The sequence below is a fragment of the Pseudophryne corroboree genome, chromosome 5 (genome assembly GCF_028390025.1).
Source record: "Pseudophryne corroboree isolate aPseCor3 chromosome 5, aPseCor3.hap2, whole genome shotgun sequence".
Taxonomy (NCBI): Eukaryota; Metazoa; Chordata; class Amphibia; order Anura; family Myobatrachidae; genus Pseudophryne; species Pseudophryne corroboree.
Window position 1 is genome coordinate 316,698,860 of NC_086448.1, and position 144,179 is coordinate 316,843,038.

At 46.9% G+C, this 144,179-nt stretch overlaps 1 long non-coding RNA gene across 1 annotated transcript; it reads left to right on the top strand.

Moving 5' to 3' along the window:
- The first annotated feature begins 25,847 nt into the window (after positions 1-25,847).
- LOC134927687 (uncharacterized) lies at positions 25,848-108,211 on the top strand. The gene is made up of 4 exons (XR_010177709.1): positions 25,848-25,927; positions 27,951-28,817; positions 107,331-107,568; positions 107,882-108,211. It is a non-coding gene; the product is annotated as an uncharacterized LOC134927687 (long non-coding RNA).
- The last annotated feature ends 35,968 nt before the right edge of the window (positions 108,212-144,179 follow it).

The window sequence follows — 144,179 nt, forward strand, 5'->3', positions numbered from 1 at the left end:
GATTACATGGGATGGGATCTTCCTGAGAAGATAAATCCTCTGCAGCATATGAGACAGAGTCTCTAGACATGTTTGCTTGTACACCCCACATACACACAGGGTACAGGGCAGACAGAGTTTCCCCCCCAAGAATGGTAGAGAGACACAGAGATTGGAGCCAACCCACAACAGTGCTATATAGGTATAGAGAGACCCTTAACCAGCGCTGACTGTGTCCCTTAATAGGTGACACAGTCTTACACAGCCTCCCCTCTCTTCTACAACCCCCTGGTACCATACAGATAGCTGGAGGTGCTCTGGAGGGACTGCTCTTCCACTGGCAGCATGTCTGCAGGCAGGAAAATGGCGCTGAACGCTGCTGGGTCCGCTCTGAGAAGCTCCGCCCCTTTAATGGCGCTGTCTTCCCGCTCTTCCTAGATTATACTCGCCAGAGGATTTAGTGCTGGCTGAGATCCGCGGACCCCGACAGGCTTTCTGGTCAGTGTAGGGTTAAGGCGCCGGCTCAGGGCGCCCCTCACAGCGCCGCACCTAGGTACCGATGAACTCCCCGGAGCGCAGTTAGTACTGCGCTCCTACCCTGTAGCCGCCATCTTCACATCGGCTCCCTGCTTGTTAGGGAGCCGATGACTCACTCGCCACACTTCAGCTCTGTAAGGGGGTGGCGGCATGCTACTGGGGTGAGCGTTCCGCTACAGCTGGGAGCGATCTATCCCCTCTGAAGCTCAGTGTCCAGTCAGCCATGACAGTGGCTCAGACCCCGCAGGGCGGACACTGCTCCCCCCCCTCAGTCCCTCGATGCAGGGAGGCTGTTGCCAGCAGACTCCCCGTAAAAAACCAAACTCTAAAATAAACTTTTCTAAAGAAGCTCTGTAGAGCTCCCCTAGTTGTGATCAGCTCCTCCGGGCACATTTTCTAAACTGAGTCTAGTAGGAGAGGCATAGAGGGAGGAGCCAGCCCACACTGTTAAACTCTTAAAGTGCCAATGGCTCCTGGTGGACCCGTCTATACACCATGGTACTAATATGAACCCCAGCATCCTCTAGGACGTAAGAGAAAATTGTGTAATGAGAATTTAGTTTTTAATTCTCATTGTAATATTTCAGAAATTTTTCCAAAATTCATTATGCCCCATCATAAAATTATCACTTTGAAAAACTGGTCTTTATGCGAAGACAATTTTTCGTAAAGTGATATTGTCTACCTCTGCAGTAGCGTCAGTTACACTTGTTTTCTGTGTAGCGTTAGTGCTGCGCATGCGCAGCACCTGACCAGTGAAGCAAGTGAGCAGTCTGCTGTCACTTCAAGTTTCTGTCGTCAGATTATTCATGCTACTTATGCACAGCACCCAAAAGGCGAACGACAGCATGAAGCAGTAGCCGCAGGATCAGGGACTACCCAGAGCGTGCTCCTGCAGGCTGCGGTGCAGGAGCCATCCACAATTTCAGCAATCACGCTGAAATTGCGGTGCGATCGCAATTTCAGCGTGATCACAGTAGTTGGGTGGTGGACTGCATCATGGGAGGCCTTGCCCCGCGATGGGCCGTCGAAAGTATGCAAACAAAAGGATTGTAAATTCTACTGTTTAGCAGAATTTACAATACTTACTGAATAGGGTCCTTTAATGTTAATTAACATCCCCTAAGGGGATGAAAAGGGGGCTGAAATAATTACATCATTACCAATGCGTGGCTTGCGTTGCGTGAATGATAACGCCCAAACGGACAATCAGATCAAAATTTGGATTGCACCTCCAGTGGGTAGAATTTCATTAACTACAGCAATGGTCCTGTCACTTTTTACCGTATCTCTCACTCACTGACTGACTGACTGACTGACTGACTGATCACTAATGCTCTTACTTTTCTTATGGTGGGAAATAGGAAAACTACGTAATTAGAATTTTAATAAACCTCCTCTAAGGTGATGAACAGGGGGTTGACATAATGACATCATTATCGATGCGTGGCTTGCGTTGCGTGAACGATAATCTTGTGTGTGTGTGCCAGTGCAGTGTAACCCTGCGTGTGGTGGTGCAGTGCGGTGTAACCCTATTTGTGCTGGCGCAGTGGCGTGTGGTGGGGTGAGGCAGAACCTTTCCTGTCATAATAATGTTTAAACCAGAGTTTTGACTATATAAAGTATATGAAAAATACAAAGAATATTACTATTCTTTATTTATATGGCGCCACAAGGGTTCCGCAGCGCCCAATTACAGAGTACATAAGCAAATAATCAAAATAGGAAAACAGCGACTTACAGTTGAAGACAATATAGGACAAGTACAGGATAAATAAACATAGCTACATCAGCAGATGACACTGAAATAAGTATCAGGTGGCAGAAAACTGCATGATTTGGTGCAGTTGAAGATTATTAAAGTAAGAAAAGGATGAGCACATGAGGGACAAGGGCCCTGCTCGTGAGAGCTTTCATTCTAAAGGGGAGGGACAGATGGGGTAGACAGAGCATGGAACAGAGGGTTAGGATGAGATTTGGCTAGGTTTGGTAAAGAAGGGGGTAATGAGAGCCAGTTTGAAGTTTTGTAGAGAGGTGGAGAGTCTGAGGGGGAGAGGTAGAGAAATCCAGTTAAAGGGAGCAGCACGTGAAAAATTTTGGAGGTGGGAGTGGGAGGAAGTAATCAGTAGGAAGGAAAGTCGGCGTGCATTAGCAGAGCGAAGAGGGTGGAAGGAAGTGTAAAGCGAAATAAGGTTAGATATGTAAATGGGAGAGGAGTGGGTGAGGGCTTTTTAGGTGAGTGTGAGAAGCTTGAATTGGATTCTGAAAGGGAAGGGAAGCCAGCGCAGGGCTTTTAGTATAGGGGAGGTTGACTTAGTGTGTTTTGTGAGGAAGATGAGCCGGGCTGCAGCATTGAGGATAGATTGGAGTGGAGAGATGGATTTGTCAGGGAAGCTAGTCAGTAGGAGATTACAGTAGTCTAGTCTGGAGATGACCAGTGAGTGGATAAGGGTCTTAGTAGCAACCTGGGTCAGAAAGGGTCTGATCCCGGAATTTTTTTTTAGATGAAAATGGCAGATTTGTGACAGATGTGCTGAATGTGTGGTTTGAAGGAGAGGGAGGAGTCAAGGATTACTCCAAGACAGTGCACTTGCGGGCTAGAGGAGATAGTGCCATCAATAGATAATGAAATTGTGGGAGGTGAGGTTTGTACGGGAGGGTGGGAAGATCACCAGCTCAGTCTTAGACATGTTAAATTTAAGAAAGCGCTGGGACATCCAAGAAGAGATCGCAGAGAGACAGTTGGAGATATGAGTGAGGATAGCGGGAGAGAGGTCTGGGGATGAAAGGTAAATTTCAGTTTCATCAACATAGAGATCATATTGGAAGTCAATAGAACTAATCAGTTAACCTAAAGAGGACGTAAAGAGAGAGAAAAGGAGAGGACCAAGAATAGAATCTTGGGGGACACCTAGAGCCGGCCCTAGCTATAGGCAAGCTAGGTAATTGCCTAGGGCATTTGGAATGCCATGGGGCAATCAAGCCTACCTAGAGCCGGCTGAGGTCCTGCTTTCTGCTGGCTACCGCGATTGGAGCTCTCAGCTCTGATCGGGAAGCTCAACCAGAAGCCACATGAGCTGCTGTTGGGACTGGTAGAGAGACTCACATGACTTAACGTCATGACATCTCTATGAAGAGCAACAGTGCTTAAGAAAGTAACTGGCTGTCCGCTAGGGTAGGATCTAGTTACCTTTCATGGAGAGGGCCTATGCTGCTAGAGGGGACCGGACCAGCGGCAGTCATCCAGCTGGGGCTGGCCCTGCCGCAGCCAGCCAGCACAGACCATCCAGCCACAGCCATCCAGGGGGACTGGCCCTGCCGCAGCCAGCCAGCCTAGCTGCAGTCATCCAGCCAGCAGGGCCTTGCCCAGCCGCAGCCAGCGCGAACCACTCCTGCTGCAGCCAGCAGGGACCTACCCAGCCACAACCAGAGGGAACCTGCCCATCCACAGGTGTCCTTTTTTATGTTTATTTAATGTATGCAGGCTTTTGAGCTTTAATCAATTGATATGGATATGCAATATAGGCACCCCACCGATAATCCGGCACTGTGCCGGATTATCCATTTTGCCAGATTATTGGTGGTTGCGGCGACATCCTGACCCCCTTCCAAAGCAGTCTAATTCTACCCTACAGCTCTCTTGCAGCCAAACTCTCCCCTGCAGTACTTAAACTTCTCACAGCCCAATGCTGTGGTATAATGTAAATAAGGAGCGATACGTTGCGGTGTAATGTGAATAAGGAGCAATACGTTGCAGTGTAATGTGTATAAGGAGCGATACGGTGCAGTGTTTTGTGTATTAGGAGTGATACGGTGCGGTGTAATGTGAATAAGGAGCAATACGGTGCGGTGTAATGTGAATAAGGAGTGATACAGTGCGGTGTAATGTGTATAAGGAGTGATATGGTGCTGTGTAATATGTATAAGGAGTGATACTGTGTGGTGTAATGTGAATAAGGAGCTATATGGTGCAGTGTAATGTGTATAAGGAGCGATACGGTTCAGTGTAATGTGAATAAGGAGTTACAAGGGGCAGAGTAATGTGAATAAGGAGCGATACGGTGCTGTGTAATGTGAATAAGGAGCGATACGGTGCTGTGTAATGTGTATAAGCAGCAATACGGTGCTGTGTAATGTGTGCAAGGAGCAATATGGTGAGGTGTAATGTGTATAAGGAGTGATACAGTGTGGTGTAATGTGAATAAGGAGCGATATGGTGCAGTGTAATGTGTATAAGGAGTTACACAGTGCGGTGTAATGTAAATAAGGAGAGTACAGTGCGGTGTAATGTGAATAAGGAGCGACGCGGTACAGTGTAATGTGAATAAGGAGGGATACGGTGCTCTGTAATGTGTATAAGGAGTGATTTGGTGCAGTGTAATGTGTATAAGGAGTGATACGGTTCGGTGCAATGTGAATAAGGAGTTACACGGTGCAGAGTAATGTGAATAAGGAGCGATACGGTGCTGTGTAATGTGTATAATGAGCGATACGGTGCGGTGTAATGTGAATAAGGAGCGATACGGTGCCGTGTAATGTGTATAAGGAGCAATATGGTGTGGTGTAATGTGAATAAGGAGCGATATGGTGCAGTGTAATGTGTATAAGGAGTTACATGGTGCAGTGTAGTGTGAATAAGGAGAGTACAGTGCGGTGTAATGTGAATAAGGAGTGATACGGTGCAGTGTAATGTGAATAAGGAGAGATACGGTGCTGTGTAATGTGCATAAGGAGCAATACGGCGCGGTGCAGAGGCGTAACTAGGGTTTTTGGAGCCCAGGGCAAGATCAATAATGCCCCCCCCCCCAAAATAAATAAATAAATAAATAAAAGCACCTACAAAAGGAAAGTATGTGCGCACGCCACCAAGTGGGGGTATGGAATAGTGAAAGGTGTAATCATGCGACGTGGCCACTCAAGACGGGGTGTGTCCTTCAGTGAAGTAGGACTCCTTATACTATCTTGTACTGGTGCCCCTTTTATATTTTAGTACACGGTATGAGCCGAAATTCACATCATAGCACACAGAATGAGCCGAAATTCACATCATAGCACAATGAATGAGCCGAAATTCACATCATAGCACAATGAATGAGCCGAAATTCACATTATAGCACACAGAATGAGCTGAAATTCACATTCAAGCACACAGAATGAGCCGAAATTCACATTTTATATATATATATATATATATATATATACTGCTCAAAAAAATAAAGGGAACACTTAAACAACACAATGTAACTCCAAGTCAATCACACTTCTGTGAAATCAAACTGTCCACTTAGGAAGCAACACTGATTGACAATCAATTTCACTAGTGATGAGCGGGTTCGGTTTCTCGGAAACCGAACCCCCCCGAACTTCACCTTTTTTACACGGGTCCGAGGCAGGTTGGAACCTTCCCGCCTTGCTCGGCTAACCCGAGCGCGCCCGAACGTCATCATCCCGCTGTCGGATTCTCGCGAGATTCGGATTCTATATAAGCAGCCGCGCGTCGCAGCCATTTTCACTCGTGCATTGGAGATGATAGGGAGAGGACGTGGCTGGCGTCCTCTCCGTTTATTGTAGAAGTTGATTGGTTTATTGCTTAATTGTGGGGAGGACTGGGGAGCAGCTGTTAGGAGGAGTACAGTGCAGAGTTTTGCTGATAAGGGACCACCAGTTTTTATCCGTTCTCTGCCTGAAAAAAACGCTCCATACCATATCTGTGCTCAGTGTGCTGCATAATATATCTGTGCTGAGTGCTCACACTGCTTAATTGTGGGGACTGGGGAGCAGCTATAGCAGGAGTACAGTGCAGAGTTTTGCTGACAGTGACCACCAGTAAACGTTGTCTGCCTGAAAAACACTCCATATCTGTGATCAGTGTGCTGCTTTATTGTGGGGACTGGGGACCACCAGTATAATTAATATTATATAGGAGGAGTACAGTGCAGAGTGCACTGCTGTACCTACCTCTGTGTCGTCATCCATTAAGTATACTATCCATCTACATTCTATACCTGTGGTGCATTTTAGTTTTGCAGTTTGCTGACAGTGTCCACCAGTATACTATATATAGCAGTACGGTAGGCCACTGCTGTACCTACCTCTGTGTCGTCACTCGTCATCCATTAAGTATACTATCCATCTACATTCTATACCTGCGGTGCATTTTAGTTTTGTAGTTTGCTGACCGTGTCCACCAGTATACTATATATAGCAGTACGGTAGGCCACTGCTGTACCTACCTCTGTGTCGTCATCCACTAAGTATACTATCCATCTACATTCTATACCTGTGGTGCACTTTAGTTTTGCAGTTTGCTTACAGTGTCCACCAGTATACTATATATAGCAGTACGGTAGGCCACTGCTGTACCTACCTCTGTGTCGTCACTCGTCATCCATTAAGTATACTACCCATCTACATTCTATACCTGTGGTGCATTTTAGTTTTGCAGTTTGCTGACAGTGTCCACCAGTATACTATATATAGCAGTACGGTAGGCCACTGCTGTACCTACCTCTGTGTCGTCACTCGTCATCCATTAAGTATACTATCCATCTACATTCTATACCTGTGGTGCATTTTAGTTTTGCAGTTTGCTGACAGTGTCCACCAGTATACTATATATAGCAGTACGGTAGGCCACTGCTGTACCTACCTCTGTGTCGTCACTCGTCATCCATTAAGTATACTATCCATCTACATTCTATACCTGTGGTGCATTTTAGTTTTGCAGTTTACTGACAGTGTCCACCAGTATACTATATATAGCAGTATGGTAGGCCACTGCTGTACCTACCTCTGTGTCGTCACTCGTCATCCATTAAGTATACTATCCATCTACATTCTATACCTGTGGTGCATTTTAGTTTTGCGGTTTGCTGACACAGTGTCCACCAGTATACTATATATAGCAGTACGGTAGGCCACTGCTGTACCTACCTCTGTGTCGTCACTCGTCATCCATTAAGTATACTATCCATCTACATTCTATACCTGTGGTGCATTTTAGTTTTGCAGTTTGCTGACAGTGTCCACCAGTATACTATATATAGCAGTACGGTAGGCCACTGCTGTACCTACCTCTGTGTCGTCATCCATTAAGTATACTATCCATCTACATTCTATACCTGTGGTGCATTTTAGTTTTGCAGTTTGCTGACAGTGTCCACCAGTATACTATATATAGCAGTACGGTAGGCCACTGCTGTACCTACCTCTGTGTCGTCATATATTAAGTATACTATCCATCTACATTCTATACCTGTGGTGCATTTCAGTTGTGCACAGTAAATATAGTAGTAGGCCATTGCTATAGATACTGGCATATAATTCCACACATTAAAAAATGGAGAACAAAAATGTGGAGGTTAAAATAGGGAAAGATCAAGATCCACTTCCACCTCGTGCTGAAGCTGCTGCCACTAGTCATGGCCGAGACGATGAAATGCCATCAACGTCGTCTGCCAAGGCCGATGCCCAATGTCATAGTAGAGAGCATGTAAAATCCAAAACACAAAAGTTCAGTAAAATTACCCAAAAATCAAAATTAAAAGCGTCTGAGGAGAAGCGTAAACTTGCCAATATGCCATTTACGACACGGAGTGGAAAGGAACGGCTGAGGCCCTGGCCTATGTTCATGGCTAGTGGTTCAGCTTCACATGAGGATGGAAGCACTCATCCTCTCGCTAGAAAAAAGAAAAGACTTAAGCTGGCAAAAGCACAGCAAAGAACTGTGCGTTCTTCTAAATCACAAATCCCCAAGGAGAGTCCAATTGTGTCGGTTGCGATGCCTGACCTTCCCAACACTGGACGGGAAGAGCTTGCGCCTTCCACCATTTGCACGCCCCCTGCAAGTGCTGGAAGGAGCACCCGCAGTCCAGTTTCTGATAGTCAAATTGAAGATGTCACTGTTGAAGTACACCAGGATGAGGATATGGGTGTTGCTGGCGCTGGGGAGGAAATTGACAAGGAGGATTCTGATGGTGAGGTGGTTTGTTTAAGTCAGGCACACGGGGAGACACCTGTTGTCCATGGGAGGAATATGGCCATTGACATGCCTGGTCAAAATACAAAAAAAAAATCAGCTCTTCGGTGTGGAATTATTTAAACACAAATGCGAACAACAGGTGTCAAGCCGTGTGTTGCCTTTGTCAAGCTGTAATAAGTAGGGGTAAGGACGTTAACCACCTCGGAACATCCTCCCTTATACGTCACCTGCAGCGCATTCATCATAAGTCAGTGACAAGTTCAAAAACTTTGGGTGACAGTGGAAGGAGTCCACTGAACACTAAATCCCTTCCTCTTGTAACCAAGCTCCTGCAAACCACACCACCAACTCCCTCAGTGTCAATTTCCTCCTTACCCAGGAAAGCCAATAGTCCTGCAGGTCATGTCACTGTCAAGTCTGACGAGTCCTCTCCTGCCTGGGATTCCTCCGATGCATCCTTGAGTGTAACGCCTACTGCTGCTGGCGCTGCTGTTGTTGCTGCTGGGAGTCGATCGTCATCCAAGAGGGGAAGTCGGAAGACCACTTGTACTACTTCCAGTAAGCAATTGACTGTCCAACAGTCCTTTGCGAGGAAGATGAAATATCACAGCAGTCATCCTGCTGCAAAGCAGATAACTCAGGCCTTGGCAGCCTGGGCGTTGAGAAACGTGGTTCCGGTATCCATCGTTAATTCAGAGGCAACTATAGACTTGATTGAGGTACTGTGTCCCCGGTACCAAATACCATCTAGGTTCCATTTCTCTAGGCAGGCGATACCGAAAATGTACACAGACCTCAGAAAAAGACTCACCAGTGTCCTAAAAAATGCAGTTGTACCCAATGTCCACTTAACCACAGACATGTGGACAAGTGGAGCAGGGCAGACTCAGGACTATATGACTGTGACAGCCACTGGGTAGATGTATTGCCTCCCGCAGCAAGAACAGCAGCGGCGGCACCAGTAGCAGCATCTCGCAAACGCCAACTCGTTCCTAGACAGGCTACGCTTTGTATCAATGCTTTCCAGAATAGGCACACAGCTGACAACCTCTTACGGCAACTGAGGAAGATCATTGCAGAATGGCTTACCCCAATTGGACTCTCCTGGGGATTTGTGACATCGGACAACGCCAGCAATATTGTGCGTGAATTACATCTGGGCAAATTCCAGCACATCCCATGTTTTGCACATACATTGAATTTGGTGGTGCAGAATTATTGAAAAAACGACAGGGGCGTGCAAAAGATGCTGTCGGTGGCCCGAAGAATTGCGGGCCACTTTCGGCATTCAGGCACCGCGTACAGAAGACTGGAGCACCACCAAACATTCCTGAACCTGCCCTGCCATCATCTGAAGCAAGAGGTGGTAACGAGGTGGAATTCAACCCTCTATATGCTTCAGAGGATGGAGGAGCAGCAAAAGGCCATTCAAGCCTATACATCTGCCCACGATATAGGCAAAGGAGGGGGAATGCACCTGACTCAAGCGCAGTGGAGAATGATTTCAACGTTGTGCAAGGTTCTGCAACCCTTTGAACTTGCCACACGTGAAGTCAGTTCAGACACTGCCAGCCTGAGTCAGGTCCTTCCCCTCATCAGGCTTTTGCAGAAGAAGCTGGAGACATTGAAGGAGGAGCTAAAACAGAGCGATTCCGCTAGGCATGTGGGACTTGTGGATGGAGCCCTTAATTCGCTTACCCAGGATTCACGGGTGGTCAATCTGTTGAAATCAGAGCACTACATTTTGGCCACCGTGCTCGATCCTAGATTTAAAACCTACGTTGTATCTCTCTTTCCGGCAGACACAAGTCTGCAGAGGTTCAAAGACCTGCTGGTGAGAAAATTGTCAAGTCAAGCGGAACGTGACCCGTCAACATCTCCTCCTTCACATTCTCCCGCAACTGGGGGTGCGAGGAAAAGGCTAAGAATTCCTAGCCCACCCACTGGCGGTGATGCAGGGCAGTCTGGAGCGAGTGCTGACATCTGGTCCGGACTGAAGGACCGGCCAATGATTACTGACATGTCGTCTACTGTCACTGCATATGATTCTCTCACCATGGAAAGAATGGTGGAGGATTATATGAGTGACCGCATCCAAGTAGGCACGTCAGACAGTCCGTACGTATACTGGCAGGAAAAAGAGGCAATTTGGAGGCCCTTGCACAAACTGGCTTTATTCTACCTAAGTTGCCCTCCCTCCAGTGTGTACTCCGAAAGAGTGTTTAGTGCAGCCGCTCACCTTGTCAGCAATCGGCGTACGAGGTTACTTCCAGAAAATGTGGAGAAGATGATGTTCATAAAAATGAATTATAATCAATTCCTCCGTGGAGACATTCACCAGCAGCAATTGCCTCCAGAAAGTACACGGGGACCTGAGATGGTGGATTCCTGTGGGGACGAATTAATAATCTGTGAGGAGGGGGATGTACACAGTGAAAGGGGTGAGGAATCGGAGGATGATGATGAGGTGGACATCTTGCCTCTGTAGAGCCAGTTTGTGCAAGGAGAGATTGATTGCTTCTTTTTTGGTGGGGGCACAAACCAACCAGTCATTTCAGTCACAATCGTGTGGCAGACCCTGTCGCTGAAATGATGGGTTCATTAAAGTGTGCATGTCCTGTTTATACAACATAAGGGTGGGTGGGAGGGCCCAAGGACAATTCCATCTTGCACCTCTTTTTTCTTTCATTTTTCTTTGCATCATGTGCTGTTTGGGGACAATTTTTTGGAAGTGCCATCCTGCCTGACACTGCAGTGCCACTCCTAGATGGGCCAGGTGTTTGTGTCGGCCATTTGTGTCGCTTAGCTTAGTCACACAGCCACCTTGGTGCGCCTCTTTTTTTCTTTGCATCATGTGCTGTTTGGGGACAATTTTTTGGAAGTGCCATCCTGTCTTGATTGACACTGCAGTGCCACTCCTAGGTGGGCCAGGTGTTTGTGTCGGCCACTTGTGTCGCTTAGCTTAGTCACACAGCCACCTTGGTGCGCCTCTTTTTTTCTTTGCATCATGTGCTGTTTGGGGACAATTTTTTTGAAGTGCCATCCTGTCTTGATTGACACTGCAGTGCCACTCCTAGATGGGCCAGGTGTTTGTGTCGGCCACTTGTGTCGCTTAGCTTAGCCACCCAGCGACCTTGGTGCAAATTGTAGGACTAAAAATAATATTGTGAGGTGTTCAGAATAGACTGGAAATGAGTGGAAATTATGGTAATTGAGGTTAATAATACTATGGGATCAAAATGACCCCCGAATTCTATGATTTAAGCTGTTCATTAGGGGTTTTTGAAAAAAACACCCGAATCCAAAACACACCCGAATCCGACAAAAAATTTTCGGTGAGGTTTTGCCAAAACGCGTCCGAATCCAAAACACGGCCGCGGAACCGAATCCAAAACCAAAACACAAAACCCGAAAAATGTCCGGTGCACATCACTAAATTTCACATGCTGTTGTGCAAATGGAATAGACAACAGGTGGAAATTATAGGCAATTAGGAAGACACCCCCAATAAAGGAGTTGTTCTGCAGGTTGACCACAGACCACTTCTCAGCTCCTATGTTTTCTGGCTGATGTTTTGGTCACTTTCGAAAGCTGGCGGTGCTTTCACTCTAGTGGTAGCATGAGACAGAGTCTACAACCCACACAAGTGGCTCAGGTAGTGCAGCTCATCCAGGATGGCACATCAATGCGACCTGTGGCAAGAAGATTTGCTGTGTCTGTCAGCTTAGTTTCCAGCGCATGGAGGCGCTACCTGGAGACAGGCCAGTACATCAGGAGACGTGGAGGAGGCCGTAGGAGGGCAACAACCCAGCAGCACGACCGCTACCTCCGCCTTTGTGTAAGGAGGAGTGCTGCCAAAGCCCTGCAAAATGACCTCCAGCAAGCCACAAATGTGCATGTGTCTACTCAAACGATCAGAAACAGACTCCATGAGGGTGGTATGAGGGACCGACGTCCACAGGTGGGGGTTGTGCTTACAGCCCAACACCGTGCAGGACGTTTGGCATTTGCCAGAGAACACCAAGATTGGCAAATTCGCCACTGGCGCCCTGTGCTCTTCACAGATGAAAGCAGGTTCTCACTGAGCACATGTGACAGACGTGACAGAATCTGGAGACGCCAAGGAGAACGTTCTGCTGCCTGCAACATCCTCCAGCATGACCGGTTTGGCAGTGGGTCAGTAATGGTGTGGGGTGGCATTTCAATGGGGGGCCGCACAGCCCTCCATGTGCTCGCCAGAGGTAGCCTGACTGCCATTAGGTACCGAGATGAGATCCTCAGACGCCTTGTGAGACCATATGCTGGTGCGGTTGGCCCTGGGTTCCTCCTAATGCAAGACAATGCTAGACCTCATGTGGCTTGAGTGTGTCAGCAGTTCCTGTAAGACGAAGGCATTGATGCTATGGACTTGCCCGCCCGTTCCCCAGACCTGAATCCAATTGAGCATATCTGGGACATCATGTCTCGCTCCATCCACCGACGCCACGTTGCACCACAGACTGTCCAGGAGTTGGCGGATGCTTTAGTCCAGGTCTGGGAGGAGATCCCTCAGGAGACCATCCGCCACCTCATCAGGATCATGCCCAGGCATTGTAGGGAGGTCATACAGGCACGTGGAGGCCACACACACTACTGAGCCTCATTTTGACTTGTTTTAAGGACATTACATCATAGTTGGATCAGCCTGTAGTGTGTTTTTCCACTTTAATTTTGAGTGTGACTCCAAATCCAGACCTCCATGGGTTAATAAATTTGATTTCCATTGATAATTTTTGTGTGATTTTGTTGTCAGCACATTCAACTATGTAAAGAACAAAGTATTTAATAAGAATATTTCATTTATTCAGATCTAGGATGTGTTATTTTAGTGTTCCCTTTATTTTTTTGAGCAGTGTATATGTGTGTATATATATATATATATATATATATATATATACACACACACACACACACACACATACTTATACACACACACACACACACACACACACACACACACACACACAATAGCAGACATAAGTGACGATGCCAGGAGGAACTCACCACAGCCTGTCTCTGTGTTTGTATGGACAGGGGGGCTGCAGGCAGATGCTGCTGCTTGTATGCCCCCATAGACTGTCTGTCACATAGACATTTGTTGTGTCCGGCGTCGGCGGGAGGCTAGCCAATGGCATTACTGCTGGGCTGGCTAATTGCTTCTCCATGGTGAGAGCTGCGGTTGAAGACAGGGAGAAGTGCCGGCACAGCATCACCAGAGGGAGGGACCGTCGCCCGGACCAAGTGATATGGTAAGGGAGGAGGAGCAGTGGGGTAGTGGAGGTTGGTGCGGAACCGTTTTGATAATTTCCTCCTGATCCACGGGGCCCCTTTGACCCCCTCTGTCACCGGGTCTGTGGGCGGGAACCAAGAGAACAGCAACAGCGGAAACAGCATGCTGGGCATTGTAGTGCTTCATTAAGGAGCAAGCAGCAACTGTAAGTAGTGACTGGCCTAATGCAACTGGTAATAATGCAACTGGTAATAATGCAAGAAGCAGGAGGCCTGCACCTCTCCAGCTGTGGAACGACAAGTCCCAGCATGCCAGGCCCTGAATTTGTCGTTCCACAGCAGGAGAGGTGCAGGCCTCCTGCTTATTGCATTATTACTTAACGGCCAGTCACTGGGCCAGGCAGAGATGACCACCTACCACTCAGCTCCCTCCATCTGCCCCTCTCACCGTTGGGGTCACGGGTTCTCTCCCTCACCTGGCTGATCCAGGCTCAGACGGCGCTGATGTACGAGCAGCATTCCGGAGAGCAGCCCCTAACAACCGCAGACAGCTGCCGGCATACCTCCTGCAGGGCGCAGCCATCATAGGACACGGCGCAGGCGGGCTTGAGACTGGCGTCATAGCAGCCCCTTGCGGGCAGGAAGGGAGGGAGACCGTGCGGTGTGACGTGCTGACGTCACACTGCGAGGAAGGAAATCAGACGGACCATGACAGCGGGTTGTCTGGCCTGTGCGGCCAGCCACCCACAACGAAGCTGAGCAGAGCTATGGTAGCGGGGGCGAGTGGGCATGATGCCCTGGCCGCCGCCGGCGCCCCCCTCTGCTGGGCCCGCCAAGGCACCCGCACGTGCCCTGCTCGACCCCCCTTAGTTACACCTCTGGCGCGGTGTAATGTGTATAAGGAGCGATACTGTGTTGTGTAATGTAAATAAGGAGTTATTTGGTGCAGTGTAATGTGTATAAGGAGTGAAACGGTGCGGTGTAATGTGAATAAGGAGTTACACGTGCAGAGTAATGTGAATAAGGAGTGATATGGTGCGGTGTAATGTGTATAAGGAGTTACACGGTGTGGTGTAATGTGAATAAGGAGTGATACGGTGCGGTGTAATGTGAATAAGGAGTGATATGATGCGGTGTAATGTGTATAAGAAGTTATACAGTGTGGCATAATGTGAATAAGGAGCAATACAGTATGGTGTAATGTGAATGAGGGGACATACTGTGTGGTTTTATGTGAGTAAAGAGCAATACAGTGCAATGTAATGGGAATAGAGAGCGATACGGTGAAAAGTAATGGGAACAAGGAGTGATACAGTGAGACATAATATGTATAAGGGATATTATCATGTGATATAATGTGAATAAGGTTGCACTGGTGTGTGGCGTAATTTGAATTGGTGGTACTATTGCTATGGGTGAGGAATGTTGCTGGCTGTTACTGTGATCGGTGGTGATAGGCAGAGGCGTAACTAGGGTTTTTGGCACCCAGGGCAAGATGAAGAATGCCCCCCCCCCCCCACACACACACACAAAGTAAATATAGAAAGGGGCGTGGCCACTGAAAATGGAGCATGCCAACATGACTCGCCACCTGTTTCTCGTCACTCTGGGAACATTCCTTTCCATTGCATATGTACAGTACCTTACCTATATGGTGCTCTCTCACAATGTGGAAACTCTGAATAAATGTATCCTCATTGGGAAGACGGCATCTTCAGTCGGTATTCATTATTCATGTACTGTAGGTCCATCGTCCAGAAGATGCCTGTTTGTGTAGGAATATTAACAAGGTCATCATACAATATCATTTCAACCAGACTCGTGCCCCTTTTGTCACTTCCTGACCCCTGCATCTCTCAGATACACCATCATCTCCCCCCTGCATCTCTCAGCACATCATCACCTCCCCGTGTCGTCTCTCTCAGCACACCATCATCTCCCCCTGCGTCATCTCACCCTTTATTATATGTCTCTCTTTACCCCTACACCCCTTCATTCATTGCCTCCTTGTGTCCCCCCGTCATTCCATGCCGCTGTGCCCTCTACCCACTTTATTCTATGCCTCACCGTATGTCTACCTGTGTGTGTCTCTTACCCCTGACCTTCAATCGGAAATCATTGAGGCCAGGCAGCAGGTTGAAGCTCAGGGAGCATGATGCTGGTGTCGCCGTAACGCTCCTGGTGGCAGCCCTAGTGGGAGGCTGGGAGCTGCAGTAACGCAGCCGAGCACCATGGGCCTTGCTCTGCGGCGCAATTGTAATGGGCGGGCGGCTGCGACGCAATGGTGGCCTCCGGGGGTGGTATGGGTACGATGCCCTGCCCCTCTCTGCTGGGCCTGCCACGACGCCTAGGCCCTATATATACGCCACTTATATTGACCCTACATAGGTTTTCAGGATAGCCCTGTTTCAGCACAAATGGGAGCGTTTGCATGTAGTTCCCGTAATTTAAGAGATCAAAAACCCCAGTCAGGTGCAGCAGCTCACATAAATGAGTGATACGGGCTCTTTGTTGTGTTTATTAATATCTTAATTGATAAAAATAAAAAGCAAATCCTACAGCCAGGCACCTATGCACTATACAGGGAGTGCAGGCAGGGCCGGCCCTATAATTACGCACATTATGCAGACGAGTAAGGCGCCGCACATAGAGGGCGCTCACTCAGTCTGCTGACATCAATCAACAAAGCAGCGCTCAGTACAGCCCAGTATTACTCACTGTGCTGCTGCTGCGGCTGCCTGTTCGGCGAACACAGCTTCTCCTCCCTGAGTCCCTGTGTGCAGTGTGTGCATATCTGTAATGAGCGACGGGACGTCATGCCGTACATTACAACATGCACAAATTGTGCTTGGGCAGGACGTCCGCCGCGCCATTGCCGCCACTGACCACGTCCACCGCCCGGAGACATCTTTGAGCGGGTCCCTCCCGCGCACAGGCCACACTGCTCTCGCTTCCCTGCTGGCTGCCGCTGCCGGAGAGAGGAGGTAGAGACTGGAGTCAGTCTCACGTAGTGCAGAGTGTTATGATACTGATTCCTGGGCTGGCAGGCTCAGCCCTGCATAAATATTAATCTATATTAAATATATTCACTTGCATATATTATATATATATATATATATATATATATATATATGTATATATATATATATATATACAGACTAGTCTATAATTATTACGGAGGAAGCAGTCTTCTGCACATCATGTGTGCTGTTGCAATTTTTTCAGTGGGCAGGGGGCTCAAAACTTGCAGATGGCATTATGGCCCCATCATTAATTATAATGCCACAGTGGAATTATAATTAACGAGGGGGCCATCTGCAAGTTTTGAGCCCCCTGCCCACTGAAAAAATTGCAACAGCACACATGATGTGCAGAAGACTGGCCACGCAGGCCGCGATTAGGCCACGCCCCCGAACCCGCAGCAGGCACAGCAATGAGATAGGGCCCCCCTGTCTCAAGTGCCCTGGGCCCCCCGGACTCATAATCCGCCCCTGCCTCCCAGAAGTTCAGCTATTCGGGCGGGGTGACTCTTCCAATTCCTAATGCCGCCCAGCAGAGGCGTCACCATCACCTTCTACACCCGGTGCGGCGCCGCCATAAAAAGGGGCGTGGTTTCACGGAGGAGGCATGGCCTCACGGAGGACGGTGCTTCGATTCCCGAACCCCATTTTTCGTCTCTCGGGGGGTTCAGGAGGTGCGTCCTGCCTCTCGTGGAGTGCTTTTTGTGCAGTGCTGGCTCCTGCTCAGTGACAGGAGCCGAGTGCTGCACATAATGTAACAGTGCAGCACTCTGCTCCTGTCACTGAGCAGGAGCCGGCATTTTGGTGTCACCCCTAGGCGGGCCGCACCCCCCGCACCCCCCTTGTGACGCCACTGCCGCCCAGGAACCCTGCTGGCCCCGGGCGCATCATTCAGCCTCCTCCGCACTGCTCCTGGAGTTGCTAGCGATCTGGATGATTGCGATGCCCCAGCAGATCCTCCCTCTGCCCAGAGCTCAGCTCCACCAGGAACAGCAGCAATTGTTCGTGGCTGGCTTCCTGCATCCGTTTCCGCATCTCCCGACGGGGTGCCCTGATGGGGAAGTCAGCAATCATTACACACGTCCGGCGCTGGGACCACGACGGCTCCTGTATGTTACTACGGAGACTAGAGGGAGGGAGGGGAGGTGCGTGTGCCGCTATCAATCTGCTACTGTTTATAGGCTGCGACAGGCTTACAGGGATTTGCTGGGATGACACTCCGCCAGCAGTGCCAGATTAAAGTCCACATGGGCCTGGAGCTGAAATTTATGAAGGGCCTATTTTATGCCGCTGCAGGGGATGTGAAAAACTCTGTGGGGGTATGACTCGTAACTTGGGGTGTGTGGTTGATGTTGTGAGGTTCTGCACAGGGGGTGTGGCCTGTGCCATGGGGTGTGACTAGCGCCTACCTTGAAAAACCTCAATCTCCCTCACTTCTTCCCTTATATAGATAGTGTAATGTGAGAATGGACAAAGGTTAATATGACTGTACAGGTTGAGTATCCCTTATCCAAAATGCTTGGGACCAGAGGTATTTTGGATGTCGGATTTTTCCGTATTTTGGAATAATTGCATACCATAATGAGATTTCATGGCAATGGGACCTAAATCTAAGCACAGAATGTATTTATGTTACATATACACCTTATACACACAGCCTGAAGGTCATTTTAGCCAATATTTTTTATAACTTTGTACATTAAACAAAGTGTGTCTACATTCACACAATTCATTTATGTTTCTTATACACCTTATACACACAGCCTGAAGGTCATTTAATACAATATTTTTACTAACTTTGTGTACTAAACAAAGTTTGTGTACATTAAGTAATCAAAAAACAAAGGTTTCACTATCTCACTCTCACTCAAAAAAGTCCGTATTTCGGAATATTCCGTATTTCGGAATATTTGGATATGGGATACTCAACCTGTAATATGAAAAATAGCGCTTAGTGATGACTTAAATGTAAAACCTCTCAATGAAAGAGGCTACGGGTTATTTAGTGATGTCATAAATGAGAAATCGTTCTATATAAAAAAAAAAACCCAAAACTTTACCTTTTTAATAATAGCTATACTAAGAAGATATACCTATCAGGAATTATGGTGTGGGGTTGGAGAAAGGGTGTCGCCTGGACAGGGCAGAACAAGGGGAAGACATACTGGCTACATCTGTACATGAATGCGTCTGAATGTGCGAAGATTGAGACACTCATTATCACACACATTGTCCCCCCACTGGAATAAAATAAAACAAACACATTCGCACCTACAGAGAAAAAAAAAACTTACAGGAAATAACACTGTCCCCACTACAGGAAAAAACAAACATATTGCTACCCATAGGAGAAAAAATAGGATTTTAATACCTACCGGTAAATCCTTTTCTCTTAGTCCGTAGAGGATGCTGGGGTCACCATTAGAACCATGGGGTATAGACGGGATCCGCAGGAGACATGGGCACTTTAAGACTTTGAAAGGGTGTGAACTGGCTCCTCCCTCTATGCACCTCCTCCAGACTCCAGTTATAGGAACTGTGCCCAGGGAGACGGACATTTCGAGGAAAGGATTTATTGTTAAACTAAGGTGAGATTCATACCAGCTCACACCTCAAGCATGCCGCACAACGTGGCATTTAACAGAACACAAGCCAACGGCATGACCAATAACAGCAACATGCTGACAATAAACGTAATACAACATGTGTGTAACCACAACTAATAACTGCAGATACAGTACGCACTGGGACGGGCGCCCAGCATTCTCTACGGACTAAGAGAAAAGTATTTACCGGTAGGTATTAAAATCCTATTTTCTCATACGTCCTAGAGGATGCTGGGGTCACCATTAGAACCATGAGATTATACCAAAGCTCTAGAACGGGCGGGAGAGTGCGGATGACTCTGCAGCACCGAAAGACCAAATTTGAGGTCATCATCGGCCAAGGTATCAAACTTGAAAAACTTAGCAAAAGTGTTTGATCTCGACCAAGTAGCTGCTCGGCAAAGCTGTAACGCCGAGACCCCCCGGGCAGCCGCCCAGGACGAGCCCACCTGTCTAGTAGAATGGGCCTTCACGAGTTCGGTAACGGCAATCCTGCCGTGGAACGAGCACGCTGAATGGTACCGCAGATCCAGCGCGCAATGGTCTGCTTGGAAGCAGGACACCCAATCTTGTTGGGAGCATACAGGACAAACAGAGCCTCTATTCTCCTAATCTAAGCCGTTCTGGTGACATAAATCTTCAAAGCTCTGACCACATCCAGAGACTTTGACTCAGCGAAGGAGTCAGTAGCCACAGGCACCACAATAGGTTGGTTCATGTGGAAAGAGGAAACCACCTTCGGTAGAAATTGCTGACGTGTCCTCAGTTCAGCTCTATCCTCATGGAAGATCAAATAAGGGCTCTTGTGAGATAAGGCCGCTAACTCAGACACCCACCTTGCAGATGCCAAGGCCAACAGGATGACCACTTTCCAAGTGAGGAATTTCAACTGCACCTTCTGTAAATGTTCAAACCAATGTGATTGAAGGAACTGCAACACCCCATTAAGATTGAAGGTTGGATGTGCAACACGCCTTTCACGAAAGTCTGAACTTCTGGAAGGGAGGCCAATTGTTTCTGAAAGAAAACTGATCATGCTGAAATCTGTACCTTAATTGAGCCCAATTTTAGGCCCGCATCCACACCTGCTTGTAGAAAATGGAGAAAACGTCCAAGCTGAAACTCTTCCGTAGGAGCCTTCTTGAAATCACACCAAGAAACATGTTTTCTCCAAATACGGTGGTAATGTCTAGACGTTACCCCTTTTCTGGCCTGAATAAGTGTGGAAATGACTTCACTGGGAATACCCTTATGGGCTAGGATTTGGCGCTCAACCGACATGTCGTCAAACGTAGCCGCGGTAAATCCTGATACACGCACAGGCCCCTGTTGTACCAGGTCCTTGCGCAGAGGAAGAGGCCAGGGATCTCCTTTGACTAATTCCTGAAGATCTGGGTACAAAGCCCTCCTTGGCCAGTCTGGGACAATGAGGATCGCCCGAATCTTTGTTCTTCTTATGATCATTAGAACTTTTGGAGTGAGAGGAAGTGGAGGAAATACATACACCGACTGAAACACCCACGGTGTCACCAGTGCAACCACTGCTATTGCTTGAGGGTCTCTCGACCTGGAACAATATCTCTGAAGCTTCTTGTTGAGACGAGATGCCATCATGTCTACTTGAGGAACTCCCCAACAACTTGTCACCTCTGCGAAGACTTCTTGGTGGAGGCCCCACTCTCCTGGATGGAGATCGTGTCTACTGAGGAAGTCTGCTTCCCAGTTGTCCAATCCTGGAATGAAGATCGCTGACAGAGCGCTTGTATGCTTTTCCGCCCAGCGGAAAATCCTTGTGGCTTCTGCCATTGCCGCTCTGCTTTTAGTTCCGGCCTGACGGTTTATGTACGCTACTGCTGTTACATTGTCTGACTGGATCAGTACAGATAGATCTCGAAGAAGATGTTCCGCTTGCAGAAGGCTGTTGTAAATGGCCTTAACTCCAGAACGTTTATGTGGAGACAAGTTTCCTGACTTGACCATCTTCCTTGGAAGTTTTCTCCCAGCGTGACTGCCCCCCAGCCTCGGAGGCTTGCATCCGTGGTTATTAGGATCCAGTCCTGGATCCCGAACCTGCGCCCCTCTAGGAGGTGAGAGCTGTGCAGCCACCACAGGAGTGAGACCCTGGTCTTGGAAGACAGGATTATCCTCCGGTGCATGTGTAGGTGGGACCCGGACCATTTGTCCAACAGGTCCCACTGGAACACTCTGGCATGGATCCTGCCAAACTGCATGGCCTCGTAGGCCGCAACCATCTTTCCCAGCAACCGAATGCATTGATGGATTGACACTCTTGCTGGTTTCAGAACTTGTTTGATCAGACTCTGGATCTCCCGAGCCTTTTCCACTGGAAGAAAAAACTCTCTGTAGTTCTGTGTCCAGTATCATTCCCAAAAATGACAAACGCGTTGTTGGAAGTAACTGTGACTTTGGCAAGTTTAGGAGCTAACCATGTTGTTGAAGAACTGTCAGGGAGAGTGCAATGTTTCGCACCAACTGGTCCCTGGATCTCGCCTTTATCAGGATATCTTCTAAGTACGGGATAATAGTGACTCCTGTTTGCGAAGGAGAACCATAATTTCCGCCATCACCTTGGTGAAAATCCTCGGAGCCGTGGATAGACCAAACGGCAACGTCTGAAATTGGTAATGACAATCTTGAATCGCAAATCTCAGGTAAGCCTGATGCGGAGGATAAATGGGAACATGTGAATAGGTATCCTTTATGTCCACCGAAACCATGAAATCTCCTTCCTCCACACTGGAGATCACTGCCCTGAGAGATTCCATTCTGAATTCGAACTTCTTCAGGTAGAAATTTACGGATTCCAGGTTTAGGATTGGTCTGACTGAGCCATCCGGCTTCTGGACCACGAAAAAGTTTGCATAAAAGCCTTCTCCCTGTCGTGACGGGGGAACCAGGATAATGACTTGATTCTGACACAACTTTTGTATAGCCTCGCTTACTACCTCCCTGTTCGGAGGAGAAACCGGTAAGGCCGATTTGAAAAATCGGCGACGGGGAACGTCTTGAAACTCCAGTTCGTACCCTTGGAACACTATTTGTAAAACTCCCGGGTCTAGGCCCGAACGAATCCAGAACTGACTGAAGAGTTTTGGACGTGCCCCCACCGGTGCGGACTCCCGCAAGAGAGCCCCCGTGTCATGCGGTGGATTTGGCAGAAGCAGGGGAAGACTTCTGCTCCTGCTAACTCGAGAAGGATGTTGATCCTTTACCTCTTCCCCTCCCTCTACTAGCAAAGACGGATGAGCCTCGCCCTCTTCTGTATTTATTGGGCCTAAAGGACTGCATTTGATAGTGGTGCGTTTTCTTTTGTTGCTGAGGAACATAAGGCAAGAAATATGACTTACCCGCAGTAGCCGTAGATACCAAACATCGAGGCCATCCCTAAACAAGACACCATCTTTATATGGGAGAGACTCCATATTTTTTTGGGGAGTCTGCCTCAGCATTCCATTGGCGAATCCACAATGATTGCCTATCCGAGACCGCCATGGCATTGGCTTTTGATCCCAAAAGGCCAATATCTCTCGCAGTTTCCTTTAGGTATGCTGCAGCGTCCTTGATATAACCCAGCGTCAAGAGGATGCTATCCCTATCCAGTGTATCTATGCCAGATTACAAGTTATCTGCCCACTTTTCAATAGCACTACTCACGCACGCAGATGCAATGGCAGGTCTGAGCAGCGTACGTGTGGTCGCATAAATGGATTTTAACGTAGTTTCTTGCCCGGTGCTGGGAGAGCCACCTTTTTAGACAAACGTGACAGAGCCTTGTCCAAAATGGGGGGTAACTCCCACTTTTCCCTATCCTCAGGGGGAAACTGATAAGTCACCGGAATCCTTTTAGGGATTTGAAACTTTCTGTCAGGGTTTTCCCAGACTTTTTCAAATAGAGCGTTCATGAGAGGGAGGAACGTCACCTCCGGTTTCTTTTCTTTATACATACAGACCCGAATATCAGGAACAACAGGGTCCTCAGTGATATGCCATACATCTTGTATAGCCACAATCATGTACTGAATGCTCTTAGCCAATTTCAGATCTAATCTGGAATCACTATAGTCGACACTGGAATCAGTGTCCGTGTCGGTATCAGTGTTAACCAACTGGGCAAACAAACGTTTTTGTGACCGCGAAGGGTCCTGGACTTGCGATAACACATCCTCCTTACTGATACGAGTCCTATTCGTATTCAAGACATTCACCCAGTCAGGAGTCGGCGGTGCCGACAGGGTCTCACCCACATATATCTGTGTCCCCAATACAGTCTACTTCTGGGAAGAGCACTCAGCCTCAGACATGTCGACACACGTGTACCAAACATTCACAGACACACCGGGCTTATAAGGGGACAGACCCACAGTAAAGTCTGTTAGAGGGACACAGAGAGGATTTGCCAGCTCACAACCCAGCGCCAACAACCCTGAAAGCACTAAATAATGCCTCAGATGTTGTAGAGCTTTTCTGCCAATATATTGCACCAAAAACTACTGCCCCCCCCCCGTTTTGCACCTTGATAGTTGTCAAACAGTGGAAGGGAGGACCAGCGTCTCTGCAGCCTTGTGAGAGGAAATGGCGCCGAGCAGTGATCTGAGGGAGTGAGGAAGCAGTCCGTAATGGCGCGCTTCTGCCCGCTCCTAAATAAATAAATAATTATACTGGCGGGAGTTCGGACAGTGCCTAGGCACTAATGTCCTCTCTTGCCAGGTCAAATTGAGGATTTTATGCTGCCCAGGGCGCTCCCCCCCCCCCCCCCCCCGCACCCTGCAGTGCCTGTGATTTGTGTGGGAGCATGGCGCGCAGCATCTCGCCCGCCGCTGAAGACGAGTCTTCTTTCTTCTGCTACTCACCTGTCTTCTGACTTCTGGCTCTGAAAGGGGAGTGAGCATCTAGGCGTACCCAGCGATCATCACCCTCAGGAGCTAATGTTGTCCTTTCAGCAAGAAGCAGAGCCTTTGAACTCACTAGAAGTAGGTCATACCTCTCTCCCCTAAGTCACACGAAGCAGGGAGACCGTTGCCAGCAGCCTCCCTGAAAATAAAAAACCTAACATAAGTCTTTTCAGAGAAACTCAGTAGAGCTCCCCTGTAGTGTATACAGTCTCACTGGGCACAATTCTAAAACTGGAGTCTGGAGGAGGGGCATAGAGGGAGGAGCCAGTTCACACCCTTTCAAAGTCAAGTGCCCATGTCTCCTGCGGATCCCGTCTATACCCCATGGTTCTAATGGTGACCGCAGCATCCTCTAGGACATATGAGAACTAAAACACGTTGGTCCCTACAGGAAAAAATAAACAAAAAAAACATATTGGCCTAAATAGGAACAAATAAAAAACATTGGCCCCTACAGGTAAAATAAAACACATTGAACCCCAAAGGGGGTAAACAATAGGGAAAACACATTGGCCCCACACGTCCTCCCTGGCGGCCTGCGCTCTATCACACTCACACAATCCTTTCTCTGGCGGACTACGCTCTATCACACTCACACACTCCCTCCTCCGAAGGCCTGTGCTCTTTCACACTTATACACTTCCTCACCCTTGCGCTATATTAAACTCTACTCCCTGCAGAAGCTCACAATCAAGACACATACAGACACACATACACATAAAGAAGTTCACACACAAACACACTGTTCCCTCCACTCACTCTTACCTTAAACGTGACTACAGCAGAGTACAGGCTCACAGGCTAGGCCCCTGGATGTGCAGCATTTTCTTCTTTCCCAGCATGGATGTGAGCAGCAGCCTCAGTGCCATGTAGCTCCGCCCCTTGAGTCCTGTGTAGCTCCGCCCCCTGAGTTCCGTGTAGCCCCGCCCCCTGAGTTCATGAGTGACATCATCGCATTGTAGCTTCTAGCTAGATACATATAGCTGCGGTCTCTGAGTGGCTGGCATGGTGGCGCGTGCCGTTAGTCCTGCAGCTGGGGCATGCCAGGCTGCGGGTTCGAATCCCACCCCTGCGCTCTAGTTTAGATACAGGGAAAGCACAAACATTAGTTAGGGAATGCAGCCAGGGCCGGATTAACAATGGGGCGGATGGAGCTGCAGCTCCAGGCCCCCCATTGCAAATAGGCCCACAGATCCCCTGCAGTTCAGCAAGCCAGTGTTGAGAGGAGAAATACTTTTCTCCTGTCATCACTAATCAACACCCTTGCCGTGGCTCAGTCTATCCCCTCCGGGCTACCCGCAGTGTGCACATCCGCCCCAATCCCCCATATTACCTGAAGCTTAGACCCCGGGCTGCGCTAAGCTCCGCCCAGACCGTGATAAGCTCCGCCCCCATGCTGCCTTCAGCTGTGCTCCTTCAGACACTCCTCATGCCATCCACGGCTCTGTCCCCGGATGATTAGCTCCACCCCCTCCTCCTCTCCAGCCACACTGAGCCTCCAGTTATCCCTCCTCCCCTGGGAAACCCTCAGCTATGCCCACATGTTTGATTAGCCCCGCCCCCTGGACAGTCAGCAGCAGCTTTGTCCCCCAGGTCACCTGAAGTTCTGCCAATTCAGCTGCTGTAAGTCATGTCCTTTTATAGCTTTAAATATGCAGCCAAAAAGTGTGCAGAGCCAGAAGGTATATACACTGTATAGCAGTGGAAAAAGGCAGCGGCTCTAAGAGGCTTAAGGATTGAATCTGTGTATTTAATACATTACAACCAAAACTCCAACATTTTGGGGCTGCAACTCCCCTTTATCAAGGTGAGATCACCTTGACTAAGGGGCGTTGTAGCCCAGAAACGTTGGAGTTTTGGTTGTAATGTATTAAATACACGGATTCAACCCTTAAGCCTCTGAGAGCCGCTGCCTTTTTTCCACTGCTGTACTACAAGTCTCAGGGGGCACTAGAGCCAAAGTGAATGGGAGAGGGAGTGCCAATATATATATATATATATATATATATATATATATATAATGTTTGGTTAGGATGCCAGTGGTCAGAATGCTGACAGCGGCATCCCGACATCTGCTATGTGAGTATTCTAACCCTCTACCCCTCTAAGCCTAAAGGGGGGTACTCACGGAGCGATATTCTAAGCAATCTGACTAGATTGCTTAGAATTTAAGCAGGATCGACCCGTGTGTACCCCATACAGCGATAGCGATGCGCAGCCCCGCGCATCGCTATCACTGCTGCTAGATTGGCCTGCCGTGCAGGCCAATCTAGCGGGTTGCTCACTTCACCCGCTGGGTGAAATGAGCGGCCCCCACATCTCCCCCCGCACACTCAGCACACATCGCGCTGTGCTGAGCGGCGGGAGAGATGTGTGCTGAGCGATCCGCTCAGCACACATCTCTCCCCGAATTGGCCCGTGGGTACTGGGCTTAACCTTCCCTACCCACAGGCTAAACCTAACCCTCCCTCAGTTAACCCCCCACACTTAGGGGCTCATTTATCAAACCGTGGAGAGTGATAAATAGCACAGTGATAAAGTACCAGATAGTCAGCTCCTAACTGTCATGTTACAGACTGTTTGAAAATGACAGTTATGAGCTGATTGTTTGGCACTTTATCACCGTGCTATTTATCACTCTCCAAGGCTTGATAAATCTGGACATAAAAGTGCCTAACCGCAACCCTCCCTCCCCACTGACTAACCCTAACCCCCCTGCAGCCTAACCCTCCTCCTTGCAAACCTAATCCTAACCCCCCACCTCACACCCTAAGGGGCCCTACACACTGGCCGACCCGCCGCCAAGCTGCCCGACGGAGGATACGGCCGACGAGCGACCCGGCGGCGGGGGGGCAGTGACGGGGGGAGTGAAGTTTCTTCACTCCCCCCGTCACGCGGCTCCATTGAAGTGCAGGCAAATATGGACGAGATCGTCCATATTGGCCTGCATACACAGCCGACGGGGGACCAGCGATGAACGAGCGCGGGACCGCGCATCGTTCATCGCTGGAGCCTCCACACTGAAAGATATGAACGAGTTCTCGTTCATTTATGAACGAGATCGTTCATATCTTTCAAAAAATCGGCCAGTGTGTAGGGCCTATAACTCTCCCTGCAGCCTACCTCTAACCTCCTCCCCCCTCCCTGCAGCCTACCTCTAGCCTCCTCCCCCCCTCCCTGCAGCCTACCTCTAACCTCCTCCCCCCCTCCCTGCAGACTAACCCTAGTGCCTAATGTGATTGATGTTGGAATCCCAGCGTCGGTCTTCTGACCAGTGTCGGGATTCCGGTGTCAGTATATAACTCCAGGTTGCTGTTGCTCAGCTCCCATGTGTAACTGTGATGGGCCTAACACCTCAAGCAGTCCTGCTCTCACCCAGCTCTGATTGGTGCATATTGCATCCATTAGTGCTTTATAAAAAAAAAACAATATAGTAGGACAGTGCTAAGCTGGACGGGCTCCTGGACACTTGTTTTCCTCCATGGGCGGCTGCGGCCCTGCAATCATAGCTGTGTAGGGCCGAGGCGGACAGACGATGAGTTGGGTGTTGCAGAGGCAGGAGGGACAGTTACTTTAGTTACTCCTCTGGGGGTGGTACCCTCCAGCGTCTGTCTAAACTCTGATGCATTTTTACTTTTAATTATAGAATAAACATGCTGCATGCAAACGGCTGGTGGTGGACGGCAGGGACATGGAGGGCCCTGAGTTAGGGGGCCCTGGGAGAACATATTCCCCCCCTCCCCTTAATCCGGATCTGGTAGTGTGAACTTTGTGAGGTGTTCTGCAGCGGCTGTGGCCTAGGCTCTAGAGCAGCGGTGGCCAACCCGCGGCTCTCGTGCCGCATGCGGCTCTTTCTTTATTGAGCTGCGGCTCCTGCCTCCCGCTCCCTGATACTGTATGCGCGGCTCCCACTGACATTGACAGCCTCACAGAGCCGGCCATTGCCTACGGCATCTGCTCTTTTGAACAAGCTGCAGTGGTTCCCTGTGTGCTACGGCACCCAGGTGTGCCGCTGAGAACTTACAGAGGTGCTGCGGCTGGTTGGTCGGGTGTCAGCAGCTGTGAAGAAGGGTCACGTGAGCTGGTAGCTGCTGGTGTGGGTAGCACTGTGTGCGCGGTGTCCCGAGAGCGGAAGTAGGAGCTTGGGGGATTCTCTCATGTAGCTGTTGTCTGGCGCTGCCACGGCAAGCAGCAGCGGGGTGAAGGAGAGGAAGGTCTCCCTGGGGAAGAAGCTATTCGGGCAGGACGGAGGTTAGTCTGCACATTATCCCACCTCAGCAATGAGTAGGAGGCCGCCGCCTTTACCCGGGGACAAGTCATGCTCCGCAGCCAGCCGGCCTCCCTGCAGCTCTCATCTCCCAGCCCCAGTGTGTTCGTCAAGTCCGGCCTCCGCAGCCACGGCAACACCTGCATCATTAACACCGCAGCCAGGACCGCAAGGAGGTGACTAGCCAAGATCCTGCGCTCACTATGGACCCTGGAGTACACTACCCAGCACAGTCGCGAGTTCAAGGTGAGAGACAGGGACTGTCCCAATTTTTAGAGTGACAAGAAGAGGGTGACATTCTAATTCTGTCACCCTCTCCTTGTCACCAAGTATCTTTCTGTCACTCTCTCCTTGTCACCCACCGTCTCCTGTCACCCACTATCTCCCTGTCACCCTCTCCTTGTCACCCACCCTCTCCTGTCACCCACTATCTCCCTGTCATTCTCTCCTTGTCACCCACTAACTCCTTGTCACTATCTCCCTATCACCCTCTCCTTGTCACCCACTATCTCCCTATCACCCTCTCCTTGTCACCCACTATATGCCTATCACTATCTCCCTGTCACCCTCTTCTTGTCACTATCTCCCTATCACCCTCTCCTTATCACCCACTATCTCCCTATCACCCTCTCCTTGTCACCCACTATATGCCTGTCACTATCTCCCTGTCACCCTCTCCTTGTCACTATCTCCCTATCACCCTCTCTTTGTCACCCACTATATCCATGTCACCCTCTCCTTGTCACCCATCTCCCTTTCACTATCTCCGTCACCCTCTCCTTGTCACTATCTCCCTATCACCCTCTCCTTGTCACCCACTATCTCCCTGTCACCCTCTCACTATCACTATCTCCCTGTCACCCTCTCCTATCACCCTCTCCTTGTCACCCACTATCTCCCAGTCACCCTCTCACTATCACTATCTCCCTGTCACCCTCTCCTTGTCACTATCTGCTATCACCCTCTCCTTGTCACCCACTATCTCCCAGTCACCCTCTCCTTGTCACTATCTCCCTATCACCCTCTCCTTGTCACCCACTATCTCCCAGTCACCCTCTCCTTGTCACTATCTCCCTGTCACCCTCTCCTTGTCACCCACTATCTCTCTATCACCCTCTCCTTGTCACCCACTATCTCCCTGTCACCCTCTCCTTGTCACTATCTCCCTGTCACCCTCTCCTTGTCACCCACTATCTCCCTATCACCCTCTCCTTGTCACCCACTATCTCCCTGTCACCCTCTCCTTGTCACCCACTATCTGCCTGTCACCCTCTCCTTGTCACCCATCTCACTGTCACCCTCTCCTTGTCACCCTCTCCTTGTCACCCACTATCTCCCAATCACCCTCTCCTTGTCACCCACTATCTCCCTATCACCCTCTCCTTGTCACCCACTATCTCCCTGTCACCCTCTCCTTGTCACCCATCTCCCTTTCACTATCTCCGTCACCCTCTCCTTGTCACTATCTCCCTATCACCCGCTCCTTGTCACCCACTATCTCCCTGTCACCCTCTCCTTGTCACCCATCTCCCTTTCACTATCTCCGTCACCCTCTCCTTGTCATTATCTCCCTATCACCCTCTCCTTGTCACCCACTATCTCCCTGTCACCCTCTCACTATCACTATCTCCCTGTCACCCTCTCCTTGTCACTATCTCCTATCACCCTCTCCTTGTCACCCACTATCTCCCAGTCACCCTCTCACTATCACTATCTCCCTGTCACCCTCTCCTTGTCACTATCTCCTATCACCCTCTCCTTGTCACCCACTATCTCCCAGTCACCCTCTCCTTGTCACTATCTCCCTATCACCCTCTCCTTGTCACCCACTATCTCCCAGTCACCCTCTCCTTGTCACTATCTCCCTGTCACCCTCTCCTTGTCACCCACTATCTCCCTATCACCCTCTCCCTATCACCCACTATCTCCCTGTCACCCTCTCCTTGTCACTATCTCCCTGTCACCCTCTCCTTGTCACCCACTATCTCCCTATCACCCTCTCCTTGTCACCCACTATCTCCCTGTCACCCTCTCCTTGTCACCCACTATCTCCCTGTCACCCTCTCCTTGTCACCCACTATCTGCCTGTCACCCTCTCCTTGTCACCCATCTCACTGTCACCCTCTCCTTGTCACCCTCTCCTTGTCACTATCTCCCTATCTACCCTCTCCTTGTCACCCACTATCTCCCTATCACCCTCTCCTTGTCACCCACTATCTCCCTGTCACCCTGTCCTTGTCACCCATCTCCCTTTCACTATCTCCGTCACCCTCTCCTTGTCACTATCGCCCTATCACCCTCTCCTTGTCACCCACTATCTCCCTGTCACCCTCTCCTTGTCACCCATCTCCCTTTCACTATCTCCGTCACCCTCTCCTTGTAACTATCTCCCTATCACCCTCTCCTTGTCACCCACTATCTCCCTGTCACCCTCTCACTATCACTATCTCCCTGTCACCCTCTCCTTGTCACTATCTCCTATCACCCTCTCCTTGTCACCCACTATCTCCCAGTCACCCTCTCCTTGTCACTATCTCCCTGTCACCCTCTCCTTGTCACCCATCTCCCTTTCACTATCTCCGTCACCCTCTCCTTGTAACTATCTCCCTATCACCCTCTCCTTGTCACCCACTATCTCCCTGTCACCCTCTCACTATCACTATCTCCCTGTCACCCTCTCCTTGTCACTATCTCCTATCACCCTCTCCTTGTCACCCACTATCTCCCAGTCACCCTCTCCTTGTCACTATCTCCCTGTCACCCTCTCCTTGTCACTATCTCCCTATCACCCTCTCCTTGTCACCCACTATCTCCCAGTCACCCTCTCCTTGTCACTATCTCCCTGTCACCCTCTCCTTGTCACCCACTATCTCCCTATCACCCTCTCCTTGTCACCCACTATCTCCCAGTCACCCTCTCCTTGTCTCCTTGTTAAATTATGAAGAAAATAGTATTTTAATATTAATTGAGGCAATATTAATAATTAATGACCATCCATGCTGGCACTTATAGCGCCACAAGTTTGTCATTTAAATGGTGCTTCTGTCATTAATGAATTTAATTAGGGGGGCAGGCTGAGAGGCACAGAGTGAAGGGGATGCTGTGAGGCACATAGTGAAGGGGGTAAGACACAGGTGAGATGCTGAGAGGCACAGAGTGAAGGGGATGCTGTGAGGCACATAGTGAAGGGGGTAAGACACAGGTGAGATGCTGAGAGGCTCAGAGTGAAGGGGGATGCTGTGAGGCACACAGTGAAAGGGGTAAGACACAGGTGGGATGCTGAGAGACACAGAGTATGGGGGGAGGCTGGCTTGTTTCAGTGTATTTTATGTAGATCTGTGTGACTAAAAACGGGTGGATGACACATGGTCATTCTCCTACAAACATCATACCGAAGGCGGGTGCACAGAAATAGGGCATGGCCTTGTGTCAGGCCACACCATATTTTTTGCACGCGCGCCTTCAGCGCGCACATGATATCCGGCTCTTTAGCTTAACTGCAGATACTTTTGGGATCTTTTCCTCTGACTGGTTGGCCACCCCTGCTCTAGAAAGAGGTACCTAGTTGGTGTCATCATCTAGTAGTGGGTACTATTGAGGCACTATTAGAGGGGAGCAGAACATCAGGACAGGTAAGATATATGTTTAATGGGCCACACTTATGGAGTGCAATGGAGTGTGAGAGTGTGCCTATAACAGGCACATCTGGAAAAATGTTATGTGTAGCATGTGCACAATTTTTGATGGGTCATATATTACGCCAACGCAAGTAGTATCTACAGGTCGCTATGTGTTAGATGTAACACTGCTCCTTGATATCTCCCTTCATAGATAGATAGATAGATAGATAGATCTGCCTGCATCTTGTTGTCCGATTTATCCCATTCAAGAGACCATACACAGTGTGTTGCTGTTATGAACTGTGTATTTTGCTGTGATTGTTGGAGTTCTTTGTATCATATGATCTCTGTATTATATGGCACTCACTATGATGCCCTCTGTATTATATGGCACTCACTGTGATGCCCTCTGTATTATATGGCACTCACTGTGATGCCCTATGTATTATATGGCACTCACTGTGATGCCCTCTGTATTATATGGCACTCACTGTGATGCCCTCTGTATTATATGGCACTCACTGTGATGCCCTCTGTATTATATGGCACTCACTGTGATGCCCTCTGTATTACATGGTGGTCCCTGATGCTTTTTGTAATTTGTGGCGGACCACACTGTGCAGGTTTCATAGGAGTCTGGCGATGGGGGGGAGGGGTGAGGTTAGTCAGAGAGTAAAGCCGAATGCTGAGTCCCGGGTGTCACATGGCAGCTGTGAGACACGCAGTGCCAATCCCTGGGATAACCAGGTAGCACATATATTTCATACACCATAACATGTATGTTTATATGTGCTAACCTTCAACCCCTGCACTATGTGGTCGGTGCTGCAGCCGCCACTAGTGGTCATTGATGCTTTCTGTATTATATTGTGGTCATTGTGATACTCTCTGTATTATATGGCAGTCAATGTGTTGTCTGTGTTATATCGTGGCAACCGATGCTCTCCATATTATATGTCAGTCACTGTAATGCTCTGTATTATGTGGTGGTCACTAAGATGCTGTGTATTATATGTATTATACTAAATATTTAATCATACAAATGTTGAAAATGAAGAACATTTTCCGAGAGTGCGATTTCAAGGTACAAAGGGGAGATTTTAATGGTTTTTTGCCATAGACATAAAAGGTAGTACAAAAAAAAAAGTTTTAGCTATTAATAATAATAATAATAATAATAATAATAATAATACTATACACAAAACCTATAAAAGTTACCTCTGGCAACTGAACTGTTTTATTAGCGCTATCTCAGGATGGCAATGACAGTTTATTTTTTTTAAATAGATATATTTTTAAATGTAAAGACTTTTTGTAGTTTTTTCATCATCAGAAATATTTTTTATTTTACATTTTATTTGTATCTTTAAACTAAAAAGTATAACTGAGAACCCAAACCAGCTCACGCATGCACATCTGAAATGCAGTAAGTTAACCCTGATTTTTTTTTCTTTATTTTTTATAAATGTAAACTATTCTAGCACTCAGGAAAAGGCATAGAATACAGTTCTCACCCTTTCATTAAAAAAAAACCTTTTTCTTGTTATAACTCCACTATAAAGTGGTTGAAGGTATGTACCAGCTATGTCCTCCATAGAGATAGCCATGCCCACAGTACTGGCCACACCCCCACATCAGTCATTCCACCGCAGCAATTGTCCCAGCCCCTACAGGGGCATGCAATAGGCCCTTCATAAATATCAGCTCCAGGCCCATGTGGACATTAATCTGGCACTGAATGCAGCTAGGCATGGGGTGCACTCGAACTGTGGCAGCAGCCTGTTTTTTGGTGTACACAATACTTGAAGAGATAATATAATTTCTCTGACGTCCTAGTGGATGCTGGGAACTCCGTAAGGACCATGGGGAATAGCGGCTCCGCAGGAGACTGGGCACAAAAGTAAAAGCTTTAGGACTACCTGGTGTGCACTGGCTCCTCCCCCTATGACCCTCCTCCAAGCCTCAGTTAGATTTTTGTGCCCGGCCGAGAAGGGTGCACACTAGGGGCTCTCCTGAGCTTCTTAGTGAAAGTTTAGTTTTAGGTTTTTTATTTTCAGTGAGACCTGCTGGCAACAGGCTCACTGCATCGAGGGACTAAGGGGAGAAGAAGCGAACTCACCTGCGTGCAGAGTGGATTGGGCTTCTTAGGCTACTGGACACCATTAGCTCCAGAGGGACCGAACACAGGCCCAGCCTCGGAGCTCGGTCCCAGAGCCGCGCCGCCGGCCCCCTTACAGAGCCAGAAGCAAGAAAAGGTCTGGAAAAAGCGGCGGCAGAAGACATCTGTCTTCAACAAGGTAGCGCACAGCACTGCAGCTGTGCGCCATTGTTACTCAGGCACACTTCACACTCCGGTCACTGAGGGTGCAGGGCGCTAGGGGGGGGCGCCATGAGCAGCAATGTAAAACACCTTGGCTGGCATAAATACACCACATATAACCCCTAGGGCTATATGGATGTATTTTAACCCCTGCCAGAACTCACCAAAAAAGCGGGAGAAAAGGCCGCCGAGAAGGGGGCGGAGCCTATCTCCTCAGCACACGGGCGCCATTTTCCATCACAGCTCCGCTGGAAGGACGTCTCCCTGACTCTCCCCTGCAGTCCTGCACTACAGAAAAGGGTAAAAAAGAAAGGGGGGCACTAATTTGGCGCAGTTTGATAACAACAGCAGCTATAAAGGGAAAAGCACATTTATAGTGGTATTCCTGTCTATATATAGCGCTCTGGTGTGTGCTGGCATACTCTCCCTCTGTCTCCCCAAAGGGCTAGTGGGGTCCTGTCCTCTATCAGAGCATTCCCTGTGTGTGTGCGGTGTGTCGGTACGATTGTGTCGACATGTTTGAGGAGGAAAATGAGATGGAGGCGGAGCAATTGCCTATTATACAGTTGTCACCCCCTAGGGAGTCGACACCTGAGTGGATGAGCTTATGGAAGGAATTGCGTGACAGTGTCAGCTCTTTACGACAGACAGTTGACGACATGAGACAGCCGGCTACTCAGCTTGTGCCTGTCCAGGGGTCTCAAACGCCATCAGGGGCTTTAAAACGCCCGTTACCTCAAATGGCAGACACAGACACGGATACTGACTCCAGTGTCGATGATGAGGAGACAAACGTGACTTCCACCAGGGCCACACGTTACATGATTGAAGCAATGAAAAATGTATTGCATATCTCTGATAATACAAGTACCACTAAAAAGGGTATTATGTTTGGTGAGAAAAAACTGCCTGTAGTTTTTCCTGTATCCGAGGAATTAAATGAAGTGTGTGATGAGGCGTGGGTTTCCCCCGATAAAAAACTGATAATTCCTAAAAGGTTATTGGCATCGTACCCTTTCCCGCCAGAGGATAGGGCACGTTGGGAAACACCCCCTAGGGTGGATAAAGCGCTCACACGCTTGTCTAAATAGGTAGCACTACCCTCTCCTGATACGGCCGCCCTAAAGAAACCTGCCGATAGAAAGCTGGAGAATATCCTAAAATGTATATACTCTCACACGGGTGTTATACTGCGACCAGCAATCGCCTCAGCCTGGATGTGCAGTGCGGGCCTGGCATGGTCGGATTCCCTGACTGAAAATATTGATACCCTAGATAGGGACAGTATATTACTGACTATAGAGCATTTGAAGGATGCATTTCTATATATGCGTGATGCACAGAGGGATATCTGCCGACTGGCATCAAGAGTTAGCGCGCTGTCCATTTCTGCAAGAAGAGGTTTATGGACGCGGCAGTGGTCAGGTGATGCGGATTCTAAAAGGCACATGGAAGTATTGCCTTATAAGGGGGAGGAGTTATTTGGGGTAGGTCTATCAGACCTGGTAGCCACGGCAACTGCTGGAAAATCCACATTTTTACCCCAGGTAGCTACTCAACCTAAGAAGACGCCGTATTATCAGGCGCAGTCCTTTCGGCCCCATAAGGGCAAGCGGGCAAAAGGCGCCTCATTTCTGCCCCGTGGCAGAGGGAGAGGAAAAAGGCTGCAGCAAACAGCCAGTTCCCAGGAACAAAAGCCCTCTCCCGCCTCCGCAATGTCCTCAGCATGACGCTGGGGCTTTACAAGCGGACTCAGGCACGGTGGGGGCCCGTCTCAAGAAGTTCAGTGCGCTGTGGGCCCACTCGCAAGTGGACCCCTGGATCCTTCAGGTGGTATCTCAGGGGTACAAATTGGAATTCGAGACGTCTCCCCCTCGCCGTTTTCTAAAGTCTGCTTTACCGACGTCTCCCTCAGACAGGGAGGCAGTATTGGAAGCCATTCACAAGCTGTATTCCCAGCAGGTGATAATCAAGGTACCCCTCCTACAACAGGGAAAGGGGTACTATTCCACACTATTTGTGGTACCGAAGCCGGACGGCTCGGTGAGACCAATTTTAAACCTAAAATCCTTGAACACTTACATACAAAGGTTCAAATTCAAGATGGAGTCACTCAGAGCAGTGATTGCAAACCTGGAAGAAGGGGACTATATGGTGTCTCTGGACATCAAAGATGCTTACCTACATGTCCCAATTTACCCTTCTCACCAAGGGTACCTCAGGTTTGTGGTACAGAACTGTCACTATCAGTTTCAAACGCTGCCGTTCGGATTGTCCACGGCACCCCGGGTCTTTACCAAGGTAATGGCCGAAATGATGATACTCCTTCGAAGGAAGGGAGTTTTAGTTATCCCTTACTTGGACGATCTCCTGATAAGGGCAAGATCCAGGGAACAGTTGGAAGTCGGAGTAGCACTATCTCAGATAGTGCTACGCCAGCACGGTTGGATTCTCAATATTCCAAAATCGCAGCTGATCCCGACGACACGACTTCTATTCCTAGGGATGATCCTGGACACAGTCCAGAAAAAGGTGTTTCTCCCGGAGGAGAAAGCCAGGGAGTTATCCGAACTAGTCAGAAATCTCCTAAAACCAGGCCAAGTCTCAGTGCATCAATGCACAAGGGTCCTGGGAAAGATGGTGGCTTCTTACGAAGCAATCCCATTCGGCAGATTCCACGCAAGAACCTTCCAGTGGGATCTGCTAGACAAATGGTCCGGGTCGCATCTTCAGATGCATCAGCGGATAATCTTGTCACCAAGGACAAGGGTGTCTCTCCTGTGGTGGTTGCAGAGTGCTCATCTTCTAGAGGGCCGCAGATTCGGCATTCAGGACTGGGTCCTGGTGACCACGGATGCCAGCCTGAGAGGCTGGGGAGCAGTCACACAGGGAAAAATTTCCAGGGCTTGTGGTCAAGCCTGGAGACATCACTTCACATAAATATCCTGGAGCTAAGGGCCATCTACAATGCTCTATGCCTAGCAAGACCTCTGCTTCAAGGTCAGCCGGTGCTGATCCAGTCAGACAACATCACGGCAGTCGCCCACGTAAACAGACAGGGCGGCACAAGAAGCAGGAGGGCAATGACAGAAGTTGCAAGGATTCTTCGCTGGGCGGAAAATCATGTGATAGCACTGTCAGCAGTGTTCATTCCGGGTGTGGACAACTGGGAAGCAGACTTCCTCAGCAGACACGACCTCCACCCGGGGGAGTGGGGACTTCACCCAGAAGTCTTCCACATGATTGTGAACCGTTGGGAAAAACCAAAGGTGGACATGATGGCGTCCCGCCTCAACAAAAAACTAGACAGGTATTGCGCCAGGTCAAGGGACCCTCAGGCAATAGCTGTGGACGCTCTGGTAACACCGTGGGTGTACCAGTCAGTGTATGTGTTCCCTCCTCTGCCTCTCATACCCAAGGTACTGAGAATCATAAGAAGGAGAGGAGTGAGGACTATACTTGTGGCTCCGGATTGGCCAAGAAGGACTTGGTATGCGGAACTTCAAGAGATGCTCACAGAGGACCTGTGGCCTCTACCTCTAAGAAAGGACCTGCTCCAGCAGGGACCCTGTCTGTTCCAAGACTTACCGCGGCTGCGTTTGACGGCATGGCGGTTGAACGCCGGATCCTGAAGGAAAAAGGCATTCCGGATGAAGTCATCCCTACCCTGATCAAAGCCAGGAAGGATGTAACCGTGCAGCATTATCACCGTATTTGGCGTAAATATGTTGCGTGGTGCGAGGCCAGGAAGGCCCCTACAGAGGAATTTCAACTGGGGCGTTTCCTGCATTTCCTGCAAACGGGACTGTCTATGGGCCTAAAATTAGGGTCCATTAAGGTTCAAATTTCGGCCCTGTCGATTTTCTTCCAGAAAGAACTGGCTTCAGTTCCTGAAGTTCAGACATTTGTCAAGGGGGTGCTGCATATACAGCCTCCTTTTGTGCCTCCAGTGGCACCTTGGGATCTCAATGTTGTTTTGGGGTTCCTAAAATCACATTGGTTTGAACCACTCTCCACTGTGGACTTAAAATATCTCACATGGAAAGTGGTAATGCTGTTAGCCCTGGCTTCAGCCAGGCGTGTCTCAGAATTGGCGGCTTTATCCTATAAAAGCCCTTACCTAATTTTTCATACGGACAGGGCAGAATTGAGGACTCGTCCTCAATTTCTCCCTAAGGTGGTTTCAGCATTTCACTTGAACCAGCCTATTGTGGTACCTGCGGCTACTAGGGACTTGGAGGACTCCAAGTTGCTGGACGTAGTCAGGGCCCTGAAAATATATGTTTCCAGGACGGCTGCAGTCAGAAAATCTGACTCGCTGTTTATCCTGTATGCACCCAACAAGCTGGGTGCTCCTGCTTCTAAGCAGACTATTGCTCGTTGGATTTGTAGCACAATTCAGCTTGCACATTCTGTGGCGGGCCTGCCACAGCCAAAATCTGTAAAAGCCCATTCCACAAGGAAGGTGGGCTCATCTTGGGCGGCTGCCCGAGGGGTCTCGGCTTTACAACTTTGCCGAGCAGCTACTTGGTCAGGGGCAAACACGTTTGCTAAATTCTACAAATTTGATACCCTGGCTGAGGAGGACCTGGAGTACTCTCATTCGGTGCTGCAGAGTCATCCGCACTCTCCCGCCCGTTTGGGAGCTTTGGTATAATCCCCATGGTCCTTACGGAGTTCCCAGCATCCACTAGGACGTCAGAGAAAATAAGAATTTACTTACCGATAATTCTATTTCTCGTAGTCCGTAGTGGATGCTGGGCGCCCATCCCAAGTGCGGATTGTTTGCAATACTTGTACATAGTTATTGTTACAAAAATCGGGTTATTATTGTTGTGAGCCATCTTTTCAGAGGCTCCTCTGTTATCATGCTGTTAACTGGGTTCAGATCACAGGTTGTACGGTGTGATTGGTGTGGCTGGTATGAGTCTTACCCGGGATTCAAAATCCTTCCTTATTGTGTACGCTCGTCCGGGCACAGTATCCTAACTGAGGCTTGGAGGAGGGTCATAGGGGGAGGAGCCAGTGCACACCAGGTAGTCCTAAAGCTTTTACTTTTGTGCCCAGTCTCCTGCGGAGCCGCTATTCCCCATGGTCCTTACGGAGTTCCCAGCATCCACTACGGACTACGAGAAATAGAATTATCGGTAAGTAAATTCTTATTATTTATAACCCCCTAATCTCATCAACATCAGTATATACCGGGAGGGAATTGTCCTACATCAACTTTGTATATGTTATGATGACAATGGGGAACTACAAAGATTATGCATGAGAATATGAATATATGTCACAAGTTATTCCTTTTATATTAAGAAAAATGTACAAATATAAAATAAAAATATTTTTAACTATTTTAGGTTGTCTCTTCTCACACTAGTATCTTTTTAACATTTTGAAATTTGAGTCACAATTGTTTACCACACTATTTATATTATTTACACTTTAATATTTATACACCATTACTCTCACCATGAAATAATAATAATAAGCTGGGGCGTAGGGACAGAGAGTGTGGCAACGGGGAAGTAGGGACAGAGAGTGTGGCAGCGGGGATGTAGGGGGAGAGGGGTCGTAGGGGGATAGAGAGAGCAGCATCGGGGACGTAGGGTGAGAGGGGACGCAGGGGGAGAGAGAGAGGGGCAGTGGGACCGTAGATAGAGAGGAGTAGCGCGGACGTAGGTAGAGAGAGTGGGGCAGCTGGGACGTAGGTAGAAAGAGGCAGCGGATGTAGCTAGAGAGAGAGGGTCAGAAGGGACGCTGAGACAGAGACGGGCAGCGGGGACGTAGGGACAGAGAGGAGCAGCAGGGATGTAGGAACAGAGAAGGGCAGCAGGGATATAGAATGGCAGAGAGAGCGGGATGTACCAACCTGTTGCGGTACATCCCGCCACACATCGTGCAACACTAATCGCATATGTACTAACATATGCGATTAGTGTTGCAAAGGACAGCTCTTGCGATCCAAGTAGTCCTTCACAATGTGCTGCGGCTGCTGGACTTCCGGGTCTATGACCTGGGAGTCGATCTGATGCTGGCAGAGTTCCGTGATGGAACCCTATCTGCATCACATTGCGAAAGGAGCCCCATAGGCCTCTACAGGCGTTACCCTGTGCGACAGAGACCCGACGGACGGAGGTATATACATACAAAAATGCAGTAAAAACCCTAAAAATTGGGTTTTTACCACATTTTCACTTTAGTACATCCTGCCCAGAAACAGCTCAAACAGAGAGAGAAAGAGACAGCAGGGACAGAGATAGACAGCAGAGAGAGAGAGAGAGAGAGAGAGAGAGAGACAGCAGGGACAGAGAGAGAGACAGCAGGGACACAGAGAGAGAGAGACAGCAGGGACAGAGAGAGAGAGAGAGAGAGAGAGAAAGACAGCAGGGACAGTGTAACATTACTGAACTTCTAGGTAAGAAATTACGGTTCCGCTACTTGCTCAAGTCTCCCAGTCAGTGCAGCTACGCATGGTGTACACCGTGGGGGAGGAGCGGGAGTCGGGACCCGTGGCAGTATACTTCCGCAGCAGTGTGAGGAAGTGGAGCCAAAAGTGGAAAGGAAAGGGCCATGTGCTTGGTGGTATGACCCGGCGGATGCTGCACGCCCAATCAGGAAACATCCACAGCCCGTGGGCGCTCACTCGCACGTGGAGATGTCACACCTTCAGGACTGCTGCCTCCTGCCGGGATCCGCAGCAGCGGCGGTCAAACTGCTTATAAAGTAGAAATGTAAATAAATAATAAATACACACATGGTGCAGATCCTCCAGGATCCATACACCTTGCCCATCAGTGGATGCTGGCTCCAGTGACTACTTCCCCATCCCAGTGCTTACTTATTCTTATTAGCCCGGCAAAGACATCACGGGCATGGCTGCCCAGGCCCAAACTCCCTGCCCACCCCTGGTACAGATTGGAGGTGGAGGCAGAGCAGTAGGAGAAGATGGCATCTTCAGCCAGTATTCAGGGTTCTGCATACTCTGACTGCACGTCCCTAGCGTACAGCCCCGATACCCTTCACAAGGTGCCGCCCACATGCAGCAGAGGGGTCTTTTCCGATCCCTCCCTGCTGTGTTCTCTCTTCCTGCAACTCCCTGCTCCACCTCTGTCCGGTGGTCTCCAACCTGTAACCAATGAGCCCCCCCTCTCCTGCGTGTAACATCTGCAACCAGCGACACTGGTCCCCCTTCCCCACCGGCAGCACCTGCAACTCGCAAAACACCCTTGCCAACAGCACCCACAACTTGCAAGTTACCCTCACCAGCAGCACCCTCACCACTGACCCCCCTTCATGGGAATCCCTGATCCCACCCCCACTTGCAGCACCCCAGATCCCACCCATATCACAGCACCCCCGACCCCGTTGCAGCACCCGCACCCCATTGCAGCAAGACCTGGCTCACAGGAAGGCCCGGGTCCAACCCCCCTATTGCGGAACCCCTGACCCCCTTTATTATGGGAAACCACAACCCCCCCATTGCAGGAACCCAAGACACCTTCCCGTTGTGGCATACCCCGACCCCCATCACAGGAAAACCCAATTCCATACCCCCACCTATTGCAGCTACCAGCAGCAAGAGCTGTTGGGAGATGTCTGTTCCCCCGGCAGCCTCTTGCCCGTTCTCAGCACCAGGATGGCAGTGCTCCAGGCTCCTTTCCTTGGCGACCAGCTTCTGCTGCCAGCTGCAAGGGCAGGGGTAAGGGACACAACTACTGTGGGCATTGTGTGTGAGTGTGTGTGTGTGTAAGGGGCACAACTATAGTGGGCATTATATATAAGCGGCACAACTACAGTGGGCATGATGTGTGTAAGGGGCATAACTACAGTGGGTATTATGAGTATAAGCGGCACAACTACAGTGGGCTTTGTGTGTGTAAGGGGCACAACTATTGTTCATTATGCGTATATGCGGCACATCTACAGTGGGCATTGTGTGTGTGTAAGGGGCATAACTACAGTGGGCATTATGTATATACGTGGCACAACTACAGTGTGCATTATGTGCATAAGTGGCACAACTACAGTGGGCATTATGTGTGTAAGGGTTATAACTACAGTGGGCATTATTTAAATAAGTGGCACACCTACAGTGGCCATTATGTGTGTAAAGGGCCAAACTACTGTGGGCATTATCATTATGTGTATAAGTGGAACAACTGCTGTGGGCATTGTGTATTGTCAAATACTGTGACAGAGGCAACATTCTAAAGGCCTAACAGCTATATATATGTACTACGGGATAGTATGTGTATTATGCATACACATAATAATTAGTGATGAGCGGGTTCGGTTCCTCGAGATCCGAACCCCCCCGAACTTCACCCATTTTACATGGTTCTGAGGCAGACTTGAATCTTCCCGCCTTGCTCGGTTAACCCGAGCGCGCCCGAACGTCATCATCCCGCTGTCGGATTCTCGCGAGATTCGGATTCTATATAAGGACCTGCGCGTCGCCGCCATTTTCACTCGTGCTTTGGAGATGATAGCGAGAGGACGTGGCTGCGTTCTCTCAGTTTCTGTGTTCAGTGTGCTGCAAATATCTGTGCTCAGTGTGCTGCAAATATCTGTGCTCAGTGTGCTTGCAAATATCTGTGCCCAGTGTGCTGAAAATATCTACGTTCTCTGCCTTAAAAACGCTCCATATCTGTGCTGCATTGTAGTATATAGTAGGAGGACAGTGCAGAATTTTGCTGTGACCACCAGTATATATATAGCAGTACGGTACAGTAGTCCATTGCTCTACCTCTGTGTCGTCAAGTATACTATGCATCCATACCTGTGCTGCATTTTAGTTGTGCGCAGTATATAGTAGGAGGATAGTGCAGAATTTTACTGTGACCACCAGTATATATTTTGAATGCCAAATTGCTTTCTCACAAATATTTAAAATGCCTGCTCTAATATATATTGCAAACGCCTACACCTCTTATTACCATATACGATAAAAGTGCGCTGTACATCGCAAAACACTGCATCCCATAAGAGAAAACAATACACCCAAACATTATCTGAGTTCCAAAGCTCATTGATGTATATATTTGTTATTAAAAGGATATGGATTCAATATATTACAATGTACAGTATACCTATAGTTACAACTCATACAGTAAGCAGTTAATACATACAGTTACATACAGTTACAAGCCAGTTACAGCAAATACATCACTATATCTTTCTCGTATAAAAATCTCTCCATATCACTCTCACTCTTTCTGTAAAATCATGCTGGAACTCCATCATCGTCTGAGACAGAACAGGAACTGACCTCCTGTGTGATCAGCAATGTGTTATCTAGTTTTTTGGGGGACGGAACTTAATCATGATGAGTCACTAGTCTCTTTGTATATGCTAATCAGGTTCAGCCTTGAAGACATCCAAAGGGCTGGCCTGAGCTTCCTGTCCACTACCTGTTTGGAATATCTATTGTTCTAATAAAAGTGATTTTAGCTTGCATACATTAAATCATAATTATTTGTTGCAATGTCCTACAACTTTATAACAAGTATCAAATGAATCTACACATTAATCTGGTAGCTTAAATAGTAAATATGACAGGTCTATCTTGCTTCGTTCAAATAATACACATACATGACATTACTTCATTATATAATTTTAAATCATCATGATGTCTGGCGCTTGATATTATTATAGTTATGTACTGTATGAAATAAGTGTTGAATCCATCTCTGTGGCATGTCCGTGTAAATGCGTGTGTTACCATATATTGCTGTGCTCGCTGTGCGTATTTGCAAGTATAGCGACTTATAATGTGTGTAGTTTGTATGTTCTTTTTATGTAATATTTTTGACTTCGACAGTCCACCCTTTGGCAGTAAACAATAACTGCCATCAATTAATAACATAAGAAAAAAAATATTTCACAGTAATCGGTGACCTAGACACAAGTATGTATGCATTTCGCAAATCAGACACTTGACTATATTTGGGGAAGACAGGGAGGAGGACGAGACATCCTCTATATGCACTCGGCGGTCACGGGACCACTGGTTGGGTGTGGGACAACATTCAACCTATAGAGTATGCTGGGACAGTGCTTTGGCCTATAATGTCTGATTTGCGACGAACATTTCACACATACATGTACCTACGTCTTTGTACACTGATGTTTGGATTCGATTGAGGTTCTGCTGGGTAGATGAAGAAGACACAAACAAATCGTGCCAGTGACATATAAAATTTTCATGATCTACATATTCCTATAATTTTCTGAACATTGTTTCCATTTCTGGAACGTATGCTAGGTCTGTTTAGTCATTGAACAAGGATTATAAGTAGTGTCCTTCCTAAATCACATAAACCTTCGGAGTTCGGGGAGAGCCACTCATAAACCTTTCTTCCACATATATTAATGAGCTCTTTATCTGCAATGTGTGAATAGCCATTGTCTGATTGTTCCTGATTACCTCTGAACTCCATAACTACTAGAACTTTGATTTTTTTCTGACTTTAACAAACTGATCGGCTAATCCTGGGATCCTATTATTTATTTTATTTTATTTATTAACAGTTTCTTATATAGCGCAGCAAATTCCGTTGCGCTTTACAATTTGAAGGAAATCACATCTTCCCCCAGAACCAGTTCCAGTCCCACACTCGACTCCTCATAAAAAAAAAAAAACCTCACAAAAATAGAATATCCTGGAAAAAAATGTTTGTCAGCGGGAAAGAGATAAAAGAGAAATAGAGCAAAACAACTCTTGTTCATAACAAATCAATTACAATGACTGGTCTTTCTGCAATCCTTTAGTACGCTCAGGTAGTGTTCAACAGTGCCGCCTCTCAGTCTTCACGGAACAGAGTCTCTGGTGATACTTTTGCGATCTCACTCCATTTACGAGTTCCTTCCGGACTACCGACTTACCTGCAATGGGAATCGTGGACCCAAGTCTCTCTCTCGGCTACTTTCACTGGGATAGTGCTGTCAACAAAACTTGGTATGGTCCTTCCCACCTGTCTATTAGGCAACCTGAGCGTAAGAACAATCACACAGTCTCTTGGTTCACAATCAAGACAGTTAGTATTTGGCATACCAGCAATCTACAGTTTCAAGTTCTTTTGTCAAGTTCTCAAATGCTGGCTCATCTCAATAAGGTACTGTACTGTCACCTCATTGGTGCATCTCTGATCATTGTGCGGATCAATCATGACATGAGGTTGTCTTCCAAAAACAACCCAAAAAAGACACAAATACCAAAACAAAAACAAATTTAAAAGAGAGTGATTCGTTGAGTGAAGATCTGGGAGTGGTTCCAAAGCTACATAATACTAGTGGCAGTATCTATGATCACAATAGTACAATTTCAAGCTTTGCTCCTACTTCTAGGGGTACCATTATCTACACACAAATTTCTGCGCAATTTTTCTTTGCGGTAAACACACCAGCATCCGTGGCGGCAGGAAATGCCTCTACCCAGTTTGAGAAAACATCAGTGCACACCAATACATAACAATAATTCCTAAAGGGTGTTAACTGTACGAAGTCGATTTGTATTTCCTGAAAAGATCCGTCTGCAGGAGGGATATGGGATGGCTCTGTTGGTATTGCTTTACCAATATTCTTCCTCAAGCAAGCAAGACAGGTCATTGCTCTCTTACCTGCATGAGGATAGAAATCTGGCACACACCAGTAGGCTCTCATCAGCCTGCACCTACCCTCTTTGCCTAGATGAGTCAGACCGTGTGCCACCTCAGCTAGACTTGGAAGGTATGCTCTGGGGGTTACTGGCTTACCATGTCCACCTGCCCATAGTCCTGAGGACTCCTGGCCATACCCCTTTGTCCTCCAGACTGCCTTTTCCTGTAGGGAACACAAATTTTTCATTTTAATTTACTATCGTGTGTTTGCAATGTAGAGTATCATGAGCATAACTCATAAAAAAGAAAAGAAAAAAGAAACATCTCTAGAGGAGAGAAGGAAGAAGAAAATGAAAAAGAAAATGTCAGGTTTGCCATTCACCAACAGGCATATCAGTGTCTATACAAAATTTCCCTTCACCAGTATTCCCATTCTCCACCCTTTGTGCATGACAAGGCACACTGCAGTAATACTGGTGTCATTGTGCTGTTGAGATATACTGGGTTCGGGCAGAACTCTGAAGGACCTAGGCATGTGGAGTTTGAACTGTAATTGGGTCCATGTATTGTACCACCCTGTGTGAACGCAAAAGATGAAGAGGAAACTGTAGAGAAACAGAATAGAGGTTGGTGACAGATGAGTTTGTAGAGGTGAAGAAGATTTTATAAAAATTTGACAACTGGTTTGGGCACTACGGGGTAGTGATTCTCTACTTGGTCTACTCCCCTTAAAAAAATTTCTGTGTTTATCATATTGCTATTGGGACTATCCCAGCCATCAATCCAGTGTCCTGTCCATCCTAAGTTCATAGGGAACCCGGTATCTGTGATATAATTTCCTCTACCTGTGATGGACATGCATCTAGAACAGTAGAATGCGACATCAGTCTTCGTGGGTGTCTAACATACTTTGTACTTCCTGAGTGGGCGCATAGTATACGTATATCATATCTAACAAAATTAAGTTAATCAGGGGCCATTTCTGCTAGGAAAAAGAAGCAAAAGTTTAGAGGCCCCATCTTAACCCCAGCAAGTTTTGTCAAAGGGTAATGTTGCATTTATTTTGTTCTTTCCATTAGCCGAATCTGTGTTTTCTATATGGCTTATGAATCCTTACTATATGTCCCTTGGTCCCGTTTATGTGTTTAATAATGTGGCTTGTGTTTTCTGTCTAGGGGATCTATATTGACTATGTGTCCTACTACTCCTACAATCTCTGGCAAAATTCCCTTCCTTCCTACAAGTGTAACATATTATTGACTATTAGGGATCTGGGGTTCGGACTGATGGGTCTTTCCTGTATGTGCCAGTATAGTTACCGTCCTCAACCTCTCCACCTGTTGTTCTCTGCGCCTAGCACTATTCTTGTGATGTTCAATAGCACACTATCTAAGATTAGCTACTGCAACCCCTTTCCAATTTTGCAAAGAAGTCTGCACCCTGACACTCAATGCCTTATTGAGCCCGTCCATTTGCACAGAGACAGCCACCTCCCATTTGCCGAATTCGTGTTTACCAGTGGTCTTATCCAGATGGAGAGTTTTCTATTACTGCAAAAGACAAAAACAAAAAACAAAAAGTTTAACAAGCTTCTAGGTCATGCAAAGTTTTCATTCAATCCTTCTCATCCCGTATGAAGGGTCTGTACATGGTCCAACAAACATTTCCGAGCTCATCTTGACTAGGGGCATTACTAGGAATGAATACTTCTTATATGGTAACTGATAAAGCTAAATATTTATCTTATTAAAAACCCTTTAAGAGGTCTAAGAACATTGTACGCTATTGACGTATGGAGTACCGTAAGGGTACGCACGTTGCGTAACAATCGCTTAGCCGTGGTCGAGACGCTCAAGCGTCACGTTCGCTCACGGCCAAGAGATCACAGGCAGGCACGCTATTGGCTGCTGACTAACGTAATGGTTCGCTATAGCGTAGCGGATGCTCGGGACCACGAGGAGATCACCAGCTGCGCAGACGCTCACAATGTTAAACCTTTATATCTAAACCATAAACAATGTAATATGCAGTAAAACCTTAGTGTAGAGATAGGGTGTAGATGCAACACAGTGTAACCTTATTAACTTAAAAGCTGTTCGAGCGTCACCGACGCTCTGAGAATACTTAACACTATAAGAAATACACAACTACCGGGCTTAGGGTCTAACGCCTTTTATGAATGTTATACTTGCAAAAAGAATAATACAATACAAGTCATACACTACAATATAACACAGACTAACTAACCAGGTAACTACACAGGAAATACAATACAATTACGTTTAAGGGAAAATGAGAGAGAAAGAGGAGGAGAGAGAGAGAGAGAGAGAGAGATATGGCTCACAATAACAAGAAAAACAATATGATTGCGGAGAAAACTTACGCACAAAGGGAACGATCGCATGCGCCTCGATATCCAGCTCCCGATTATCAGCAATGAGAACCGTTGAAGAGAGTGAACTGGATATGGTCGGCTTGTCTATTTATGCCCCACACACAATACAATTCAATGGTCCCTACAATCTCATTGTTCATTGGACACAGGAATTCGTCTTCGCATTATAACAAGAGGTCATAGGTCGATTCATACAGGTGGGCTGCTCAGGTGGGTGGGAAACTAGGTTTCCCGCCGCATGGATAAGTAAGTGCAAATAATAGTAAATGGACATAAACTTCTTATGTCCATAACTATTCGCACGAGCGATTTATTCGCTTCAAACCAACATCGGAATATTGCTAATTAAATACTCTTCCGATGGATACTAAACACCACTGTATAATCCTTGTCTGACCCTTTGTATCAGACAAAGAGGGATCTCTCTGTCCATGAACATGCTACATTAACTAAACTTTCAGAATCTATCAAAGGGACCATGATCTACAAAATACATTATATAGTGAAAATATGTAACGATTGAGTCGCACGCTACGAACACATAAACTCTACCGTAAATGCGCATACCGTGCGCCTGCGGGTGCACGTAACAGCGGGTATGCGCACGCACGGGAGAGCGCACGCATGCGCAGCGCGGACCTGAATGAGGTGCAAATATGGTAGTGTGCATCGTGATATTTTTCTGACTTTGACAGTCCACCCTTTGGCAGTCAACAATAACTGCCACTTCCTAAAACATTTCAAAACGAGAAAAATATATGTCAGGTGTAAATACATTTCCATGGTTGGGAAAGGGAGGAGGGAAGAAGGTGTGAAAAGGATATGACCTAGTGAGATAGCAGAAGCATGTGTGTATGAATCCATGTTTGGGGGGGTCATGTATCATCGTGCCGTACGTGTTGTAAATCAAGCTTCGAGGTATTGCGAAGTATACATTTGAATTCCTTCTTATCCCGTGGTACGGGTCTGTGGATGGGCTGTCAAACTTTACCGAGCTCTTTTCGGAGTTTGGTTGCAACAAAAATGGGGGAGCACATTTTAGTTGATGATACATGAATGGGGGAATATGTGATTGCTGATATCTGTGCCTGTATTCCCTATCGACTATGTGTGTCATTACCTGGAGGTTGTAGAGATGAAGATAAAGAACACTTATGGTAAATGCAGTGGTATTCTATGTCAGGTAAATGAACATTTGTCGGTTGAAGTCTTGTTCGGTGTCTGTTGAATGCCGTCTTCTTTGTGCTTTTGCCCAAAAGGTGCAAGCAAAAAGCTTTGTCAATGTCCATAGACTTACAAAAGTGTTGGGCTAGCGTAAATTTAAAATTTCTAGGGAGACTGGGGGTCTATGGCATAGTTCATCAAATATCTGTGTATAAGGTTGTCAAAACTTCTTCTTTAATCCATCCGTTGTCTGTATACAGGATCATCAAATTCCTCGTCCAAGTGGGTCTTTTTACCTTGGAGAAAACGGAAAAACAGGTGAAAGAAACGGACCGTATAATCGCATTTTCATCACATCATTGTTTCTACCGTTGGGTCATAAATCAAATCCATTGGAATTACAATTTCCTCACTCCTTAGACTCATTACCCTGGTACTACGTTTGCACTTCATTAAAGCCTGACCGCATCTAAATATCAAGCCAATGGATATGACAACACCCAAGATACATAGAAGAAACTTCCCAACATCCATTATGACTCCTTGAGCCCATTCTCCTAAACCAGAGAACCAATTTCGCGGGTTCAACCATGACACCCAACCAGTCAGCTCATTACCCACAGCAGCAAGAGTGAGATTGTGTCTCCTGCGAAATTCCCACTTTAATTGGAGAATATCGTCCATCTTTTGGTCTATGACCTCGACCGGGTCCTCGGTACTATTCGTAATATATGTGCAGCATTTCACGCCGTACTGCGTTGCCAGTGTGACACAATATCCGCCTGTCACTGCCGTGAGATAATTGAGAATCATTCTATGCTGAACCAGTTCTGTTTTATAAGCTTGAAGTTCTCTTCCAGTATACCTAAACGTGTCATCATACATTTCTGTGATATTGTCTAACAAATTTGCGAGCGCAGATATGTATTTATAATTCAACACTCCTCTGGCGGTGCGAGTGATGCCTAACGCAAGTAGAAACTGAATCCCGGTGGATTCATGGATCATGTCAGAGGCCGGATGCTCTGTTCTTTCTATCAGGTGCCGTTTAACTACGTGCTCGTAATGAGTATGAGTATAAGGAGCTTGGGCAACACGGTGTATATCTTTCATTTTGGCATGTGATACAGTCATTACCTCAGGCAGTACTTTTCCAATATAACACAATCCTTCAGAGTTTGGGGCAAGCCACTTATACGCCTTCCTCCCGCATATGAAATATGCATCATCGGGGAGAACATATGGGACGGAGTAGGACATAACCATATTACACATCCTCCATGTGAAATCTCCTACCCCTAATTCTCCCATCTGTCTAGTACACGTATCCGTTTGTACGATATGTGCACAGTATCCTGGTGATACCTCTCCAACTCTCGTAATCCTACTTCCTAGGGTATACCTATATCGGAAAGATTTTTCTCTACTGGCTATGTGGCGTATAAGCTCTGTATCTGTAGGCATTCTATCTGCTCTATATGAAAAGGTCATGGTTTGGTTACTCCATGACACTTCCCAATTTCCCGGCTTTCGGGGAATGGAAATGTTAAAACATATTAGGGATCTATCCACATGATATTGGTGGAGCTTCAAACTAGGAGGACTGGAGATATTAAACCTCCTGTCCACCGGTCTCCCACTCTTTAGCTCAAGTACCTCCCCTACCGTCAAAGGAAATGGTACTAGTCCTGATTTGCTATGACCTTGAGGTACTTGAGAGCATACCCAACAATCTGTTTGATTTAACACACTACCCACTAAGGAGTGATAGTCACTCAATGGATGCCGGTCCATGTGGATATTAAAACTGGATTGGCATTTCTTAATGCACCCATCCTCAACTACATTGTCACAGAGCCTACAGATACAGTTTTCTTCAGCTAACAATCCTTCACAATTCCTTCTATTGTCAATGCTATCGGATCGTTTTCTGATACTCGCCTTTACTTGTTGATTAAGTTGTTCTTGGAAAACTACGCCTCCATCTTTGTCATCAGAACCCATTCCAGAACCTCTCTCGACCTCCATGGTACTCTCGCCGGAACAGACTGCTCTGGTCAACATCATGGTCAACAGGAAAATCCGGATCACAGTCTCTTGGGGCAAGTCCATCTTATAGGAAGAAACGGAGAAGAATGAGAAGGGGAAAAAAAAATAATTGAGGGAGAGGGGATGGGAAGTGGAGAAAAACAATAAAAGGGAACAGGGAATCGACAACTGCTTTTGATCTTATGATCTTCAGTGCTCAGGTGCCGCCTCAGTCCTCCTGGAACAGACACTCCAGTGATACAACTTCCTCTACCGTCTGTTCCTTATCACGGGACCTCTCTGGATCAGCAACCTTCTTACAGTGGGACGAATGAACCCAAGTCTCTCTCTCGGCAACCTTCAATGCTGTAGTGCTAGTCAATAAGACTTGGTATGGTCCTTCCCATCTGTCAATAAGGCAACCTGAGCGTAGAAAATTCCGTATCATTACATAATCCCCAGGTTCAATGTCATGACAATTACTATCTGGTAAATCAGGAATCACCAACTTCAAATTATCATTTTGGTTCCTTAGCTGTTTACTCATGTTAATCAAGTATTTTACAGTCACTTCATTGTTACACTTCAAATCATCCTGAGGGTTAATCATAACATGTGGTTGTCGACCAAACAAGATTTCAAAGGGAGACAGATTAAGAGGGGACCTGGGAGTGGTTCTGATGCTGTACAGTACAATGGGTAAAGCTTCTGGCCATGTCAATCCTGTCTCTGCCATAATTTTGCTCAGTTTATTTTTAATAGTGCTGTTCACTCTTTCCACCTTCGCACTCGCCTGTGGACGGTATGGAGTGTGCAGCTTGCTATCAATTCCCATCAACTTACACATTCCTTGAAAGACATCACCTGTAAAATGGGTACCCCTATCACTTTCGATTATTCTAGGGATACCATATCTACATACAAATTCCTGCACAATTTTCTTAGCAGTAAACATAGCGGTATTTGTGGCCGCAGGAAATGCTTCGACCCAATTTGAGAATACATCTATACAAACAAGTACATATTTCAAATTTCGACAAGGGGGTAATTGAATAAAGTCAATCTGTATTACCTGAAAAGGACCGCCTGTAGGTGGGATATGAGATGGTTCTGTTGGTATTGCCTTTCCGATATTCTTTCTCAGGCAGGTAAGGCATGACATTGCTCTCTTACTCGCATGAGATGAAAATCCTGGGGCGCACCAATATGCTCTTACCAACTTGCACATTCCTTCCTTGCTCAGATGAGTCAGCCCGTGTGCTGCCTCAGCTAAACATGGAAGATATGCTCTGGGGGCCACTGGTTTACCTTGTCCATCCGTCCAGAGTCCTGAGGACTCCTGGCCATATCCCTTTGCCTTCCAGACTGCCTTTTCCTGTGTGGAACACAAATTTTGCATTTCACACAACTTCTGTGTGTTGATGGTATTAAATACCATCAATTGTGTGGTGTCTGTCTGTCTGGGGGTACCAGCTGCTAACTTAGCAGCTTCGTCTGCTCGGCTGTTACCAAGTGATACTGGGTCCTGGCTATATGTGTGTGCTTTACACTTGATAACAGCCACTCTGTCGGGTTCCTGTATCGCTGTTAGAAGCCTTTTAATGTGAGCTGCATGCGCTACCGGTGTACCAGCTGCCGTCATGAAATTTCTGAGGCGCCATAGGGCTCCGAAATCATGGACTACCCCGAATGCGTATCTAGAGTCGGTGTAGATATTGGCTGATTTGCCCTTTGCCAATTCACATGCTCTGGTTAGGGCGACCAGTTCAGCAACCTGGGCAGAGTGAGGTGGGCCTAGCGGTTCTGCTTCTATGGTGCCTTGGTCATCTACGACTGCGTATCCAGTACACAAGTCTCCCGAGTCTGACTGTCTGTGACAACTACCGTCCGTGTAGAAAGTTAGATCTACATCTTCCAGTGGGTTGTCACTGATGTCAGGCCTTGCGGTGAAATTTTGGGTCAAATATTCCATACAATCATGTGTGTCCTCCTTTGTATTAAATCCTCCTTCCCCACCACTCTCATCCTCCACCCTTTGTGCCTGTCCAGGCACACCTGGGAGATATGTTGCAGGATTTAATGCACTGCATCTCCTTATGGTGATGTTTACGGGGGCCATTAGTGCCAATTCCCATCTTGTAAACCGCGCTGATGAGACGTGCCTGGTTTGGGCAGAATTTAGCAAGGCTGACACTGCATGTGGTGTATGAATTGTGAGGTTGTGACCTAGCACTACATCTTCGCTTTTCGTTACTAGCAATGCTATCGCAGCAACGCTTCGCAAGCATGTGGAGAGGGATCGCGCTACCGTGTCTAGCTGAGCGCTGTAGTATGCTACTGGCCTGCTGGCATCACCGTGCTTTTGGGTTAGGACACCTGCCGCGCAACCAGCACTTTCTGTTCCGTACAGCTCAAAGGGTTTCCCATAGTCTGGCATACCTAATGCTGGTGCCTGCGTTAGGCACTGTTTAAGTCTCTCAAATGCCATTTCGGACTCGTCTGTATGCGAAATCCGATCAGGCTTGTTTGAGGAGACCATCTCCTGCAAAGGTAACGCTAGAATGGAAAATCCTGGGATCCAGTTACGGCAATACCCACACATTCCTAAAAACGTTCTGATCTGTTGCTGGGTTTGTGGCAGAGTCATGTCTCTAATTGCTTGAATTCTATCAGCGGTCAGGTGTCTCAGTCCTTGTGTTAGACAGTGTCCCAAATATTTTACTTTAGTTTGGCATAATTGTAACTTGTCTTTGGAAACCTTGTGTCCTGTGTCTGAAAGATGAAACAGGAGCTGTTTCGTATCCTTCAGGGATGCTTCCAATGAATCTGAACACAGGAGTAAATCATCCACGTACTGTATCAATATTGATCCACTCCCTGGTTGGAAAGACTGTAAACAATCATGCAAAGCCTGAGAAAATATACTTGGACTATCTATGAAACCTTGTGGTAATCGGGTCCATGTGTATTGGACTCCTCTGTATGTAAATGCGAACAAATATTGGCTGTCAGGGTGCAGAGGTACCGAAAAGAAAGCGGAGCAGAGGTCAATAACAGTGAAAAATTTTGCAGTGGGAGGGATTTGCATAAGGATGACAGCTGGATTTGGCACTACGGGGAACTGACTCTCAACTATTTTGTTAATCCCCCTTAGATCCTGCACTAGCCTGTAACCCCTCCCCCCACTCTTTTTCACAGGGAAGATGGGACTATTGGCAGTGCTGGATGTTCTCACCAGAATGCCCTGTTGTAGCAAGCGCTCTATTACGGGATATACTCCTAGTTCCACCTCTGGCTTCAGAGGGTATTGTGGGATTTTTGGAGCTATCCTACCATCTTTTACTTGTACAACTACCGGAGCTACGTTTGCCATTAATCCAGTGTCTTGTCCATCTTTAGTCCAAAGTGACTCTGGTATCTGGGATGTCATTTCTTCTACTTGGGATGGAGTCCTATTTGTCATAATGGTATGTGACATTAATTTTGATGGGGAGTCTAACATGTCTCGCACTTCCTGAGCGTGATTCTCAGGTATGTCCAAGAATACACCTTCAGGGGTACAATAAATGACGCACCCCATTTTGCACAATAAGTCTCTTCCCAGGAGATTAGTCGGTGCCGATGCAGCCAGCAAAAAGGAATGCTTGGTATGTAAAGGCCCTATTGTAATCTCGGCTGGTTTGCTAACAGGGTAGTGCTGGACTACTCCCGTTACTCCTATGGCTGGAATTGTCTTACCAGTGGTTCTCATGCCCACTGTCGAATTTATCACTGATTTGGCCGCCCCCGTATCTACAAGAAAGTTTAATGATTTACCAGCTACATTAATTGCAATTTCGGGTTCACTTCCAAGACTTGCAATCAGTTTTACTGGCTGCAGATTACAGGTATGGCCACACCCCTATTGGGTATGGTGACCTCCCTGAATCCCGCTGGCAGCAACTACTTGTGAAGGGGTTAAATGGGAACTACCAGAGGCTTGCCAGTCTCTGTTCGGGGGGTATCTTTTTGTTTCCCCTGCATGTGGCTCATAACTCCGTTTCTGCGGACCCTGATCCCAATGTCGTGTGTCGTGTCGTTGTCTAGGGGGTTGGTATGAGTTTTGTGAATTTTTCACTCTACAGTCTCGTGCCATGTGTCCCTGTCTATGACAAGAATAACAAGTTACCACATTTGACTTACCCACAGGGTTTGGTGATTTATACAAAGGCTGCCTTGTGGTCAGGGCCTGTATACTTACGGCCATTAATTTATCACCTTGTAGTTCCCTGTGTCTGGTGATATTCCGGTCGTGATCAATAGCAGCCTCTCTCAAAGTAGCCACCGACAGACCTCGCCAACATGGTTGCGTGGTCTGTACCCTTGTCTTCAATGCTTCTTTTAAACCATCCATTAGTACAGATACTGCTACTTCTCGATGGTTTATGTTTGTTTTAATGTCCTCTATGCCTGTGTATTTTGCCATCTCTAATAATGCCCTGTGAAAATATTCTGCAGCTGTTTCTGACTCCTTTTGTTTAATGGAGAATATCTTGTTCCATTTAACTACAGCTGGGAAATACTCCTTTAACTGTAAACTTATTCTTTTTACATTATCTTTGTTATACACATCTGTAAGAGGTACATCCTGATCTAATCCACAGTCAGCTAAAATTGAGCTGCGTCGACATTAGAAGGTAAACATGCCCTCAGCAATATCTGCCAGTCTTTGTTATTTGGCTCTAAAGTGTTCCCTAGGTCTCTGATGTATTTTTGGCTAGCAACTAGATCTTTCCTAGGGTCAGGGAATTCAGACACTATGGTTCTTAATTCCATTCGGGAAAACGGGCTGTACATGGCAATGTTCCTAACAGGAGTGACTCCTGAAGTGTCCGTTTTCCCATTTGGCACTGCTATTACCCTAACAGGATTAAGTCTAACAACATCATTCTGTGTAGATTCTACCGCCTGTGGTGAAACAGTTTCAGCATAGGGTATGGTGCCGTACTTACCCGTTGATACGACCTCACCTATCCCTCCACTAGGGGCCTTTGTTACTAATCTCGGGGGTGGAGCCGTGCCTACTGTTGTCTCTGCTATGGTGGCTGCTAGAGAGAGCGCTGATATTGTTGCCGATTCGTCCTCTTGATCACACTCCTGGGGAAAGTTCAAAACAGGGTACAACTTGCACGGGTTAATACTTGCATTGGTTAACTTATTAACATTTACACAGTTGCTAAGTGTTTGTTTGTTACACCCTAGTGCGTCATTCTCCGCAACCAATTTCTCTCCTGATATGTATGGTGGCGGCGGGGCCGTGGCTATCAGTTTCTTGATAGGGTTAGATCCCGCCGCCTGAGCCAATCCTCTCTGTATTTCACCCTCCTGTTGCCATAACTGCAAATAATCATAATGTTTGATTCGTCTCTTTGTTGATTTAATGAGACATATCCTCCTCCTTAGATTTTGTAACACTTCTGGGCTAAAGCTACCTACTCTTGGGAATTTCTCCCCGTCATGTACAGTCATTCTCTCCCATTCATCACATAAAACCTCTGTGTGTGAACCGTATTTTTCACACATTACGTACCTTGCCGACCCGACTGGTCGGTTCACTGAATCAACCCGAACCGAGGTTGATCGCCCCCTACCTGAACAATTGGCCCCCATACCTGTAGGCGTTGCTTTCACCACCTCTGACCTTCAATCAGGGTCTTCAGCGAACCCTTACAAAACCAAAATGTTCAAGATAGGCTGACGGTGGCGGTTTACCGAGTACCCCACTCACTCGCCCAGGCCGACCAATACGACCTACACACTGCTCTAGTGCTGGCGTACTCGACCCAGGGCCCCTGCGACCTGAACCTCTATTTACTGGAACATGCGAGGGTTATCCGCAGAACACTTACTCTTTCCAGTAACTATTGGTTGCTGGATAGTTCCTGAGTGACCAGCGAACTTCCCTTAAAATAAAAAATTTACACAAATCACGTTAGAATGTACAAATAGTGTTTATGACCAGTTTGTACACAAATGGCACTGGTCAGACTAACTAATGCACACAATTACATGCGGTACAATCGTTCAGTACATAAGCAACTAATCCTATGTACGGAGCGACCAACGGAATCGAAAATTTCGGCTGCGAATTCCTTCAGCCAGAGCTTTATGGCCTATATGGGTTCCGCACCAACCCTTCCTGGTGTTGTGCTACTCATCTCTATAGCGGACTTCTTAGTCTGCTGTAACTGGACCTCCTGGTCTTGTTATAAGACCTCCTGGTCTGCTGCTACAGTGTGACCTCCTGGTCTGCTACACTCTAATGCTCAAATTTTATGTTTAACCAAGGGATGCCTCCCTAGCCACCATGTACGTCACTTACATGCATGTACCTCACGAGAACTCGACTTCTTTGTGGTTCAACCTCAAAATTGTATAAACTTATATGTAAAACACTCACTCACCACATGTACACTTTTGTTTCTATTTCTATTTCTGCGCAGAAATTTTTTCTTTAGACCAGATGTGTTGTAAATTTGGAGAAGGATCTGTTAGTCTAAATTTCGGACACTAAAAATAGACTTGCGCTATCTATCGCGTTGCCACCTCTTCGCCTGCTAAAATATAACACTAGCGTGTGATTTGAGTTACGTGGGCGTACCCGGACGCTCCGTTGCGTAATTTACGCTGCGTGCGTCGGCCTTTGCGCACGCGAGTCTCAGCCCTTCGTTAGAGACACGTGTACACAAAGCCAATGTCCACCGTAACACAACTAACACGTTTATCAATGTAGATGATCCTCGATCATCTACCGAGCACCACACCAATCTCTCCTTGTACCTTTAGGTAGAGCTGCGTGTGTGCTTTATAATTTATCCCTTAATATATTACTTTTACACTAACTATGAAATAGCGACAAATCTCTTTTAGCACGTTTATCAATTATAAAATGGCAAACAGGAGAGTGATATATGAAAATACACGAAGAGAAAAAAAAAAGAAATGCAGATATGCGTGTGTGCGTACGCAAGACAGAAATAAACAGTTTTAAAAGACACTAGCGTGTTGTTCTTACCTCCGGTTCCGGATTCCCTCAGCACCCTTTACTAAGCGAAGCAGACGCTTATCCAGACAGCACTACGATGAATATGATTTCCCGCCCTTTGCTGATGGATAATGTCTGCTGAAATTACTTAGCAGAGATATGTGAAGGACGGACGAGCCGCCAATTGATAAAGCTAAATATTTATCTTATTAAAAACCCTTTAAGAGGTCTAAGAACATTGTACGCTATTGACGTATGGAGTACCGTAAGGGTACGCACGTTGCGTAACAATCGCTTAGCCGTGGTCGAGACGCTCAAGCGTCACGTTCGCTCACGGCCAAGAGATCACAGGCAGGCACGCTATTGGCTGCTGACTAACGTAATGGTTCGCTATAGCGTAGCGGACGCTCGGGACCACGAGGAGATCACCAGCGGCGCAGACGCTCACAATGTTAAACCTTTATATCTAAACCATAAACAATGTAATATGCAGTAAAACCTTAGTGTAGAGATAGGGTGTAGATGCAACACAGTGTAACCTTATTAACTTAAAAGCTGTTTGAGCGTCACAGACGCTCTGAGAATACTTAACACTATAAGAAATACACAACTACCGGGCTTAGGGTCTAACGCCTTATATGAATGTTATACTTGCAAAAAGAATAATACAATACAAGTCATACACTACAATATAACACAGACTAACTAACCAGATAACTACACAGGAAATACAATACAATTACGTTTAAGGGAAAATGAGAGAGAAAGAGGAGGAGAGAGAGAGATATGGCTCACAATAACAAGAAAAACAATATGATTGTGGAGAAAACTTACGCACAAAGGGAACGATCGCATGCGCCTCGATATCCAGCTCCCGATTATCAGCAATGAGAACCGTTGAAGAGAGTGAGCTGGATATGGTCGGCTTGTCTATTTATGCCCCACACACAATACAATTCAATGGTCCCTACAATCTCATTGTTCATTGGACACAGGAATTCGTCTTCGCATTATAACAAGAGGTCATAGGTCGATTCATACAGGTGGGCTGTGACTACTTCCAACTGCTCAGGTGGGTGGGAAACTAGGTCTCCCGCCGCATGGATAAGCAAGTGCAAATAATAGTAAATGGACATAAACTTCTTATGTCCATAACTATTCGCACGAGCGATTTATTCGCTTCAAACCAACACCGGAATATTGCTAATTAAATACTCTTCCGATGGATACTAAACACCACTGTATAATCCTTGTCTGACCCTTTGTATCAGACAAAGAGGGATCTCTCTGTCCATGAACATGCTACATTAACTAAACTTTCAGAATCTATCAAAGGGACCATGATCTACAAAATACATTATATAGTGAAAATATGTAACGATTGAGTCGCACGCTACGAACACATAAACTCTACCGTAAATGCGCATACCGTGCGCCTGCGGGTGCACGTAACAGCGGGTATGCGCACGCACGGGAGAGCGCACGCATGCGCAGCGCGGACCTGAATGAGGTGCAAATATGGTAGTGTGCATCGTGATATTTTTCTGACTTTGACATAACTGAAAGAAATACACGGGGGTTACCTTGTTTCTGTCCGCTTTCCTACTGGCAAATACTAATGTGCGGACAGGTTTTTCTCCATTTCTGACGTTACTTTCCTGATTTTTTTATTTTTATTTTTGGGTTTTACTATATATGTACACAAATGATACCATACTTACCTGTTCCACTGGTCTCAGCCACTTCCCCCACAGGCTACTGCTCTTCTTTTACTGGTTGGATACTCCTCTGGGTACATGAGAAATGGCTGAAAACAATCAGGTCACCTTCTCCTCCTAAATAAAACTTCACCATTCATTAGTACATATATAGGTTACAGTCATATTTTTAATATTTTTATTATTTTCTATAGTTTGTATGCTGGCCATAACTGCTTCCACATCTACATATGGCGGTGTACTTGCATTCTTTTTTTTTTTTCTTCCTACTTGTTTATTGTTGCTACAAGTTCAAACAGTTCTTATATTTCCATTCTTGTCTTATATGACTTTGGTTAGACATACCACCTGCAATACCTTAGGATCAAACTCACCAACCCCTCTTGCTGCCACAGGTTTAAACAATTTGTATGTCTTACCCTTTGTTTTCTGGATTTTTTCAGACATATCCTTATCCTTAAGTTCTGCAATACCTCTGTTTCAAAACTGCCCACCAAAGGGAATGGTACCCTATCTTTGTCAGTCATACGTAACCATTCATTGCAAAAAGCTTCCGTGTGTGAACCATACTTTTCACACATAATAAACCTTGCTGACCCTCTTGGTCGCAATTATGACCTTCTCGGTCCCGAGTCTGACCTTCTCGGTCCCAACTCTTCTTCAGCCTGAACCCTAGCTACCAAACGCCCACTGCTTGTGCAATTGGATCCCATCGCAGACTTTTTGCCAATAAACGCAATCCCCAATGCACACCGCAAATAGACGGTGAAAGACACCTAGCGCTTTCACTCGCTTCTTCTCCGCTGAGTTCCACGACTCACTCCAATAGTGAACACCGCGTACCCAATGAGGCCCTATCGGTTTCTATTTACTGGAAGTGTTAGGAGTGACTTACCCTTTCCAGTAAATATCTGCCGCTGGAGATTTTCCTGAGAGAGACCAGCTAAAACTCCCTATACACTTTTTATACACAAATCACGCTTGCATATGCTCTATACAGTGCTAATGATACCGCAATTTTATGCAAAAGCTCGTAAAAGGGGTGTCAAGTTGCGCTATGTATCGCCCCCACAAACGCGCGGTCCAATCGCACAGCGTATAGGTACTTGTTACCTATCTGCCGTACAACCACGGGTCAATATACAAACTGTTACCCTCAGCTCGGAGCGTAGCAAAAAACCTTTTTACTTCAATACTACACAATACACAATTCCCTATTACGCTCCTCTGCAAATCTCCTCACGATTTGCGTATTTCAATCTATATTAACGTGAGTCAGCCGCCTCATGCCACCAAGCCTCCACTTACTTGGTGTACCACACTAAGGGATTCCGAATTCCCTGGGTTCAATATCCACTCACTCCTATATTCGCTCACTCAAATACACTTTGGTTTTTCTGTACAGAAAATTTCAATTCATTCAGATAGGCAGCTTTACCCCAGAGGCAATACAGTTTAAACAAAAGTTTTATACTAATCTGCTTTAGAAACCGAGTAGTTTTGTGCTATTGTACTAAATGTCTACTATCCCACCTTTGAACTAAACAACACTATTGTGTAATTTGTACTTAGCGCCCGCATTCTTACGCACTTTGCATAAACACGTGACCGTGCGTGTCTCTAACACTGCGTGCGCAGTCCTTTACTTTGTCCGAGACTTGTGTACAAATCCCTGCGTCCGCAATAAAACAAATCACACAGCTCTATAAATGTGAACAATACTAATTACTATTGCCCACTAGACACAACTTGTTCTGTATAAACTTTTATGCAGACCTGCGTTTGTGTCTTTACACTTACTTCCTTAAAATACTGTTATTTCAAATTTACCTGTATAGCAACAAATGTATCCTATTTCACACAGATCTATAAAGACTCTAGCAATAATCAATAATTTAAATGATATGAATCAGATTGGATAACTATCTTGCAGAACATACACGGATATAAATATACACATAATTATAATAATATTATATATATGTACCATTCACTGGTCTCCTATGAGACACCTTATTTGCATATCAAAGCTATTTGCTTTTCCCTGCTAAAAAAAGCAGTTACACAGGTTAATTTGCATTTCAATGGCTATCCTATAGCAAGCAGATTCTACAAGTCTTGGAAGGAAAAAGAGAAAAAAACAACTCTTTCTTTCCTTTTTCTATCTATGTGCAACCCCCTCACTTGATGTAAAGTACTTACGCACAGACAAGAAGGACAGGGGGAAAAAAACTTATCTCACCATTTACTCTCACTAGGCCCAACTGAAACTATTTGTAATTGACTATGGCAGGGGTTAAATAAATGCATTGGTAACTCATAAATTGTGCTTGATGTGACCTAGGAAACTGATTATTCTGAGCAGAGTGAAAATTAGCTATTTAGAAAATGACCTTTCTAAAATGGCCACTGCTCCTCCCCCTTCCACATCCATGAGGTTTACACAAAATAGTGGACAGGCCATGTGGTTAGTCCAAAATGGAGGACAGACCATGCGGCTTCCTTTTTTCACAAAGAAATCACACATTAAACAAGCACCTGAAGTTATTTTAGGCCTGATTTAAAAAAAAAACTATATCAAGGCTATGCAGCAACTTTTAAATGTACTTTTAAACCTACTTAACAGATAAACAATCCAATCTGAATCAAACACAATATGACTTATTTGAACTTTGTTTTGCAAAAATAAAAATACATTTTAGCATCTTAAATATTATGAGAAACGCATTGTCCCTTGAAATTTCATATCATTGGCTTACTGATATTATAACAATACACGTGAATGTTATTTTCATCAGCGTTGCGATGCATCCATCGGAGCCGGTCGATTACAGCCGCGTTTGTAATGTACAGTGCATCATTAAGACCCTGATATCCCGTAAGAGCCCCCATCTGTGAATGCCAAATTGCTTTCTCACAAATATTTAAAATGCTCGCTCTAATATATATTGTAAACGCCTACACCTCTTATTACCATATACGATAAAAGTGCGCTGTACATCGCAAAACACTGCATCCCATAAGAGAAAACAATACACCCACACATTATCTGAGTTCCAAAGCTCATTGATGTATATATTTGTTATTAAAAGGATATGGATTCAATATATTACAATGTACAGTATACCTATAGTTACAACTCATACAGAAGCAGTTAATACATACAGTTACATACAGTTACAGTTACATACAGTTACAGGCCAGTTACAGCAAATACAACACCATATCTTACTCGTATAAAAGTCTCTCCATATCACTCTCTCTCTTTCTGTAAAATTATGCTGGAACTCCATCATCGTTTGAGACAGAACAGGAACTAACCTCCTGTGTGATCAGCAATGTGTTATCTAGTTTTTTGGGGGAGGGAACTTACTCATTCATGATGAGTCACTAGTCTCTTTGTATGTGCTAATCAGGTTCAGCCTTGAAGACATCCAAAGTGCTGGCCTGAGCTTCCTGTCCACTACCTGTTTGGAATATCTATTGTTCTAATAAAAGTGATTTTAGCTTACATACATTTAATCATAATTATTTGTTGCAATGTCCTACAACTTTATAACAAGTATCAAATGAATCTACACATTAATCTGGTTGCTTAAATAGTAAATATGACAGGTCTATCTTGCTTCGTTCAAATAATACACACACATGACATTACTTCATTATATAATTTTAAATCATCATGATGTCAGACGCTTGATATTATTATAGTTATGTACTGTATGAAATAAGTGTCGAATCCATCTCTGTGGCATGTCCGTGTAAATGCGTGTGTTACCATATATTGCTGTGATCGCTGTGCGTATTTGCAAGTATAGCGACTTATAATGTGTGTAGTTTGTATGTTCTTTTTATGTAATATTTTTGACTTCGACAATATATAGCAGTATGGTACAGTAGTCCATTGCTCTACCTCTGTGTCGTCAAGTATACTATGCATCCATACCTGTGCTGCATTTTAGTTGTGCGCCAGTGGCGCACGCAGGGGGGTTTCCGAGTACCTGGAAACCCCCCTGATGAGCTAAACTTTATATTTCTGAGATGGAGACAGCAGTGCCTCCATCTCAGTAAAAGCCGCGACCGAAGAGCTGCTACAGTAGCAGAGAGCAGTGTAGCTCTCTGCAAAGAGAATGTCCGGGGGTAGCTGCTGGCTGCACATGCTCAGCTACAGCTGCTCCCTCCATCTTCACACTGCCCCAGCGTGTACCTTGCCGCTCACCAGCAGCTGTGGTGGTACAGAACAATAAGTGCACTGATTGCACAACTTGCTCACCAGCATTTGGATCTGGTAAAGATAGGGTAACTAGTGTATTTGCAAGTGTATGTGTATATATATATATATATATATATATATATATATGTGTATATCTATCTATCTATCTATATATATATATATATATATATACACACACACACACATATTATATACTTTATATATGTATATACATATAAATATATATAGTATATACTATATATATATAGAGAGAGAGAGAGAGAGAGAGAGAGAGAGAGAAATAGATCCCATGCAAACAAGTAAGGGAGTGCCGGTCCATGTGTCTCGTGTGTGTATGTACTGTAAATATATATATATATATATATATATATATATATAGTCACCAATGCTCCGGCACTCCTGCAACCCAATCGGGGCTCACCTGCTCCTGTGCCCTCAACTAGGGGATGTACCCCTACTATACAGCTTTGAACAAAAGAGGCGGCACTAGGAGACTTGTATCCAAACACAAACGTGTATAGTGAGGTTAACGTTTCGGGGACGTGCTCCCCTTCTTCAGAACAAATTACAAGTGACACAAGTGACAAATAAATACCTTAACCTACCCCATGGCCCTCCCCACTGGCATTTTCATCTGTCACGCCGCCCTCGGGTCCGCCATTACACTTCCGGCTGCCATTCGTCGGGTGTAAGTGACATTGTGGGTCCCGGCTGCGTGACCTAGCCAACGCTGAAAACAATAACATACATTGTTACAGACACTGGCCGCTCATACATGTAAAATTACGTGTATAAGTGGCCAGTGTCTGTAACGCTGTTTGTTATTGTTTTGAGCGTTGCCTAGGTCACGCAGCCAGGACCTGCAACGTCACTTCCACCAGACGAATGGCAGCCGGAAGTGTAATGGCGGACCCGCGGGCGGCGTGACAGAGGAGAACGCCAGTGGGGAGGTCCATGGGGGTAAGTTAAGGTATTTATTTGTCACTTGTGTCACTTGTAATTTGTTCTGAAGAAGGGGAGCACTTCCCCGAAACGTTAACCTCACAATACACGTTTATGTTTAGATACAAGTCTCCTAGTGCCGCCTCTTTTGTTCATAGCTATATATACACACACACACACACACACACACACACACCCATGGACACCCCCCTGAGTAAATCCTGCGTTTGCCCCTGTGCGCAGTATATAGTAGGAGGACAGTGCAGAATTTTGCTGTGACCACCAGTATATATATAGCAGTACGGTACAGTAGTCCATTGCTCTACCTCTGTGTCGTCAAGTATACTATGCATCCATACCTGTGCTGCATTTTAGTTGTGCGCAGTATATAGTAGGAGGACAGTGCAGAATTTTGCTGTGACCACCAGTATATATATAGCAGTACGGTACAGTAGTCCATTGCTCTACCTCTGTGTCGTCAAGTATACTATGCATCCATACCTGTGCTGCATTTTAGTTGTGCGCAGTATATAGTAGGAGGACAGCGCAGAATTTTGCTGTGACCACCAGTATATATATATAGCAGTACGGTACAGTAGTCCATTGCTCTACCTCTGTGTCGTCAAGTATACTATGCATCCATACCTGTGCTGCATTTTAGTTGTGCGCAGTATATAGTAGGAGGACAGTGCAGAATTTTGCTGTGACCACCAGTATATATATAGCAGTATGGTACAGTAGTCCATTGCTCTACCTCTGTGTCGTCAAGTATACTATGCATCCATACCTGTGCTGCATTTTAGTTGTGCGCAGTATATAGTAGGAGGACAGTGCAGAATTTTGCTGTGACCACCAGTATATATATAGCAGTATGGTACAGTAGTCCATTGCTCTACCTCTGTGTCGTCAAGTATACTATGCATCCATACCTGTGCTGCATTTTAGTTGTGCGCAGTATATAGTAGGAGGACAGTGCAGAATTTTGCTGTGACCACCAGTATATATATATAGCAGTACGGTACAGTAGTCCATTGCTCTACCTCTGTGTCGTCAAGTATACTATGCATCCATACCTGTGCTGCATTTTAGTTGTGCGCAGTATATAGTAGGAGGACAGTGCAGAATTTTGCTGTGACCACCAGTATATATATATATAGCAGTACGGTACAGTAGTCCATTGCACTACCTCTGTGTCGTCAAGTATACTATGCATCCATACCTGTGCTGCATTTTAGTTGTGCGCAGTATATAGTAGGAGGACAGTGCAGAATTTTGCTGTGACCACCAGTATATATATAGCAGTACGGTACGGTAGTCCGTTGCTCTACCTCTGTGTCGTCAAGTATACTATGCATCCATACCTGTGCTGCATTTTAGTTGTGCGCAGTATATAGTAGGAGGACAGTGCAAAATTTTGCTGTGACCACCAGTATATATATAGCAGTACAGTACAGTAGTCCATTGCTCTACCTCTGTGTCGTCAAGTATACTATGCATCCATACTTGTGCTGCATTTTAGTTGTGCGCAGTATATAGTAGGAGGACAGTGCAGAATTTTGCTGTGACCACCAGTATATATATAGCAGTACGGTACAGTAGTCCACTGCTCTACCTCTGTGTCGTCAAGTCAAGTATACTACAAAAGTTCAGTAAAATGACCCAAAAATCAAAATTAAAAGCGTCTGATGAGAAGCGTAAACTTGCCAATATGCCATTTACGAAACGGAGTGGCAAGGAACGGCTGAGGCCCTGGCCTATGTTCATGGCTAGTGGTTCAGATTCACATGAGGATGGAAGCACTCATCCTCTCGCTAGAAAACTGCAGTGCCACTCCTAGATGGGCCAGGTGTTTGTGTCGGCCACTTGGGTCGCTTAGCTTAGTCACACAGCTACCTCTTTGCACCTCTTTCTTTCTTTGCATCATGTGCTGTTTGGGGACTATTTTTTAAATCTGCCATCCTGTCTGACACTGCAGTGCCACTCCTAGATGGGCCAGGTGTTTGTATCGGCCACTTGGGTCGCTTAGCTTAGTTACACAGCTACCTCATTGCACCTCTTTTTTTCTTTGCATCATGTGCTGTTTGGGGACTATTTTTTAAATCTGCCATCCTGTCTGACACTGCAGTGCCACTCCTAGATGGGCCAGGTGTTTGTGTCGGCCACTTGGGTCGCTTAGCTTAGTCACATCACACAGCTACCTCATTGCACCTCTTTGTTTTCTTTGCATCATGTGCTGTTTGGGGACTATTTTTTAAATCTGCCATCCTGTCTGACACTGCAGTGCCACTCCTAGATGGGCCAGGTGTTTGTGTCGGCCACTTGGGTCGCTAAGCTTAGTCACACAGCTACCTCATTGCACCTCTTTTTTTCTTTGCATCATGTGCTGTTTGGGGACTATTTTTTAAATCTGCCATCCTGTCTGACACTGCAGTGCCACTCCTAGATGGGCCAGGTGTTTGTGTCGGACACTTGGGTCGCTTAGCTTAGCCATCCAGCGACCTCGGTGCAAATATTAGGACTAAAAATAATATTGTGAGGTGTTCAGAATAGACTGGAAATGAGTGGAAATTATGGTTATTGAGGTTTGTCATGATCCAGGTAACTCCTTATCAGTATTTACCTTCCAAATGCCTCCTGACACTGTCCCAGCGTTCCAAGCCTGGATTCCATCTGCACTGTCTGTGTGCAGCACGCTGCATCTCATTGTCTCAGGTCTCCTCACTGTGATTCTGGCAGCATCATGGTTAAGTTTCACATGCAGGTTACAAACAGACTTTCCCTCCAAAAGCTAACATGGGCGCAGCCATGTTTTCCTAATCACATGTTACCTTTCAGCCTATCAGCTGCACTCTGCTCTCAGCCTGATTACCCAGCAGCTGTAATCTGGTCTCTGGTTAATTGCCCAGCCAATACCTGCTTCCCAGCAGGTATAAATTATCCTGTTCCTGGGCTGGGAAGTTGTCAGTGCTTCAATTGTCTTCAGTGATTCCAGTGTGCAGTTCTCCCATGGACTTTCTCTGCAGTACAGCCTGACTCTGCAGTGGCTCATCATTGCACCCTGTGACTGGCAGTTACCCGACACTGGCTACCAGCTTCCAGCGGTGCTCTGCCCTGCCAGTAACCATCGGTGTTCTGCCATCGATCTCCAGTAACCATCTGTGTTCTGCCATCGATCTCCAGTAACCATCTGTGTTCCGCCATCGATCTCCAGTAACCATCGGTGTTCCGCCATCGATCCCAAGTCACCATCAGTGTTCTGCCATCGACTTCCAGTAACCATCGGTGTTCCGCCATCGATCCCAAGTCACCATCGGTGTTCCGTCATCGATCTCTAGCATTACCAGTGTTTCTGCATCTGATCTTCCATTACACTGGTATCTGACACCATTTCACAGCTCACCACCTGTGTCGGTTCTATCCGGCATTTCCCGGCAATTCAGTCATCAGCTTCTGTTTCCCATCAGCTACCCAGTGCATCGGTGTTGGTAAGGACATATCATCTCCAAGTCCTTCAAGACTGTGCTTAATTATACCACACCTAGAGACTGCCTATATGCACTCTTGGGAACTGTGACTTATACGCTGTTCTTATTATTGCTAACTGCCGACATATGCTTGTGAGCTGAGTTTCAATAAAACCTTTGAACTTTCCTTTGTTGTCGTGGTCACGCCTTCGGGCATCTGTGGTAAAGGTTCCCTGCATGTCTAAGAACTCTGTACTGCCTCCCAGGTTCACATATACCTCAGCCCCTACAATTGAGGCTTCCCCTGGTCAGCACCAGCCCTCAGTTGTGACAAGGTTAATAATACTATGAGATCAAAATGACCCCCAAATTCTATGATTTAAGCTGTTTTTGAGGGGTTTTTGTAAAAAAACAAAAACACCCCCGAATCCAAAACACACCCGAATCCGACAAAAAATTTTCAGGGAGGTTTTGCCAAAATGCGTCCGAATCCAAAACCAAAACACAAAACCCGAAAAATTTCCGGTGCACATCACTAATAATAATCACAATATCAAAGGTGACCTCATATTCACCATTATAGTCCAAAAGCATTAGAGCACAGGTTCTCAAACTCGATCCTCAGGACCCCACACAGTCCATGTGTTGCAGGTCTCCTCACAGAATCGCAAGTGAAATAATTAGCTTCACCTGTGGACCTTTTAAAATGTGTCAGTGAGTAATTAATACACCTGTGCACTTGCTGGATTACCTGCCAAACATGCACTGTGTGGGGTCCTGAGGACCGAGTTTGAGAACCACTGCATTAGAGAATCCATTTTGTTTCTAGCTAGATGAGAAAGCATATTCATATGAACTTTATACAGACTAAGAGACTAGTATTAAGTCCACGTACGCACATCCGAAGTCCAGTTTAATTCCTAATAAGGAATTCCCCCACACACACACAACTTTAAACAATGGAAACTTAGGAAAATAGTATACTTTATTATAATCAAGAACACATGGTTAAAAGCACGAGTCAGCCTCATCACGAGGATGTATTGGCTTAATATCTCTTGGTTGTCTTTGCCAATTGTCCTAACATTGCATAACACTGTACTCAAGATGTATGAAATCATATGGGAGGGTTATAAGAATGGGGCGTAACTGTATGTTATAAAAAATAAGATTTTAAACATACCGGTAAATCTTTTTTTCAAAGTCCGTAGAGGATGCTGGGGACTCCGTAAGGACCATGGGGGATAGACGGGCTACGCAGGAGACATGGGCACTTTAAGAAAGACTTTGGATCTGGGTGTGCACTGGCTCCTCCCTCTATGCCACTCCTCCAGACCTCAGTTAGAGAAACTGTGCCCAGAGGAGATGGACAGTACGAGGAAAGGATTTTAGTTAATCCAAGGGCAAGATTCATACCAGCCACACCAATCACACCGTATAACTTGTGATATACTATCTAGTTAACAGTATGAAAAAACAACATAGCATCGGTCCAAAACCGATGAAACTATAACATAACCCTTATGTAAGCAATAACTATATACAAGTCTTGCAGAAGTAGTCCGCACTTGGGACGGGCGCCCAGCATCCTCTACAGACTACGAGCAAAAGATTTACCGGTAGGTTTAAAATCTTATTTTCTCTAACGTCCTAGAGGATGCTGGGGACTCCGTAAAGACCATGGGGATTATACCAAAGCTCCCAAACGGGCGGGAGAGTGCGGATGACTCTGCAGCACCGATAGAGCAAACAGGAGGTCCTCCTCAGCCAGGGTATCAAAGTTATAGAACTTTGCAAAGGTGTTTGACCCCGACCAAGTAGCAGCTCGGCACAGCTGTAGTGCCGAGACCCCTCGGGCAGCCGCCCAAGAAGAGCCCACCTTCCTAGTGGAATGGGCCTTAACCGATTTTGGTAACGGCAATCCTGCCGTAGAATGCGCCTGCTGAATCGTGTTACAGATCCAGCGAGCAATAGTCTGCTTTGAAGCGGCAGCGCCAACCTTGTTGGCTGCATACCGGACAAACAGTGCTTCTGTCTTCCTGGCTCTAGCCGTTCTGGCCACGTAAATTTTCAAAGCCCTGACCACATCAAGGGACTCGGAATCCTCCAAGTCATGCTTAGCCACAGGCACGACAATAGGTTGGTTCATATGAAAAGATGAGACCACTTTAGGTAGGAATTGAGGACGGGTCCGCAATTCCGCCCTATCCATATGGAAAACCAGATAGGGGCTTTTATGTGATAAAGCCGCTAATTACGAAACTCGCCTAGCCGAAGCCAAGGTTAACAACATGACCACCTTCCAAGTGAGATATTTCAACTCCACCATTTTAAGTGGTTCAAACCAATGTGACTTAAGGAAACTTAACACAACGTTAAGGTCCCAAGGCGCCACCGGAGGTACAAAAGGAGGCTGAATATGCAGTACTCCCTTCACAAACGTCTGTACTTCTGGGAGAGAGGCCAATTCCTTTTGAAAGAAAATGGATTAGGCCGAAATCTGAACCTTAATAGATCCTAATTTTAGGCCCAAATTCACTCCAGTTTGTAGGAAGTGAAGAAAACGGCCCAGATGGAATTCTTCCGTAGGAGCATTCCTGGCCTCACACAAAGAAACCTATTTTCGCCATATTCGGTGATAATGTTTTGATGTCACGTCCTTCCTAGCCTTTATTAGTGTAGGAATGACCTCATCCGGAATACATTTTTCCGCTAGGATCCGGCGTTCAACCGCCATGCCGTCAAATGCAGCCGCGGTAAGTCTTGAAACAGACATGGGCCCCTGTTGCAACAGGTCCTGTCTTAGAGGAAGAGGCCATGGATCTTCTGTGAGCATCTCCTGCAGATCCGGATACCAGGTCCTCCGTGGCCAATCTGAAACAATGAGGATTGTTCTCACTCCTCTTTTTCTTATTATTCTCAACACCTTGGGTATGAGAGGAAGATGAGGAAATACATAGACCGACCGGAACACACACGGTGTCACTAGGGCGTCCACAGCTACCGCCTGGGGGTCTCTTGACCTGGCGCAATACCTTTGTAGCTTTTTGTTGAGACGGGACGCCATCATGTCTATTTGGGGCAGTCCCCACTGACTTGCAATCTGCGCAAAGACTTCCTGATGAAGTCCCCACTCTCCCGGATGTAGGTCGTGTCTGCTGAGGAAGTCTGCTTCCCAGTTGTCCACTCCCGGAATGAACACTGCTGACAGTGCGCTTACATGATTCTCCGCCCAGCGAAGAATTCTGGTGGCTTCCGCCATCGCCACTCTGCTCCTTGTGCCGCCTTGGCGGTTTACATGAGCTACTGCGGTGACGTTGTCTGACTGGATCAGAACTGGTTGGTCGCGAAGTAATGCCTCCGTTTGACGTAGGGCGTTGTATATGGCCCTCAGTTCCAGGATGTTGATGTGGAGACAAGTCTCCTGACTTGACCAAAGACCTTGGAAATTTCTTCCCTGTGTGACTGCTCCTCAACCTCGGAGGCTCGCGTCCGTGGTCACCAGGATCCAGTCCCAAATGCCGAACCTGCGGCCCTCTAGGAGGTGAGCACTCTTCAGCCACCACAGGAGAGATACCCTGGCCCTGGGGGACAGGGTGATCCGCCGATGAATTTGTAGATGTGACCCGGATCACTTGTCCAGTAGGTCCCATTGGAAAGTCCTCGCATGGAACCTGCCGAAGGGAATGGCTTCGTATGATGCCACCATCTTTCCCAGGACTCGAGTGCAGTGATGCACTTACTCCTGTTTTGGCTTCAATAAGCTCTTGACCAGAGTCATGAGTTCTTGAGCTTTTTCTGTCGGAAGAAAAACCCTTTTCTGGTCTGTGTCCAGAATCATGCCCAAGAAGGTCAAACGTAGGATTCAGCTGCGACTTTGGAATATTGAGAATCCAGCCGTATTGCTGTGACACCTTCAGTGAAAGTGATATGCTGTTCAGCAACTTCTCCCGTGATCTCGCTTTTATGAGGAGATCGTCCAAGTATGGGATAATTGTGACACCCTGCTTGCGCAGGAGCACCATCATTTCCGCCATTACCTTGGTGAAAATCCTCGGGGCCGTGGAAAGCCCAAACGGCAACGTCTGAAATTGGTAATGACAATCCTGTACCGCAAATCTCAGGTACGCCTGATGAGGAGGATATATGGGAATATGCAGGTATGCATCCTTTATGTCCAGAGATACCATAAAATCTCCCCCTTCCAGGCTGGCGATGACCGCTCTGAGCGATTCCATTTTGAACTTAAACCGTTTTAAGTAAAGGTTCAGGGATTTTAAATTCAAAATGGGTCTGACCGAACCGTCCGGTTTCGGGACCACAAACAGAGTTGAGTAGTATCCCTTCCCTCTTTGAAGCAGGGGAACCTCGACTACCATTTGTTGAAGACGCAATTTGTGAATCGCATGTAACACTATCTCCCTTTCTAGGGGAGAAGTCGGTAGCGCCGATTTGAAAAACCGGCGAGGGGGCACCTCTTCGAATTCCAGCTTGTATCCCTGAGAAACAATTTCTATTGCCCAGGGATCCACCTGTGAGTGAACCCAGATGTGGCTGAAAAGTCGTAGACGTGCCCCCACTGGAGCGGACTCCCTCAGGGGAGCCCCAGCGTCATGCGGTGGATTTTTCAGAGGCCGGGGAGGACTTCTGTTCCTGGGAACTAGCTGTGCTGTGCAGCTTTTTCCCTCTGCCCTTACCTCTGGCAAGAAAGGATGATCCACGTACTCTTTTGCTTTTATTTGAACGAAAGGACTGCATTTGATAATGAGGCGCTTTCTTAGGTTGTGAGGGAACATAAGGCAAAAAATTCGATTACCTGCCGTAGGTGTGGAGACGAGGTCCGAGAGGCCTTCTCCAAATAATTCCTCACCCTTGTAAGGTAAAAACTCCATATGCCTCTTTGAGTCGGCATCACCTGTCCACTGTTGGGTCCATAAGACTCGCCTAGCAGAAATAGACATAGCGTTTATTCTGGAACCCAGTAAACTAATGTCTCTTTGAGCATCCCTCATATATAAGACAGTATATTTTATATGCCCTAGGGTCATTAAAATGGTATCCTTATCTAGGATCTCAATTTCCGCTGATAAGGAATCTGTCCATGCTGCTACAGCACTGCAAACCCAGGCCGACGCAATTGCCGGTCTGAGTATCGTACCAGAATGTGTGTAAATGGACTTCAAGGTAACCTCCTGCTTGCGGTCAGCAGGATCCTTGATGGTAGCCGTATCCTGGGATGGCAGCGCTATCTTTTTTGATAAGCGTGTCAATGCCGTATTCTGTCCTTTGGCGGGAAAGGATACGCCATAAGAATCCTTTTGGGAATCTGCAGTTTTTTGTCTGGAGTTTCCCAAGCTTTTTCGCATAATTCGTTCAGCTCATGTGAGGATGGAAGGGTGACCTCAGGCTTCTTTCCTTTATACATGTGAACCCTCGTGTCAGGGACAGGGGGTTCCTCTGTGATATGCAAAACCTCTTTTATTGCAATAATCATATATCGAATACATTTAGCCACTTTTAGCTGCAATTTTGCATCATCGTAGTCGACAGTGGAGTCTGAATCCGTGTCGGTATCTGTGTCAACTATTTGGGATAGTGTGCGCTTCTGAGACCCGAAGGTCCCGGCAACATTGGGACAGACATGGTTTGACTCCCTGACTGTTCCCTAGCCTCAGCTTTGTCTAATCTTTTGTGCAATAAATTTACATTAGCACTTAAGACTTGATTCCACATATCCATCTAGTCAGGTGTCGGCGCTGCCGACGGAGAACTTACATTCATACACTCGCCCTCCTCCTTAGGTGAGCCTTCAACCTCAGACATGTCGACACACGCGTACCGACACACCACACACACACAGGGAAGCTCTTTTCTGAAGACAGGTTCCCCACCAGGCCCTTTGGAGAGACAGAGAGAGAGTATGCCAGCACACACCCCAGCGCTATATGACCCAGGAAAAACACAGAATGTTTACCCAGTAGCGCCTTTATGTATCTATATGCGCCAATTATGTGCCCCCCCTCTTGAAAACCCTCTGTCACCGTGGGTAAGCAGGGGAGAGTACGGGGAGCTTCCCCTCAGCGCTGTGCTGTGGAGAAAATGGCGCTGGTGAGTGCTGAGGGAGAAGCCCCGGCCCCTCGGTGGCGGGCTTCTGTCCCGCTCAAAATTCTTAAAAACATGGCAGGGGCTCTTTATATACATGTACAGTGCCCAGCTGTACATGTATATATGTACTTTTGCCACAGGAGAGGTTTATATTGCTGCCCAGGGTGCCCCCCCTGCGCCCTGCACCCTTACAGTGACAGATGTGTGTGAGGTGAATGGGAGCAATGGCGCACAGCTTCACTGCTGTGCGTTACCTCTATGAAGATCAAGATGTCTTCTGCCGCCTCTGAAGTCGTCTTTTCTTCTCATACTCACCCGGCTTCTATCTTCCGGCTCTGCGAGGAGGACGGCGGCGCGGCTCTGGGACGGACGGCGAGGGTGAGACCTGCGTACCAATCCCTCTGGAGCTAATGGTGTCCAGTAGCCTAAGAAACAGAGCCTTGAAACTCAGAGAAGTAGGTCTGTTTCTCTCTCCTCAGTCCCTCGATGCAGGGAGTCTGTTGCCAGCAGGCTCCCTGAAAATAAAAAACCTAACTAAAATACTTTCTGACAGGAAACTCAGGAGAGCTCCCTGAAAGCACCCAGTCTCCACTGGGCACAGTATCAAACTGAGGTCTGGAGGAGGGGCATAGAGGGAGGAGCCAGTGCACACCCAGATCCAAAGTCTTTCTTAAAGTGCCCATGTCTCCTGCGGAGCCCGTCTATCCCCCATGGACCTTACGGAGTCCCCAGCATCCTCTAGGACGTTAGAGAAATCATTGTATTGACATGTTTCTGTTGTTGATTCATTTTGACCCAGGCGGAGAGAATGTGGTCTCTCGACCTGTATATGGGCGTGGTCCTTAAAAATAAATATTCACTTGCTTTTCTAAATCTGACTTCCATACAGTCATTTACTTAACATTAACTCAAACAACAACAACAACATGATTAAAGTAGTGGTTTACACGGGTCCGAACAGAGCCTCAGATCTTCCCGCCTTGCTCGGTTAACCCGAGCGCGCCCAAATGTCATCATCCCGCTGTCGTATTCTGGCGAGATTCGTATTCTATATAATGAGCCGCGCGTCGCCGCCATTTTCACTCATGCTTTGGAGACGATAGCGAGAGGACGTGGCTGCATTCTCTCAGTTTCTGTGTTCACTGTTCAGTGTGCTGCAAATATCTGTGCTCAGTGTGCTGCAAATATCTACGTTCTCTGCCTGAAAACACTCCATATCTGTGCTGCATTGTAGGAGGACAGTGCAGAATTTTGCTGACTACCAGTATATATATATATATATAGCAGTACGGTACAGTAGTCCATTGCTCTACCTCTGTGTCGTCAAGCATACTATCCATATCTGTGCTGCATTGTACAGAATTTTGCTGACCACCAGTATATATATATATATATAGCAATACGGTACAGTAGTCCATTGCTCTACCTCTGTGTCGTCAAGTATACTATCCATATCTGTGCTGCATTGTAGTTGTGCGCAGTATATAGTAGGTGGACAGTGCAGAATTTTATTATATGTAAGCAATATTAATATGACTCTGACCCCACTCTCTCCTTTTTCATATCCCCACATATATTAACGGACTATTGAGCTGGACTTAGTTCTGGAAAGGATCTAAACAAAAATATCAATGGAAACAGCCATCGGGCACATTTGTACTTTAAAAACATGGCCGCCGTGAACACAGACTTTCAGAGGAACATGGCTAACACAAAATGGCCGCCGGAGGACTCCGTTTCACACCACCATCAACAGCAGACTCTAGGCAATCAATCCGCCGCACGTAGGACACCCCCTAGTGACGAGAGCATGGCCCGCCACACGCAACAGACGCATGCGCACTTCGAGTAAAGGGACACCGGATGTGGGGCGGATATGATAGTCACGGACCGTCCGGACAGGAAGTCCGTGGTTCCGTGCTTTTATCTATGTTTTTAACGTGAAACAATGATCGTTTTACATCAAGCATAAAATACCTGATGCTCTACTAGTCTAGCCAAAATACAGAATAATTTTATTGATATTTTGAAGTTCAGAAATTGTACTAAACAATTAATTACAGGAAGTGATGTAACTGTCACTTCCCCCCAGGATGAGTATATATATAGGATCTGTCTCTAGTCTCCAACCACCCCTTGATGAAGTCCAGACAGGACGAAACGCGTTGGGTGCTGCCTTGATCTAACCTCAGTGACTAAGTTAAGATACTTCTCTCCTCTTTTAATTTTAATTTTTTAAACTTTTTTTAAAAAAACCTTTTTGATTCTTATGCATTTTATATTTTATAGATACCCCCTTTTTGCTTTTGCTTTCCAGTCTTAACATACATCCTTTATTCCAAATAAAGGACAATACAAGTCTGAAAAAATAAAATTAATTAAAGACAGAATTATCATACATTTATTGTGGCATTTTGCCTAGATCTGAGTACATTATAGGGATTTTAATGAATTTACAATAAAGGATTTATTTTAAATTTAATGCTTATTGGGTTGTGTGCACCATATAAGTAACTGAGTTCTTTTTTCTTTTCCCCTTCCTTTGGGGATTTGACTTTATACTTTAACCTAAATCAGTTGGTAGCACCTATAATGACCTTGATAATTTTTTTCATGATTTATTCATTATAAAGTGATAGTGGTATTCATTACTGAAAAGGTATCCCAAGCACATAAACTATTTGGATTGATTACATCTTGGTGCGGGTTATCTCCCAACTTGGAGTAGAGTGGTACTCTCTCCAGTGTTTGGAAAACTCGATACATCCTTTTATATATGTTTTTTTATGTATGGCATTTATACCTACTCTTTTTACCTTGTAAACACTCAGTTTGTTTTGAGTGCTTTGAATAAATGTTAATTATTTTTTTAATATAACCGCCTAGTTGTACATATGGTTTTTTACACCAGTGGTCGCTATCTTACCTCATCCTTTGTTCCCAAATATATATATATATATATATATATATATATAGCAGTACGGTACAGTAGTCCATTGCTCTACCTCTGTGTCGTCAAGTATACTATCCATATCTGTGCTGCATTGTGTTAGGTTCCTGGTGCTCAGAACAAGGGAGATGTTCATGAAGTGAGTCCAGAGCACCAGGACGTAACGCTGGGAAAGGGGAATGGAAAGGGAATAGCCCCTGGCGCCCTAACTCTGTTGTCTCACCCGTGCTGTCAGAAATCCCTTGCGAGACTATGGTTTCTTGAGCTCTTGGCAGCCGCGTTTGAAGGGCGGATTATGTCTGCCCAACTCCGATGCCCCCCGGTCTTAGTGAGAGACAAAGGGAAATCCGAGACAGGATGATAACAAGAGGCCCTCTAACTAAGCAAACAGGCCAGGGGCTACAAGCTAACTAAAAACCTAAAGTATGTGCGGAGAAACCGCCAAAGGAAAATAACAACAAAGGAAATGCTGATCACACGCCGACACAATACCTTTGTGTACCGGCGGTGACAGCATAAGCAGAACCCTCTGCAAAACACCAGGGACAGAAACAATAATGGAATACAGCGGCCTAGGCCAACGGACGCGGCAGAGCCGCTACTCACGGAACCGGTACGAATACTGGCAAACGGACAGGAACCCTCAATGATGCCGACACACACCCTCAGAAATGGAGGACAGGCAGAATCCCAAACGACAAACCGGTGGACACCAGGAAACCAGGAACTTGACCAGGGATAGGCAAAGCCACTGGACCTCAGGGCAGGAACGCCTCACAGCAGGACACGGGATCAGACACAGGAATCGACACAGGGACTGACACAGGAATCAACACAGGAAGCAGCTAGTCAGACACTGCTATACAGGAGCTCAGGGACTGGCAGGAATCAGGTCAGACTTCAAGCAGACTGAAAACCCATAAATATCACCAGCATCTGTGAATTGCAGTCAGCCAGCATATAACAGAGAGGCCTAATTAATAATCCCATGCAGCTGCCCTGTTGCATGATTCCAAACTGACAAGATGAAATTAGCAGCCAGGTGAGGCTGAACACATGGGAACAAGCTGCAATTACACAGACTCACCAGCGGCAGCAGACAAGAGTATTCTAAAACAGAGCAACAGGAAATCCTGGCATGCAAGACAACTTTATAAACATAAAATAGGAATGAACCACTACCTGTGGTTCATAACAGTATCCCCTCCTTAAGGGTGAGCTCCGAGCACCCCATGACACCTACGGGGAACATAAACAGAAGTATAACATAAAATACAGAACAAAACTGCAAAACAGGAATGAGCCACAGCCGTGGCTCATAACATTACCCCCCCCCCTTGAGGAGGGGTCAAAAGACCCCAAAATTCAGACTATCCAGAACAAGGGATACAAAAAAAAACCTGACACACTGGTCTAACAGACACGAAAACAAAAACAAGCTGCAGCAACAACTTGTAACAGTGCCCTCCCCTTGATGGTGGCCACTGGACACAAGACAAGGGAAAAAAAAATCTTTTTTTTTTTTTTTTATATCAAGGCAAGAGTCAAAAATTATTTCTTTTTCTTCTTCTTCTTTTTACAAAGCTCTTTAGGTCTGACCAAGGTAATTCCCCACACATTGTCTGAACTGATGGTACCACCCAGCAAGGCTGCGTTCAAATCAGAGACAGGTCTCTTACCCTTGGGAGCTGAACTTTCTGGTAAAGTACTATTATTAGAAGAAGAAGTCAGAAAAGCACATCCTGCAGTCAAAACAACGGGCTGAGACTCTTGTGCTGAGTTTACAGTATTTGGTGGACTCTCAGCATATAAGACGGGTGACCTAGAGGAACCTGAACCAATTTCTTTGGAACCATATCTTTTAATAATTGCATCACTGAATGCTAGGGGATCCTGAAGAATGGGATCTTCAGCTTTCATTAGGCTGGTCGCCCACTCAAAAGGCTCTCCTCTAAAAGAATAAATCAGATAGAGCCCAAGGTTCTCTGAAGTGATGCCCAGAAATGGTCTAGACAACATAATAGTGTAATAGTGTTTGAAAAGCGCCAGAAATTGGGCTAAGTCCCCATCAAAGGTTATGGATGTTGAGATATCAGAGTCAGGATCTGTTTCCTTCTCATCCGACTGACTGGAGTGCTTTGCTAGGACCTGGTCACTATTGACCTTACTCGAAGCTGAGACTCTCTGAACCCCACCCGGGGCAGTGACTTTCTGAACCCCACCTGGGGCAGTGACTTTCTGAACCCCACCCGGGGCAGTGACTTTCTGAACCCCACCCGGGGCAGTGGCATCCGGGAACCCCGCTGGAGCAGTGGCCTCCGGGAACCCCGCTGGGGCAGTGGCCTCCGGGAACCCCGCTGGGGTCAGCACCTCAGATTCTTTTACTGGGACCGGGCCGTTGGCCTCCCTGACTGGGATCGGGCCATCGGCCTCCCTCTCTGAGTCGATAATTATCGAAAGTTCTCCCGGGACTATGACTTCCGGGACTTTTGCTGAAGCAATAACGTTCAGATCCTCCACTAATGCTATGCTTCTTAAGTTCTTTCCTGGGGAAGCGACTTCTAGACCCTTCTTTGGGGCTGCGTCTCCCGAGACCCCACTTGGGGATATTACTTCAAAGATCCCTTCTGGGGTTTTGCTTCTCGAGTTCCCTTCAAGAACTATGATTTTAGATACCCTTTCTGGGGTTGCGCTCTTCAAGTCCCTACCTGGGGTAACAGCTTCTGAGACCCCTTCTGGTATGGACACCTGAACTACAATATTTGATGTCCCTCTATAAGCTTGGGCATCGGGTACCGCACCAGCACTCTGGGCATCGGGTACCGCACCAGCACTCTGGGCATCGGGTACCGCACCAGCACTCTGGGCATCGGGTACCGCAATAGCACTCTGGGCATCGGGTACCGCACCAGCACTCTGGGCTTCGGGTACCGCACCAGCACTCTGGGCATTGGGTACCGCACCAGCACTCTGGGCATCGGGTACCGCACCAGCACTCTGGGCATCGGGTACCGCACCAGCACTCTGGGCTACGGGCACCACACCAGCACTCTGGGCTACGGGCACCAATCCAGGACCCTGGGCTACGGGCACCAATCCAGGACCCTGGGTTACGGGCACCACTCCAGGACCCTGGGCTACGGGCACCACTCCAGGACCCTGGGCTACGGGCACCACTCCAGGACCCTGGGCTACGGGCACCACTCCATGGGTTTGCAACTCTGCTTCAACAGGAACCTCAAGAGAGGAGAGAAACATTCTCTTTTGATTCCTGAATCTACAATGGGGCTCCCTTGCCCAAGGACCCCAATGATAGGACAGAGAGCTTTTTAGTGTGGGTTGTGTGACAAGTACCTCTGCCACAGTAGAGACAGGAGTAGGTCTTGCATCCTGACTCAACTTGGCCAGAGGGCAAGACTCGTCACCACACTTTGGCTTGCGCAACTCACAGGTCTGCAGATAGTGGCCTAAACCCCCACAATATAGGCATAAGTTTAAGTTTCTGCGACGCAGACGCTCCTCTTCTGAGAGCCTGGGCCGCAGAAAACTTTTAAACCTTTTCTCTTCAAATAAACCAGAGGGTTCTCTTGTCACCATACTGTGAACTAGAGTCTCTTTAGAGATAGATGTACTCTCAACGACTTCTGGCAAGATGAGCAAGATTTTAGTCAGAAGGTTTTGCAGTTGCTTTAGGGATTGCTGCAACACTTCTAGTCGCTCTGGTCTCAAAGCACTGAATGCAGAGTTCAGGGCTGCGAGAGATGCCTGCAGGGCTTGCATAGTAGACATAGGAGGATTTAAGACTAGACAAGGCAAGACTAGACAAGGCAGGACTAGACTAGGCAGGACTAGACTAGGCAGGACTAGACTAGGCAGGACTAGACTAGGCAGGACTAAATTTTTGCTAAACAAGACTTTTTTTTTTTTTTTTAAACACCGGACTGGATTCTAACACCGGACTGGATTCTAACACCGAACTGGATTCTAAACACCGGACTGGATTCTGCACACTGAATTCTAGACAGGACTGGATTCTAAACACCGGATTGGATTCTGCACACTGAATTCTAGACAAGACTGGATTCTAAACACCGGATTGGATTCTGCACACTGAATTCTAGACAGGACTGGATTCTAGACTAGACACTGGACTGGGCCAAAAAAGAAAAAAAGTTTTATTTCTTTTTTGTGGTATGGCTGGTGATAATGTTAGGTTCCTGGTGCTCAGAACAAGGGAGATGTTCATGAAGTGAGTCCAGAGCACCAAGACGTAATGCTGGGAAAGGGGAATGGAAAGGGAATAGCCCCTGGCGCCCTAACTCTGTTGTCTCACCCGTGCTGTCAGAAATCCCTTGCGAGACTATGGTTTCTTGAGCTCTTGGCAGCCGCGTTTGAAGGGCGGATTATGTCTGCCCAACTCCGATGCCCCCCGGTCTTAGTGAGAGACAAAGGGAAATCCGAGACAGGATGATAACAAGAGGCCCTCTAACTAAGCAAACAGGCCAGGGGCTACAAGCTAACTAAAAACCTAAAGTATGTGCGGAGAAACCGCCAAAGGAAAATAACAAAAAAGGAAATGCTGATCACACGCCGACACAATACCTTTGTGTACCGGCGGTGACAGCATAAGCAGAACCCTCTGCAAAACACCAGGGACAGAAACAATAATGGAATACAGCGGCCTAGGCCAACGGACGCGGCAGAGCCGCTACTCACGGAACCGGTACGAATACTGGCAAACGGACAGGAACCCTCAATGATGCCGACACACACTCTCAGAACTGGAGGACAGGCAGAATCCCAAACGACAAACCGGTGGACACCAGGAAACCAGGAACTTGACCAGGGATAGGCAAAGCCACTGGACCTCAGGGCAGGAACGCCTCACAGCAGGACAAGGGATCAGATACAGGAATCGACACAGGGACTGACACAGGAATCAACACAGGAAGCAGCTAGTCAGACACTGCTATACAGGAGCTCAGGGACTGGCAGGAATCAGGTCAGACTTCAAGCAGACTGAAAACCCAGAAATATCACCAGCATCTGTGAATTGCAGTCAGCCAGCATATAACAGAGAGGCCTAATTAATAATCCCATGCAGCTGCCCTGTTGCATGATTCCAAACTGACAAGATGCAATTAGCAGCCAGGTGAGGCTGAACACATGGGAACAAGCTGCAATTACACAGACTCACCAGCGGCAGCAGACAAGAGTATTCTAAAACAGAGCAACAGGAAATCCTGGCATGCAAGACAACTTTATAAACATAAAATAGGAATGAACCACTACCTGTGGTTCATAACAGTATCCCCTCCTTAAGGGTGAGCTCCGAGCACCCCATGACACCCACGGGGAACATAAACAGAAGTATAACATAAAATACAGAACAAAACTGCAAAACAGGAATGAGCCACAGCCGTGGCTCATAACATTACCCCCCCCCCCTTGAGGAGGGGTCAAAAGACCCCAAAATTCAGACTATCCAGAACAAGGGATACAAAAAAAAACCTGACACACTGGTCTAACAGACACGAAAACAAAAACAAGCTGTAGCAACAACTTGTAACAGTGCCCTCCCCTTGATGGTGGCCACTGGACACAAGACAAGGGGAAAAAAAATCTTTTTTTTTTTTTTTTTTTTTATATCAAGGCAAGAGTCAAAAATTATTTCTTTTTCTTCTTCTTCTTTTTACAAAGCTCTTTAGGTCTGACCAAGGTAATTCCCCACACATTGTCTGAACTGATGGTACCACCCAGCAAGGCTGCGTTCAAGTCAGAGACAGGTCTCTTACCCTTGGGAGCTGAACTTTCTGGTAAAGTACTATTATTAGAAGAAGAAGTCAGAAAAGCACAACCTGCAGTCAAAACAATGGGCTGAGACTCTTGTGCTGAGTTTACAGTATTTGGTGGACTCTCAGCATATAAGACGGGTGACCTAGAGGAACCTGAACCAATTTCTTTGGAACCATATCTTTTAATAATTGCATCACTGAATGCTAGGGGATCCTGAAGAATGGGATCTTCAGCTTTCATTAGGCTGGTCACCCACTCAAAATGCTCTCCTCTAAAAGAATAAATCAGATAGAGCCCAAGGTTCTCTGAAGTGATGCCCAGAAATGGTCTAGACAACATAATAGTGTAATAGTGTTTGAAAAGCGCCAGAAATTGGGCTAAGTCCCCATCAAAGGTTATGGATGTTGAGATATCAGAGTCAGGATCTGTTTCCTTCTCATCCGACTGACTGGAGTGCTTTGCTAGGACCTGGTCACTATTGACCTTACTCGAAGCTGAGACTCTCTGAACCCCACCGGGGCAGTGACTTTCTGAACCCCACCTGGGGCAGTGACTTTCTGAACCCCACCCGGGGCAGTGACTTTCTGAACCCCACCCGGGGCAGTGGCCTCCGGGAACCCCGCTGTAGCAGTGGCCTCCGGGAACCCCGCTGGGGCAGTGGCCTCCGGGAACCCCGCTGGGGTCAGCACCTCAGATTCTTTTACTGGGACCGGGCCGTTGGCCTCACTGACTGGGATCGGGCCATCGGCCTCCCTCTCTGAGTCGATAATTATCGAAAGTTCTCCCGGGACTATGACTTCCGGGACTTTTGCTGAAGCAATAACGTTCAGATCCTCCACTAATGCTATGCTTCTTAAGTTCTTTCCTGGGGAAGCGACTTCTAGACCCTTCTTTGGGGCTGCGTCTCCCGAGACCCCACTTGGGGATATTACTTCAAAGATCCCTTCTGGGGCTTTGCTTCTCGAGTTCCCTTCAAGAACTATGATTTTAGATACCCTTTCTGGGGTTGCGCTCTTCAAGTCCCTACCTGGGGTAACAGCTTCTGAGACCCCTTCTGGTATGGACACCTGAACTACAATATTTGATGTCCCTCTATAAGCTTGGGCATCGGGTACCGCACCAGCACTCTGGGCATCGGGTACCGCACCAGCACTCTGGGCATCGGGTACCGCACCAGCACTCTGGGCATCGGGTACCGCAATAGCACTCTGGGCATCGGGTACCGCACCAGCACTCTGGGCTTCGGGTACCGCACCAGCACTCTGGGCATTGGGTACCGCACCAGCACTCTGGGCATCGGGTACCGCACCAGCACTCTGGGCATCGGGTACCGCACCAGCACTCTGGGCTACGGGCACCACACCAGCACTCTGGGCTACGGGCACCACTCCAGGACCCTGGGATACGGGCACCAATCCAGGACCCTAGGTTACGGGCACCACTCCAGGACCCTGGGCTACGGGCACCACTCCAGGACCCTGGGCTACGGGCACCACTCCAGGACCCTGGGCTACGGGCACCACTCCATGGGTTTGCAACTCTGCTTCAACAGGAACCTCAAGAGAGGAGAGAAACATTTTCTTTTGATTCCTGAATCTACAATGGGGCTCCCTTGCCCAAGGACCCCAATGATAGGACAGAGAGCTTTTTAGTGTGGGTTGTGTGACAAGTACCTCTGCCACAGTAGAGACAGGAGTAGGTCTTGTATCCTGACTCAACTTGGCCAGAGGGCAAGACTCGTCACCACACTTTGGCTTGCGCAACTCACAGGTCTGCAGATAGTGGCCTAAACCCCCACAATATAGGCATAAGTTTAAATTTCTGCAACGCAGACGCTCCTCTTCTGAGAGCCTGGGCCGCAGAAAACTTTTAAACCTTTTCTCTTCAAATAAACCAGAGGGTTCTCTTGTCACCATACTGTGAACTAGAGTCTCTTTAGAGATAGATGTACTCTCAACGACTTCTGGCAAGATGAGCAAGATTTTAGTCAGAAGGTTTTGCAGTTGCTTTAGGGATTGCTGCAACACTTCTAGTCGCTCTGGTCTCAAAGCACTGAATGCAGAGTTCAGGGCTGCGAGAGATGCCTGCAGGGCTTGCATAGTAGACATAGGAGGATTTAAGACTAGACAAGGCAAGACTGGACAAGGCAGGACTAGACAAGGCAGGACTAGACTAGGCAGGACTAGACTAGGCAGGACTAGACTAGGCAGGACTAGACAAGGCAGGACTAGACTAGGCAGGACTAAATTTTTGCTAAACAAGACTTTTTTTTTTTTTTTTTAAACACCGGACTGGATTCTAACACCGGACTGGATTCTAAACGCCGGACTGGATTCTGCACACTGAATTCTAGACAGGACTGGATTCTAAACACCGGATTGGATTCTGCACACTGAATTCTAGACAAGACTGGATTCTAAACACCGGATTGGATTCTGCACACTGAATTCTAGACAGGACTGGATTCTAGACTAGACACTGGACTGGGCCAAAAAAGAAAAAAAGTTTTATTTCTTTTTTGTGGTATGGCTGGTGATAATGTTAGGTTCCTGGTGCTCAGATCAAGGGAGATGTTCATGAAGTGAGTCCAGAGCACCAGGACGTAACGCTGGGAAAGGGGAATGGAAAGGGAATAGCCCCTGGCGCCCTAACTCTGTTGTCTCACCCGTGCTGTCAGAAATCCCTTGCAAGACTATGGTTTCTTGAGCACTTGGCAGCCGCGTTTGAAGGGCGGATTATGTCTGCCCAACTCCGATGCCCCCCGGTCTTAGTGAGAGACAAAGGGAAATCCGAGACAGGATGATAACAAGAGGCCCTCTAACTAAGCAAACAGGCCAGGGGCTACAAGCTAACTAAAAACCTAAAGTATGTGCGGAGAAACCGCCAAAGGAAAATAACAACAAAGGAAATGCTGATCACACGCCGACACAATACCTTTGTGTACCGGCGGTGACAGCATAAGCAGAACCCTCTGCAAAACACCAGGGACAGAAACAATAATGGAATACAGCGGCCTAGGCCAACGGACGCGGCAGAGCCGCTACTCACGGAACCGGTACGAATACTGGCAAACGGACAGGAACCCTCAATGATGCCGACACACACTCTCAGAACTGGAGGACAGGCAGAATCCCAAACGACAAACCGGTGGACACCAGGAAACCAGGAACTTGACCAGGGATAGGCAAAGCCACTGGACCTCAGGGCAGGAACGCCTCACAGCAGGACACGGGATCAGACACAGGAATCGACACAGGGACTGACACAGGAATCAACACAGGAAGCAGCTAGTCAGACACTGCTATACAGGAGCTCAGGGACAGGCAGGAATCAGGTCAGACTTCAAGCAGACTGAAAACCCATAAATATCACCAGCATCTGTGAATTGCAGTCAGCCAGCATATAACAGAGAGGCCTAATTAATAATCCCATGCAGCTGCCCTGTTGCATGATTCCAAACTGACAAGATGCAATTAGCAGCCAGGTGAGGCTGAACACATGGGAACAAGCTGCAATTACACAGACTCACCAGCGGCAGCAGACAAGAGTATTCTAAAACAGAGCAACAGGAAATCCTGGCATGCAAGACAACTTTATAAACATAAAATAGGAATGAACCACTACCTGTGGTTCATAACAGTATCCCCTCCTTAAGGGTGAGCTCCGAGCACCCCATGACACCCACGGGGAACATAAACAGAAGTATAACATAAAATACAGAACAAAACTGCAAAACAGGAATGAGCCACAGCCGTGGCTCATAACACATTGTAGTTGTGCGCAGTATATAGTAGGTGGACAGTGCAGAATTTTGCTGACCACCAGTATATATATATAGCAGTATGGTACAGTAGTCCATTGCTCTACCTCTGTGTCGTCAAGTATACTATCCATATCTGTGCTGCATTGTACAGAATTTTGCTGACCACCAGTATATATATATATATATATATATATAGCAGTACGGTACAGTAGTCCATTGGTCTACCTCTGTGTCGTCAAGTATACTATCCATATCTGTGCTGCATTGTAGTTGTGCACAGTATATAGTAGGTGGACAGTGCAGAATTTTGCTGACCACCAGTATATATATATAGCAGTATGGTACAGTTGTCCATTGCTCTACCTCTGTGTCGTCAAGTATACTATACATATCTGTGCTGCATTGTAGTTGTGCGCAGTATATAGTAGGAGGACAGTGCAGAATTTTGCTGACCACCAGTATATATATATATATAGCAGTACGGTACAGTAGTCCATTGCTCTACTTCTGTGTCGTCAAGTATACTATCCATACCTGTGCTGCATTGTAGTTGTGCTCAGTATATAGTAGGAGGACAGTGCAGAATTTTGCTGACCACCAGTATATATATATATATATATATATATATATAGCAGTACGGTACAGTAGTCCATTGCTCTACCTCTGTGTCGTCAAGTATACTATCCATATCTGTGCTGCATTGTAGTTGTGCGCAGTATATAGTAGGTGGACAGTGCAGAATTTTGCTGACCACCAGTATATATATAAAGCAGTACGGTACAGTAGTCCATTGCTCTACCTCTGTGTCGTCAAGTATACTATCCATATCTGTGCTGCATTGAAGTTGTGCGCAGTATATAGTAGGAGGACAGTGCAGAATTTTGCTGACCACCAGTATATATATATATATATATATATATAGCAGTACGGTACAGTAGACCATTGCTCTACCTCTGTGTCATCAAGTATACTATCCATATCTGTGCTGCATTGTAGTTGTGCGCAGTATATAGTAGGAGGACAGTGCAGAATTTTGCTGACCACCAGTATATATATATATAGCAGTACGGTACAGTAGTCCATTGCTCTACCTCTGTGTCGTCAAGTATACTATCCATATCTGTGCTGCATTGTAGTTGTGCGCAGTATATAGTAGGAGGACAGTGCAGAATTTTGCTTACCACCATTATATATATATAGCAGTACGGTACAGTAGTCCATTGCTCTACCTCTGTGTCGTTAAGTATACTATCCATATCTGTGCTGCATTGTAGTTGTGCGCAGTATATAGTAGGAGGACAGTGCAGAATTTTGCTGACCACCAGTATATATATATATATATATATATATATACACAGAGTATAGGCTGGCGGCACTCACAGGACTTGTTACCACAGATTACACGAGACTGCCCCCGTGAAATCGAAACGTTGATATTCACGGGGGCAGTCTCGTGTAATCTGTGGTAACAAGTCCTGTGAGTGCCGCCAGCCTATACTCTGTATCATTGGTGTGACAACCTTGGAGGGCACCAAGGCAGGTTGATACCTTTTTGGAAGAGTGCCGACAGGAATTGCATATATATATATATATATATATATATATATATATAGCAGTACGGTACAGTAGGCCATTGCTATTGATATATTACTGGCATATAATTCCACACATTAAAAGATGGAGAACAAAAATGTGGAGGGTAAAATAGGGAAAGATCAAGATCCACTTCCACCTCATGCTGAAGCTGCTGCCACTAGTCATGGCCGAGACGATGAAATGCCTTTGGGCATCGGCCTTGGCAGATGACGTTAATGTCATAGTAAAGAGCATGTAAAATCCAAAAAAAAAAAGTTCAGTAAAATGACCCAAAAATCAAAATTAAAATTGTCTGAGGAGAAGCGTAAACTTGCCAATATGCCATTTACGACACGGAGTGGCAAGGAACGGCTGAGGCCCTCTCCTATGTTCCTCATGACTAGTGGGTCAGCTTCACATGAGGATGGAAGCACTCATCCTCCCACTAGAAAAATGAAAAGACTTAAGCTGGCAAAAGCACAGCAAAGAACTGTACGTTCTTCTAAATCACAAATCCCCAAGGAGAGTCCAATTGTGATTGCCTGACCTTCCCAACACTGGACGGGAAGAGGTGGCGCCTTCAACCATTTGCACGCCCCCTGCAAGTGCTGGAAGGAGCACCCGCAGTCCAGTTCCTGATAGTCAAATTGAAGATGTCACTGTTGAAGTATACCAGGATGAGGATATGGGTGTTGCTGGCGCTGAGGAGGAAATTGACAAGGAGGATTCTGATGGTGAGGTGGTTTGTTTAAGTCAGGGACCCGGGGAGACACCTGTTATCCGTGGGACGAATATGGCCATTGACATGCCTGGTCAAATTACAAAAAAAATCACCTCTTCGGTGTGGAATTATTTTAACAGAAATGTGGACAACAGGTGTCAAGCCGTGTGTTGCCTTTGTCAAGCTGTAATAAGTAGGGGTAAGGACGTTAACCACATAGGCACATCCTCCCTTATACGTCACCTGGAGCGCATTCATCAGAAGTAATTGACAAGTTCAAAAACTTTGGGTGACAGCGGAAGCAGTCCACTGACAACTAAATCCCTTCCTCTTGTAACCAAGCTCCTGCAAACCACACCACCAACTCCCTCAGTGTCAATTTCCTCCTTAGACAGGAAAGCCAATAGTCCTGCAGGCCAAGTCACTGGCAAGTATGACGAGTCCTCTCCTGCCTGTGATTCCTCCGATGCATCCTTGAGTGTAACGCCTACTGCTGCTGGCGCTGCTGTTGTTGCTGCTAGGAGTCGATCGTCATCCCAGAGGAAAAGTCGGAAGACCACTTGTACTACTTCCAGTAAGCAATTGACTGTCCAACAGTCCTTTGCGAGGAAGATGAGATATCACAGCAGTCATCCTGCTGCAAAGCGGATAACTCAGGTCTTGGCAGCTTCGGTGGTGTTAAACGTGTGTCCGGTATCCACCGTTAATTCACAGGGAACTAGAGAATTTCTTGAGGTAGTGTGTCCCCGGTACCAAATACCATCTAGGTTCCATTTCTCTAGGCAGGCGATACCGAGAATGTACACAGATGTTAGAAAAAGAGTCACCAGTGTCCTAAAAAATGCAGTTGTACCCAATGTCCACTTAACCACGGACATGTGGACAAGTGGAGCAGGGCAGACTCAGGACTATATGACTGTGACAGCCCACTGGGTAGATGTATTGCCTCCCGCAGCAAGAACAGCAGTGGCGGCACCAGTAGCAGCATCTCGCAAACGCCAACTCGTTCCTAGGCAGGCTACGCTTTGTATCACCGCTTTCCATAAGAGGCACACAGCTGACAACCTCTTATGGAAACTGAGGAACATCATCGCAGAATGGCTTACCCCAATTGGACTCTCCTGGGGATTTGTGACATCGGACAACGCCACCAATATTGTGCGTGCATTACATGTGGGCAAATTCCAGCACGTCCCATGTTTTGCACATACATTGAATTTGGTGGTGCAGAATTTTTAAAAAAACGACAGGGGCGTGCAAGAGATGCTGTCGGGGGCCCGAAGAATTGCGGGCCACTTTCGGCATTCAGCCACCGCGTGCCGAAGACTGGAGCACCAGCAAACACTCCTGAACCTGCCCCGCCATCATCTGAAGCAAGAGGTGGTAACGAGGTGGAATTCAACCCTCTATATGCTTCAGAGGATGGAGGGGCAGGTTCAGGAGTGTTTGCTGGTGCTCCAAAAGGCCATTCAAGCCTATACATCTGTCCACGATATAGGCAAAGGAGGGGGAATGCACCTGATTCAAGCGCAGTGGAGAATGATTTCAACGTTGTGCAAGGTTCTGCAACCCTTTGAACTTGCCACACGTGAAGTCAGTTCAGACACTGCCAGCCTGAGTCAGGTCATTCCCCTCATCAGGCTTTTGCAGAAGAAGCTGGAGAGATTGAAGGAGGAGCTAAAACGGAGCGATTCCGCTAGGCATGTGGGACTTGTGGATGGAGCCCTTCATTCGCTTAACCAGGATTCACGGGTGGTCAATCTGTTGAAATCAGAGCACTACATTTTGACCACCGTGCTCGATCCTAGATTTAAAACCTACGTTGTATCTCTCTTTCTGGCAGACACAAGTCTGCAGAGGTTCAAAGACCTGCTGGTGAGAAATCTGTCAAGTCAAGCAGAACGTGACCCGTCAACAGCTCCTCCTTCACATTCTCCCGCAACTGGGGATGCGAGGAAAAGGCTAAGAATTCCAAGCCCACCCGCTGGCGGTGATGCAGGGCAGTCTGGAGCGAGTGCTGACATCTGGTCTGGACTGAAGGACCTGCCAACGATCACTGACATGTCGTCTACTGTAACTGCATATGATTCTGTCACCATTGAAAGAATGGTGGAGGATTATATGAGTGACCGCATCCAAGTAGGCACGTCAGACGTACGTACGTACGTACATATACTGGCAGGAAAAAGAGGCAATTTGGAGGCCCTTGCACAAACTGGCTTTATTTTACCTAAGTTGCCCCCCCTCCAGTGTGTACTCCGAAAGAGTGTTTAGTGCAGCCACTCACCTTGTCAGCAATCGGCGTACGAGGTTACTTCCAGAAAATGTGGAGAAGATGATGTTCATCAAAATGAATTATAATCAATTCCTCCGTGGAAACATTCACCAGCAATTGCCTCCAGAAAGTACACAGGGACCTGAGATGGTGGATTACAGTGGGGACGAATTAATAATCTGTGAGGAGGGGGATGTACACAGTGAAAGGGGTGAGGAATCGGACGATGAGGAGGAGGTGGACATCTTGCCTCTGTAGAGCCAGTTTGTGCAAGGAGAGATTGATTGCTTCTTTTTTGGTGGGGGCCCAAACCAACCAGTCATTTCAGCCACAGTCGTGTGGCAGACCCTGTCGTTGAAATGATGGGTTTGTTAAAGTGTTCATGTTCTGTTTATACAACATAATGGTGGGTGGAAGGGCCCAAGGACAATTCCATCTTGCACCTCTTTTTTCTTTCATTTATCTTTGCAGCATGTGATGTTTGGGGCCAATTTTTGTAAGTGCCATCCTGTCTGACACTGCAGTGCCACTCCTAGATGGGCCAGGTGTTTGTGCCGGCCACTTGGGTCGCTTAGCTTAGTCATCCAGCGACCTCGGTGCAAATTTAGGACTAAAAATAATATTGTGAGGTGTTCAGAATAGACTGGAAATGAGTGGAAATTATGGTTATTGAGGTTAAAAATACTATGGGATCAAAATTACCCCCAAATTCTATGATTTAAGCTGTTTTTGAAAAAAAAACACCCGAATCCGACAAAAAATTTTCAGGGAGGTTTTGCCAAAACGCGTCCGAATCCAAAACACAGCCGCGGAACCGAATCCAAAACCAAAACCTGAAACATTTCTGGTGCACATCTCTAGTAAATATGTGCTATATGCCAGTACATGCTGTTTCTAAGGGGCATAACTACAGTGGGCATTACTGTAGAAGCGGAACAACTACAGTGGGCATTATGTGTATAAGCAGTACAACTACAGTAGCCATTGTGTGTGTAAAAGGCACAACTACTGTTGGCAAAATGTGAATAAGCGGCACAGCTACAGTGGACATTGTTTGTGTAAGCGGCACAACTACTATGGGCATGTAAGTGTCACAACTACTGATTGTGTGCTTACACTGACTGACTGGGGGAGATTGTTTGAGGAAGGGGAGTCCCAAATCTGTGCCTTGCTTAGGGTCCCATGAGGTCTGAATCTGCCCGTGCCTGAATCGCATCACCACACTTTTGTACAGTCAGTGCGATTCATGAAAGAACGGAAAGATCCGTTTTCCGCTTCTCCATGGAGTTCAGATTCGTCGTCTCAGGACGGCGTAATCTGAATTTCGGTGCGGAAACTGCAGTGAAGTTCAATGGTTCCCTCCTCTCTGCCCCTACCTGGCACTAGCTCTGCCCCTGACCTCCCAGCATCACCTGGAGCCTCTTAGGAGCTCTGTGGCGCATGTGCAGACAGGACCCTCCGGCTTCACAGAGGGGACCGCAGGAGAAGACATTGCAGCTGAATCTAAGGATACCAGATCGCATTGCCGGAAAGGTAAGTATACATGAATTGCTATTTACCAAAGTTTTATATTACATCGAATTGATGCGATGTATAGTGATAAATGACAATTAATTTTTCATTTTGTACATGAATAAACCTCCCTGGTCATTCATGCTGTGGTTGCTGGGAGTAGAGGGCTGTGCTGATGGGATACACTGGTTGCAGGGATGGAGAAGGGGCTGTGGGGACAGAATACAGCAGCTGCAGCGGGAAGAGGCTGCGAGTAATGGGGCACTGGCTGAAGGGGAGAAAGGGCTGCAGGACGGCTGCTGGGGCTAAGGGCATGGCTGCAAGGGATATAGGGGAAGAGTGCTGCGGGAACGGGACATAGTGGCTGTGGGAAGAGAGGGCTGCAGGGATGGATGCAGGAGGTTTGCAATAGAGGCTGTCTGCAGGAGCTGGCACTGTGGAGAGACTGTAGGGGAGTGGGCACTGTGGAAAGTTACACTGATTAAGGGGCGCTGCAGTGGGAAAAATATCTCTCTCCAAAAAGCTGTCTCTGCAAAAGGAGCAGTTTTTCGTAAGTGATATTATTGTATAAAGTTAATGATTAATTGCAATTCAAAATGCAGTGGGCAGGATTGATTTCCGCTTTCAGTCACAAAGATTTTCTACATACACTATGGTAGTGGTGGCCAACGCGTGGCTCTTGAGCCACATGCGGTTCTTTCTTTATTCAAATGTGGCTCCCAACACTCAAAGTCACATGACCACAATAGATCTGTAAACCGCTGCACTCCAGCCAGACTTGCAGCAGCACTACGTAGACTGAGAACTAAGGGAGCCAAATACACATGGAGGAGCTGGCTGGAGTGACACAGGCGGGTGCTGGCTGGAGTGACACATGGGGAAACTGAAGTGTATTATGTGAATCTGGCTTTTCAATATATTTTATGCGGATCAGGCTTTTTCAATTATTTGATGTAGAAGTGGCTTTTTCATTGTATTTTATGTTGGATCTGGCTTTTTCAATGTATTTTATACCAGGGGCGTGGCCTAGCAGGCACAAGGTCACACCCCATTTTTTGCAAGTGCGCCTTTGGCTTAAAGTCGGCTCTTTGATGTACCTAACAAGATTTCTTGGCTCTTTGTCTCTGACTGGTTGGCCACCCCTGCACTATGGATGGATTCTCGCCATATCTTAAGAAAGTAAGTATAATCCCATGGATGCACCGAAAAGCAAACACAGATTTGTATCAAGCCATCTATGAGAATGAGCATGTTGCAGTATTATTAGAAGTAGAAATACCCTTTCCAAAATTGGATAAAAAAAATAAAAAAAATCAAAGGTTTTATTTCATTGTGTTTTAAAGTGGACATACGCTTTAAAGTGTTGAATGTGGAGTGTGCTACTGCACATATTCCATGTTGTTCCTCCAAGTAGGCTTCATTCTCTGTACCAAGATAGCCACTGACCTTGCCATCTTATCACTGTGTAATAACACCACAGTGGAACATAGCTGTGTACCACTTAGCTCCAGGAGATACCTGCTATTATCCTGCATATACTCACTGGCCGATGAACTGTATGACACCCCGATCCGCTCAAGCACTGCTACATCCTAATCATTGTATATCAGTGACGTAACCAGAAATTTTTCTCCCCCAAGCCAAAACATTCTCTGGTTGCCATGGCAGCTTCTCCACTGGTTCACTTGTCCACTTTTATCACTGCTTAGTACATGTCCCCCTAAGCCCTACAGTAAGGCTTCTAATTACTTTTAAATTACCTGCTCATTGCCAGGGGTTTCATGCTCTTGGTTCCATACACGGTGCCAGGGGTTTTCATGCTCAGGGTGTCATGCTCGTTGCCAGGGGTTTCATGCGGTAGGTGTTATGCTTGTTGCCAGAGGTATCATGTGCTGGGTTTCAAGCTTGTTGCCAGGGGGTAATATTCGTTACCAGGGGTTTCATGCACTGGGTGTCATGCTTGTGCTAGGGGGTAATGCTTGTTGTCAGGGCTGTGCTCCCAGTGCCACATATGCCCCCAGTGCCAGATATTCCCCCACAGTGCCAGATAAAAATATGCCCCCATAGTGTCAGAAACACATATGCCCCCAGTGCCAAATATGCCCCCCCCCCCCCCAGTGTCAGATACACATATGCCCCCAGTGCGCTTCTCCTGGCTGTGTCCGTCCTGTGTGTGTCTCGTCTCCAATGGCGTGTCTGCCAAATTAAGTGCCGGTTCGTGAGCCAATCAGAGCTCGTGGACCGGCAGTGACTCACGAACCGGCACTTAATTTAACAGACACGCCGCTGCCGCCGGAGACCCAGGAGGGACACTCAGGAGAGGTGCGCGCTGTACCCTCCGGTTACTTTCCAAAACTGACAGCTGCAATCAGTGGCAGAGGCGCCCCCGCAGCCCTGCGCCTCCAAGCCACCGCAGTGGCTTCGGGGGGCAGTAGTTACGCCACTGGGGTATATTACAGTAAGTATGCCTGTACCTCATCTGTCTTTCCACTCCACTGGTTAAGCAACTGGGCTGTTTGTAGTTTTGAGGCATCCACTAGTGTATACAGTAACTCTTCCACATAAACCTGTACACACGTGTTTCCACTATGAAGAACATACGTGGAATTTGAGCTAAGCAAACACTCTAGCTCTAAACTGGTATATTTATTTTTCTACTGTGGTTCAAACTTCCGAGCTGCAGTGCTCCCCTGAAGGAGATGGTTATTTTCTGTACTCTTTTTCTATATATCAGTGTAATGGGAGAACATAACTGGTTTTGGGGAGGTCATATTCTCAGTCCCCATGTTTTCGTTTTCCTACTGAGGAAAGACTTTTGCATATTCCAGTGTGTCCTGACTACAGAGCAGATCCAGACTTGCTCTACCGATGAGGAAATAAGAACTGGCGCTACTGTGTTTCTCCAATAATAATAAACGACTGTGGATCAATTTGAATAAAAATAACATATAATTTATTCCCTATACATCACAAATAAAAACTAAAAAACATCCTGAACATATATAGCAAATATAAAATTGAGGCATATATGGAGCTATGATATATTTATAGGTGGCTGCTTGCAGTGTCCACAAATGGATCCCGGACTAAGTGCCTTGTGCAAAGTTCTCTGGTAAGAGGAAATAAGTACAGCTGGTATTACCCTTGTTGATGGAGACTTCCAAAGGTTTTATGGAGATTATTTCAGCAAGCAAGCTGTGGCAATGAAACAACCTGGGTCTCTCCCATCGATGCTGTACATGTGCAATTCCTCAGAGTTCCAAATGGCAGATTTAAAAGTCCATATCTGGATCCGACTTGCAGGTGGAACACTTGTGGTGGTTGTGGCAGCTTCAACACTTAACGCGTTTCCCTAGGTAAAGTCACCTAGCTTCATCAGAAGTATGTGTCCTGACTACAGAGCAGATCCAGACTTGCTCTACCGATGATTACTCTTCAAAATCCCATTCTTTGTACTCTGGCCCTCATTCCGAGTTGATCGCTCGCTAGCTACTTTTAGCAGGCGTGCAAACGCATAGTCGCCGCCCATGAGGGAGTGTATTTTAGCATAGCAGGAGTACGAATGCCTATGCAGCAGAGTGCCTGCAAACACATTTTGTGCAGAACTAGACCAGCCCTGTAGTTACTTATTCTGTGTGATGATTGCTGTGACGAGTGATGCGGTAATGACGTAAGATACCCACCCTGCAAACGACCGGCCACGCGTGCTTTTTTCCAAACACTCCCAGAAAACGCTCAGTTGCTACACAGAAACTCCCACTTACTGTCAATCTCCCTGCGATCGGCACTGCGACTCAAAGCATCGCTAGAACCTATGCAAAACCACGTCGCTCGTTGTTCTCGTACGCCACGCATGCGCATTGCGGTGCATACGCATGCGCAGATTAGCCCCGTTCTGCCATAATCGCTGCGCTTCAAAAATCCATAGCGAGCGATCAACTTGAAATGAGGGCCTCTATTCATGGTAATAAAATTAGTAATAGTACAGCATTCCTATGGATAGCACCTGTGGGAAAACATATTGGCGCTTTGCATAAAGAACTCATAACCTTTTTTGTGAAACCTGCAGCTGTGCATTCCATCACCCTAGGACTAGAGTAGCTTCACTTACATTTAGTCAGCTTAGACTGGCACTCTTGTCAAGTTCTTTCTTGTGACCTACTTGCTGAACGTCTTGCTTTCAATGTATTGCTTCAAACCTCGTACTACCATAAACTTGCCAGTTATGTCAGTGAAGCATACCCTCATAGAGGAACACCAGTTCTTTGCCGATGTATGTAGTATATGCATACTTGCCTACCTGACCCTCTCCATGAGGGAAAAATGCTCTGTTCTTGGACTTTCCTGGTAATGTATGATTGCCATCACCTGTGGTGAAACACCTTTCTTATCAATTAACTAGCTCACCACAGGTGATGGCAATCATACATTACCAGGAAAGTCCAGGAACTGAGCACTTCAAGTATGAGTATATGGGGTGCTGAGGACTCGCCACCTCATGGATGGGACTGACCTATTGATGTAGTCACTGGCAAAACACCTCTTTGGGTAAAGTCCTTACACAAGTCTGAAGCTATGATAGAATACATTAAAGAGACTCTCAAAATAGGTTTTATCCAGAGTTTCACTCAGCTGCAAGTGTTATTAATTTCTATGTAAGAATAGGAGTGGGGGCATGCACACCATACTTGCCTACCGGACCCTCTCCATGAGGGAGAAAATGCTCTGTTCCTGGACTTTCCTGGTAATGTATGATTGCCATCGCCTGTGGTTAAACACCTTCCTTATCAATTAACTAGCTCACCACAGGTGATGGCAATCATACATTACCAGGAAAGTCCAGGAACAGAGCATTTTCTCCCTCATGGAGAGGGTCAGGTAGGCAAGTATGATGCACACATGCAGAGAATATTGTGGTTTGCAATTACTATCAAAGATCGTTATTATCTATCCCTTATTTGGTCAGTTCAAGGACTTTAGTATCTTAACAAAGTTAGATTTAAGTATAATGTATAATCTTATTCAGATCAGGAGAGGTGACTGTAGCTGTATGACCTGTCAGAACCTGGCAGGAAGTAATGTCTGTTGCCATGCATGCTGGGAGGTTCCCTGAAGTCAGTCGTGTTAGTAAGTCACGCTGAGTACAAAGACACTATCTCACTTCTGAAGTTATCACTCCAGTCTTTCTATACCCCAACTACATAGTGTCCGATGTTGGCAGACATGGCTGACTGATCCCCTTATCTTGATAAAAACATAGCTGACAACTGGATCCAGTTCAGAAAGGAATGGAAAGTGTAAGGCAATGCTGGATTGTCTGTGGAATCAAACCAGACACAGGCATATACCCTTCTTATCCACTTAACTTTTGACGGTCAGAATTTCTTATTGTTAATAATGTATAAAAGGAGAGTTATTGTAGACTTACCATTGTTAACTCTCTTTCTGCGAGGTACATTGTGTTCCACAGGGAAACATTGGGGTAGATTGGATCTTGATCCAGAGGCACCAACAGGCTAAAGCTTTAGGCTGTCCCATGATGCATTGGGGCCTCCTCTATAACCCCGCCTCAGGCACTGTGAGCTCAGTTTCATTAACAAGTCCAATGCAGGAGCAGGTAAGAGATAAGGTAGATGTTAGTCACATAGAACTACATTCTCACGACAGAAGCAGGGACCAGCGGCTAATGCCATTCAAACCCATAGAAGCTAGGTGCGTCAGGGTGGGTGCCCTGTGGAACCCAATGTACCTCTCAGAAAGAGAGTTAACACTGGTAAGTCTACTATAACTCTTCTTTTCTGCAGCAGGTTACATTGGTTTCCACAGGGAAACATCAGGGATATCCTAAAGCAGTTCCTCAAGGGAGGGGATGCACCTTAGCGGGTATGAGAACCCGGCGTCCAAAGGAAGCATCCTGGGAGGCGGAAGTATCAAAGGTATAGAACCTAATAAACGTGTTCACAAAGGACCACGTAGCCACCTTGCACAATTGTTCTGAGGACGCGTCACAGCGAGCTGCCCAAGAAGGTCCAACAGACCGAGTAGAATGGGCATTAATAGCAGCAGGAGCTGGGGGACCAGCTTGTGCATAAGCTTGTACAATCACCATTCTAATCCATCTGGCCAAGGTTTGCTTATTCGCAGGCCAGCCATGTTTGTGAAAACCAAACAAGACAAAAAGGGAGTCTGACCTCCTGATTGAAGCAGTCCTCTCCACATATATACGGAGAGCCTGTACCACATCCAAAGACCGCTCTTTGGAGGACAAATAAGAAGAGATAAAAGCCAGAACCACAATCTCTTGGTTAAGATGAAAAGATGACCCCTCCTTAGGTAAATAACCTGGGTGAGTTATAAGAACTGCTCGGTCACAATGAAACATTAGAAAGGGTGGACAACAGGACAATGAGCCAAAGTCTGACACCCTTCTAGCAGAAGCAATAGCCAGTAAAAACAAGACCTTGGCCATGAGCCAGTTACCAGTACCATCTCAAGAGGTTCAAATGGAGACTCTTGCAGGGCACTCATGACAACCGACAGATCCCATGGAGCCACAGGAGGGACATAGGGAGGCTGAATCCGTAAGATACCCTGAGTGAATGTATGAACCAGAGCCGGATTAAGGGGGGGTCCCAGGGGGTACGTTACCCTGGGCCCCCCAAATCTCTGGGGCCGCCCTGGCCCAGTTGGAATTGTTCACTTTGGCCCCAAGAGCACGCAGCTTCTGCTGCTGTATAGCTGCTGTTATCGGGGCCAGCACTCAGTGCAGCAGCCAGTCACAGCCTAACTGGTCATCAATCACTGCCACCAATGGGCTGCTGTGAGGATGCCTCTACTCACTCCCCTCCCGGCTGAGACCCCGCCCCTATTCCCCGTGAAGCTCCGCCCCTTTCTCTCCTTACTCTCTATGTCATTGTTTATCCTGCCCTAGCCTCCACCATTTCCCTCTCCTCCTCTCTTCTGCCCTATCTGTGACTGTGCCTCCTTCTCCCTATGAGCTCCAGCTCCGCAGTCTGCTGAGACCAGGCAGCCTACTTCCTACCGAGGTAAGTACCTGTATATGGGGAAGTGTAGGGGGATATATTAATGTAGTCTGGAGTTGTATTGATGTTATTTGTGGGGGATATGTTAAGAGGATGGGGTGTGTTAACATTATGGGGACTATATTACTGTTATTGGGGTGGGGGTGTATTAATATCATGGGGGTATAGTACTGTTATCTGGGTGGTGGGTCGGGGGTGTATTAATATTATGGACGTATAATACTGTTATCTGGGTGGTGAAATGGGGTGTATATTATTATGGGGGTATATTACTCTTATCTGGGTGGTGGGCTGGGGGGTATATTAATATTATGGGGGTATATTACTGTTATCTGGGTGGTGGGCTGGGAGAGGTGTATTAATATTATGGGTGTATATTACTGTTATCTAAGTGGTGGGCTGGGGGGTATATTAATATTATGGGGGTATATTACTGCTATCTGGGTGGTGGGCTGGGGAGGTGTATTAATATTATGGGTGTATATTACTGTTATCTGGGTGGTGGGCTGGGGGGTATATTAATATTATGGGGGTATATTACTGCTATCTGGGTGGTGGGCTGGGGGGGTATATTAATATTATAAGGGTATATTACTGCTATCTGGGTGGTGGGCTGGGGGGTATATTAATATTATGGGGGTATATTACTGCTATCTGGGTGGTGGGGTTGTTTTAATACTGAGCCTGATTTGGAGGTGGGTGAATCTGCAGTAGCTGCAGCAGCTGCTACTACGTCTTTATGCTAATGCCGCAGTCGGTGGGCGCCCTTATGTGACGTCCACCAGCTGTAATGAATATCTGTCAATGTGCGCATGAAGACGGGCCATCGATCAAACATAGGTTGCACCATCAGACATTATAGAATCCCTTTGGTGCTCCAACTGTCCATTGGATCGAGGCTGCCAGTGCCAGTGGAACTGCGTCTTTTGACGCAGTCTCTGACATTGACAGGTCTACCACCATTAGCCACTCTCCAATCACCTCCCAGGAACGCCTATCGAAATTGCATGGCTCTCCATGCACTGCAGATATGTGTCTCCTGGTGGTATCGACTGGGACATATTATATTGGCCCGATTGACATAGTGCAAGGGTTCATACATTCATAGGATTCTGTACTTTTACATGTCTGCAGATTTGAAGGCAGAGAAAACCTAGAAGAGGAGGCAGTGGATTGGAGCAGATGTCCTCAGTAAGTAGCTGTGACATGCACCCACCCACACATTATAAAAAATACACACACACACATACACACCACAGCAAGGTGTCCGGCTCTCCCTGTAGAAAAAAGCCTTCAGCGCCGGGTGCCCGCACAATCTGAATCACATATATCCCCACATAGGGGGTCATTCCGAGTTGTTCGCTCATTATTTTTTTGTCACAACGGAGCGAATAGTCGCTAATGCGCATGCGCAATGTCCGCAGTGCGACTGCGCCAAGTAAATTTGCTATGCAGTTAGGAATTTTACTCACGGCATTACGAGGTTTTTTCTTCGTTCTGGTGATCGTAATGTGATTGACAGGAAGTGGGTGTTTCTGGGCGGAAACAGGCCGTTTTATGGGAGTGTGTGAAAAAACGCTACCGTTTCTGGGAAAAACGCGGGAGTGGCTGGAGAAACGGAGGAGTGTCTGGGCGAACGCTGGGTGTGTTTGTGACGTCAAACAGGAACCACAAGCACTGAACTGATCGCAGATGCCGAGTAAGTTTGAAGCTACTCAGAAACTGCTAAGAAGTGTCTATTCGCAATTCTGCTAATCTTTCGTTCGCAATTTTAATATGCTAAGATTCACTCCCAGTAGGCGGCGGCTTAGCGTGTGCAAAGCTGCTAAAAGCAGCTTGCGAGCGAACAACTCGGAATGACCCCCATAGTGCAGCACTCCAGGCAGCTGAAATAAACACTATAACAGCGGCATATATTTGGCAACTTTTCAGTGCCTGACGAAAGGGGCACCTACAGTATAAACGGCACTGAAACGTTACCAAATATATGCTGCTGTTATTGTATTTCATTCAGACGCCTGGAGTGCTGCACTGTGGGTATATGTGTGTGTGTATTCGTTGCGTGCCTCTTTATTAAGGGCCCCCTGACTGAGTGCGCCCTGGGCCCCCCATAGCCTTAATCCGGCCCTGGTATGAACGTCAGGTATAGGTGCAATTTTTCTTTGAAACCATACCGACAAGGCAGATATGTGAACCAGGGAGGCCAGACGAAGGCCTAAGTCCAGGTCTCTGCAGAAAAGCCAGAATTCTGGACATTCTGAATCTGTATGCGTCATAATTCTTATCAGCACACCAGGTGAAGAAAGAATTCCAGAACCTGTAAAAAACCCGAGCTGAAGCCGGTTTACGGGCTTTGAACATAGTTTGGTTGACTGCCTCGGAGAATCCTTTGGCTCTCAGGAGTGATGCTTCAAGAGCCACACTGTCAAAGCTAGCCTGGCCAGGTCCAGATAAAGACAAGGGCCATGTTCGAGGAGGTCTGGGCGCTGAGGAAGTAGAAGAGGACGCTCTGTCGATAGACCCTGCAGGTCTGAGAACCAATGCTGTCTGGGTCACGCTGGAGCGACTAGAAGTAGAAATTCTCCTTCTTGTTTGAATTTCCGCAGGACCCTGGGCAGGAGTGACACTGGAGGAAACACGTAAGGCAGCCGGAAGTTCATTGGAATTGCCAGTTCGTCCACGAACGCTGCTTGAGGATCCTAGGTCCTTGATCCGAAGACCGGAACCTTGTGCTTGTGTTGATACCAGGGGTTAAAGTGAGCCGTAACGGACCGGAACTGCGTTCCGTCAGTTCCACTTGGAAATGGAACGCAGTACCACCTCCTCTGGCTCACCTAACCTGATGTGTGATCGGCGCCACAGGGAGATGCCGGGCGCCCGCTGAGATTGTGTTACCAGCGGGTGCCCGGCTCTCTCTCCGCAGCAGCAGCCGGAGGCAGGAGCTCAGTACTGAGCTCCGGCTTCCGGCTCAGTCAGTGTGCTCTATGGGAGAGACGTCATGACGTATCTCCCATAGTGCCGAGGAGCGGACGCCCAGAGGACTGCAGCGGTCAGACACGGGAGCAGGGCTTGGTGAATATTGTGATCTTTGTTTGTTTTTTCCTTTGTGTAGCGGCACATCTACAGGGAGGCATTACTACTGGGGGGCATCTACTGGGGGCAAACTACTGGGGGGCATTACTACTGAGGGGCATCTACTGGGGGCAAACTACTTGGCATTACTACTGAGGGGCATCTACTGGGGGCAAATTACTGGGGGGCATTCTACTGGGGGGGCATCTACTGGGGGACATTACTACTGGGGGCATCTACTGGGGGCAAACTACTGGGGGGGCATCTACTGGGGACAAACTACTGGGGGCATTATTACTGGGGGCCAACTACCGGGGGCAAACTACAAGGGGGAAAGCTACTGGGGGCAAACTACAAGAGGGCAAGCTACTGGGGGCTAACTACAAGGGGGCTAACTACTGGGGGCAAACTACAGGAGGACATTACTACTGGGGGCATAACTACAGGGCATTACTACTGGGGGCATAACTACAGGGGCATTACTACTTGGGGACATTACTAATGGGGGGCTAAACTACTGGGGGCATAACTGCAGGGGCTAAACTACTGGGGGTATTACTACTTGGGGCATTACTACTTGGAGGCATTACTACTGGGAGCATTACTACTGGGGGCTAAACTACAAGGAGGAATAACTACAGGGGCAAACTACTGGGGGCATTACTACTGGTGGCTAAACTACAAGGGGCAAACTACTGGGGCTAAACTACTGGGGGCATTACCACTGGGAGGCTAAACCACATGGGGCAAACTACATGAGTGCTAAACTACTGGGGTTATTACCACTGGGAGGATAAACTAAAGGGGGGGGGGGGTAAACTACTGGGGTCATAACTGCAGGGGCATTACTACAGGGGGCTAAACAACTGGGGGCATTACTACAGGCAACATTACTACTCGGGGCAATACTACACAGGGGCATTACCATTAAGGGCATTACTACTGGGGACACTACTAATGATGGCATTGTAAAGGGGGCACTTCATAAGGGGCATCACTCCTGGGAACATAAGGGACACGACTATTGCGGACATTGCATAAGGGGCACCACTACTATGGGCTCTATATAAGAGGCACTACCACTGTGGGCACTACCAGTACAGTGGACATTGCATAAGGAGCACTACTACTGCGGGCATTTTATAAGGGGAGCTACTGCTGTGGGCATTATGTGTATTATGGGGTGCTACTACTGTGGGAATTATTACTATTGTGTGACCACTCCCCTTTCTTTTTGAGACCATGCGCCTTTTTGTGGCGCGCCTCCAGCGCACGCAATACCTTTATTACATGGGCACCGTGGGGAGGGAGGGGTGAGTTCCACCACCTCTCTAGGACCACTTTAAGCACTGGTCGAGACCCTATCAGGTCTACATCTGGTAGGCACCCTTTGTCCACTAGGAGTTGAAAGACTTCTGGATGAAGACTCCACTCGCCAGCGTGCACGTCATGGCGACTGAGGAAGTCCGCTTCCCAGTTCAGGACGCCCGGAATGAACAGTTCCGATATTGCTGGCAGATAGCGTTCTGCCCAACGAAGGATTTTTGACACTTCCACCATTGCCATGCGGCTTTGAGTGCCACCTTGATGTATGCCACCGTGGTGGCGTTGTCTGACCGTACTTGAACAGGCCTGTTCTGTACCAGAGGCAGGGCGAAAGATAGTGCATTGAACACTGCCCGCAATGGTGTTCTATGCACTGTGTTTATTGGGAGGAGAGACTCCTCCTTGGTCAAGCGACCCTGAATAGAGTATTGCTCCAACACTGCAACCCATCAGCTCAGACTGGCATCCGTTGTCAGCAGGACCCATTCGATGATCCAGAAGGGACGGCCCCTGCTCAATTGCGGGCCCTGTAGCCACCCAGTCAGCGGCAGACGAACCTCCAGAGTCAAAGTGATCATGTGAGATCTGATTCGATGAGGTAGGCCGTCCCACTTAGAAAGGATTAACATCTGCAGAGGGCGACAATTAAATTGAGCGTAGTCTACCATGTCAAATGCTGACACCATCAGGCCAATTACTTGCATCGCCGCATGTATCGACACTCTGGGGCAACAAAGGAAGCAGTATGCTCCCCCTCCTCTTCAGATGAAACATCAGAGATATTAGTGGATTGTGAGGAGGAAGCAGCCCGCTTAGATGACCCAGAGACACGAGAGTGACCTGGAGTAGATTTTTGCCTGACCAAGGAATGAGTTAATTGCTGCAACTTGTTAGACAAATTTTCCGCCCAACGTTGAAAAACCATAAGAACAATTTGTGGCTGTAATGGCACAGGTGGTCCCATAGGGGGCACCAGAGTACCCAGTAGGTTTGTGAATGCAGCCCAAGGTGGCTCTTGATTGGTTACAGGAGCTATGGACTGATTGGGAGATGTATGACACATAGTACACAGACCATCATACACAACTTCCCCCTCTGGTAAATCTTTGGCGCATGCTCTGCATGATGCAGGAGCATCCACAGACTTACTGCGCTTCTTGATAGACATTGTACACCAGGCATGTCCAAACTGCTGCCCTCCAGCTGTTGTGAAACTACATATCCCAGTATGCCCTGACACAGTTTTGCTGTCAGAGAATGCTAAAGCTGTGTCAGGGCATGCTGGGATGTATAATTTCTCAACAGCTGGAGGGGTGCAGTTTGGACATACCTGAGCGATTTAGTACGATAAAGCCAGACAGAGTACAATACCTATGATTAAAACCGCTAGTATGTGACTGTAGACACAGTACACAACACCAGCGATTAAATCCGCCATTATGTGACTGAGTACACAGTAGAATACACGTAATGGGCAAATACTATATATATGACCCTGATGCATCTAGTCCCTTAGGGTACAGAATATAGTGATAGGTATATTTGGGAAACACTGAAAAATGAAACCACACAGCAGATACAGGCACACACAGTCACAGGCAATGCAGATAGTTATTATGACAATAAAACTGCACTGGACTAGTATATATATATATATATATATATCTATATATATATATTTATTTTTATTATTGTGGCAGGAAAGGTACTTTGCCACCTGTAAGCTACACACAGGGTCCTGGGGGTGGATGGGAAGTGTGGATGGACCGGGTTCCCATCCATTTGGCCCAGACCAGGTCTTATAGGCTTCTTAGCCCAAGAAGCTGCTTCATCAGCCAGCACCTTGGTGCTGGGTTTAAAGCAGAGTCTCTCCCACGAGTCAGGGCTCCTGAAGGCAGTTAGTGTCCCGGTGATAGGAATGCTAGGGACAGTGGGATCCGGAGGGCTGGGCCACTAGTGTCAGGATGCCGGGACCTGAAGGGTTCCTTATTAAGTAAGAGGGAGTGAGGCAGGGCCTAACCTCCCTGATAGTTTACACTAAAGACAGTGATCTTTGTTTTATGTATATCTTTGTTTTTGAGCTACCTAAATAAAAGGTATTTGTTGTTTTAGCACAAGCCTGGAGTTGGTCGTTGGTGGATTTTTGTAGCAGAGCACATTCTAGCAAGTCTCCTGTTACAAATGGCATCTGAACAAGGAACCTTCTGCTAGTCGTGTCACACGTGGCAGAGGACCCAACAGCCGCAAGGTAGCGGCACACATACCAGCGAACTCCAGACCAAGCTGAACTCGTGGGCATCAGTACCAGACCAAGGGTGTTGTGAGTAGTGGTTAAACTCAACCCCACAAGGTAAAAATAATGATATGTTTTGTTTAAACTGAATGTGTTTGATTTTGGTGCAAAAGTTTGCATTGGCAGCAAAGAGGTTAAACAGGGTGCATGGCCTGTTCTGTCTTATATGCTTTGCACCATTCATTGAAAGTAGCTGTGCTGATTTGCTCTAAGTGGTTGTATGCAGCTGATAATTTATGACTGAATTTCTTTTCCAAGCTTATTTTTACCTGTGCCTGCAAAATCTGGTAATGGGAGTCTGGTGTCCCTGTTAATTAGCTCATTAAGACCAATCAAGCAAAGTTGAAACCTTTTATAAATGTGGTTTTAGGGTCCAGCTGATGTCTGAGCGTGCTGATTGGAGCTTGGGTGTTTAAAAAAGCTACTTCCTGCAACTATTGACATCCTGATTTATACCTTGAAAAAGACCCCAGTAGTGGTGGAAACGCGTCGGTGTGGCCCCTGCAGCTGAGAGACAGCAATAAAACTGGTCACAAGAGATCCTGCAGGTTTTGCGGTGGTACAATCCGGAAGTTCCACTTGGAAAAAGTCATGCTGTTTATGAACTGTTTGGCCACAGTTCTTATTATCCGGTAATTGCATGTTACATATGCTAGAAGGAGACCTACTGTATGTTTTTATGCGATGTCAAGGATGCTCAATGAGATTTTATTATACATCTGTTGATGTTGTCTACTTCTATATTGTGTGTTATTAAAATTGTGTTACACTATATACATCTATTTTATTTTTACATGGTACTATCCTTATGGTGAAGAACCTGTGACAACTTAATAGGATCCTGGGGAGCTATTCAAAGTGCTGGTTAAGTTTTCCTCCCGTTTCTATATTTGCACATTTTGGTGAGGGGTGGAGATACACCTCTTGGGAGTGTATAACTATGGGGGTCATTCCGAGTTGTTCGCTCTGTAAATTTCTTCGCATCGCAGCGATTTTCTGCTTAGTGCGCATGCGCAATGTTCGCACTGCGACTGCGCCAAGTAAATTTGCTATGTAGTTAGGAATTTTACTCACGGTTTTTTCCTCATTCTGGGGATCGTAATGTGATTGACAGGAAGTGGGTGTTTCTGGGCGGAAACTGGCCGTTTTATGGGTGTGTGTGAAAAAACGCTACCGTTTTCTAGGAAAAACGCAGGAGTGGCTGGAGAAACGGAGGAGTGTCTGGGCGAACGCTGGGTGTGTTTGTGACGTCAAACCAGGAACGACAAGCACTGAACTGATTGCAGATGCCGAGTAAGTCTCGAGTTACTCAGAAACTGCACAGAGATGTCTTATCGCAATATTGCGAATCTTTCGTTCGCAATTTTAAGAAGCTAAGATTCACTCCCAGTAGGCGGCGGCTTAGCGTGTGCAAAGCTGCTAAAAGCAGCTTGCAAGCGAACAACTCGGAATGACCCCCTATATCGGCTGCTTTTGCGCACTTGAATATTTTCATAATTTTTCATTGAAGTGGAGATGCCATCTTCGGGGGAAATGATGCCAACGGTGGTGCAGGCTGCGGAAGAATGGTACCATACTGTATTGGAACCCAGCTATACTGGATTTCCTGTTTCAGCCAGAAGGAACAGGAAAGTTGAGCCAGAGCTGCCAGTGCCTAAGGCCCGGAAGGCTCCCTGCTATGCCACTAGTAAGGCCATCTGCCTGGAAAGTGGAAATGAGGGCCCTTCCTCAGAGGTAGAGCATTTACAGGCACTAAGGACCATTCAGTTGGTATTGCCATTCCAGAGCATGGAGGAAGCTGCAACCAATATTGCGCAGCGCACAGAAAATCCACAGGGATTCTTCAAGCAGCAAGAGAGAGCCACATCAGATGGCAGTGTTTTGTTGTTAACCCCTAGGATGGCAGTGAGAAGTTCCTCCGAAGCAGGACCACCACATTCTCTGGAAAAAGAACATTGTAGTAGCTTGGGTGAAGAGTGGAACAAAGCCCTGAGTTCAGTGGAACCTGTTCAAAATGGAGCATGGCAGCCACAGGGGCTCAAAGAAGATGTGTTTATGGAGACACAAGATGAGGATGTGGGATTCCCGGCTGCTCCTCAGTTGACAGGGAGTGAGGAGGAAGGGGTAATGGAGCTGGGAGAGGTTGACTTGATGTCAAGTTATCATCCACCTCCAAAACAAGAATCCTGTAATCTACTGGATCTGGGGTAGAATGATGAACCCCAGGAATCTACCTGGACAGATGGCAATTTGATGACTACTCAAGAGCCCATCCTAGAACAGGAAGTCTTATCTGAGCTGAAGATAGCTTCTGTTGAGGTCTTGGAAACCCAGGTTCCTTCTCCTGTTGACGTGATGTACGTTCAGAGGTCAATCCCAGAAGGGACATCACAGGTTCAGAAGCCCCCGGTTCTGGATATCCAGTACACATGTGAGACTTTCTCAGATGAATCACAAACAAAGACTGTACCTTTGGAGGTGTCTCGCCCACGTGAGCTAGCCATGGCTGAGCTAGTGGCAATACAGGAGTCTACTTCTGAAGTCATCCAGGAACCTGCTTCTGAAGTGGTTCCCCCATGTATGAGGAGGATAAGGTGCAAGATTTCGATCTCGGGGTTGTTGCACCCCGGCATGATCCACCACGAGAGGTTCAAGATCCAATTGCTGAACTGGGACAGTTCATAAAGGACACACTAAGTAAGGAGCAAGAACCTGTCTCAGAGGAATCGGTGCAGAGTCCCATTTCTGAGGTTGCTCTATCCAGGGAGAGTTTTCTATATGAAACACAAGAGCTGGAAAACTTGAGGGGAGAGTTCCAAAAGCTGGCCCTAAGTAACAGCCAGCTAAAAGAAACAGTGAAGGAGATTCCTAAACTACAGAGTCGAATAAGAGACCTGGAAAAGAGACTCAAAATGGGTTATGTGCCAGTCATAGAACGGCAGGAGACAGTGACTAGGGTCAAAGATGGGAGATTGGAGGACAAAGCAGTCACGTTAATGAAGGAAGTGTTATCAAAGCTGGAAAGACTGAAGGAAGCACTAAATGTTCAACAAATGAAAGGACTTTCTGAGACTCGGGACCAGTGCCTTACTCCGAGGGAAAGGGTGGGGGCAAAATTGGACCATGACCTCAGAACAATTAAAGTCAGGGCAGAGACTAGGTGTTACCGGTGCCAAGAGCTTGGCCATAAAAGGTGTAATTGTCCATACAGGCCAAGACCAGTGAGGGCCAGGGTGACTACTAGGCCCAGAGTGAACTTAAAAATCTTCCCCAGTCCAGAGTTGGTTAATGTCAGGTGTCACAAACACCCAGAAAAGAATGAAGCGACTTCCTCATTAGCCAGTAAATCCGAGCCAGATAAGGGAAACATCCCTAAAGGTGGAAAGGTGAAGAGGAGAGGAAGTTTAGTGGGCAACGTGAAGTTGTCCATTAAAACGACCACTTTGGGCACTATGCCAAAGTGGAGGGAAAGGGAAGGTGGCACAGTGGAGTCGGTGCCACCAACCTTTAATGAAAATAGATTCCAAGGCTAATTAAAAGGGCCTTGGATTTGTACTTGGGAGAGGAACGTGGGACCCAGGTGTATGGGCCCAGGTTATGTCCCAAAGATTTGTCAGCCCAAAATAATTGGCAAATGTAAAACCTTGCCAATGTCACATGCCGCTTTTCTGAGCCAGGAAAAGCTGAGGGAAAGGGTATGTGGCAGGAGAGGTACTTTACCACCTGTAAGCTGCACACAGGGTCCTGGGGGTGGATGGGAAGTGTGGATGGACCGGGTTCCCATCCATTTGGCCCAGACCAGGTCTTATAGGCTTCTTAGCCCAAGAAGCTGCTTCATCAGCCAGCACCTTGGTGCTGGGTTTAAAGCAGAGTCTTTCCCATGAGTCAGGGCTCCTGAAGGCAGTTAGTGTCCCGGTGATAGGCATGCTAGGGACAGTGGGATCCAGAGGGGTGGGCCACTAGTGTCAGGATGCCAGGACCTGAAGGGTTCCTTATTAAGTAAGAGGGAGTGAGGCAGAGCCTAACCTCTCTGGTAGTTTATACTAAAGACAGTGATCTTTGTTATATGTATATCTTTGTTTTTGAGCTACCTGAATAAAAGGTATTTGTTGTTTTTGCACAAGCCTGGAGTCGGTTGTTGGTGGATTTTTGTAGCAGAGCACATTATAACAAGTCTCCTGTTACAAGAAACAGCATGTACTGGCATATAGCACATACCATGATATTCTATATTTACTAGATGTGCACCGGAAATTTTTCGGGTGTTGTGTTTTGGTTTTAGATTCGCTTCCGCGGCCGTGTTTTGGATTCGGACGCGTTTTGGCAAAACCTCCCTGAAAATTTTTTGTCGGATTCGGGTGTGTTTTGGATTCGGGTGTTTTTTTTTCAAAACCCCCTCAAAAACAGCTTAAATCATAGAATTTGGGGGTAATTTTGATCCTATAGTATTATGGTATCCGGACTCCAGGTCGAAAACAAAAAGGTCGACACACCTTAGGTCGACGTCAATTGGTCGTCACCCCTTAGGTCGACATGGACAAAAGGTCGGCATGGACAAAAGGTCGACAGGAACAAGGTCGACATGGAAAAACGTCGACATGAGTTTTTCACAATTTTTTTCTTTTTTGGAACCTTTTCATACTTAACGATCCACGTGGACTACGATTGGAACGGTAATCTGTGCCGAGCGAAGGCACCATGCCCGAAGCATGGCGAGCGAAGCGAGCCATGCGAGGGGACGCAGTGCACTAATTGGGGTTCCCGGTCACTCTACGAAGAAAACGACACAAAAAAACACATTAAAAACTCATGTCGACCTTTTTTCATGTCGACCTTGTCCCTGTCGACATTTTGTCTATGTCGACCTTTTGTCAATGTCGACCTAAAGTGTGTCAACCAATTGGCGTCGACCTAAGGTGTGTCGACCTTTTTGTTGTCGACCTGGAGTCCCAGACCCTAGTATTATTAACCTCAATAACCACAATTTCCACTCATTTCCAGTCTATTCTGAACACCTCACACCTCACAATACTATTTTTAGTCCTAAAATTTGCACCGAGGTCGCTGGATGACTAAGCAAAGCGACCCAAGAAGGCAGCACAAACACCTGGCCCATCTAGGAGTGGCACTGCAGTGTCAGACAGGATGGCACTTAAAAAAATTGGTCCCAAACAGCACATGATGCAAAGAAAAGAGAAAAAGAGGTGCACTGTGGTCACTGGACGGCTAAGCTAAGCGACACAAACACCTCAATTACACAGGAATTATTTGTTCTAATCAATGGTATTATTGGTCTAAATCACTGGAAGAAAATGACAAAATCACTGGAATTATTCTTTCTAATCAATGGTATTATTGGTCCAAATCACTGGAAGAAAATGACAAAATTACTGGAATTAAATGGCAGTAATGTCGGGAATTATATCAAATGGCAGTACCACTGGACATATACGGAAGTGTCAGACAAGATGGCACTTCAATAATTGGCCCCAAACAGCACATGATGCAAAGAAAAGAGAAAAGGAGGTGCACTGTGGTCGCTGGACGGCTAAGATAAGCAACACAAACACCTCAATATCACAGCATTTATTTGTTCTAATCAATGGTATTATTGGTCAAAATCACTGGAAGAAAATGACAAAATCACTGGAATTATTTGTTCTAATCAATGGTATTATTGGTCCAAATCACTGGAAGAAAATGACAAAATCACTGGAATTATTCGTTCTAATCAATGGTATTATTGGTCCAAATCACTGGAAGAAAATGACAAAATCACTGGAATTATTCGGAAACATTTGTAGAAAGTCGCTGCTTTCTGATTACAGAAATGCTCAGATATTCCTGCGAATCCACAATCCCTTCCCAGAGGAAAAAGAAGTTGAGAAATCGTTGTTTGAGAACGTTTGTTCTCTTTCCCTTACAAAGGAACAAACCACTTTCCAAGAAGACTGACGTTTTTGGGATTATGGAGACATAATGTTTTTGAATATAAATCCTAAAGCAGGTGGTGTATTAGAGCAAAAGAGTGCAAGAGACCAGCCATGCAGTTTCTGAAATATTATGACAAAATGTTTCTGTATTTCATAAGCACTCATTCCTAACTCTGCTAAGTACTGTTTGGTATACTGTATCTGGCTTCCATGAGGTAGCTGTCCATTATTTCAGCTTCCATTGACCTTTTTGAAAGCGGTAGAAGTTATTGATTCTTTTTTTTATTTTTATTTTCCCCTATTTTTAATTTTCTCCTGCATAGCCCAGTAAAATGTTGCAATGTTAAGTATTGACTTGTGCCTTCTGGGGATCCACTTCTTCACCAAACCCAGCCAAATCTCATCCTGATCCTAACCCTCTGTTCCACGTTCTCTATGTACCCCATCTGTGTCACCCATGTCTGTCTACCCCTCCCCTTTAGATTGTAAGCTCTCATGAGCAGGGCCCTCTTCCCTCATGTGCTTATCCTTTGTCTTACTTTAATAATATTCAACTGTACCACATCCAGCAGTCTTCTGCCACCTGATACTTATTCCAGTGTCATCTGCTGATGTAACTATGTGTATTTACCCTGTACTTGTCCTATACTGTCATCAACTGTAAATTGCTGTTTTCCTGTTTGATTATTTATGTACTCTGTAATTGGGCGCTGCAGAACCCTTGTGGCGCCATATAAATAAAGGATAATAATAATAATAATAATAATAATAATAATAATATAGGGTGTATAATCCCCAGGTGTATCTCACACATCACACAGTACAGTATGTAGGGTGTATAATCCCCAGGTGTATCTCACAATCGCTCAGTACAGATTACAGGATGTATAATCACCAGGTGTATAACACACGTCGCACAGTACAGTATACATACTGGTCACAACAATGCAGCAGATATTGAGCACTGATCAGGAAACTAGAAGTGACACAGAGCTGCAAGATACAGCAATGGGCTACTGTACTGTACTATATATGTATACTGCTGGTCACCAAAATGCTGCACTGTCCTACTATATACTGCTCACAATAATGCAGCACAGATATGGAATGGATACTTGCAGTGACACAGAGCTGCAAGATACTACAGCAATGGCCTAATGTACTGTACAACTATATACTGTTGGTCACCAAAATGCTGCACTGTCCTACTATATACTGCTCGTAATAATGCAGCACAGATATGGAATGGATACTTGCAGTGACACAGAGCTGCAAGATACAGCAATGTCCTACTGTACTGTACTATATATGTATACTGCTGGTTAACAAAATGCTGCACTGTCCTACTATACACTGCTCAAAATAATGCAGCACAGATATGGAATGGATACTTGCAGTGACACAGAGCTGCAAGATACTACAGCAATGGCCTAATGTACTGTACAACTATATACTGTTGGTCAAAAAATTGCTGCACTGTCCTACTATATACTAGTGATGTGCACCGGAAATTTTTCGGGTTTTGTGTTTTGGTTTTGGATTCGGTTCCGCGGCCGTGTTTTGGATTCGGACGCGTTTTGGCAAAACCTCCCTGAACATTTTTTGTCGGATTCGGGTGTGTTTTGGATTCGGGTGTTTTTTACAAAAAACCCTCAAAAACAGCTTAAATCATAGAATTTGGGGGTCATTTTGATCCCATAGTATTATTAACCTCAATAACCATAATTTCCACTCATTTTCAGTCTATTCTGAACACCTCACAATATTATTTTTAGTCCTAAAATTTGCACCGAGGTCGCTGGATGGCTAAGCTCTGCAACACAAGTGGCCGACACAAACACCTGGCCCATCTAGGAGTAGCACTGCAGTGTCAGGCAGGATGGCACTTCAAAAAAATTGTCCCCAAACAGCACATGATGCAATGAAAAAAAAGAGGCGCACCAAGGTCGCTGTGTGACTAAGCTAAGCGACCCAAGTGGCCGACACAAACACCTGGCCCATCTAGGAGTGGCACTGCAGTGTCAGGCAGGATGGCACTTCAAAAAAATAGTCCCCAAACAGCACATGATGCAAAGAAAAAAAGAGGCGCACCAAGGTCGCTGTGTGACTAAGCTAAGCGACACAAGTGGGCGACACAAACACCTGACCCATCTAGGAGTGGCTCTGCAGTGTCAGACAGGATGGCACTTCAAAAAAATAGTCCCCAAACAGCACATGATGCAAAGAAAAAAAGAGGCGCACCAAGGTCGCTGTGTGACTAAGCTAAGCAACACAAGTGGCCGACACAAACACCTGGCCCATCTAGGAGTGGCACTGCAGTGTCAGACAGGATGGCACTTAAAAAAAATTGTCCCCAAACAGCACATGATGCAAAGAAAAAAAGAGGCGCAATGAGGTAGCTGTGTGATTAAGCTAAGCGACCCAAGTGGCCGACACAAAGACCCAAGTGGCCGACACAAACACCTGGCCCATCTAGGAGTGGCAATGCAGTGTCAGACAGGATGGCACTTCAAAAAAATAGTCCCCAAACAGCACATGATGCAAAGAAAAAAAGAGGCGCAATGAGGTAGCTGTATGACTAAGCTAAGCGACCCAAGTGGCCGACACAAACACCTGGCCCATCTAGGAGTAGCACTGCAGTGTCAGGCAGGATGGCACTTCAAAAAAATTGTCCCCAAACAGCACATGATGCAAAGAAAAAAAGAGGCGCACCAAGGTCGCTGTGTGACTAAGCTAAGCGACCCAAGTGGCCGACACAAACACCTGGCCCATCTAGGAGTGGCACTGCAGTGTCAGGCAGGATGGCACTTCAAAAAAATAGTCCCCAAACAGCACATGATGCAAAGAAAAAAAGAGGTGCAATGAGGTAGCTGTGTGACTAAGCTAAGCAACCCAAGTGGCCGACACAAACACCTGGCCCATCTAGGAGTGGCACTGCAGTGTCAGGCAGGATGGAACTTCAAAAAAATAATCCCCAAAAAGCACATGATGCAAAGAAAAAAAGAGGCGCACCAAGGTCGCTGTGTGACTAAGCTAAGCGACACAAGTGGGCGACACAAACACCTGGCCCATCTAGGAGTGGCTCTGCAGTGTCAGACAGGATGGCACTTCAAAAAAATTGTCCCCAAACAGCACATGATGCAAAGAAAAAAAGAGGCGCACCAAGGTTGCTGTGTGACTAAGCTAAGCGACACAAGTGGCCGACACAAACACCTGGCCCATCTAGGAGTGGCACTGCAGTTTTCTAGCGAGAGGATGAGTGCTTCCATCCTCATGTGAAGCTGAACCACTAGCCATGAACATAGGCCAGGGCCTCAGCCGTTCCTTGCCACTCCGTGTCGTAAATGGCATATTGGCAAGTTTACGCTCCTCCTCAGACGCTTTTAATTTTGATTTTTGGGTAATTTTACTGAACTTTTGTTTTTTGGATTTTACATGCTCTCTACTATGACATTGGGCATCGGCCTTGGCAGACGACGTTGATGGCATTTCATCGTCTCTGCCATGACTAGTGGCAGCAGCTTCAGCACGAGGTGGAAGTGGATCTTGATCTTTCCCTATTTTACCCTCCACATATTTGTTCTCCATTTTTTAATGTGTGGAATCATATGCCAGTATCAATAGCAATGGCCTACTACTATATATACTGCGCACAACTGAAATGCACCACAGGTATGGATGGATAGTATACTTGACAACACAGAGGTAGGTAGAGCAGTGGCCTTCCGTACCGTACTGCTATATATACTGGTGGTCACTGTCAGCAAACTGCAAAACTAAAATGCACCACAGGTATAGAATCTAGATGGATAGTATACTTGACGACACAGAGGTAGGTAGAGCAGTGGCCTTCCGTACCGTACTGCTATATATACTGGTGGTCACTGTCAGCAAACTGCAAAACTAAAATGCACCACAGGTATAGAATCTAGATGGATAGTATACTTGACGACACAGAGGTAGGTAGAGCAGTGGCCTTCCGTACCGTACTGCTATATATACTGGTGGTCACTGGTCAGCAAAACTCTGCACTGTACTCCTCCTATATAATATACTGGTGGTCCCCAGTCCCCACAATAAAGCCGTGTGAGCACAGATATATGCAGCACACTGAGCACAGATATGGAGTGTTTTTCAGGCAGACAACGTATACTGGTGGTCACTGGTCAGCAAAACTCTGCACTGTACTCCTCTTATATAATACAGCTGCTCCCCAGTCCCCACAATTAAGCAGTGTGAGCACAGATATATGCAGCACACTGAGCACAGATATGGAGTGTTTTTCAGGCAGACAACGTATACTGGTGGTCACTGGTCAGCAAAACTCTGCACTGTACTCCTCCTATATAATACAGCTGCTCCCCAGTCCCCACAATTAAGCAATAAGCAGCACAAATATTATTAATAAACGGAGAGGACGCCACGTCCTCTCCCTAACATTTCCAATGCACGAGTGAAAATGGCGGCGACGCGCGGCTCTTTATATAGAATACGAATCTCGCAAGAATCCGACAGCGGGATGATGACGTTCGGGCGCATTCGGGTTAACCGAGCAAGGCGGATAGATCCGAGGCTGCCTCGGAACTGTGTAAAATAGGTGAAGTTCGGGGGGGTTCGGATCTCGGAGAACCGAACCCGCTCATCTCTAATATATATAAAACACAGCATGGTCCTAGACCGGAGGTATATATCAGAATACTCATATAATATATCCTGTAATAGGTACACTTTGTCTTAACTAACGCTGTCTGTATAAAGACATGTTCATGTAGAATACTCAAGTGTTTGTAAAGACACAGCACTATATACAGGCGGCTTTACAAGGGAGACCTTGCCCTGCAGTCCCAGAGACCAGCCGCAACTATGCTTGGAAAATGGCGTCCAGCGTCTCAGTCAGGGAGTGAGGGAGAGTGTGAGGCAGCTCCAGGGTTGGAAAATCTGCAGCAGATGTCGCCCTGGACAGGAGAGAGACTACAGGTCAAGCACCGGCTATGCTGGACTTCCACCCCAGGTACTAGCGAGCCTTATTAAATGGGGCGTTAGTACACCCGAGCTGTGCTCTATTACCCTGGTGGTCTAGTGGGGTCCATGCTCGCAGTCAGTGTCCACTCCAGCGTCACGACCCGTCTCCCTAGGTCGCGGACGGAATGCGATTTAATGGCAGGTCCCGTCTGGGGGACCCTCTTACCTCCTCCCCGAAGCAGCCACGTGAACCAGTAGAGCGACTGTGACCATGTGCCGGAGCGTCTCTGCTGCAAGTACCCGGGAACAGGCCGCGGTAGTATACGACGCCGCTTGGGAGGCGATGGAGCCGCAGCGCTGAATGTCACCATGACATACAGCGCCGACATCCCAGTTTTTAAGAAATTTTCTGTTAGAAAAAGCTTTTTCAGGGCTGCCCAGTGCAGCCCACCTGTTAAGTGATCTGCTGCTACAGCATAATTGTGTTGGGGGCGCGATTTTGGGAGTGATGTCAGCGGTCATAGACTACAACATCACTCCCAGGGGGCCGCAGCAGTGCAGAAGAGATTTTCTCCATACAGATGAGGGCAGAGGCGTAGCGAGGGTGGCGCCGGTGGAGCTCATGCTCCAGGCGCCTGCCTCTAGCAAGGGCGCTGCAGTCCCACCAGCAGTTAACACTGCGCTGCCAGCGGCATCAGTGTTCTGTCGCTGCGCTGCGGGAGAAGGAGGGACGATGTTCTCGGGTCTCCCCAGCGCCGCAGCCATCAGCACAATAACGTTTTTATTTTCTTTTGGGCACAGCGCACGACGTCATGCACTGTGACTGAAGAACAGGAGAAGCCGCCCACCGGCGCAGCGATGAGGAGCTCAGGACGAGGGCAGGAGAGGTATGTGTATTTTCTGGAGAGACACGGGGGGAGGAAGCCATGGGGAGACACAGGGAGGGGGTGCAAGTAGCCATACATACAGAGACAAGACACAGGGGGGACAGCAGCCATGGAAATACACAGGGGGGGGGGAGGAAGCCATGGGGATACACAGGGGGGGAGGAAGCCATGGGGACACACAGGGAGAGAGGCAGCCATGGGGAGACACAGTGGGGAGGCAGCTTTGGGGAGATACAGGGGGAGAGGCAGCCATGAGGAGACACAGTGGGGAGGCAGCCATGAGGAGACACAGTGGGGAGGCAGCTTTGGGGAGATACAGGGGGGAGGCAGCCATGAGGAGACACAGTGGGGAGGCAGCCATGAGGAGACACAGTGGGGAGGCAGCTTTGGGGAGATACAGGGGGGAGGCAGCCTTGGAAAGACACCCCTTTAGTTTAACCCCACATGTACACTTAGGGGGGCGCCATAGCATGGATGTGCTCCGGGCACTGTAGCTACACGCTACACCTCTGGATGAGGGACACAGCAGGGCAGCACCAACGTATCAGATATGACCTGGGCAAGTAACGTCAGTGTCGGACTGGGGCATGTAGGGCCCACCGAGGTATGCAGTTTTAGGGGCCTCTGTTTAGGGGTGTGGCCAGTCTGCAGAGGGGGTGTGGCCTGCCACCACATTGGTTTGACTAACCATTAGAGAGTGCAAGGTCTGGGCCCCTTCATAAATATATACAGTCAATTCAGCTGCTGCATGCATGATAATGTACCAGATTAATAACAGCAATGCACTGTAGAAAATACACCATAGTCCTGTGCAGTATATAAGGTAGAGATGAGCGGGTTCGGTTCCTCGGAATCCGAACCCGCCCGAACTTCAGTTTTTTTTACACGGGGCCGAGCGACTCGGATCTTCCCGCCTTGCTCGGTTAACCCGAGCGCGCCCGAACGTCATCATCCCGCTGTCGGATTCTCGCGAGGCTCGGATTCTATCACGAGACTCGGATTCTATATAAGGAGCCGCGCGTCGCCGCCATTTTCACACGTGCATTGAGATTGATAGGGAGAGGACGTGGCTGGCGTCCTCTCCGTTTAGAGTGACTAGAGTACTAGAAAGAGACACAAATTTTGGGGAGCATATAGGAGGAGTACTACTTGCTGCTGATAGTGTGACCAGTGCCACCAGTTTAATTAATCCGTTCTCTGCCTGAAAAAAACGATACACAGTGTGACACAGTCACACATACCATATCTGTGCTCAGCCCAGTGTGCTGCATCATATACTGTATATCATTATCTGACTGCACTTAAGTACAGTGCACACTTTTGCTGCCAGAGTGCCACTGCCAGTGTGACTGACCAGTGACCACTGACCACCAGTATTGTGATTGTCTGCTGACCACCAGTATATTGTGATTGTCTGCCTGAAAAAGTTAAACACTCGTCGTGTGGTGTTTTTATAAACGCATTCTGCAGACAGTGTCCAGCAGGTCCGTCATTACATAATATATACCTGTCCGGCTGCAGTACTAGTGTGATATATATATATATTTTAATTTTATCTCATTATCATCCAGTCTATATTAGCAGCAGACACAGTACGGTAGTCCACGGCTGTAGCTACCTCTGTGTCGGCAGTTGCTCGTCCATCCATAATTGTATACCACCTACCCGTGGTTTTTTTTTTTTCTATCTTCTTGATACTAGTAGCTTACTTTAGGAGTCTGCAGTGCTGAGTCTGACAGACAGTGTCCAGCAGGTCCGTCATTACATAATATATACCTGTCCGGCTGCAGTACTAGTGTGATATATATATATATTTTAATTTTATCTCATTATCATCCAGTCTATATTAGCAGCAGACACAGTACGGTAGTCCACGGCTGTAGCTACCTCTGTGTCGGCAGTCGCTCGTCCATCCATAATTGTATACCACCTACCCGTGGTTTTTTTTTTTCTATCTTCTTGATACTAGTAGCTTACTTTAGGAGTCTGCAGTGCTGAGTCTGACAGACAGTGTCAAGCAGGTCCGTCATTACATAATATATATACCTGTCCGGCTGCAGTACTAGTGTGATATATATATATATATTTTAATTTTATCTCATTATCATCCAGTCTATATTAGCAGCAGACACAGTACGGTAGTCCACGGCTGTAGCTACCTCTGTGTCGGCAGTCGCTCGTCCATCCATAATTGTATACCACCTACCCGTGGTTTTTTTTTTTTTCTATCTTCTTGATACTAGTAGCTTACTTTAGGAGTCTGCAGTGCTGAGTCTGACAGACAGTGTCCAGCAGGTCCGTCATTACATAATATATACCTGTCCGGCTGCAGTACTAGTGTGATATATATATATATTTTAATTTTATCTCATTATCATCCAGTCTATATTAGCAGCAGACACAGTACGGTAGTCCACGGCTGTAGCTACCTCTGTGTCGGCAGTCGCTCGTCCATCCATAAGTATACTAGTATCCATCCATCTCCATTGTTTACCTGAGGTGCCTTTTAGTTGTGCCTATTAAAATATGGAGATCAAAAATGTTGAGGTTCCAAAATTAGGGAAAGATCAAGATCGACTTCCACCTCGTGCTGAAGCTGCTGCCACTAGTCATGTTCATGGCTAGTGGTTCAGCTTCACATGAGGATGGAAGCACTCAGCCTCTCGCTAGAAAAATGAAAAGACTCAAGCTGGCAAAAGCACCGCAAAGAACTGTGCGTTCTTCGAAATCCCAAATCCACAAGGAGAGTCCAATTGTGTCGGTTGCGATGCCTGACCTTCCCAACACTGGACGTGAAGAGCATGCGCCTTCCACCATTTGCACGCCCCCTGCAAGTGCTGGAAGGAGCACCCGCAGTCCAGTTCCTGATAGTCAGATTGAAGATGTCAGTGTTGAAGTACACCAGGATGAGGAGGATATGGGTGTTGCTGGCACTGGGGAGGAAATTGACAAGGAGGATTCTGATGGTGAGGTGGTTTGTTTAAGTCAGGCACCCGGGGAGACACCTGTTGTCCGTGGGAGGAATATGGCCATTGACATGCCTGGTGAAAATACCAAAAAAATCAGCTCTTCGGTGTGGAAGTATTTCAACAGAAATGCGGACAACATTTGTCAAGCCGTGTGTTGCCTTTGTCAAGCTGTAATAAGTAGGGGTAAGGACGTTAACCACCTCGGAACATCCTCCCTTATACGTCACCTGCAGCGCATTCATAATAAGTCAGTGACAAGTTCAAAAACTTTGGGCGACAGCGGAAGCAGTCCACTGACCAGTAAATCCCTTCCTCTTGTAACCAAGCTCACGCAAACCACACCACCAACTCCCTCAGTGTCAATTTCCTCCTTCCCCAGGAATGCCAATAGTCCTGCAGGCCATGTCACTGGCAATTCTGACGAGTCCTCTCCTGCCTGGGATTCCTCCGATGCATCCTTGCGTGTAACGCCTACTGCTGCTGGCGCTGCTGTTGTTGCTGCTGGGAGTCGATGGTCATCCCAGAGGGGAAGTCGTAAGCCCACTTTTACTACTTCCACCAAGCAATTGACTGTCCAACAGTCCTTTGCGAGGAAGATGAAATATCACAGCAGTCATCCTGTTGCAAAGCGGATAACTGAGGCCTTGACAACTATGTTGGTGTTAGACGTGCGTCCGGTATCCGCCGTTAGTTCACAGGGAACTAGACAATTTCTTGAGGTAGTGTGCCCCCGTTACCAAATACCATCTAGGTTCCACTTCTCTAGGCAGGCGATACCGAGAATGTACACGGACGTCAGAAAAAGACTCACCAGTGTCCTAAAAAATGCAGTTGTACCCAATGTCCACTTAACCACGGACATGTGGACAAGTGGAGCAGGGCAGGGTCCGGACTATATGACTGTGACAGCCCACTGGGTAGATGTATGGACTCCCGCCGCAAGAACAGCAGCGGCGGCACCAGTAGCAGCATCTCGCAAACGCCAACTCTTTCCTAGGCAGGCTACGCTTTGTATCACCGCTTTCCAGAATACGCACACAGCTGAAAACCTCTTACGGCAACTGAGGAAGATCATCGCGGAATGGCTTACCCCAATTGGACTCTCCTGTGGATTTGTGGCATCGGACAACGCCAGCAATATTGTGTGTGCATTAAATATGGGCAAATTCCAAATTCCAGCACGTCCCATGTTTTGCACATACCTTGAATTTGGTGGTGCAGAATTATTTAAAAAACGACAGGGGCGTGCAAGAGATGCTGTCGGTGGCCAGAAGAATTGCGGGACACTTTCGGCGTACAGGCACCACGTACAGAAGACTGGAGCAACACCAAAAACGCCTGAACCTGCCCTGCCATCATCTGAAGCAAGAAGTGGTAACGAGGTGGAATTCAACCCTATATATGCTTCAGAGGTTGGAGGAGCAGCAAAAGGCCATTCAAGCCTATACAATTGAGCACGAAATAGGAGGTGGAATGCACCTGTCTCAAGCGCAGTGGAGAATGATTTCAACGTTGTGCAAGGTTCTGCTGCCCTTTGAACTTGCCACCGTGAAGTCAGTTCAGACACTGCCAGCCTGAGTCAGGTCATTCCCCTCATCAGGCTTTTGCAGAAGAAGCTGGAGACATTGAAGGAGGAGCTAACACGGAGCGATTCCGCTAGGCATGTGGGACTTGTGGATGGAGCCCTTAATTCGCTTAACAAGGATTCACGGGTGGTCAATCTGTTGAAATCAGATCACTACATTTTGGCCACCGTGCTCGATCCTAGATTTAAAACCTACCTTGGACCTCTCTTTCCGGCAGACACAAGTCTGCTGGGGTTCAAAGACCTGCTGGTGAGAAAATTGTCAAGTCAAGCGGAACGCGACCTGTCAACATCTCCTCCTTCACATTCTCCCGCAACTGGGGGTGCGAGGAAAAGGCTCAGAATTCCGAGCCCACCCGCTGGCGGTGATGCAGGGCAGTCTGGAGCGACTGCTGATGCTGACATCTGGTCCGGACTGAAGGACCTGACAACGATTACGGACATGTCGTCTACTGTCACTGCATATGATTCTCTCCCCATTGAAAGAATGGTGGAGGATTATATGAGTGACCGCATCCAAGTAGGCACGTCAGACAGTCCGTACTTATACTGGCAGGAAAAAGAGGAAATTTGGAGGCCCTTGCACAAACTGGCTTTATTCTACCTAAGTTGCTCTCCCACAAGTGTGTACTCCGAAAGAGTGTTTAGTGCCGCCGCTCACCTTGTCAGCAATCGGCGTACGAGGTTACATCCAGAAAATGTGGAGAAGATGATGTTCATTAAAATGAATTATAATCAATTCCTCCGTGGAGACATTGACCAGCAGCAATTGCCTCCACAAAGTACACAGGGAGCTGAGATGGTGGATTCCAGTGGGGACGAATTGATAATCTGTGAGGAGGGGGATGTACACGGTGATATATCGGAGGATGATGATGAGGTGGACATCTTGCCTCTGTAGAGCCAGTTTGTGCAAGGAGAGATTAATTGCTTCTTTTTTGGTGGGGGTCCAAACCTACCCGTCATTTCAGTCACAGTCGTGTGGCAGACCCTGTCACTGAAATGATGGGTTGGTTAAAGTGTGCATGTCCTGTTTATACAACATAAGGGTGGGTGGGAGGGCCCAAGGACAATTCCATCTTGCACCTCTTTTTTCTTTAATTTTTCTTTGCGTCATGTGCTGTTTGGGGAGTATTTTTTTGAAGGGCCATCCTGCGTGACACTGCAGTGCCACTCCTAGATGGGCCAGGTGTTTGTGTCGGCCACTAGGGTCGCTTATCTTACTCACACAGCTACCTCATTGCGCCTCTTTTTTTCTTTGCGTCATGTGCTGTTTGGGGAGTGTTTTTTGGAAGGGCCATCCTGCGTGACACTGCAGTGCCACTCCTAGATGGGCCAGGTGTTTGTGTCGGCCACTAGGGTCGCTTAGCTTACTCACACAGCTACCTCATTGCGCCTCTTTTTTTCTTTGCGTCATGTGCTGTTTGGGGAGTGTTTTTTGGAAGGGCCATCCTGCGTGACACTGCAGTGCCACTCCTAGATGGGCCAGGTGTTTGTGTCGGCCACTAGGGTCGCTTATCTTACTCACACAGCTACCTCATTGCACCTCTTTTTTTCTTTGCGTCATGTGCTGTTTGGGGAGTGTTTTTTGGAAGGGCCATCCTGCGTGACACTGCAGTGACACTCCTAGATGGGCGAGGTGTTTGTGTCGGCCACTAGGGTCGCTTAGCTTACTCACACAGCTACCTCATTGCGCCTCTTTTTTTCTTTGCATCATGTGCTGTTTGGGGAGTGTTTTTTGGAAGGGCCATCCTGCGTGACACTGCAGTGCCACTCCTAGATGGGCCAGGTGTTTGTGTCGGCCACTAGGGTCGCTTAGCTTACTCACACAGCTACCTCATTGCGCCTCTTTTTTTCTTTGCGTCATGTGCTGTTTGGGGAGTATTTTTTGGAAGGGCCATCCTGCGTGACACTGCAGTGCCACTCCTAGATGGGCCAGGTGTTTGTGTCGGCCACTAGGGTCGCTTAGCTTAGTCATCCAGCGACCTCGGTGCAAATTTTAGGACTAAAAATAATATTGTGAGGTGTGAGGTGTTCAGAATAGTCTGAAAATGAGTGGAAATTATGGTTTTTGAGGTTAATAATACTTTGGGATCAAAATGAACCCCAAATACTATGATTTAAGCTGTTTTTTAGTGTTTTTTGAAAAAAACACCCGAATCCAAAACACACCCGAATCCGACAAAAAAAATTCGGTGAGGTTTTGCCAAAACGCGGTCGAACCCAAAACACGGCCGTGGAACCGAACCCAAAACCAAAACACAAAACCCGAAAAATTTCAAGTGCACATCTCTAATATAAGGTAACATACAGTATGTATAATGTATAATTCAAGTGCACAGTCTGGAACCTGACCCTTAGAGGAGGAGGAGGACCCCCAGGCAGTGGGGTCCACCGGTGGCTTCCCCTGTACCCCTGTGGGCCAGTCCAAGCCTGAGTAACGCACTCCTTGCAGCAGTCGTATCCCATACGTTAGAGTCAATTAAGTGGTTAAACTGGTTCATGCAGAGGCAAAAGATAGATTAGACACATTTGTCTATAAGGAATGGGAGGATAGTGAAGACCCTGAAGTGCTGTTATAAAGTATGAGGAGACATGTTTATCTCTAATTAATATAATAGATGGATAGACATACACTATATGGAATGCGGTTAACATACCTCCTGTCGGGATCCCGGCTGTCTCAATACCAACGCAGGGATCCCGACGGGGGTACTATACAGCCGCCGGAATACCTGCGAGGTAGGTGATTCCCCCTCTAAGGGTGTCCACGACCGCAAGGGGCTTCGTTGCGCTCACCCCCCTGCCGGCATTCTAGCGCCCGGGATGCCGATGTTGGTATATTAACATTTGGCATCCCATGCGGTGGGATCACATACCGATCCCCACTATATACCACAAACCAAAAGTGTGATGAAAATGTGCAGTGTACACATTAAAGATACTAGTTAAAAAAATAGATTTTGGTGCCATCACCAACTAATCAGAGAGTGAACAGTTTGTGGTATTCATAATGATGTTGTTATTAAAAGAAAAGAATTTGACTTCAGAAACTGCCACTCATATCTGCAGTGCATGCTTAATGAACAGTCTGAGAGAAGTTTAATGTAGTTGTGGAGGGAGGCAGAAGTATATTGGACACGGGGGGTCATTCCGAGTTGATTGCTCGCTAGCTATTTTTAGCATCTGTGCAAACACATAGTCGCCGCCCACGGGGGAGTGTTTTTTCACTTTACAAGTGTGCGAACGCCTATGCAGCCGAGCGCAGCAAAATCATTTTGCGCAGTTTCAGAGTAGCTCTGGACTTACTCAGTCCTTGCGATCACTTCAGTCTTTTTGGTGCCGGAATTCACGTCAGACACCCGCCCTGCAAACGCCTGGACACATCTGTGTTTTCCCAAACACTCCCAGAAAATGGTCAGTTGACACCCATAAATGCCCTCTATCTGTCAATCACCTTGCATTCGGCTGTGCGAATGGATTCTTCCCTGAATCCATCGCCCAGCACTGATCCGCTTTGTACCATTGCGGTGCATACGCATGCACAGTTTTGCCATTTTTTTACCTGATCGCTGCGCTGCAAAAATCGGCAGCGAGCGATCAACTCGGAATGGTCCCCACCAGAGGCGTATCTAGGGTTTTTGGAGCCCAGGGCAAGATCAATAATGGCGCCCCCCCAAAAAAAAAAAAACAAACAAACAAATTAATAAAAATAATAAATAAATAAAATGATAATAATAAAAAAAAAAAATACTAAAGGAAAGTATGTGCAGACGCCACCGGTGTCACTGTATATAAAGATGTCAGGGTGTGTATGTATAGATGTAGGTGCAGTGGTCGAAGTTGAATTTTTGAAGGCGGAATGAAAGAGTGCAGATAGAAATTATGCGCGCGCCTTCGGTGCGCGTGCTCCGGAAAAGGGGCGCGGTCACTCATAAGGGGCGTGTCCTTCAGTGTAGTAGGACCCCTTATACTATCTAGTACTGGTGCCCCTTTCACATTATAGCACACGGTATGAGCCGAAATTCACATTACCCCACACGGTATGAGCCAAAATTCACATTATAGCACACAGTATGAGCCGAAATTCACATTACCCCACACGGTATGAGCCAAAATTCACATTATAGCACACAGTATGAGCCGAAATTCACATTACCCCACATGGTATGAGCCAAAATTCACATTATAGCACACGGTATGAGCCGAAATTCACATTATAGCACACGGTATGAGCCAAAATTCACATTACTCCACATGGTATGAGCCAAAATTCACATTACCCCACACGGTATGAGCCGAAATTCACATTACAGCACACGGTATGAGCCAAAATTCACATTACCCCACACGGTATGAGCCGAAATTCACATTATAGCACACGGTATGAGCCAAAATTCACATTACCCCACACGGTATGAGCCGAAATTCACATTATAGCACACGGTATGAGCCAAAATTCACGTTACAGCACATGATATGAGCCAAAATTCACATTATAGAGTGAGGGGATCCTACCGCCAGAATTAACAAGGCCTGTGGGGCACTATGGTGAGGGGAGCCTACCCCCTTAATAGACTAATTGCAGAGTTTAGCAGCGGAAGGGCTGCAGCGGTTTCTCACCCCAAGCTGCGGTGCTTCTGCCACCTCCGACACTCCACATCTTCGGCACCACCCGGGATGCAGAGCACCGCACCGGGTATGCACCCTTTTCAGTGTGGTCTGCTGCGCTCCGAAGGGGTTATTCTTTCCTGCTTCAGGATCCCGATGTGCGCCGTCCTCCCCGCTGTTACTGTCACGGTAAGCATTAGTATCGTTTACCGCAGAGGCCATTTACTGAGGCATATGTGTTAAATCTCGGGAACTGAGATACCCTTCTCACCATACAGCTGTGTGGCCGAGCCGGGCGGGGGGACAGCCAGCAGCAGCAGCAGCATGCCGGATATCAGCAGCAGAGGGTGCGGGCTGTACATACTTGAGGCAGCTGGATATTCAACAGTGCTGAAAGCCTCCGGAGCCCGCACCCCCGGAGCTGCAGTACACCGGCAGAGGAAACCCATCCCCTGAACCCTGCGTAGCCCAAAGCCGGAGATCGGTAGCATGTTGAACGCGGAAGCAGAAGCTGCTTATTGCCGGTCAACATGCTGCTGATCTCCGGCTTTGGGCTCCGCACCGCTCCGCACCGCTCCGCATGTGCCTTACAGCCCCCACCCTCGGCTGCTGATATCCAGCATGCTGCCCCTGCTGCTGACTTTCCACCTGCCCGGCTCGCTCACCCAGCTGGATGGTGAGTGAGAAGGGCATCTCCATGCCCGTGGTTTAATACATATCCCTCTTCGGTAAATGGTCATTAGTACATCCCGCCCACACACACAGACTGCCCCTCCCCCTTACTTACACACACACACACACACACACACACACACACACACACACACACACTGTAGATTACACACACAAAGACTGGCCACCCCCAAACCCCACACACACCCACTCAGGCTACACACGCATTCTCATACTTTCCCCTCCCCCACACACACTGGACTGCAAAAATGTACACACACTCACACTGTCCCACACACACACAATTAACACACACTGTCCCACACACCAGTGGCGTGCGGTGAGGTCAGTAACTGGTGAGGCACTACAGCCACATAATGTCCGCCGAATCCTGCCGATGACCCCTACCGCCACCTAGCCAATGCCCGTTACTGCCTCTGAGCCAATGCCCGCTGCCACCACCAATGGCTTACAAACTTAACACACACGCACACTGTCCCACACACCAGTGGCGTGCGGTGAGGTCAGTGGCGTGCGGTGAGGCACTACAGCCATAATGTCTGCCGAATCCTGCCGATGACCCCTACCGCCACCGAGCCAATGCCCGCTACTGCCTCTGAGCCAATGCCCGCTGCCACCACCAATGGCTTACAAACTCGCCCACCATCAACTGACCCATCCCTTGGCCACTTTTTTGTATCTCAGTCCGATGCCGCCAATGCCCGCTGCCTGCCTGCTCATTATACTTGTGATATATTGTACATTTTTATAGAAAAAAATAATAATTAGTGTTTGGGACTGGGAAGGGAGTGGGAGGAGGACATGAATGCTATTTTGTTATCCAGGGCTTCCATTAACTTAATGGAGAAGGGTCTGAATGGGTTAAAAAAAAAAAAATGCGTCCTGGTTGTTTAAATACTGGGAAAAAATTGGACAGGGGTTCCCCGTATTTAGACAACCAGCATCGGGCTCTTAGTCCGGTCCTGGTTCCAAAAATACGGGGGACAAAAGATGTAGGGGTCCCCCGTATTTTTAAAACCAGCACTGGGCTCCTCTAGCCAGGGACATAATGCCACAGCCGGGGGACACATTTATGTAGGTCCCTGCGGCCGTGGCATTACACCCCCAACTAGTCACCACTGGCCGGGGTTCCCTGTAGGAGTGGGGACCCCTTAAATCAAAGAGTCACGCCCCCTCCTGGCACCCAAGGGCCAGGAGTGAAGCCCGAGGCTATCCCCCCCATCCGTGGGCGGTGGATGGGAGGCTGATAGCCATGTGTGTAAAAAAAAGAATATTGTTCTTTTGTTGTGGAACTACAAGGCACAGCAAGCCTCCCCCGCTTGCTGGTACTTGGAGAACCTCAAGTACCAGCTTGCGGGGAAATAACGGGCCCGCTGGTACCTATAGTTCTACAACAGAAAAAATACCCAAATAAAAACACAACTCACACACCGTGACAGTAAAAATTTATTAAAACACACTTACACACTCACACATACTTACCTATATCCCACGCCGGTCACGTCCACTTGTCCAGTAGAATCCAATAGGGGTACCTGTAAAAATGAGAGACAGATTACTTACCTACATCCCACGCCGGTCACGTCCACTTGTCCAGTAGAATCCAATAGGGGCACCTGTAAAAATGAAAATTATACTTACAAACTTCAATCCACAGGAGGAGAGAGAGAGAGAGGGGAGGGGGAGAGAGAGAGAGAGAGAGACTAACCTGCTGCTGCTGGGGAGAGCCGCACACACTGCAGGGCCACGCCGGGAGGACGGAGCCGGCGGAGGAGGGGGAGAGCCGCACACTGCCGCTCCTGTCAGCGGGAGGACGGAGCCGGCGGAGGAGGGGGAGAGCCGCACAACACCGCTCCTGTCAGCAGCGGAGGAGGATGGGGCGCACACTGCAGACGCCACTCACCGCCGGGACCCGTCTCCTCCAGCGCCGCGTGTGGGTGATTGGACAAGCACTGTATCCGCTGTCCAATCACAGGTGCCTTGCTGACATGGGGGTGGTGTCCCTGTCAGTGGTGTCCCACACACACACACACACACACAAACAATTAACACACACGCACACTGTCCCACACACACACACACACACACACACACACACACACACACACACACAATTAACACACACTCGCACTGTCCCACACACACAATTAACACACACACTGTCCCACACACACACACACACACACACACACACGCACACTGTCCCACACACACACTGTCCCACACACACACAATTAACACACACACACACACTGTCCCACACACACACAATTAACACACACGCACACTGTCCCACACACACACAATTAACACATGCACTGTCCCACACACACACAATTAACACACACGCACACTGTCCCACACACACACACACACACACACACACACACACAATTAACACACACGCACACTGTCCCACACACACAATTAACACACTCACACTGTCCCACACACACACACTGTCAGTGGTGTCCCCCACACACACACACACACACACACACAAACAATTAACACACACGCACACTGTCCCACACACACAATTAACACACACACACTGTCCCACACACACACACACAATTAACACACACGCACACTGTCCCACACACACACACAATTAACACACACACTGTCCCACACACACACAATTAACACACACGCACACTATCCCACACACACACACACACACACACACACACAATTAACACACACGCACACTGTCCCACACACACAATTAACACACTCACACTGTCCCACACACACACAATTAACACACACACACACAATTAACACACACGCACACTGTCCCACACACACAATTAACACACACTCACACTGTACCACACACACACAATTAACACACACGCACACTGTCCCACACACACACACACACACACACACACACACACAATTAACACACGCACACTGTCCCACACACACATACAATTAACACACACTCAAACTGTCCCACACACACAATTAACACACACACACTGTCCCACACACACACACACACACACACAATTAACACACACACACACACATACACACACACACACACACACTGTCCCGCACCCCCCTCCCCTCCTCTCCAGACAGGAAAGTATAAACCCCGCTCGGCACTCACCTGCACTTCTGAGGCCGCGCACCCCCGTGGTTGCGCACGCGCGCGCGTACCTCCGCGAACGCGCACGCGCGATCGCGCAATGTACACTTTGCAGGGGGGGGAGTAGGGGGAGGCTCCTGGCTGCCGCTGCCTGTCCAGTGTGACAGGCACAGCAGCCGGGGAGACAGGGAGAGCGCTGCGGGTAGCGCCGGCGGAATCCCTGTCCGATGGGGCGAGCGGGCCGTGCAGGTGCCGGTGGCGCCCCCCTCTGTTGGGGCTGCCACGGCGCCCCGGGCACGTGCCCTGATCGCCCCATCACCCCATGCTAGATACGCCTCTGGCCCCCACAGTGCGCATCACCCTCATACAGGCAGTCCCAAAGCTGTGGGGGACACCACCCACCTGTGCAGTAAACATACCCATCCCTTAATAAAAAATAACTCCTGCAATAAATGAAATCACTATGCACAATGCTGCAGATATAAACACACAAGAGCTGCCAGCACGCCACATGGAGCACTGAGAGAAAGGCAGCCACACAGAGTATTAACATGGGCCAGTATTTACTAAAAATTCGAGTTTGTCCGATTTGTGTTTTTTTTTCTAAGTCCCAATCCGGGAATTCACTAAGCACCAATCTCGGCAGTGTTTGGACTATTCGTAATGGTTTGAATGACAACGTTCACAAATACAAATGAATAGACCATCGGTCAAACGCGGCTGTTATTTCATAGAATACGGGCATTCACTATTCATTTGTATTTGGGTGTTAGTTTCTGAGTGCTCAATTGCGGTCGTATTTTTTTGCGAATCGGTAAAAAAAGCGGCAAAAAAATAGACCTGCTTTTTTCATCCGTGTTTACATGTGTTGACACTTACAAATCATTCTAACCTGAATTAGGATACTTATAAAAGGGACACAAACTTCTCTCATGCAAAATAATTTATTTCCTTATGTTTGCAGCCCTAAACTTGTAGATTTGTAAGGCAATACACATTTTTCAACATATATCCATTACACACATTTGTGTTCAACTTTAAAATATTTCAAATGTTGTTGTTTCTGCATCATGTTTTTAAATCTGATTACTTATTTTTAACACACACAAACATGGCACAACAATAATGTCAGTCATTTTCGGACTGAATTATCTAAATATTATCCCCAACATATTAGGACACTTTTAGCCAACTCAATTGTGTTTTTATTGTCAATTCATCTAGAGAAGAAATGTTAAACAGTTACAATTCACATTGTAAATTGTATTGGTCATGGATGAATCTGCCTGGCTGCCAATTAGTCTTTCTTCTGGCTCAAAGAATGATTAGAATCTAGAAAGAGTAATGATTAGAAAAAAATCAAGTGGTCTGCTTTCTGCATGCTAACATCTATGTGCAGCTCAAACAACAGTTTCCTGCTAACAAAAAATACAAAGATGATAAAGAAGAAATTTGCAAACAAAATTCCTGTTGTTGTTTGTAGCAGTTATAATTAATGATGTTGTACAAATTGTCAAGGAGCTAAGTGTTATATATATTCTGTTAATCATACACTTGGTAAGTGTTTTGTTTCTCTTCTCTTTAAAGAAATGGGTGTGTGTTTTTTTAAAATGTTTATTTGAGTGGTTGCTTGTCCTGGCCTTTGCCTTTACCACTGTCGCGTTGGTGTGCTCTGGTGGAGCGCCTTGGTGGTGATGACACTGGCGTTACATTTGGAGTAGTCGTACGAGAACTGCTGCTTGTTTGCTGTTGCTGCAGGGATCTGAGTGTTTCATTGAGGTTACTGAGGGTGGCATTGAGTTCACATGTTGCAGCATTTTGATTGTCTACAATTCTGGACATGGATTCATTGATCATTTGATTGCTTTCTAAAATGTTGATATAGCTTTGCTGTTGTCTGTGCTGTTTTTCCATTATGCACTGTAAGTTGCCCATGACATGTGTAATGTCTGCACGCATGATTTCCATGGTATTTGCAATTCTTGTGTTTGTTTCATTTTGTCTACTCAGATTTCTGCTGATTCGTCTGAGGTGAGATGGTAGGCTTGCAAACATTTGGGTCTGCCTACGCAGGCAATCTTCATTTGTGGCCTGCTGTCTAGCCCAAATGGTACAGAACACTTGATCAGGGCCTTGTGTTACTGGTGTTGTTGGGCTGTGTTGGGGTGGTGGTGTGCTTTGCTGTGGTGGAGTACTCACAGGTGCTGGGGGGCTGATTCCTTCGATTACTGGATGCATTTCTAACATGATTGTGTCTTCCATGTCACTGTGTTGCTGTTGTTTTGGAGGGATGCTGGTACCAGGACTAGAAGCTGAAATTAAAAACATTTATCCGTTACTTATCCATATGTTTAATACATTGGTACAAAGCACTAAACATGGGACACATGTAATGGACTGGTGCTTTCAGATATCCGGCCTAGCAACATCATCACTCATTACTTAAATACATACATACAGATGTGTCCACTTACATCTTTGCTAATTTGCTAAATTTGGCACAACATGCAAAACATGGCTAAGGTGTTTTGCATGAGTAACGAGTGGATGGATATTTAAATTTATGTTTGCCATAATAGAATATGTATAAAGTAACATATTAAAGAAGCAAGTTAAGAAAAATCACAAGGCATGGCTAAATCTCTGAGTCTATAGTATGTTAAACCAAGCCATACATGGCCGGATATAGCAAAGATGTATGTGGACACTTCTGTATGCCTGTTTGTGGCAAATGTGTCTGGTTACTTAATTCTGAAAGCAAACACATGAGTTGTATGGTACATCAGACATACTCCTGATTAAAAACACATTGTAATCCATAATGTTTTGCCTTATAGTGTCTCCAACCAAAACATAGTAATGTTTTTGTATGCAGTTGGCAATGTTAGGACAAATACACATGTGTAAATGATTCTAACAACCTTACTATTTGCAAAGCTTACACATGAGTTTCTGTTGCAGCATCTTCCACACATTGTGCTGCTGTTTGACTGATGTGGACATACATATCTTTACTGGATGTTGTGAAGGCCATTTTGTTAGGTTTCCATTTCATGTTTTACTGACTTGGGTAAGTATAGCAGATTTTGATGGGTATTTACTTAATGAGTTTAAGTAAATGTTTTTTTAAAGATCTGACATTTATAATTGTTATCACAGTCTGTTACTCACAATCAAGATGAGGGGAGTGTGGTTGGCGTCTTGGAGGTGTGTCCAAAATTTGGAGTGGGGGCACCGAACAAACAGTAGATAATCTTCATGGCGGGGTAGCCTGCTTTGGTTGGCTCTGGACATCAGACCTTGCTTTCTTTGATGGCAGATGTTTTTTGTGGTGTGTTCCAGAAGTGCGCCTTCTGCTGCTTAAGACTTTCTTTGGATGGACCTAGTATTGAAAGTAGGGATGTGCACTTGAAATTTTTTGGGTTTTGTGTTTTGGTTTTGGGTTCGGTTCCGTGGCCGTGTTTTGGGTTCGAACGCGTTTTGGCAAAACCTCACCTAATTTTTTTTGTCGGATTCGGGTGTGTTTTGGATTCGGGTGTTTTTTTCAAAAAACCCTAAAAAACAGCTTAAATCATAGAATTTGGGGGTCATTTTGATCCCATAGTATTATTAACCTCAATAACCATAATTTCCACTCATTTTCAGTCTATTCTGAACACCTCACAATATTATTTTTAGTCCTAAAATTTGCACCGAGGTCGCTGTATGGCTAAGCTAAGCGACCCAAGTGGCCGACACAAACACCTGGCCCATCTAGGAGTGGCACTGCAGTGTCAGGCAGGATGGCTCTTCCAAAAAATACTCCCCAAACAGCACATGACGCAAAGAAAAAAAGAGGCGCAATGAGGTAGCTGTGTGAGTAAGCTAAGCGACCCTAGTGGCCGACACAAACACCTGGCCCATCTAGGAGTGGCACTGCAGTGTCAGGCAGGATGGCCCTTCCAAAAAATACTCCCCAAACAGCACATGACGCAAAGAAAAAAAGAGGCGCAATGAGGTAGCTGTGTGAGTAAGCTAAGCGACCCTAGTGGCCGACACAAACACCTGGCCCATCTAGGAGTGGCACTGCAGTGTCAGGCAGGATGGCCCTTCCAAAAAATACTCCCCAAACAGCACATGACGCAAAGAAAAAAAGAGGCGCAATGAGGTAGCTGTGTGAGTAAGCTAAGCGACCCTAGTGGCCGACACAAACACCTGGCCCATCTAGGAGTGGCACTGCAGTGTCAGGCAGGATTGCCCTTCCTAAAAATACTCCCCAAACAGCACATGACGCAAAGAAAAAAAGAGGCGCAATGAGGTAGCTGTGTGAGTAAACTAAGCGACCCTAGTGGCCGACACAAACACCTGGCCCATCTAGGAGTGGCACTGCAGTGTCAGGCAGGATGGCCCTTCCATAAAAATACTCCCCAAACAGCACATGACGCAAAGAAGAAGAAAAGAAAAAAGAGGTGCAAGATGGAATTGTCCTTGGGCCCTCCCACCCACCCTTATGTTGTATAAACAGGACATGCACACTTTAACCAACCCATCATTTCAGCGACAGGGTCTGCCACACGACTGTGACTGAAATGACTGGTTGGTTTGGGCCCCCACCAAAAAAGAAGCAATCTCTCCTTGCACAAACTGGCTCTACAGAGGCAAGATGTCCACCTCATCATCATCGTCCGATTCATCACCCCTTTCACTGTGTACATCCCCCTCCTCACAGATTATTAATTCGTCCCCACTGGAATCCACCATCTCAGATCCCCATGTACTTTCTGGAGGCAATTGCTGCTGGTGAATGTCTCCACGGAGTAATTGATTATAATTCATTTTAATGAACATCATCTTCTCCACATTTTCTGGAAGTAACCTCGTACGCCGATTGCTGACAAGGTGAGCGGCGGCACTAAACACTCTTTCGGAGTACACACTGGAGGGAGGGCAACTTAGGTAGAATAAAGCCAGTTTGTGCAAGGGCCTCCAAGTTGCCTCTTTTCCCTGCCAGTATACGTACGGACTGTCTGACATGCCTACTTGGATGCGGTCACTCATATAATCCTCCACCATTATTTCAATGGTGAGAGAATCATATGCAGTGACAGTAGACGACATGTCAGTAATCGTTGGCAGGTCCTTCAGTCCGGACCAGATGTCAGCATCAGCAGTCGCTCCAGACTGCCCTGCATCACCGCCAGCGGGTGGGCTCGGAATTCGTAGCCTTTTCCTCGCACCCCCAGTTGCGGGAGAATGTGAAGGAGGAGATGTTGACAGGTCGCGTTCCGCTTGACTTGACAATTTTCTCACCAGCAGTTCTTTGAACCCCTGCAGACTTGTGTCTGCCGGAAAGAGAGATCCAACGTAGGTTTTAAATCTAGGATCGAGCACGGTGGCCAAAATGTAGTGCTCTGATTTCAACAGATTGACCACACGTGAATCCTGGTTAAGCGAATGAAGGGCTCCATCCACAAGTCCCACATGCCTAGCGTAATCGCTCTGTTTTAGCTCCTCCTTCAATGCCTCCAGCTTCTTCTGCAAAAGCCTGATGAGGGGAATGACCTGACTCAGGCTGGCAGTGTCTGAACTGACTTCACGTGTGGCAAGTTCAAAGGGCAGCAGAACCTTGCACAACGTTGAAATCATTCTCCACTGCGCTTGAGTCAGGTGCATTCCCCCTCCTTTGCCTATATCGTGGGCAGATGTATAGGCTTGAATGGCCTTTTGCTGCTCCTCCATCCTCTGAAGCATATAGAGGGTTGAATTCCACCTCGTTACCACCTCTTGCTTCAGATGATGGCAGGGCAGGTTCAGGTTTTTTTGGTGGTGCTCCAGTCTTCTGTACGCGGTGCCTGCACGCCGAAAGTGGCCCGCAATTCTTCTGGCCACCGACAGCATCTCTTGCACGCCCCTTTTGTTTTTTAAATAATTCTGCACCACCAAATTCAAGGTATGTGCAAAACATGGGAAGTGCTGGAATTTGCCCAGATTTAATGCGCGCACAATATTGCTGGCTTTGTCCGATGCCACAAATCCCCAGGAGAGTCCAATTGGGGTAAGCCATTCTGCGATGATCTTCCTCAGTTGCCTTAAGAGGTTTTCAGCTGTGTGCGTATTCTGGAAAGCGGTGATACAAAGCGTAGCCTGCCTAGAAACGAGTTGGCGTTTGCGAGATCCTGCTACTGGTGCCGCCGCTGCTGTTCTTGCAGCGGGAGGCAATACATCTACCCAGTGGGCTGTCACAGTCATGTAGTCCTGAGTCTGCCCTGCTCCACTTGTCCACATGTCCGTGGTTAAGTGGACATTGGGTACAACTGCATTTTTTAGGACACTGGTGAGTCTTTTTCTGACGTCCGTGTACATTCTCGGTATCGCCTGCCTAGAGAAGTGGAACCTAGATGGTATTTGGTAACGGGGGCACACTGCCTCAATAAATTGTCTAGTTCCCTGTGAACTAACGGCGGATACCGGACCCACGTCTAACACCAACATAGTTGTCAAGGCCTCAGTTATCCGCTTTGCAGCAGGATGACTGCTGTGATATTTCATCTTCCTCGCAAAGGACTGTTGGACAGTCAATTGCTTACTGGAAGTAGTACAAGTGGTCTTCCGACTTCCCCTCTGGGATGACGATCGACTCCCAGCAGCAACAACAGCAGCGCCAGCAGCAGTAGGCGTTACACGCAAGGATGCATCGGAGGAATCCCAGGCAGGAAAGGACTCGTCAGACTTGCCAGTGACATGGCCTGCAGGACTATTGGCTTTCCTGGGTAAGGAGGAAATTGACACTGAGGGAGTTGGTGGTGTGGTTTGCGCGAGCTTGGTTACAAGAGGAAGGGATTTACTGGTCAGTGGACTGCTTCCGCTGTCGCCCAAAGTTTTTGAACTTGTCACTGACTTATTATGAATGCGCTGCAGGTGACGTATAAGGGAGGATGTTCCGAGGTGGTTAACGTCCTTACCCCTACTTATTACAGCTTGACAAAGGCAACACACGGCTTGACACCTGTTGTCCGCATTTCTGTTGAAATACTTCCACACTGAAGAGCTGATTTTTTTGGTATTTTCACCAGGCATGTCAATGGCCATATTCCTCCCACGGACAACAGGTGTCTCCCCGGGTGCCTGACTTAAACAAACCACCTCACCATCAGAATCCTCCTTGTCAATTTCCTCCCCAGCCCAAGCAACACCCATATCCTCATCCTGGTGTACTTCAACACTGACATCTTCAATTTCACTATCAGGAACTGGACTGCGGGTGCTCCTTTCAACACTTGCAGGGGGCGTGCAAATGGTGGAAGGCGCAAGCTCTTCCCGTCCAGTGTTGGGAAGGTCAGGCATCGCAACCGACACAATTGGACTCTCCTTTGGGATTTGTGATTTCGAAGAACGCACAGTTCTTTGCTGTGCTTTTGCCGCAAGTCTTTTCTTTTTTTCTAGCGAGAGGATGAGTGCTTCCATCCTCATGTGAAGCTGAACCACTAGCCATGAACATAGGCCAGGGCCTCAGCCGTTCCTTGCCACTCCGTGTCGTAAATGGCATATTGGCAAGTTTACGCTTCTCCTCAGACGCTTTTAATTTTCATTTTTGGGTCATTTTTTTACTGATCTTTTGTGTTTTGGATTTTACATGCTCTGTACTATGACATTGGGCATCGGCCTTGGCAGACGACGTTGATGGCATTTCATCGTCTCGGCCATGACTAGTGGCAGCAGCTTCAGCACGAGGTGGAAGTGGATCTTGATCTTTCCCTATTTTTTTAACCTCCACATTTTTGTTCTCCATATTTTGCGCACAACTAAAAGCCACCACAGATATACAATGTAGATGGATGGATAGTATAGTATTACTTATACTTATGGACGACGAGTGACGACACAGAGGTAGGTACAGCCGTGGCCTACCGTACTACTGCTTAGTGCTTATATATAAATATAATATACTGTATAACGGACCTGGTGGACAGTGTCAGCAGCAGACTGCTAAACTAGTATGAAGAAAGAAAAAAAAACACCACAGGTATACAATGTAGATGGATGGATAGTATTACTTATACTTATGGACGACGAGTGACGAGTCGACACAGAGGTAGGTACAGCCGTGGCCTACCGTACTGCTGCTTAAGTGCTTATATATAAATATAATATACTGTATAACGGACCTGGTGGACAGTGTCAGCAGCAGACTGCTAAACTAGTATGAAGAAAGAAAAAAAAAACACCACAGGTATACAATGTAGATGGATGGATAGTATTACTTATACTTATGGACGACGAGTGACGAGTCGACACAGAGGTAGGTACAGCCGTGGCCTACCGTACTGCTGCTTAGTGCTTATATATAAATATAATATACTGTATAACGGACCTGGTGGACAGTGTCAGCAGCAGACTGCTAAACTAGTATGAAGAAAGAAAAAAAAAACACCACAGGCATACAATGTAGATGGATGGATAGTATTACTTATACTTATGGACGACGAGTGACGAGTCGACACAGAGGTAGGTACAGCCGTGGCCTACCGTACTGCTGCTTAGTGCTTATATATAAATATAATATACTGTATAACGGACCTGGTGGACAGTGTCAGCAGCAGACTGCTAAACTAGTATGAAGAAAGAAAAAAAAAACACCACAGGTATACAATGTAGAAGGATGGATAGTATTACTTATACTTATGGACGACGAGTGACGAGTCGACACAGAGGTAGGTACAGCCGTGGCCTACCGTACTGCTGCTTAGTGCTTATTTATAAATATAATATACTGTATAACGGACCTGGTGGACAGTGTCAGCAGCAGACTGCTAAACTAGAATGAAGAAAGAAAAAAAAAACCACCACAGGTATACAATGTAGATGGATGGATAGTATTACTTATACTTATGGACGACGAGTGACGAGTCGACACAGAGGTAGGTACAGCCGTGGCCTACCGTACTGCTGCTTAAGTGCTTATATATAAATATAATAAACTGTATAACGGACCTGGTGGACAGTGTCAGCAGCAGACTGCTAAACTAGTATGAAGAAAGAAAAAAAAAACACCACAGGTATACAATGTAGATGGATGGATATTAGTATTACTTATACTTATGGACGACGAGTGACGAGTCGACACAGAGGTAGGTACAGCCGTGGCCTACCGTACTGCTGCTTAGTGCTTATATATAAATATAATATACTGTATAACGGACCTGGTGGACAGTGTCAGCAGACTGGTAAACTAGTATGAAGAAAGAAAAAAAAAAACACCACAGTGTTTTTCAGGCAGACAAACGTATACTGGACTGGTGGTCACTGTCAGCAAAACTGTGCAGTGTGCACTGACTGTACTCCTGCTATAACTGCTCCCCAGTCCCCACAATTAGGCAGTGTGAGCAGTGCACTCAGCACAGATCTATCATGCAGCAGTGCAGCACACTGAGTGAGCACAGATATGGATTGGTGGAGCGTTTTTTTTCAGGCAGAGAAACAACGGATTAAACTCAAAACCCTGCACTGTACTCCCTAACAGCTGCTCCCCGTCCCCAATCCTCCCCACAATTTATAACTAACTAAGTTCTACTATAACGGAGAGGACGCCAGCCACGTCCTCTCCCTATCAATCTCAATGCACGTGTGAAAATGGCGGCGACGCGAGGCTCCTTATATAGAATCCGAGTCTCGCGAGAATCCGACAGCGGGATGATGACGTTCGGGCGCGCTCGGGTTAACCGAGCAAGGCGGGAGGATCCGAGTCTGCTCGGACCCGTGCAAAAAAGGGTGAAGTTCGGGCGGGTTCGGATTCCGAGGAACCGAACCCGCTCATCACTAATGAAAGTGACATTTTGTTATGGCCATTCATTTACAAACCTAACCTATACTACAATGGACACTTTACCTGCTTCCGCAGCGTCATCATCATCAGATGTGATGGGAGTGACTGTAGGACGACCAGTACTGCTTTTTTTCAACACTGTAAATCCAAAAAATAAAAATAAAATAAAAACATGCTATTGTTAATACATCCACCCATTATGCTTATAAACATGACATCTTTAAAAAATGGATGTTTTATTATGAATTTAAAAATAAGGACATTAAACACAAAAAGCACAACATCAAACCCAAAACAACGTCCAATAGCCATATGCACTATGGAAAGTGCAACACAGGGAATCATATACAGGATACAGACATAGGACACAATTCCAAAAACATACACTAACAAGTCAAAACACACACAGCTTCATTTTCTAATAAAAGGAAAAAAATTACAGATGCAATATAGAAATAGGTCTGTGATGTGGCACTCCAAACACACATTACCACAATATGAGGCCAACAAAAAAAAAACAAAAAAAAAACACAAAACAGTAAGGTAATTAAGTCTGCAGTTGTTGTGTCAGTGTACAAATACAGACTCAAAATGAACCAGCAAATAGTGGCCTTGACTTAAACAATATTACATTGAGTACTAATGAAATTACACATGAAACTGCCTTCAAAGACACTTTGCACTACTCCAGCCTCTAACATATCAACCACTGATTTGGAAACATTGCACATGGATAACTGAAATAAAAACATATTCCAACTTTCAAAATGTACAATGTGCAAAAGGAAAACATTATTGCGGGACAATTCAATGACACACCAAGTCCAAACTACACATGGAAAATGTACTGTCCAAAAACCACATGACATACAAGCAAGTAAGACGTTACAAGGTTACATTGACTTTTGAATAAAACATGACCCAAAACAATGTATTTGATGACGCACACTTGAAGATGGGAGTAATATGCAACGTCACATGACACACATTTAAAACATACAGTAAGCCAGAAGTAATGTCATAGAATGTTAAGGCAAATACACATGCTCACCATCCTTCCTGGGGCGATCGGAATCCCGGACATGGGTTGCAGACACTACTTCTGGAGGGATTATAGTCCGCATGGGCTCCACATAGTCCAGATATGTGGCAATAAAGGGCGGACCACCACCGGTTTTGCGAGCCGACTTTGCCTCCTTGGCCATTTTGGACTTGACACGTCGCTTTATGTCATAGTACCGTTTGCGGCACGTGTCCTCCGTCCGCTTGACCACCCCCTCACTATTTACAGCAGCAACTACTTTCGCCCACAACACCGTCTTCCTCCGTGTTGGCACCTTGGCTGACTCAGGCCCAAATAGCTGACGCTGATACTTCATCAGCTCCCGCACCAATGCCACATTTTCTGCATAACTAAACTTTACATTCCGCCCAGTCTTAGTAGTGGTGCGTGGCTGCAGAGCTCTCTGACTGTCACTATCACTGTCACTTGAGGCTGCTGCAGCAACCTCACCCACTTCCTCCACCTCACTAACCTCACTAACACTCACCTCCTCCACCTGACCGACCTCCTCCCCCTCACTCACACCCTCCACCTCACCCACCTCTGAGTCACACATAATTGTGTGTCTAAACACTTAACACAGAAAAAGAAAAAGACAAACAACACACTCCTCCACTACCACTGCACAAATCACACACACACACACACACACACACACTGACAAGGGACTATAAAAAAAATTACTTGGACCAAAAATTAGACAAAACCACAAAATGCAAGACTACAAGAATGACAAGACTACTTTCAAACACAATACTACACTCAGAAATCGCCCAAAAAACTCCTCACCAAACCAACTACTCACCAACCTCCACAGTACAACCTCCCTCCTCACCACTAACTAAACCCACGAGGTGCGGATGGTTTGGGGCGTATTTATATGGTTGCGCACAGACACTCCTACCATCTGAAACACAACCAATCACGAACGGGGATGAAAATCGAAACTAAAAGTGAAAATGCGGCCGCGGCCCCAAAAAAACCCTGCTGCGTTTAACTTAGAAAAGAACCCAGCAAAAACAACAAAAACACGTACGCAAACGACAATGACGGCCGCAAA